The sequence below is a fragment of the Salmo salar genome, chromosome 08, assembly GCF_965601325.2.
Source record: "Salmo salar chromosome 08, fSalSal1, whole genome shotgun sequence".
Classification (NCBI taxonomy): Eukaryota; Metazoa; Chordata; class Actinopteri; order Salmoniformes; family Salmonidae; genus Salmo; species Salmo salar.
In genome coordinates this window covers 16,698,035-16,842,213 of record NC_138298.1, presented here as the reverse complement: position 1 = coordinate 16,842,213, position 144,179 = coordinate 16,698,035, and the positions used below count along the sequence as shown (strand labels likewise).

General features: G+C 42.6%; 6 protein-coding genes and 1 long non-coding RNA gene across 11 annotated transcripts in view; 4 read left to right on the top strand and 3 right to left on the bottom strand.

Annotated features, from left to right (window-relative positions):
- The window catches only part of LOC106610094 (uncharacterized), a 16,429-nt gene extending 9,024 nt beyond the window's left edge, over positions 1 to 7,405 (top strand). Inside the window, exons 4-5 of one of the 2 annotated variants that reach the window (XM_045723180.2) lie at positions 5,067 to 5,178; positions 6,268 to 7,405. In XM_045723180.2, the coding sequence (XP_045579136.1) occupies positions 5,067 to 5,178; positions 6,268 to 7,136 (981 nt within the window). In that variant the 3' untranslated portion in view covers positions 7,137 to 7,405. Of the gene's footprint in view, positions 1,080 to 5,066; positions 5,179 to 6,267 lie in introns of those variants that run through there. The other variant, XM_014209257.3, reaches the window with a different exon arrangement.
- Positions 7,406 to 13,471: 6,066 nt separating this feature from the next.
- LOC106610151 (uncharacterized) lies at positions 13,472 to 17,618 on the bottom strand. Its single transcript, XR_001329853.3, has 3 exons — positions 17,424 to 17,618; positions 16,195 to 16,317; positions 13,472 to 14,252 (listed from the first exon to the last, which is right to left on the bottom strand). It is a non-coding gene; the product is annotated as an uncharacterized LOC106610151 (long non-coding RNA).
- LOC145850384 (uncharacterized) lies at positions 17,499 to 22,615 on the top strand. The gene is made up of 6 exons (XM_082978206.1): positions 17,499 to 17,781; positions 18,166 to 18,296; positions 18,515 to 18,706; positions 20,513 to 20,665; positions 21,013 to 21,124; positions 21,267 to 22,615. Exons 1-6 carry the CDS (start codon positions 17,499 to 17,501, stop codon positions 22,232 to 22,234), a joined length of 1,839 nt encoding a protein of 612 aa, XP_082834332.1. The 3' UTR covers positions 22,235 to 22,615.
- A 532-nt stretch (positions 22,616 to 23,147) lies between these two features.
- On the top strand, positions 23,148 to 39,077 carry LOC106610067 (uncharacterized). Its single transcript, XM_014209200.3, has 7 exons — positions 23,148 to 25,253; positions 25,592 to 25,722; positions 25,920 to 26,084; positions 32,088 to 32,249; positions 32,637 to 32,748; positions 32,978 to 33,099; positions 37,425 to 39,077. Exons 1-7 carry the CDS (start codon positions 24,989 to 24,991, stop codon positions 38,352 to 38,354), a joined length of 1,887 nt encoding a protein of 628 aa, XP_014064675.3. The 5' UTR covers positions 23,148 to 24,988; the 3' UTR covers positions 38,355 to 39,077.
- An 11,043-nt stretch (positions 39,078 to 50,120) lies between these two features.
- Positions 50,121 to 76,624, top strand: LOC145850316 (uncharacterized). 4 transcript variants are annotated; one of them, XM_082978203.1, is made up of 10 exons: positions 50,121 to 50,301; positions 50,922 to 51,005; positions 52,190 to 52,256; positions 57,748 to 57,872; positions 58,035 to 58,208; positions 64,654 to 64,815; positions 65,198 to 65,309; positions 65,509 to 65,636; positions 73,600 to 73,711; positions 73,940 to 75,226. In XM_082978203.1, exons 5-10 carry the CDS (start codon positions 58,152 to 58,154, stop codon positions 74,833 to 74,835), a joined length of 1,467 nt encoding a protein of 488 aa, XP_082834329.1. In that variant the 5' UTR covers positions 50,121 to 50,301; positions 50,922 to 51,005; positions 52,190 to 52,256; positions 57,748 to 57,872; positions 58,035 to 58,151; the 3' UTR covers positions 74,836 to 75,226. The 4 variants fall into 4 exon arrangements, with proteins under 4 accessions (XP_082834329.1, XP_082834327.1, XP_082834328.1 ...); XM_082978201.1 differs by having other exon boundaries at positions 52,190 to 57,318; XM_045723156.2 differs by lacking the exons at positions 50,121 to 50,301; positions 50,922 to 51,005; positions 52,190 to 52,256 and adding exons at positions 56,344 to 57,318; positions 75,997 to 76,624 and having other exon boundaries at positions 73,940 to 74,067.
- A 16,840-nt stretch (positions 76,625 to 93,464) lies between these two features.
- Positions 93,465 to 109,928, bottom strand: LOC106610074 (uncharacterized). Its single transcript, XM_014209219.3, has 6 exons — positions 109,436 to 109,928; positions 108,898 to 109,028; positions 108,548 to 108,712; positions 105,974 to 106,138; positions 105,493 to 105,604; positions 93,465 to 97,451 (listed from the first exon to the last, which is right to left on the bottom strand). The coding sequence occupies exons 1-6, from the start codon at positions 109,692 to 109,694 to the stop codon at positions 96,406 to 96,408; spliced, it is 1,878 nt and encodes a 625-aa protein (XP_014064694.1). The 5' UTR covers positions 109,695 to 109,928; the 3' UTR covers positions 93,465 to 96,405.
- A 14,402-nt stretch (positions 109,929 to 124,330) lies between these two features.
- On the bottom strand, positions 124,331 to 128,951 carry LOC123723690 (uncharacterized). Its single transcript, XM_014209221.3, has 3 exons — positions 128,461 to 128,951; positions 127,879 to 128,009; positions 124,331 to 127,678 (listed from the first exon to the last, which is right to left on the bottom strand). The coding sequence occupies exons 1-3, from the start codon at positions 128,741 to 128,743 to the stop codon at positions 126,482 to 126,484; spliced, it is 1,611 nt and encodes a 536-aa protein (XP_014064696.2). The 5' UTR covers positions 128,744 to 128,951; the 3' UTR covers positions 124,331 to 126,481.
- Positions 128,952 to 144,179: the final 15,228 nt, after the last annotated feature.

Below are 144,179 nucleotides of genomic sequence, written 5' to 3'. Positions count from 1 at the left end.
AAATGTGTGATGAACATGAATTCATATATTGATGTGATTAGAAAGAAGGAAGGATATTCTCTTTATTTAGTCTTTTCAATTGAAATAATTGTAACATGCTATGCCTGATAGAACCGTCTGGCTGAACCCAGATTGACCTTTCAGAGCCATAAGGTTCTATCTGTGAATGAATCCCCCTCCCCAAAAAACTAATTTGCAAATGTCTCAAGATTTTTATACCCTGCACTTCAGGTACCTTTTTAAAGTGAGGACATTATTGGGCTATGAAAGAAGAATTCATTACAAAACAGTTCTGAGATCTGGGATGAGAACTTTGATGCTCAAAATCTCAGAACTATGCTTTGCGCAGATAGAACTTTAAACTCCCAAGGTCACGAATTACTGTTGCTGTTTACGTAATCTCACATTTTTCCATTATAAATCACAATCTGGGTCAGGTGGGCATCATTTGACAGTTTATTCTATTGTCAACATGACTAGCTAATACAGTGGTAGGCTTTCAAAAGGGACTTCAGACAGACTGTAATTTTGGTGCACATAGAATGGAGTCATGAGTGTATTCAAGTGCGTGTTCCCCGGCTAATGTTCTTCAGGACAACCCAGGGTATAACGCATGTCATCTTGTAACTGTGGATCAAACATAGCGATCACAAACGTTGATACTGTAAATTACGTTTTCAAATATGGAAATGTGAAGTGCACATTTGAACTCACAGGTGTGTGGTTTGCGTGTATGACATCAGTGGTAGTTATAATCCTCAACGTCTCATCTTTCTGAACACATTGACTCAATTTCCAGCATTCCCCTCACTCAGACAACAACAAATGTGCTAAAGTAGCCCAATTAACAGGAGGGATGGGGACATCTTGTTGCACAGTGCTCAAGTTTATAACGGATGTCAGTCAAATCTCATACAGTGATGGAAAGCCGAGCTCTGACGTCATGTATAGCATGTTACTGTACAGCCACTGCATTCCAATTTAGGCCCTTATCAATGACAAAGTCTTGTATTTTCAACCCATACACGGAATGACGGGCTGTGAGTGGAAAGGGTTAATAAACACAAAATGGGACTTTTCATTCTAAGACTTTCATTGAGACTCTCTTTAGTATACATCACATCTGATCTCACCCTATTCTGCAAACACCTGACAGCGCTTTATAACCAATATACACTTACTAAGTATACCTACACATACCCACACGCTAACAAACACCTACTGTACACATCAAAATAGTTTAGTCAGGTTTGTCTTTTTTTTATTTTTTTTTTTTTTTTACTTATCATAGCTGACTTGTTTTTACCCACATCATATTTATGTACACCATGAAGGGTTTAACAATTTTTTATTTATTTATTTTTTATTTCTCCTTTATTTAACCAGGTAGGCAAGTTGAGAACAAGTTCTCATTTACAATTGCGACCTGGCCAAGATAAAGCAAGCAGTTTGACACATACAACAACACAGAGTTACACATGGAGTAAAACAAACATACAGTCAATAATATAGTAGAAAAACAAGTCTATATACAAAGTGAGCAAATGAGGTGAGATAAGGGAGGTAAAGGCAAAAAAGGCCATGGTGGCGAAGTAAATACAATATAGCAAGTAAAACACTGGAATGGTAGATTTGCAGTGGAAGAAAGTGCAAAGTAGAAATAGAAATAATGGGGTGCAAAGGAGCAAAATAAATAAATACAGTAGGGGAAGAGGTAGTTGTTTGGGATAAATTATAGATGGGCTATGTACAGGTGCAGTAATCTGTGAGCTGCTCTGACAGCTGGTGCTTAAAGCTAGTGAGGGAGATGTGTTTCCAGTTTTAGAGATTTTTGAAGTTCGTTCCAGTCATTGGCAGCAGAGAACTGGAAGGAGAGGCGGCCGAAGGAGGAATTGGCTTTGGGGGTGACCAGAGAGATATACCTGCTGGGGCGCGTGCTACAGGTGGGTGCTGCTATGGTGACCAGTGAGCTGAGATAAGGGGGAACTTTACCTAGCAGGGTCTTGTAGATGACCTGGAGCCAGTGGGTTTGGCGACGAGTATGAAGCGAGGGCCAGCCAACGAGAGCGTACAGGTCGCAGTGGTGGGTAGTATATGGGGCTTTGGTGACAAAACGGATGGCACTGTGATAGACTGCATCCAGTTTGTTGAGTAGGGTATTGGAGGCTATTTTGTAAATGACATCGCCGAAGTCAAGGATCGGTAGGATGGTCAGTTTTACGAGGGTATGTTTGGCAGCATGAGTGAAAGATGCTTTGTTGCGAAGTAGGAAGCCAATTCTAGATTTAACTTTGGATTGGAGACGTGAGTCTGGAAGGAGTGAATTAAGTCATTCTGTCATTCTGTAACTACAGTGGGGATGGGTAAACACACCATGTTGAAAGTCCATGCCTTTCAATCATCAAACCATCAATGCTGCATTATGTACATTTTTGGGCGACCCCCAGCAAATCACATAGAAATGAGTTATAGATCTGTAATTCTTATTTAAAACAAGTCTAAGAAGCGGTAGATCTGTTCTATGTGCGCTATTTCTATGCTTAGCGTTCTTAAGTTTAGTTTTTGCGTCTTTAACTTTCGGTTTTGTACACCAGCTGAAAATACTTTTTGGTTATTGACAAGATATTTCCCAGCGGTTTAGATGGTACAATGATTCTCTACATTTAGATAGGGTTGGGCGGTATCCAGATTTTCATAGTGTCCTTCTCTCAACCCAGGAAACAACCAAAAAAAGCCCATTGGGTGTCTATTACCAGAATGCTCACAAAATTGTCACAATTAATAGCGAATTTCCATCGAGGCTGATAGCTAAATATGCTAACAAGCGCAAACGAAAATAAACGAATTGCAAATCAAATCAAATTTATTTATATAGCCCTTCGTACATCAGCTGATATCTCAAAGTGCTGTACAGAAACCCAGCCTAAAACCCCAAACAGCAAGCAATGCATGTGAAAGAAGCACGGTGGCTAGGAAAAACTCCCTAGGAAAAACTCCCTAGAAAGGCCAAAAACCTAGGAAGAAACCTAGAGAGGAACCAGGCTATGAGGGGTGACCAGTCCTCTTCTGGCTGTGCCGGGTGGATATTATAACAGAACATGGTCAAGATGTTAAAATGTTCATAAATGACCAGCATGGTCAAATAATAATAATCATAGTAGTTGTCGAGGGTGCAACAAGCACGTCCGGTGAACAGGTCAGGGTTCCATAGCCGCAGGCAGAACAGTTGAAACTGGAGCTGCAGCACGGCCAGGTGGACTGGGGACAGCAAGGAGTCATCATGCCAGGTAGTCCTGAGGCATGGTCCTAGGGCTCAGGTCCTCCGAGAGAAAGAAAGAAAGAGAGAGAGAGAATTAGAGAGAGCATATTTAAATTCACACAGGGGGGCGCCAACCCAGACAGGAAGACCACGTCAGTGACTCAGCCCACTCAAGTGACGCACCCTCCCATGGACGGCATGGAAGAACACCAGTACGCCAGTGACTCAGCCCCTGTAATAGGGTTAGAGGCAGAGAATCCCAGTGGAGAGAGGGGAACCGGCAAGGCAGAGACAGCAAGGGATCCACCTTCTAAAGTTAAACATATATAGGTAGGAGCTACCGAATGGAATATTTGGTGAGTTTGGACATTTACAAGCAAATGTGAATGAGAGACATTGTGCAAATGAACGAAGTTTTGATACATGCAGTACTGGCCCTCAAGCAGCATGTCTACAACTGTGTGTGTGTGGAGTCTGTAGTCGCTTGGGCAACGGTACTGCCTGCTATGAGAAGAGAAAAATGCAAGGAAATCAAGATAAGTGGCAGCTGTACAAATAACTAATCCAAATGACGTTGACTTCTCAAACACGACAGAAAGCTAACACAATATGATGCCCCACCACCTTGTTAAAACAGACACTGCCTTAGCAAGTTAAACTAGGGGTCGTGTTAACGCATAATTCAATGTTTTTTTTACGCAGGAAAAAAATAACGCATAATAATTATCTTGCTGCGTTTTGGTAAACGCAGATCTAAAATGCTTCTTATTGTAATTTGTGCTTGGCATCAGAGCAATGTTGTTCTTCAGTTGCAACTCCTCTTGAACTGAGAATTCACGAACAGGCAGACAGTACTCAGTCTGATGTGTAGCTTTTTTCTACGGTACATTTCTTGGTGTAGCCAGCCTATTTTCGATGGTAAAATGCTAGATTCACTTTAAGCAAACTATTAGGACATGTAGATGGCGTTGTGTAGGCGAGCGGTTTGCTGATGTCAACGTTCTGAACGGAGTGCCTCATGATGGCGATGGGGTTATGGTATGGGCAGGCATAAGCTACATACAATGAACACAATTGCATTTTATCAATGGCAGTTTGAATGCACAGAGATACCGTGACGAGATCCTGAGGCCCATTGTCGTGCCATTCATCCGCCTCCATCACCTCATGTTTCAGAATGATAATGCACGGCCCCATGTCTCAAGGATCTGTACACAGTTCCTGTTCTTTCCCAGTTCTTCCATGGCCTGCATACTCACCAGACATGTCACCCATTGAGCATGTTTGTGATACTCTGGATCGACGTGTATGAAAGTGTGTTCCAGTTCCCGCCAATATCCAGAAACTTTGCACAGCCATTGAAGAGTGGGACAACATTCCATAGGCCACAATCAACAGCCTGATCAACTCTATGTGAAAGAGATGTCGCGCTGCACGAGGCAAATGGTGGTCACACCAGATACTGACTGGTTTTCTTATCCATGCCCCCACTTGTTTTTAAGGTATCTGTGACCAACATATGCATATCTGTATTCCCAGTCATGTGAAATCCATAGATTAGGGCTGAATGAATTTATTTCAATTGACTGATTTCCTTATGAACTGTAACAATGTAAAATCTTTGAAATTGCTCCATGTAGTGTTTTTATATTTTTGTTCAGTGTACATTTGTATAGTATCAAATCAACTAGCATGTTTGTATAGCACTCATAGCAATCCCTCATTGCCCAATCAGAAGATGCCCCATAGCAGGGTGCTCATATCAGATTTCCTGATCCAACATCCTCTCACTCTGTATCTCTTACAGTCAGTAGACATGGAGGATGGGAAGCCTGATCTGCTGCTGGTCAAAGAGGAGACAATAGAAGACGGATCAGAGAGCATTGATCTGCTGAGTGGTGTAAAGATGGGGGAGCAAGGTAAGGGCGAAATACATATAGCCTACATACAGTAATAGATCTTCAATGGGAATAGTGATGCACCTGGCTATTATTTTCATTTATTTTTTCTTGATTCATAAAATGAAGTTAATACCACATGTTTACATACAAAAACACACATTATAATGTATGAACATGACCAGGGCCTGATTTCCCTATAGCGATGGAACTTAGGCTTACAAGTTTTTTTTTACAGATGCATCTTTTTTACAATGTCCTAAAATGTAACATGCGTTTCCCAAAACCCCATGCAGAGAGAACGTTCGCTAAGTGCGAACGCATGTGTTGATACTGATAGGATCGAAAGAAAGGCAGCGCTGCTGTCGGATCAGCGTTCTCCCTTTCCAATCTTACCTTAACATTTGAATTATTCCACAATACCGACGACGGATCAGCTCCTAGAGATAGCGTCACCTATGGCTACAAATATTGAGGTGGCTTATTCTAATGCTTTCCCTATAATAATGTACTAGATCAAGATTTGGAACATTGTTGCGCACATGTTACACATCATGAAATATATTGAGGCACAAATTACAGACAGTAGCATACAAATAGCTAAATAAAACTCAATTGAATTAACATTCAAAATACAGGTCTCTGTAGCCTATAGGCCTACTGTATTTCTTTTAATACAGTCATCTGGGTTTTCATTTGAAGCATCTTTATATCCTTCGCTTGTTATGCAAAGAAATGAGCAACTTTGTATTTGTAGTTTTGTAGTCACTGTCACATTCGTTCTGAAGTTATCGGCTGTCACAGAAAGACCGATAAACATCTTGATTCTGTGTATAAAGTGATGTGGATGGGCAAAAAAGCATCTAACGACGTACTTCACTGTTCTACAAGTGGTCTGAGGCAGTCGTTAAATAACGAGCGTTTTCAAGAGCAACTTTAGTAATGATGGTTTTGGGAAACAGATTAACGATGCTCATACGAAGGTTCTAACGATGAACATAGCTTTAAGATGCTTTTGGGAAACCGGGCCCAGGTAACTAACAAAAAAAAACCTCTACATGTAAAGTTCTCTGACATGTTTTTATGTCATTTTCTAAACACTTCCTACAGGTGGTTGGCTGGAGGATAACAGAGAAGATTGGTCGGCCATCTTGGATTCCCAGACCCAGACGGGTGCAGCCAAGGGCCCAGTGGACAACATCATTGAGCAGGGCAGGACCAGAGGCGACATAGTGGAGGTCAGTGGATGGGACAGCATCTTCAACTCTGGACTGGGGAACAACACTGTTTACCACAACCAGAAACAGACAGTCGAACACAAAACAACAACCGAACATAGTTTCCATGACAACAGACTGGCTGAGACCAGGGCGAGGCGTAGATTTTGTCTGCGGGGACGGGGAGATGTCGGTATGCAGCGAGAGAGAACAGTCACAGACTCCGCAAGTGATGCTCCGTCCTGCTCCTATAGTTGTGATTCAGAGAGACTGATGGAGCCTCAGGTTAACCCCTTAACAGGTGCTGCCTTCAGCCTGCCTTCTATAGGATCTATCAACTGGAACATGGACCCTGTGACAACACAGGCACTCCCTGGCCTTCATCCTCCTCACACTCTCCTTATGTTAAACCAGACCTCGGACAATGCCAAAACACTAAATGGCTACACAAGCCCATTGACAAATGATGGTAATAGAGACAGAATCAGTAAAGGTGTCAGCACCAAAGAGAAGCGCTTCCCGTCTTCGTTCTGTGGGAAAGTCTTCAGTTTCCCCGAACAGGGGGAGCTCCACCAGAGGATGCACACAGGGGGGAAACCTTTCGGCTGCCACCTGTGCCGGGTCAGTTTTTCAGACTCATCCAACCTGAAGAGGCACCTGAGGGTCCACACAGGGGAGAAACCGTACAGCTGCCCCCACTGTGAGAAGAGGTTCTCCCGCCAGCACAATATGAAGATGCACCTGAAGGTCCACACAAGATAGATGTCGTTCGCCTGCACCTACTGCAGGAAGAGGTTCTCAGAGAGGAGCTACCTGAGGACACAACAGAAAATGCACACAGCGCATGTATAGTAATATGTACAGTGCCTTCAGAAGGTTTTCACACCCCTTGATTTTTCCACATTTTGTTGTTACAACCTGAATTTAAAATGTATTACATTTAGATTTTTTGGTCACAATATCCCATAATTTCAAAGTGTAATTATGTTTTTAGAAATGTTTACAAATTAATAAAAAATGAAAAGCTGAAATGTCTTGAGTAAGTATTCAACCCCTTTGTTATGGCAAGCCTAAATAAGGTTAGGAGTAAACATGTGCTTAACAAGTCTCGTAAGTTTCATGGACTCACTCTGTGTGCAGTGATAGTGTTTAACATACATTTTTTCTGACCAACTCATCTCTGTACCCCACACATACAATTATCTTTAAGGTCCTTCAATCGAGCAATGAATTTCAAACAGATTCAACCACAAAGACCAGGGAGGTTTTCCAATGCTTCACAAAGAAAGGGGTAGATGGGTACAAATAAAATAATCTGACATTGAATATCTCTTTGAGCATGGTGAAGTTACGAATTACACTTTGAATGATGTATCAATACACCCAGTCACTACAAAGATACAGGCGTCCTTCCTAACTCAGTTTCCGGAGAGGAAGTAAACCACTCTGGGATTTCACCATGAGGCCAATGGTGACTTTAAAATTGTTAGTTTAAAAGTTCTTATGGGTACCTGGGACGGTAGCGTCCCACCTGGCCAACATCCAGTGAAATTGCAGAGCGCGAAATTCAAAAATACTCAATTCAAATATTTAACATTCTTGAAAATATGTGTTATACATCAAAATAAATCTTAACGTCTTGTTAATCCAGCCGCCGTGTCAGATTTCAAAAAGGCTTTACGACGAAATCTTATTTCAACCAGGCAGGTGCGACACAAAAGTCAGAAATGGCGATATAAAAAATGCCTTACGTTTGATGATCTTCGTATGGTTTCACTCACAAGACTCCCAGTTACACAAATGTTTGTTTTGTTTGATAAAGTCCCTCTTTATATCCAAAAAACTCATTTTTGTTGGCACGTTTTGTTCAGTAATCCAATGGCTCAAAGGCAGTCACAACAGGCAGACGAAAAATCCAATTAGTATCCGTAAAGTTCGTAGAAACATGTCAAACGATGTTTATAATCAATCCTCGGGTTGATTTTATCCTTAATAATCAATAATATTTCAACCGGACAATAGCGTTGTCAATATAAAATAAAAACAAGAAAGGCACGCTCTCGGTCATGCGCAGGAAACAGGTCTGGCGACTTCCCAGGGTCCACTCACTCAAAGTGGTCTTACTCCCTCATTTTTCAGAATACAAGCCTAAAACAATTTCTAAAGACTGTTGACATCTAGTGGAAGCCATAGGAAGTGCAATTTGAGTCCTAAGTCAATGGATACTGTAATGGCATTCAATAGAAAACTACAAACATAAAAAAATCCCACTTCCTGGATGGATTTCTCTCCGGTTTTCGCCTGCCATATACATTTACATTTACGTCATTTAGCAGACGCTCTTATCCAGAGCGACTTACAAATTGGTGCATTCACCTTATGATATCCAGTGGAACAACCACTTTACAATAGTACATCTATATCCTTTTTTTTGGGGGGGGTAGAAGGATTACTTTATCCTATCCCAGGTATTCCTTAAAGAGGTGGGGTTTTAGGTGTCTCCGGAAGGTGGTGATTGACTCCGCTGTCCTGGCGTCGTGAGGGAGCTTGTTCCACCATTGGGGTGCCAGAGCAGCGAACAGTTTTGACTGGGCTGAGCGGAAACTGTGCTTCCGCAGAGGTAGGGAGGCGAGCAGGCCAGAGGTGGATGAACGCAGTGCCCTTCTTTGGGTGTATGGACTGATCAGAGCCTGAAGGTACGGAGGTGCCGTTCCCCTCACAGCTCCGTAGGCAAGCACCATGGTCTTGTAGCAGATGCGAGCTTCAACTGGAAGCCAGTGGAGTGTGCGGAGGAGCGGGGTGACGTGCGAGAACTTGGGAAGGTTTTACACCAGACAGGCTGCGGCGTTCTGGATGAGTTGTAAGGGTTTAATGGCACAGGCAGGGAGCCCCGCCAGCAGCGAGTTGCAGTAATCCAGACGGGAGATGACAAGTGCCTGGATTAGGACCTGCGCCGCTTCCTATGTAAGGCAGGGTCGTACTCTGCGAATGTTGTAGAACATGAACCTACAGGATCGGGTCACCGCCTTGATGTTAGCTGAGAACGACAGGGTGTTGTCCAGGGTCACGCCAAGGCTCTTAGCACTCTGAGAGGAGGACACAATGGAGTTGTCAACCGTGATGGCGAGATCATGGAACGGGCAGTCCTTCCCCGGGAGGAAGAGCAGCTCCGTCTTGCTGAGGTTCAGCTTGAGGTGGTGATCTGTCATCCACACTGATATATCTGCCAGACATGCAGAGATGCGATTCGCCACCTGGTTATCAGAAGGGGGAAAGGAGAAGATTAATTGTGTGTCGTCTGCGTAGCAATGATAGGAGAGACCATGTGAGGATATGACAGAGCCAAGTGACTTGGTGTATAGCGAGAATAGGAGAGGGCCTAGAACTGAGCCCTGGGGGACACCAGTGGTGAGAGCACGTGGTGCGGAGATGGATTCTCGCCACGCCACCTGGTAGGAGCGACCTGTCAGGTAGGACGCAATCCAAGAATGAGCCGCGCCGGAGGTGCCCAACTCGGAGAGGGTGGAGAGGAGGATCTGATGGTTCACAGTATCAAAGGCAGCAGATAGGTCTAGAAGGATGAGAGCAGAGGAGAGAGAGTTAGCTTTAGCAGTGCGGAGAGCCTCCGTGACACAGAGAAGAGCGGTCTCAGTTGAATGGCCAGTCTTGAAACCTGACTGATTTGGATCAAGAAGGTCATTCTGAGAGAGATAGCAAGAGAGCTGGCCAAGGACGGCACGCTCAAGCGTTTTGGAGAGAAAAGAAAGAAGGGATACTGGTCTGTAGTTGTTGACATCGGAGGGATCGAGTGTAGGTTTTTTGAGAAGGGGTGCAACTCTCGCTCTCTTGAAGACGGAAGGGACGTAGCCAGCGGTCAAGGATGAGTTGATGAGCGAGGTGAGGTAGGGGAGAAGGTCTCCGGAAATGGTCTGGAGAAGAGAGGAGGGGATAGGGTCAAGTGGGCAGGTTGTTGGGCGGCCGGCCGTCACAAGTCGCAAGATTTCATCTGGAGAGAGAGGGGAGAAAGAAGTCAAAGCATAGGGTAGGGCAACGTGAGCAGGACCAGCGGTATCGTTTGACTTAACAAACGAGGATCGAATGTCGTCAACCTCTTTTCAAAATGGTTGACGAAGTCATCCGCAGAGAGGGAGGAGGGTGGGAGGGGGAGGAGGATTCAGGAGGGAGGAGAAGGTGACAAAGAGCTTCCTAGGGTTAGAGGCAGATGCTTGGAATTTAGAGTGGTAGAAAGTGGCTTTAGCAGCAGAAACAGAGGAAGAAAATGTAGAGAGGAGGGAGTGAAAAGATGCCAGGTCCGCAGGGAGGCTAGTTTTCCTCCATTTCCGCTCGGCTGCCCGGAGCCCTGTTCTGTGAGCTCGCAATGAGTCGTCAAGCCACGGAGCAGGAGGGGAGAACCGAGCCGGCCGGGAGGATAGGGGACATAGAGAGTCAAAGGATGCAGAAAGGGAGGAGAGGAGGGTTGAGGAAGCAGAATCAGGAGATTGGTTGGAGAAGGATTGAGCAGAGGGAAGAGATGATAGGATGGAAGAGGAGAGAGTAGCAGGAGAGAGAGAGCGAAGGTTGCGATGGCGCAATACCATCTGAGTAGGGGCAGAGTGAGTAGTGTTGGAGGAGAGCGAGAGGGAAAAGGATACAAGGTAGTGGTCAGAGACTTGGAGGGGAGTTGCTGTGAGATTAGTAGAAGAACAGCATCTAGTAAAGATGAGGTCAAGCGTATTGCCTGCCTTGTGAGTAGGGGGGGACGGTGAGAGGGTGAGGTCAAAAGAGGAGAGGAGTGGAAAGAAGGAGGCAGAGAGAAATGAGTCAAAGGTAGACGTAGGGAGGTTAAAGTCACCCAGAACTGTGAGGGGTGAGCCATCCTCAGGAAAGGAACTTATCAAGGCGTCAAGCTCATTGATGAACTCTCCAAGGGAACCTGGAGGGCGATAAATGATAAGGATGTTAAGCTTGAATGGGCTAGTGACTGTGACAGCATGGAATTCAAATGAGGAGATAGATGGGTCAGGGGAGAAAGAGAGAATGTCCTCTTGGGAGAGATGAGGATTCCAGTGCCACCACCCCGCTGACCAGATGCTCTCGGGGTATGCGAGAACACGTGGTCAGATGAGGAGAGAGCAGTAGGAGCAGCAGTGTTTTCTGTGGTAATCCATGTTTCCGTCAGTGCCAAGAAGTCGAGGGACTGGAGGGTAGCATAGGCTGAGATGAATTCTGCCTTGTTGGCTGCAGATCGGCAGTTCCAGAGGCTGCCGGAGACCTGGAACTCCACGTGGGTCGTGCGCGCTGGGACCACCAGGTTAGAGTGGCAGCGGCCACGCGGTGTGAAGCGTTTGTGTGGCCTGTGCAGAGAGGAGAGAACAGGGACAGGCAGACACATGGTTGACAGTCTACAGGAGAGGCTATGCTAATGCAAAGGAGATTGGAATGAACACTCAATGACACTCAAATATAACTTTCCAACTTCCACTTTAGAAATTATAATTGATGTAAACTACAGTGGTTCAATGTTACCAGGAATAGGCTGAAACTTAGTTTATTCAGCTAGATAACTTGGTACAGTATTCTTCCAGCTTCTTCCAGTGCACCGTGTCCTATGACGCCGTAGCTAACTAGCATGCTAGCATCCAATAACACATGGTTAGCACCAATACGTGGTTACAACAAACTACCAATGGATCATTCGTGTCCGTGTCTGGTACCTTTCATAACGCAGAAGTGATTAAACGTTGGCTAGCGAACACAGTCAGTCCTGCTAGCTACACAAGTGGACTACACATCTCGAATGTTCAGAAAGTTAAGCTTACGTTGCAAAAATCTTGTATCTGTTCTGTTATACTCACAGACATTATTTTAACAGTTTTGGAAACTTTAGAGTGTTTTCTATCCAAATCTACCAATTATATGCATATCCTAGCTTCTGGGCCTGAGTAGCAGGCAGTTTACTTTGGGCACGCTTTTCATCCGGCGGTGAAAACAGTGCCCCCTACCCTAGTGAGGTTAATGGTTGTGATGTGAGAAAACTGAGGATGGATCAACAACATTGTAGTTACTCCACAATACTAACCTAATTGACAGAGTTTTGGAAGCCTAAACATTCCAAAACATACATCCTGTTTGCAAAAAAATGGACAAAGCAATTCACTTTTTGTCTTGAAAATGAAGTGTTATGTTTGGGGCAAATCCAATAAAACACATTACTGAGTACCACTCTCTATATTTTCAAGCATAATGCTGGCTACATCATGTTATGGGTATGCTTGTAATTGTTAAGGACTGGGGAGTTTTTCAGGATAAAAAAAAAGAAACAGAATGGAGCAAAGCACAAGTAAAATCCTAGAGGAAAACCTGTTTCAGTCTGCTTTCCACCAGACACTGAAAGATTAATTCACCTTTCAGCAGGACAATAACCTAAAACACAAGGCCAAATCTACACTGGAGTTGCTTACCAAGAAGAAAATGAATGTTCCTGAGTGGCCGAGTTACAGTTTTAACTTAAATCTGCTTAAATCCATGGCAAGACCTGAAAATGGTTGTCTAGCAATGATCAACAATCAATTTGACAGAGCTTGAAGAATTCTTTTAAAGAATAATTGGCAAATGTTGCACAATCCAGGTGTGGAAAGCTCTTAGAGACTTACCCAGAAAAACTCATAGCTGTTATCGCTGCCAAAAGTGATTCTAACATGTATTGACTCAGGGGGTTGAATACTTATATAATGTAGAAACAGTATATTAGTGTTTTCTAATCATTTACTTTTTTTTTACTGATGTTTGACAGTATTTATAGTAGATCATTGACAAAAAATTACAAATCCATTTTAATCCCACTTTCAAACACAACAATGTGGAAAAATTCAAGGTGTGTGAATACTTTCTGAAGGCACTGTAGTACTATTTAGTTAGTTTGTAGTTAATTCTGTTGGTTTAGGATGTAGTTGGGAACTGAGGAAAGAATGAGTATGATGAGGCAGAGTAGATGATATGGTGGTGATGGTGTCTGTAAAAAGGCTTCATTGATGAAAAGTGACAACCTGTCATGTTGTTTGATGTTGGTGTTTTATGAGGAAATTATAGTGCCTTAATTCATGTTTACTTGACATAAAGTAGTGAAGGTGTGTAATGTTGAATCTTTTCAAAAACTATTCTAAAATGTTTTTCATCAAAGTGAGATTTACCTAAAAGGTCAAGTGTTACCATACTGAGAAAAGTTACTACTTATGTATTGTTTTGTACAATAAAAGTACTGTACACCAGGTTACGTGAATGTATGACCATTTTGTTCAAATTAAATACAAAATTGTCTGTTCTGACTGACTTGATTATTTTTGTATCATTGCAGGTACTGAATTTCCCTTATCTCAGTCGAACCAAAACATACTTAATTCCTGAATCAACACATATGGATATTTTTATAATAAACACCAATGATTCCATATTGTTAGGAACTTTAATCACATTGTTAGAGATGGGCTTGACTGGTTAACATTTTATAATGTCATGTTCAGCAAAGACTTAGAAACCTTTATATGCTCTTCTGTACAATTTGTTTTTAGGGCAGTGACAGGATCTCTGAAGCGGCTGGTGACAAACCATGGCCCCGGATCAGGACCATGGATCAGGAGTCGTCGCTGTTCCTTCCCGACTCGGAACCAGGACCAAACTATGAGATACAGAGACTCTCCACCACCACCACACAGAACACAACCAGTGGACACGTAGACTGAACATCTTCAGTCTTGGTCATCATCAGAGGGACAGAGGCTCCAGTCAGGGATCCAGTCTGCAGCACAGACCCTTCTCTTCACAGTCTCAGTGCAGGGATGGAGCGGGGCCTGGGGCTGATAGAGATAGACCCTCCTGTTCCTATGATACAAACACCACAGTATCCATGATGAACAGAGCATGTCATCCTGGGAACCAGTGGCGAACCTTGAAGGCCTTCTAAGCCTTCAGAGAGGATATATAGATTGATTTGAATGGTTTTGTGAATAGGCTGCTTATTCTTTGACACTATTTGATGCTGTCTATCTGCCGTGTCTATGTGTTTGACCAAAACTGCGCTCTCTTTTAGCCATGGAGTGCGCATGTATTACGGTCGCTGTCCTTTCAGCACCACGAGCCTGTCACCTTTGATGTGTCACTGTTGTTGTCGCTGTTGGTGATGGTGTGATAGTGGTGTTAGGCTACAGTAGGTTGTGTAAACAGTGGTTTTTGTTTTGCTGGTTGCATTATTTTATGCTGTGTGTTACATTTGTGTCTGTGCTGGTTCTGTCTCTGTGTAAGCCCGAAGCGCAGCCAGGGCTGTTTGATTCATTCATAATGTCACCAAAATGCATTGCTCCTCCTTCGCTATAAATTGAATGGTCCGGCTACAGAAGATACAATGTAGGCTTATGGAAGGTTTTTGGTCCCTCTGAAGGCTTAGGTCCTACAGTAACAGTTCGCTAGAAATAGTCCCTCCTGTTCCTATGATACGAACATACAAACACCACAGTATCCATGATGAACAGAGCAGGTCACCCTGGGCTTCAGCCTTCACAGAGAGTGGTGGGGAACCCCCCTGGTGGGAGTCTAACAGGAAGTCTGTCTTCTCCTTCTCCAGGGTCTTGTCTAATGCCTGGTGACTGGGTTCATAGAAAGCCTGTACCTGGGTCTAGCCTTTCTCAGTTACCTCAGGGTTACCCCACCAATACAGATGGGTGTCACCACGAGAAGTGGTGAACACAGCACACAATCCAAACAATGGCTAGAGGAGGGAGCTCAAAGACTAACCACCTTAGTTAGGGTGTTGGCTCCTGTTTCTACCTCCTCTAGTGTCATTGGGTCACAAAGTGGGAGGGCGAGCGTTAGGACGGACGCAGACAAGCCGTACGACTGCCCCACGTGTGGAAAGCACTTTTCTAAGGCGAACTATGTGACGAAGCACCACACCATTCACATCAAGGAGAGGCCCTTCAAGTGTAAGCTGTGTTACAATAGCTTATCTTTCCTGAGTTACCTTATCAGACATATGAGTGTCCACAACAGGGAGAGATTGTGGCTTGAGATGTATGCAGGGGAACGATTCTTTAGCTGATTATCTTATTATCATCCTGTGAAGTGTCCTGGGGTAAGAGTTTTATTTATGTATTACTAAGTCCCTCAGTTGAGCATCTAGGTATGCGGTATGCTCACATTCTCACATGATACAGACTTGTATTTTGGTTCCTGGGACTGGAAGACTTCTCAGCGGAGGAGTTGCATCGAGTATTGCATCTATATCTATGCATCTATATCTCCTAAGAAGGGAGATATAGAGCTTTGAAGGACAGAATAATTGGGAGTATTGTAAATGTATTATTTTTAGTTGTGTGGATTAAGTTTGTCTACGCCACATATGAATTTACTATTTACATTGTTTTTTCAACCCCGTCCAGTTGGTGGCGGCAATACACCTTTTTGGGATGTAATCCGCCATAAAACCCACAGAAGAAGAACAAATTAAGATGGATGATGAGGAGGAAACCTGACTGACGACTGTGGCAAGTTTTGGGAGCATGGAGAGGCCAGAGATAAATTGGGATAAGGAACAGAAGGTGGGTATTGGACAAAGGCCATCAGTGTGTCTGCTGCAAGCAGTACAGCGGATTTAGGCGCGGCATGAGCGTGGTAAACGGAAAGACTTGGTCATGGATAGCAAAGAAGAAGTAGAAGAGCGAAGTGCAATGGGAAGATGTGTGTGGAGGAAGAATGGTTCCAAGTACAAACCGTATTCTGCTGTCTGATGGCTCAGGAATTTTATCTGACGAGTGTGAGGATGAATTACCTCTGGTGGCAGGTGTGGTGAAGACCTCCAAGTCCAAGCAAAGGATGATTTGGGTGCAGTGGGAGTGACATTTTTGGAGAAAGTGGATCCCTGCCTTTTGGCTGATTCATATGTAGTCTCGGGCTGGGTAGAAAATAAATTGGTGTTGGTAGCTCGAAATGGACTTGTGATGATTTTCTGTGTTTCTTCTGTCTGTGTTTCTTTGCGTTATGTGCCTAGGGAAAAGACCTGTGACTTGCCTTTGAAAGGAGTGATTACTGGGTTGCTGTTAAGTGTTGAGGTTGAGCAACTAAAATGGAATGTTCCCTGTGTCTGTGACGCTCGCCGTTTCGGTGCGAAGCAGACCCGGTGGCGAGCGTCGTGAAACTGATTAGAAAGTGTCTGTCCTTTTTGAGTTTTGAAGCAGTCTTTTCCTGATAGTCAGGTTGGGATATGTCAGTTATCCCGTGAGAGCTTTTGTGTCGAACCCACTAAGGTGTTTCAGAAGCCAAGCTTATGGTCATGTTGTAGGAGGGAGATTCCAAAATGTGAAAAGTGTGCAGGAGGGCATGGGACAAAGGAATGTGTAGTATAGGTGGAAAAAAACATTGTGTAAATTGTGGGGGTGCCCATGTTGCTGGGGATCAGAAGTGCCCGGTGCAAGAGACAGGTTGAGGTTGCCAGGGAGAGCAGAGCATAATGGGTCAAGGGCCTTGGCCAATAGAGTGATACGAATGTATGCTTCAGTAAGATTGGCTTCTTAGCATTCATTGCCATGGTTATTAACTGTACTGCAGAAATGGAATGTAAATCACAGAAAATATATGTTGTGGTGGCAGCTGCTACGATAAGTACTTGGATGTACCAGGTTTTACTGGAGATGAGTTACAAGGTATGCTGAACGAAAGAGTCCCATCAACCCAAACAGTTAAAGTAGTGGAATTGGGTGGTGATGTTTATTTGTGTTATGAAATAGTGTTAGTTGGTGGTGTTTTTTTCTCCTCCTTTTTTGCCCGTTTTTTATTTTTTTATCGCAAAATGTAACGTCACAGATCACACAGTAGGTGGCGGCATGCACAAACAATGTGCGTACACCATGATACCAAAGAAGAAGTAGAAACGGAAGTGAACAGTAATTTTGCATTTTTTCCATTTCCACGTTAGCGTTTTTATTGTTGTAATTTAGACGTTTATTAACACCATGGAACTCAAAATATGACTCATTTAACTGTACAGCATTACATACTTACCACAGGTGGTCTTTAATTCACGTTGGAGACAGGACTTGGTTGATAGAGCTACGTAACGCTAGTTAGTTGCTAACAATGGCTAACTGTATGGTTTTCCACACTCAAATAGCCTCCATCATGGAGGTGCTAGCGAATGCAGCCGTGGCAGAGATCTGTAAACTCGTAGACGACGACTATGCAGTGTTTCGTTTGGAAATTTCCCAAAGCCAGAAAGAAAACAGGGGATTGCGGAGGAAACTACAACTAATGGACTTGAAGGTGGCACGGGAGCGCGCAGAGAGGACAATACGAGAGCGCGTCCCCGCCAGTCGTCCCAGTAGTGTCAAGGTCGTCGACCGATACAGAGGAATGGCAAGAGGTACATTTCCCAGAAGGCTGAGGCTGGGCGACCTGTCGCTGTTCATCTAATAGCTCAGTGCCTGTCGCTCCGTTACCTTCTGCACGTGTTCAGATGTGTTAACCAGAATTAGGTCTTGGTCAATTTTTGGATAGCAAGCACTTGTGCAAAGACTATCATATTCTAACCAGATTCTTTATTTACTGAATTTCCTATTATCTACTCAATGAAAACAATGTGAATACATGGAGTACATTGCATTGATCAATAAATGGTATATCTGTAATTTAAGAAGTGTTACCTTACATCTTGCCAATTATAGACAGCGTCAATAGTGTATAATATAGCGTTGAGCATTGACAGTAGCTAACCTAACCACCACTTTCCCCCCAATCACTCTCTCAGGTGAAGGACATTTCACTGGAGGCCACAGGAGCTTTGTGAAGCCAGCGGGACACAATACATGGAGAGGTGACCAACCAATCACTGTTGATGAGGGGAGTGGAACCTCAACCCAGCACGTTATTGTGATAGAGGTTAGTGTTATAGTGTAACATTCAAAATGAAAGTACATAGAATGTGGCTCATTTATTTCAGAAAGGCTCCCCTTAGCCATTAATATGCTTACATGGTCATCCTTAATTATCTGCCATATTGGAGCTCGTGAGACTTCCCTACGACATTGTTATTATATTCCCTGATTGTTATCCAATTAAACTAATGTACCGATAATAACCTAGTGTCTTCTTGTCAGTCTGCAGATGCAGAGGCGGCAGGTCCTGGAGGATCGTCTCTGGTCAAGCAGGAGAGGACTGAAGGAGACTACCCACAACACTGCAGAGACATCCAGACTGGAGCAGCGGCTGGAGTGGCATCCCCTGTAGCCACAGCAGACCTCGCCAACACCACGGCGCCCCAGCACAGGACCCGATGCAGCATCACGGAGGTCAGTGGAACGCTGAACGCCATCCTCAAGTCAGAGACTTTAACTGTAACACAAAGGCTCTTACACACAGGATCTGACCACAGGTCAGACCCAGAGAGACTGGGGCCACTGGGATGTCCTCCTGCTCCCGGCTCAGAGTATTTTCTTTATGGTAGCCCGAGGACGGTTCATTCCCATCGGGACTCAGGTGACGTGTCAGAGACTGTCAATTATCCGTCTTGTTCTTACACTACAGAGATGGACCCTGGCAATATGCCATTGGGTTTAGAGACACAGACTGATCTGTCTAGAGGGGACTGGAACCAGTACAGTAATAGTCTATACGCTGAAGGGTGCCTAGATAAGAAAGAGGAGGTTATTGTCGTAGATGAGGTGACTGTGAAGGTTGAGGGCGATGCTCCTCTGATATGGAATAAGACTCACTTAGGAGAAAGACACTCACAAGGCAGAGATTTCTTAGATTACAGGGAAAGCTTAGAGACAAATCCAGATGTCACGACCCACTCCCCTTTACACACACTCAGGGATCGAGACCCAGTGAACACGTCGATTGGGCCTTCCGATCAGGTATTGAACTCAAACGACCAAAGGGCAAAGGCTCAGGGAGGGGGACCAAAATCAGGCGGTAGTAAAGTGAAACGGTTCCTCTGCATGTTCTGTAACAAAGGCTTCAGCTGCATCCAGAAGGTGGAGATCCACCAGAGGGTCCACACAGGGGAGAAACCATTCAGCTGCTCCCAGTGTCACATGCGATTCGCTGAGGCTGGCAACCTGAAGAGGCACCAGAGGGTCCACACAGGGGAGAAACCCTACAGCTGCCCACAGTGTGACATGCGTTTCGCCCAGTCTGGCAACCTGAAGATGCACATGAAGGTCCACACGGGAGAGAGGCCGTTCACCTGTACGCACTGCAGGAAGAGGTTCTCAGAAAGGAGCTACCTCAGGATACACCAGCAGAAAAAACATTCCACTCTATAACATAGGAAGTAAACATTCCACTCGATCGCTTCTGACGTTTAGACAAACCCTGCATTAAAGACAAAGATTTATTTTCATTGTTGTCAGTAGAAAAGATCCACAGATGAATTTGGAATAATGAGAGTAACAGATTTCATTGTTGAATATTCCTGGGTAAACATTTTCCATCCAGACGTGTGATTTATAAGGCATATATAAGCCTAAAGTCTGTTGCCTATTGTTTGTCCTGTGTAGGCTATATGATGTTCACAAATGGCCATTTTATTACTTCCATGAAACTACTTAATTTTTCTCCCCGAAGACAGTTTTCCTGAGAATATTATTGCAGTTTATCAAGTTAATGCTGATTTTTAGTTGAGACATGTATGTGTGGTTTTCATATGGCGTATTTATAACTTGTTTATGTTTAATAAACACCAACATTTTACTTTTCATTCTAAGACTTTCATTGAAACTCTTCTTTAGTATACATCCATCTGATTTCACCCTATTCTGCATACACCTTACAGCACGTTCTAACCATTATACACTTACTAAATATACCTACACATACCCACACACTAACAAACACCTACTGTACACGTAAAACTAGTTTAGTCAGGTTTGTCTGATGATTTGATTTATCATAGCTGACACGTCTTTACCCACAACATATTTATGTCCGCCATGATGGGTTTAACAACAATGAAGTCATTCTGTAACTACAGTATAGGACTCAAATGTATTGGGGATGGATAAACACTCCATGTTAAAAGTGTGTTTATTATCGGTGTGTACGTACCTGAGGGAGTGAATGTCTGTGTAATCTGTAACAACTCTCTTTTCCAGGAGGAGGAGGGTCTGGAGGTGCTGCTGGTAAAGGAGGAGGGTCTGGGGAACCCTGAGGGGACCATGGTGATGGAGGACAACCAGACTACACCTCCTCCTGAACCCACAGAGGAACCAGCTGAGCATCACAGGACCACACACAGTTTCACTGAGGTGAGACCACTGTGAACTACTGTCTGAATGGTATTCAGTCAGGGTCTGTATCCACAAAGTCTCTCCAAAGTAGGAGTGCTGATCTAAGATCTGTTTACCATTTTATATAATAATGAGACCATGTAGACAGGTGGGGACCTGATCCTCTATCAGCACTTCTACTCTTTGTGGATACGGCCCCAGGTCTTGATGAATTTTGTCTTAAGTGTGGGACCATGCCTTTCAATTATCACACCATTAAATAGTGTATAGTACTCATAGCAATCTCTCATTGCCCAATCAGAAGATTCTCCATAGAAGGGTGCTTATATCAGATCCAACATCCTCTCACTCTGTATCTCTTACAGTCAGTAGACATGGAGGATGGGAAGCCTGATCTGCTGCTGGTCAAAGAGGAGACAATAGAAGACAGACCAGAGAGCATTGATCTGCTGACTGGATTAAAGATGGGGGAGCAAGGTAAGGGAGCAATACATATAGCCTACAGCAACTTATGTTTACATACAAAAACACATAATGTATCAACTTCACCAGGTAATGGACAAAAAAAACTCCATATGTAGAGTTTTCTGCCGTTTTAAAGTCTAAAGTCTTCCTGCAGGTTGTTGGCTGGAGGCTAACAGTGGAGACTGGGTGGCCATCTTGGATTCCCAATCCCAGATGGGTGCAGACAAGGGCCAAGGGGACATCATCACTGAGCAGGTCAGGACTAGAGGTGACATAGTGGAGGTCAGTGGATGGGACAGCGTCCTCAACTCTGGGCTGGGGAACAACAATGTTTACCACAACCAGAAACAGACAGTTGAACACAAAACAACAACTGAATTTAGTCTCCAAGACAACAGAATGGCTGAGACCAGGGCGAGGTGTAGATTTGGTCTGCGGGGACGTGGAGGCCAGGTTCGTATGCAGCAGGAACGAACAGGCACAGTCTCGGCTAGCGATGCTCCGTCCTGCTCCTATAGTTGTGATTCAGAGAGACTGATGGCACCTCAGGTTAACCCCCTAACAGGTGCTGCCTTCAGCCTGCCTTCTATAGGATCTATCAACTGGAACATGGACCCTGTGACAACACAGACACTCCCTGGCCTTCGTCCTCCTCACACTCTCCTAATGTTAAACCAGACATCAGACCAAGCCAGTGCCTCAACACCAAATGGCTACACAAGTCCATTGACAAATGACAGTAGTAGTAACGCTGTCAGTAGCTCCGGTGGCAAAAAGAAGCACTTCCTGTGTTCATTCTGTGGGAAAGCCTTCAGTTTCCCCAAACAGGTGGAGATCCACCAGAGGATACACACGGAGAAGAAACCGTTCGGCTGCCACCTGTGCCAGGCCAGTTTCTCCCACTCGTCCAAGCTGAAGAGGCACCAGAGGGTCCACACAGGGGAGAAACCCTACAACTGCCCCCAGTGTGAGAAGAGGTTCTCCCACAAGCACCAGCTGAAGATGCACCTGAAGATGCACACGGGAGAGAGGCCATTCGCCTGTACACACTGTGGGAAGAGGTTCTCAGAGAGTAGCTACCTCAGGATACACCAGCAGAAAATGCACATGGCCCATGTATAGAGTATAGTGACATGTAATGTAGTACTAGTTAGTTTGTAGTCAATTCTGTTGGTTTTGGATGTAGTAGGGAACTGACAAAAGAATAAGTATGATGAGGCAGAGTAGATGATGGTGTCTGTAAACATGCTTCACTGATGAAGAGTGACCAACTTAGTCCCTTTAGGTTGATGCTGGTGTTTTATAGTGAGGTAAGGATAGTGCCTTGATTCATGTTTACTTTATATAAAATAGTGAAGCTGTTTTAATGTAATGAACCTTTTGCAAAGTATTATAAAATAATTTATCAAAGCAAGGGTGGCAGATTTACAGAAAAGGTCAAGTGTTAACAAAGTTATTCTACTTGTCACGTATCGTTTTGTGCAATAAAAGTTCTGTACTTCACTATGTGAGTGTATGACCATTTTATTGAAATTAAATATAAAATTGAGTATATGCTGACTGACTTGGTTATTGTTGTTGCAAGGGACTGAGTTTCCCTTATCTCAGTCAAACCAAAACATTATACTTAATTCTTGAATCAACCAACATGGATTTTTTTTAATAATAAACTCCAATGGCTCCATATTGTTAGGTACTTGAATCACAGTGTTAGAGATGGGCTTGACTGGTTAACATTTTTCAAGTCATGTTTCTGTGTGAACAGCAAAGCGTTTCTTATATTAAACCTTTATTCTTTTCTGTACAATCTTTGTTTCCAGTCTGCAGTCCATCAAGGCCTGCTGATATCCAGTGTTGCTGGCTGGAGAGACTGGACCTCTGAGATGGCTGGTCACATATTCTGTCCCGGATCAGGACCATGGATCAGTAGCCATCGCTTTTCCTTCCCGAATCGGAACCAGGACCGAACCATGAGGGACAGAGACTCTACCACAACCAGTGGACAGGTGGGCTGAACAACCTCAGTCCTGGTGGTCATCAGAGAGACCGAGGCTCCAGTCATGGATCCAGTCTGCAGCCCAGACCCTTGTCTTCACAGTCTCAGTGCAGGGATGGAGCAGGTCACACTGGGCTTCAGCCTTCACTGGGAGAGGTGGGAAAGCCCCTGGTGGGAGTCTAACAGGAAGTCTGTCTTCTCCCTCAGGATTTCGTCTAATTCCTGGTGACTGGGTTCATAGATGGGTCAGGATGGGCTTTCACCACAAGAGGTGCCTAGCCTATAACACAGCACACAATCCCAACAACGGCTAGAGGTCAAGGAGGGAGTTGTAAGACTAACCACCTGAGGGTGGTGGCTCCTGCTTCTACCTCCTCTAGTGTCATTGGGTCACAACGTGGGAGGGCGAGTGTTAGGACGGATGGCGACAAGTCGTACGCTTGCCCTACATGTGGGAACCGGTTCGCCAACGCAAACAATTTGAAGAAGCACCAGACCGTTCATACCAAGGAAAGGCCATTTAAGTGCAAACTATGTTACAAGCTTTTCCTTCCTAAGTAGCCTTAGACAGGAATGTCCACAACAGGAAGATATACAAGTTATCTGTTTCTCTTTTAAAAGGTTTGTATTCAGGTCACTTTTCCGCCAATCAGGTTTGGCGGCGCTTCCGAGAGCGTTCTGACAGGTTGGCATAGGCACCCATCTAGGCTTCAAGAGAGGCTGCTGGGCGGCCGGCGGCGCTGTTGCAGCGACCGGGGCTTCCACAGGGGAGCTAGGAGCTTCTTGGACCTGCTCGCCACGCTTTCGGCGCAGGTCGGCTGTTTGGGAGCCGACGCACCACAGGAAAGAGGCATCTGCTTCTTTTCCTCCCCTAACTTCACGAGACGCCCCGCTGTCTTTCTCATGGTGTCTCCGAAGAGGCCCTTTTCAGAGATGGTTGCATTGAGCAAAGGGGTCTTGTCTGTCTCCTTGATGGAAGTCATGGAGAGCCAGAGGTGTGTCTGCGTCATGACCAACACAGCCATCACTTGGCCGGCGCAGACTGCCAACACTTGAGTGATGTGGAGAGCAGCGCTGGTGAAACATGCCACCTCTTCAATGCCAGCCTCTGTTGCGGATCATCATTCTCCCAAGTCATCCTATAATAATGTGATCACATATGCTCCAAGCAGGCCCAGTTATTCAAACTTAATGGGCGCTCTGCCTTCTCTCTGATCTGAGCGGGTAATCGTTGCGCACCTAGAACCCATAACGCTTCAATAGCCCAAGGGTGAGGGATTCGACTGGGAGCCCCCCAGTGAGTAGGCCTGAGAGAGAGAGATCCAGAGAGGATGAGTTTTACTAAGGTTGGATTTCTTGCGTTTATGGCCATGGTGTTCAAACTGCACCGATGGAGCAGAAATCACATTAGATACATGTGATAGTCGCAGCAGCAGAGAAATATTTGGGTGTGAGAGATTTTAGTGCTGTAGCTCTATAGGGAGTTTTGAGAGAAGGGGTTCGATCCTGCCAGGCCTGGTGTAGGATCGTTCAGGGTCAAAGTAGTGGGATGGGGTGGTGGTTTTGGGGGATAGTGCATAGGTGCAGGGTTGGTCCATTACTATTTAACTTTTTAGTGACCAAAATGTGCAATCCGCATTCCGACCTGTGAAAGGCAGCAATGGGCAACACATCGTCTCGTCTGCCGGAAATTCACACAAAGTAGTAAACGGAAATGAACAGTGACCAAGAACAGTTACGTTTGCGTTTTGTTTTTATTTAGACGTAAATTAAAACCCTGGAACTCAAAATATCACATACTTCCTCCATGTAGTGTTTAATTCACGTTGGAGACAAGACTTGGTTGATAGATGTTATCTAGGTAATGCTAACCGCTAAGAATGGCTAACTGTAACGTAATGGTTTTTCACACTCAAATGGCCTCCGTAATGGAGGTGCTAGCGAATGCAGCCGTGGCAGAAATCTGTAAACTCGTAGACGACGACTATGCAGTGTTTCGTTTGGAAATTTCTCAAAGCCAGAAAGAAAACAGGGCTTTGCGGAGGAAACTACAGCTACTAGAACTGAAGGTGTCACGGGATCGCGCACTTGCCAGTCGTCCCAGTAGTGTCAAGATCCTCGACCGATACAGAGGAATGGAAAGAGGTACAATTTGCAGTAGGCCCGTTCCCCTCTGCGCATGTGTTAAGCACATATTGTATGGTTAACCAGAGTTGGGTCTTGGTCAGGTTTTGGATTGTATGCAATAATTCCCCTGATTACTTAGCAATCTTGCACAAAGACACTATCATATTCTTGACTTACTGCATTTCCTATCACTTACTCATTGAAAACAATCTATCTATGAATAGTTGTGTGACATGTTACCTTATATCCTTGCCAATTGTAGACAGTGTCAAATACTTTACTTTACAGTATAGTGTTGAGCGTTGACAACACAGTACCTAACCTAACCACTTATTTTCCCCCAATCACTCTCTCAGGTGAAGGACATCTCAATGGAGGCAACAGAAGTTTTGTGAAGCCAGCGGGACGCAATACATGGAGAGATGACCAACCAATCACTGTTGATGAGGGGAGTGGAACCTCTACCCAGCATGTTATGGTGATAGAGGTTAGTGTCATAGTGTAACATATAAATTACAGTACATTAAATGTGGCTTGTTTATTTCAGAAAGGCTCCCCTCAGCAATTTACTTGCTTACTTGTACATCCTCGTATATCTGCCATAGTGGAACTTGTGAGACTTCCATACAACATTGTTATCCAATTCAACTCATGTACTGATAATAACCTTTCTTCTTGTGTCAGTCTACAGATGCAGAGGCTGCAGGTCCTGGGGTCACGCAGGAGAAGTCTGCAGGAGAGGAGGACCCACGGTACTGCAGAGATATCCAGACTGGAGAGCCCTCTGTAGCCACAGAAGACCCCGTCACCATCCCAGCACTGCCCAGGACTCGACACAGCATCACGGAGGTCAGTGGAACGCTGAACGCCGTCATCAAGACAGAGACTATAACGGGGCTGAGGCAACTGGGCTATCCTCCTGCTCCCCGCTCAGAGTATTTACTTTGCAGTAGTCCGAGCGCGGTTCTGTCCCATCGGGATTTAGGTGACTCGTTACTGACTGTAAATGATCTGTCCTGTTCATATGCTACAGAGACAGAGATGATACCTGCTGACATGCCTGTGGCTTTAGATATACAGACTAATCCATTGAGAGGGAACTGGAACCGTTACATTAGTAGTGTATATTCTGAAGGGTGCCTAGATAAGAAAGGAGAGGGCCTGGTTGTCGATAAGGTGACTGAAAGTGGAGGGCCACGCTCCTCTGACATGGAATGCAGAGTCTAACTTAGGAGGACACTCGCAGGTCAACACCAGTGACTTCTGGGATTACAGGGAAAGCTTAGAGACAAATACAAATGTCGCTTTACACATGCTCAGTGATCGTGCCCCAGTGTCCACGTCGATGGGGCCTTCCGATTCACACGTCCGTGTCCTTTTTGATCAGGTATTGAACTCAAACGACAGGACTAGAGCCCAGGCTCAGGGAGGGGGAGCGACATCAGGCAATAGTAAAGAGAAACGGTTCCTCTGCATGTTCTGTAACAAAGGCTTCAGCTGCCCCCAGAAGGTGGAGATTCACCAAAGGGTCCACACAGGGGAGAAATCCTGCATTTGTACTCAGTGTCACATGTGCTTTGCCCAGGCTTGCAACCTGAAGAGGCACCAGAGGGTCCACATAGGGGAGAGATTCTACAGCTGGCCCCAGTGTGAGAAGAGGTTCTCCCACCAGCACCAGCTGACGATGCACCTGAAGGTCCACACGGGAGAGAGGTTGTAACGCCAGAACATAGGGCTGTTACGGGGATCTTGTTACCGCCACACCGGCGGACCGCAGTCAAATTCCACGTGACCGCTGAGTCACGGTATCTAGGCTACTCCAAAACTGCACTCTGTAAATGAAGGGCGCTGATGAGTGTTAATTGCCTACCAAACTTCCTACGGCTGTCAAGTTGCTAATGGCCTGGTACTCAGCGCTCTAGTGTCCCTCGAATCACTCTGACATAAATGCCACAAAAACATTGCATCAAAGACTTTGATTTCATTTGAATAATCTGCAGAGTTCACAATAGCAGAACATTTTTTAAAACGTGTTGCATTCTGAAAACGCAGGTGTATTGACCATGACATAAAATTTCAAGTTCCGCGTTTTTATAGTTAAATAGACTCGCTGCTCGCGCACTCTCCGCGCTCAGAGTGAGTGGGAGAGGAGAGGGAGAGAGAAATGCGTTGCGATTGCAACATTTGAGGGAAAATAACCATTTTGAAAGCAAATAGGTGTACTGTTGTGACTGTTGAAGAGAGGAGAGTCTCAGCTTTTTGTAGGTAGTACATTTATTTCTCAACTTTCAACATGGACCGCGGGAGCAGCGTTTTTTAACCAAAGTATCTGGTTGGCTATGGCTTTGAGATATACGTAGCCTATTCAAAGCGCTGCGCAGGAAGCGCACATCTGCCATTTGCAGTGATAGCATTTGCCTATAGACATCATTGGGTGAGCTGCAAGTTTTGAGGACATTAAATGAACTAACCCTCAAGTCGATTGAGACGCAGCCCATGCAAAAAAAAACGAATATCTCCAGCTTAAACAGACAGATTTTGATGGGGAAATTTTTGATTATGCTAATTACATTTCCGCGGGGGGCGCGGATATCGACTCTAGGGGGTTAACTGGTAAGGACAGCTCATGAGGTCTCCTAATTATCTGTTGACTAGGTGGGACCTTTATTACTAAAGAGGCTTTTATTTTTTACCCATTAGAGTAGGAGTAAAATGTCTCTATTCTCAGCACTTATGACCAATTTTCTAGTGTGGACCATGCCTTTGAATGATCAAATTTCCCCCAAGAGTCGATTAGAGCACTTGTGTGTCAATCTAAGTAGCATTAAAAAAAATGACCACCAAAATCTGTCAATTTAAGCTAGAGATGTTTTTTTGCACTGGATGCGTCTCAATCCACCGCATTCGCCTATGTCACCCTTCCTCATCTGCAGTGAAAGGTGGCAGAGCTAGAGGGGCCATGAAACATCCCGAAAATCGGTCCTCTCACAAAAACGTCTGTAGCATCCTTTAACCTACAGACTATTATGATCAGTCTATGGGAAGGTGGAGACTCTCACGAATATGATGGTGTCGTTGATGTGCCAACTTCTGTTTGGAGCGTCCGAACCGTTTGGGCTACAAACAAATGTGACCCCACAATTGTCACAGGACCCGTCTGAAGGTAACCGGTACGGGTTTAAAAAAAATAATGAAAGTGTGAAGGTAGTTTTGTGCCTAAGGGGTTAAATATGTGTGTTAAGAAAGCTCAGGAAATACATTTTTTTATCTCCCAGATATAGGACAGACACTTCAAAACCTTGTTTCTTATGATTTTTGTTTTTCACTGTCTTTTAATGTTTATGAACATGTTATTCAATGCATTTCTCTGGGCTATAGTAGTAAAGGCCAAATTCAAATTCAATATATTATTTTCTGATACCTTAAGGGGTCCTAAAATTCAGAATCTAATAGCTAAATTATCCATAGTATGACCACCTTAAAAGAATTCCACATGTCAGCTTAGAACCCTTCCCCAACAACGGCATAGACTTACAGGGGTTAACTGTTACATTAACCAATACACTGCTAACTAGCAGCATATTTTATTAGCTTTCTTGCTAATGCATTTGGAGTTTCCTTTTCCTCAGATGGTGAATTAGGCCAAATCCATATGCAAGTGCATCTGTCATTTCAACTGAACATTGTGGTTATACTAATGAAGAATGAAATCAAATAAATTTGATTCAGAATGAATTAATGGTGCGTGTCAAGAGCTGGTCATTTATCCAACACACCTATTATTGCGTTCGTATTTCATCAACACTTCAGTACAAGCATATTAATTAAGGCTATGCTGTTGTTCAGATGAATATAGTAATTGTATGTGATTTATAGTGACATAAGATAACTATGTTTTAACATATCATCCTCTTTAACTGACCCATATTTTCCTGCATTCTAGACTAGGGGGAAGGGGGATACCTAGTCAGTTATACAACTGAATGCCTTCAACTGAAATGTGTCTTCCGCATTTAACCCAACCCCTCTGAATCAGAGAGGTGCGGGGGGCTGCCTTAATTGACATCCAGGTCTTTGGCTCCCGGGGAACAGTGGGTTAACTGCCTTGCTCAGGGGCAGAATGACAGATTTTTACCTTGTCAGCTCGGGGATTCGATCCAGCAACCTTTCAGTTACTGGCTCAACGCTCTAACCACAAGGCTACCTGCCGCCTGAGTGGACCCATGTATTAAATGTCAGTTTGTTTCGTTAGAATGCAGGTGAAATCTATTTAATCGCATATTTTTGCATCCAGACATAAAACGACTGTTACATATTGTTTGTACTCTGCTATATGATGTTCAGAAATGCCTATTTCATTACTTCCATTCAACTACCCAAGACACTTTTTATGAGAAAAACATTGTACACTGAATAAAAATATAAACGCAACATGCAGTCAGGTCAAGACCCCGGTGAGGACGACGAGCACGCAGATGAGCTTCCCGGAGACAGTTTGTGCAGAAATTCTTCAGTTGTGCAAACCCAAAGTTTCATTAGCTGTCCGGTTGGCTGGTCTCAGATGATGCCGAAGGTGAAGAAGCCGGAAGTGGAGGTCCTGGGCTGGCGTGGTTACACATGGTCTGAGGTTATGAGGCCGGTTGGACGTACTGCCAAATTCTATAAAGCGACATTGGAGGCGGCTTATGGTAGAGAAATTAACATTAAATTCTCTGGCAACAGCTCTGGTGGACATGCCTGCAGTCAGCATGCCAATTGCATGCTCCCACAAAACATGTGGCATCTGTGGCATTATGTTGTCTGACAACTGCACATTTTAGAGTAGCCTTTTCTTTTCACCAGCACAAGGTGCACCTATGTTCTATGCAACACATGTCAGTTGGATGGATTATCTTGGCAAAGGAGAAATGCTCACTAACATTGATGTAAACAAATTTGTGCTACAAAATTGAGGGAAATAAGCTTTTTGTGCGTATGGACAATTTCTGGGATCCTTTATTTCAGCTCATGAATAATGGGACCAACACGTTACATGTTGCTTTTATATTTTTGTACAGTGTAGTTTATCATGCAGATTTTTAGAACATCTCATTCCACAATCATGGGCATTAATATGGAGTTAGTCCCCACTTCGCTGCTATAACAGCTTCTGCTATTCTGGGAAGGCTTTCCACTAGATGTTGGAACATTGCTGCGGGGACTTGCTTCCATTCAGCCACGAGCATTAGTGAGGTCTTGCACTGATGTTGGTGCGATTAGGCCTGACTTGCAGTCGCCATTCCAATTAATCCCACAGGTGTTCAATGAGGTTGAGGTCAGGGCTCTGTGCAGGCCAGTCAAGTTCTTCCACACCAGTCAAGTTCTTCCACACCGATCTCGACAAACCATTTCTGTATGGACCTCGCTTTGTGCACTGGAGCATTGTCATGCTGAAACAGGAAAAGTCCTTCCCCAAACTGTTGCCACAAAGTTGGAAGCACAGAATGGCTATGCTGTAGCGTTTAGATTTCCCTTCACTGGAACTAAGGGGCCTAGCCTGAACCATGAAAAACAGCCCCAGACCGTTTCCGCTGCTCCAGAGTCCAATGGCGGCGAGCTTTACATCACTCCAGCCGACGCTTGGCATTGCACATAGTGATCTTAGGCTTGTGTGTGGCTGCTCGGCCATGGAACCCAACCATTGAAGGTCCCCAAGAACACAGTGCCCCCCATCATTCTTTAATGGAAAAAGTTTGGAACCCCCAAGACTCTTCCAAGAGCTAGCCGCCCGGCCAAACTGAGCAATCAGGGGAGAAGGGCCTTGGTCAGGGAGGTGACCAAGATCCCAATGGTCACTCTGAGTGGTCACTCTGTGGAGATGGGAGAACCTTCCAGAAGGACCATCTCTGCAGCACTTCACCAATCAGGCCTTTATGGAAGAGTAGCCAGACGGAAGCCGGTCCTCAGTAAAGCAGGCACATGTCAGCCCGCTTGTAGTTTGCCAAAAAGCACCCAAAAGACTCTATGAGAAACAAGATTGTCTGGTCTGATGCAACCAAGATTGAACTCTTATGCCTGAATGCCAAGCGTCACGTCTGGAGGAAACCTGGCACCGTCCCTACGGTGAAGCATGGTGGTGGCAACATGCTGTGAAGATGTTGTTCAGCGGCAGGGACTGGGAAACTTGTCAGGATCGAGGGAAAGATGAACGGAGCAAAGTACAGAGAGATCCTTGATGAAAACCTCCAGATGGCTCAGGACCTCAGACTGGGGTTCACCTTCCAACAGGACAATGGTCCTAAGCACACAGCCAAGACAACGCAGGAGTGGCTTTGGGACAAGTCTCTGAATGTCCTTGAGTGGCCCAGCCAGAGCCCGGACTTGAACCCGATCAAACATGAAAATAGCTGTGCAGCGACGCTCCCCATTCAACCTGACAGAGCTTGAGAGGATCTGCAGAGAAAATAGGAGAAACTCCCCAAATACAGGTGTGCCAAGCTTGTAGCTTCATACCCAAGAAGACTCCAGGCTGTAATCGCTGCCAAAGGTGCTTCGACTAAGTACTGCGTAAAGGGTCTGAATACTTAAGTAAATGTTATATTTCAGAGAAAAAAATAATAAACCAAAATCTTTTTTTATATATATATATATATATATATATATATATATATATATTAGTGTACAAAGATTTTGATGTGTATGTGTATTTTTTTACTGACAAATAAAATCAATCAATCATGTCCACCATGATGACTTTAACAACGATTAAGTCATTCTGTAACTACAGTGTAGGAATCAAATGTAGTGAGGATGGATAAACACTCTGAGGGAGTGTATGTCTGTGTAATCTGTATCACCTGTCTCTTCCAAGAGGAGGAGGGTCCAGAGGTGCTGCTGGTGAAGGAGGAGGGGTATGAGGAGGGTCTGGGGAACCCTGAGGGGACCATGGTCATGGAGGACAACCAGACTACACCTCCTCCTGAACCTACAGAAGAATCAGCTGAGCAGCACAGGACCACACACAGTCTCACTGAGGTGAGCACACTGAACTACTGTGGTATTAGGAGCCGTATCCACAAAGCCTCTCTGAGTAGGAGTGCTGATCTAGGATCAGTTTTGCCTTTTAGATCATAATGAATAAGACTATATAGACAGGTAGTCTGATAGACCTGATACTCGACGTGGATACGGGCCCAGGTCTTGATACATTTTGTGTTAATTTAAAGGCATGATCCCACACTTATCAAACCATTAAAGAGTGTCAAGTGTCAATCAAATCAACTAACGTGTGCATAGTATCAAATAACATGTTTACATAGTACTCATAGCAATCCCTCATTGCCCAATCAGAAGATGCTCCATAGCAGGGTGCTCATATCAGATTTCTTGATCCAACATCCTCTCACTCTGTATCTCTTACAGTCAGTAGACATGGAGGATGGGAAGCCTGATCTGCTGCTAGTCAAAGAGGAGACAATAGAAGATGAACCAGAGAGCATTGATCTGCTGAGTGGACTAAAGATGGGGGAGCAAGGTATGGGAGAAATACATATAGCCTTTATACAGTAATAGATCTTCAATGGGAATAGGGATTATCTTGGCTGTTTTTCTTCATTCATGAAATTAAATCTTTACAATTTATGTTTACATACAAAAACACACATTATAATGTATGAACTTCACCAGGTTATAGACAAACAAAACTCCATATGTAGAGTTCTCTGCCATGTTTGTAAAGTCTATTTTGTAACCACTTCCTGCAGGTGGTTGGCTAGAGGCTAATAAAGGAGACTGGGCAGCCATCTTGGATTCCCAGACGGATGCAGCCAAGGGCCCAGGGGACATCATCACTGAACAGGCCACAACCAGAGGCGACTTGGTGGAGGTCAGTGGATGGGAAAGTGTCCTCAACTCTTGGGGGGGGGGGCGTCCCATCGCGCTCTAGCGACTCCTGTGGCGGGCTGGGCGCAATGCACGCTGATACGGTCGCCAGGTGTATGGTGTTTCCTCCGACACATTGGTGCGGCTGGCTTCTGGGTTAAGCGGGCATTGTGTCAAGAAGCAGTGCAGCTTGGTGGGGTCATGTTTTGGAGGACGCACGGCTCTCGACCTTCGACTCCCCAAAGTCCATACGGGAGTTGCAGCGATGGGACAAGACTGTAACTACCAATTGGATATCACAAAGAAAAAATATATATAAAAAGGTAAAACTGGGCTGGGGAACAACAATGTTAACCACAACCAGAAACAGACAGTCAAACACAAAACAACATCTCCATGACAACAGACTGGCTGCGACCATTTTGTCTACGGGGATGGAAAGAACAGACACAGACTCGGCTAGTGATGCTCCGTCCTGCTCCTATAGTTGTGATTCACAGAAACTGATGGCGCTTCAGGTTAACCCCCTAACAGCCTTTAGCCTGCCTTCTATTAGCCTGATGACTCACACCAAATGCTTTAGCTTCATTGTCATTCGCTATATACTTTAGTCTGAGACTCCCATCATTGAAGTCGTTTGTGGTGACGAGGGGCATTGTACAAAACAAAGTCATCAGCGATTGTCTCGTCTCTAACCAAAGTATTTTGTATTTGTATTTATGAAGGAAATCGTTGTGGAAATCAGTTGCAGCTCAAGTCCGCTACACAATGCAATGCTCTTTCTATTGGCTGGCTGGCTAGCAAACATAGCTACACACAATAATACCAAATACAATACCATTATGTAAAGTAGCTAGTTGGCTGTAAAATCACCTAAACAAACTACAGTATCAATCTCACCACATTCAACCTGCAGATCCAGGGTTACTCCAAGCAGTTTATTCACCTCAACTTTCCACATTATTTATTAAAATATTTAGTTGAAGTTTAGGGTTTAGAGTATGAAAGCCAATGAAGAATTTTCAAACCTCCGCTTTACCCACATGTGTTGTGGCTCTGGCCCAACCCATAGGTTTCTGGACCAATCAGACGGGCCCGAATGTGTTAGCATTTGGTGAAGGGTCGGGGAGGTACTCATTGTGGAGAAGAAAATTATGTCAGTGGGCGTGGAATAGTTTGGCCGGAGCAAGGAGTCTGAGAAGCCAGGCAAGCCTTCTATCGGATCTATCAACTGGAACATGAACCCTGCGACAAGACAGACATTACTGTTAAACCACACCTCACACAATGCCAGTGCCTCAACATTAAATAGCTACAAATGACAGTAATTGTAACGCTATCAGCAGATACGGTGGGAATAAGAATGGTGGCAGTGTTTGTTTTGTGGGAAAGCCTTAAGTTTACCTTAACAGGTGGAGATCACCAAAGGAATCACATATGGGTGAAACCACCTGTGCTGGGCCTGTTTTTCCCACTCGTCCAGCCTCAAGAGGCACCAGAGGGTCCACATGGGAGAAACCCTACAGCTGCCCCCAATGTGAGTAGAGGTTCTCTCACCAGCACCATCTGAAGATGCACCTGAAGGTCCACACGGAATAATGGCTGTTTGCTTGTACTCACTGCTGGAAGAGTTTCTCCGAGAGGATCAAACTCAGGATACACCAGCAGAAAGTGTACACGGCCTTTGTGTAATGTAATACTAGTTTGTTTGTAGTTCATTCTGTTGGTTTTGGATGTAGTAGGGAACTGGGTGAGGTGAACTGAGGAAAGAATGAGTATGATGAGGCAGTGTAGATGATATGGTGATGGTTTGTGTGATGTGTCTGCAAAATGCTTCACTGATGAAAAGTGAAAAACTTCTGTGGTTTGATGCTGGTGTTTGATAATGAGGAAATTATAGTGCCTTAATTCATGTTTACTTGACAGGAAGTAGTGAAGATGTGTAGTGTTGAACCTTTTTCAAATCGAGGGGACCAGGTTTACAGAAATTGTAAAGTGTTACCATAGTCAGAAACGTTATTCTACTTGTCACATATTGTGTTGTACAATAAAAGTACTGTACTTCACGCAATGTGAGTGTATGACCATTTGGTCGATCTTAAATACAAAATTGACTCTGTGCTGACTTAGTCCCTGCAATGATACAAAAATAACTACGTTTCCTGTATTTCAGTCAACCCAAAACATTATACTTAGTTCTTGAATGTTTGGTGTGTTGGTATAGGCCACCAAGTGCTAACAGTCAGTATCTAAATAATGTGTGTGAAATGCTTGATAGTGTATGATGTAAATAGAGAGGTCTGCTTTATTGGGGACCTTAATATTGACTGGTTTTCAGTAAGCTGTCTGCTCAAGAGGAAGCTTCTTACTGTAACCTAACATTACTAATACTGTAGAACTTTGTTCTAAAGCTGTAGTTCCAAAAGCTGGGCCTCAAATAGTATATAAGAGATCATACAAAAGATTGTGCTGTGACTCTTATGTGGATGATGTTACAAATATTTGTTGGTCTGATGTGATTAATAAGGAGCATCCAGACGCTGCACTTGATGAATTTATGAATTGCTTCTTCCACTTATTGATAAACATGCACCTGTTAAAAAACTGACTGTTAGATCTGTTTAGGCTCCATGGATTGATGAGAAATTGAAAACTGTTTGGTTGATAGAGATGGGGCAAAAGGAGTGGCTAATAAGTCTGGCTGCACATGTGACTGGCTGACTTACTGCAAATTGAGAAATTATGTGACAAAAAGAAGAAGAAACTTTATTATGAAGCCAAGATCAATGATTTAAAGAATTATGGGAAAAAAACGTGAGTACTTTAAATAAAATTATGGGCAGGAAGACGAATTAAACTCCATCTTTCATCGAAACAGATGGCTTATTCATACAACCATTTGATGTTGCCAATTATTTAAAAGATTACTTAATTGGCAAAGTGGGTGAACTTAGGCAGGAAATGCCAACAACGAACAGTGAGCCATCGTATTCATGCATCAAAAAACGAATAATAAAAAAACCATTGCAAGTTTGAATTTTCTGAAGTTAGTGTGGGAGAGGTGGAAAAATGATTGTTATCGATCATTAATGACAAACCTCCTGGCATAGACAACTTAGATGTAAAACTATTGAGGATGGTAGGAGTGGCTATGGAGTCAGCTATCTGTCATATCTTTAAGCCTAGAGGAAAGTCTTTGTCCTCAGGCCTGGAGGGAAGCCAAAGTAATTCCGTTACCCAAGAGTGGTAAAGCGGCCTTTACTGGTTCTAACAGTAGACCTATAAGCTTTCTGCCAGCTCTTAGCAAACTGTTGGAAGACATTGTGTTTGACCAAATACAATGCTATTTATCTTTAAACAAATTAAAAACCGACTTTCAGCATGCTTATAGAGGAGGGCATTCAACATGTACTGCACTGACACAAATGACTGATGATTGGTTGAAAGAAATTGATAAAAAGAAGATTGTGGAAGCTGTACTGTTAGATTTCAGTGCAGCCTTTGATATTATTGACCAAAAGCTGTTGTTGAAAAACATATGTTATGGCTTTTCAATCACTGCCATATTGTGGATTCAGAGCTATCTATCTAATAGAAATCAAAGGTTTTTCTTTAATGAAAGCTTCTCTAATGTCAAACATGTAAAGTGTGGTGTACCGCAGGGGAGCTCTCTAGGCCCTCTACTCTTTTCTATTTTTACCAGTGATCTGCCACTGGCATTAAACAAAGCATGTGTGTCCATGTATTCTGATGAATCCCAAATAGTTTGCATAGTCAACTTACACACAGCTCTGACACATACACTTACCACACCAGACATGCCATCAGGGGCTTTTCACAGTCCCCAGAACAAATTCAAGAAAGTGTATGGTATTATATAGAGCCATTATTACATGGAACTCCGTTCCATCTCATATTGCTCAAGTGAACAGCAAACCTGGTTTCAAAAAACAGATAAAGCAACACCTCATGGCATAACGCCTCTCCCGTATTTGACCTAGATAGTTTGTGTTTCTGTATTGATATGTAGGCTTATATGTGCCTTTTGTAAAAATAAAAGTCATTTTTACATGTTTTGTGTGGACCCCAGGAAGAGTAGCTGCTGCTTTTGCAACAGCTAATGGGGATCATAATTAAATACCAATTACCAAATCAACACACAATAAAATAATAAACTCCAATCACTCCATATTGTTAGGTACTTGAATCACAGTGTTAGAGATGGGCTTGACTGTGGTTAACATTTTTATATGTCATGTTTCTGTGTGTACAGCAAAGAGTTTGTTATATAAATCTTTGTATGCTCTTCTGTTCAATTTGTGTTTACAGTCTGCAGTCCATGAGGACCTGCTGATTTCTGGTGTTGCTGGCGGGAGAGACTGGATCTCTGAGGTGGCTGGTCACAAACCCTGGCCCCGGATCAGGACACTGGATCAGGAGCCGTCACGGTTCCTTCTTGAGTCGGAACCAGGACCCAACCACGAAGGACAGAGACTCCACCATCACACAGAACACAACCAGTGGGCAGGTGGACTGAACAACCTCAGTCCTGGTGGTCATCAGATAGACAGAGGCTCCAGTCAGGGATCCAGTCTGCAGCCCAGACCCCTCTCTTCACAGTCTCAGTGCAGGGATGAAGCAGGGCCTGGGGCTAGTAGAGATAGACCCTCCTGTTCCTATGATACAAACACCACTGTATCCATGATGAACAGAGCAGGTTATCCTGGGCTTCAGCCTTCACAGAGAGCAGTGGGAGATGCCCCTGGTGGTAGTCTATCAGCAAGTCTGTCTTCTACTTCAGGGTCTCATCTAATGCATGGTGACTGGGTTCATAGACAGCCTGGACCTGGGTCTAGCCTTCCTGGTAATGGTTACCCCACAAATACAGACAGGGTCAGGATGGGCGTTCATCACAAGAGGTACCTAGCCTATAACACGGCAAACAATCTCAACAACACCCAAACAATGGCTAGAGGTCGAGGACGGAGCTCAAAGACTAACCACCTGAGGGCGGTAGCTCCTATCTCCTCTGGTGTCATTGGGTCACAACGTGAGAGGCCGAGCATTAGTACCGACGTCGACAAGCCCTACTCCTGCCCCACGTGTGGGAAGTGCTTCGCTAGGGCAAACTATTTGAAGGAGCACCAGACCGTTCACACCAAGGAGAGGCCCTTCAAGTGCAAACTATGTTACAAGAGCTTCTCCTTCCTGACTAACCTTACCAGACATAAGAGTGTCCACAACGGGAAACATTTGTAGCAGTGTGGTTTGAGGTGTACACAGGGGATGTCTGGGAATTATTCTTCAGCTGACATATTATAGTTATCATGTGAAGTGTCTTGGGATAAGAAGGTAGTTAACCACATACCCTTTATTAACATGTCATATGTTCTGAAGCAACGTGTTGAAGTTGCCTGAAGGAAACGTGAAGTCAACTGTGAAAGACTGGCAGGAAGTGTTAGTTACATACATGAGAGAACCAATGGGCAGCCTCGGGAGGAGATCGTTGATGTCACTTGCTCTCGGAGCTGGAACTGCTGTGGGGGCTGCGGGGTCTCTTCCTCTGCCGAGGGGGAGACAATAGGGCCAGCTGAGGGGGACCTATTGGACTGGGGCTCACCCCTGCCCCTCCGTGTCCCGCGTGTCTTTTTTCAGGGGAAGGCCCGGCCTCTTGGGGGGTCCGGGCATTTTGGGGTTCTTCTTAGAACATATGACATATCCAGGCTGTTTCACATCCGGCCGTGATTGGGAGTCCCATAGGGCGGCGCACAATTGGCCCAGCGTTGTCCGGGTTTGACCGGGGTAGGCCGTCATTGTAAATAAGAATTTGTTCTTAACTGACTTGCCTAGTTCAATAAATTATAATAATAAAAAAATATATATGAAACGTGCTTGTGTAAGTACCTGTTTTTAGTGACTGTAAACCTAGGCTAGAACAAGGACAGTTACATATGCTAACACTGTTCGATCAAAACAAATCTGCTCTCAGCTTCAAAGATGCCATTTTGGGGTTCTTCTTGGAACATATGACATATCCAGGCTGAACCCCAAATCATAGGAGATTTGATGTGTATTCAGTGGTGGAGAAATTACCAAACAATCATACTTGAGTAAAAGTAAAGTTGGGTTAATAGGAAATGACTCAAGTAAAAGTCACCCAGTAAAATTCTACTTGAGTAAAAGTATAAAGGTATTTGGTTTAGAAAATATACTTAAGTATCAAAAGTAATAGTATAAATCATTTCAAATTCCTTATATTAAGCAAAACAGATGGCACAATTTTCTTTTTTATTTACGGAAAGCCACGGGAACACAAACATTCAGACATAATTTACAAACGAACCATGTGTGTTTAGTGAGTCCACCAGATGAGGCAGTAGGGATGACCAGGGATGTTCTGTTGATAAGTGTGTGAATTTGACTGACTATTTTCCTGTCTTGCTAAGCATTCAAAATGTACTTTTGGGTGTCAAGGAAAATGTATGGAGTAAAAAGTGCCATTGTTGCATTTAATCACAATTTGATTTCAGCGTGCTAACTATTTGAAATAACTTCTAAGCCTATTCACAATAATATTGGGCTGAATGCTGATAGGGGAAACTTGCTGAATGAACAGGGAAAGGATAGTCAAAGCTTTTCTTTTAGGCTATTTATAGAAAAATAAGTCCTGGATGCTTTGCTGGCAATAGACAACAAGAAATCCACATGGACCAACCAATTGGATCCAGGTCTAGTTAGGTTTGCAGCGCCCAGCATTGTTAGCTCAATAACCCACAGTTTTTATTTAACGTTTATCAGGAAATATTACACAAGTATGGAAATCAGCTCTTGTGCTGCCTCTCCATAAGGCCAGGATAGTAGTTATCTTAATATCACCCCATTTCAAGCTTCCTTGTCTAGCTAAGATTCTTGAATCCTTGGTAAATGTACAACTTTGCTATTTTCTATCTGAGAAATGTATTTTGAATGTAAACCAATCAGGGTTTAGGCCTGGGCAGAGCACTATTACAGCAACCACTTTAGTTGTTAATGATCTTGTCAATGCTTCAGACACTAAAATGAAATGTGCTGCTTTGTTGTGGACCTGTCAAAAGCTTTTGATGCTGATGATCATGCCATTTTATTGAATGAGTTGATCTCGATAGGCCTGAGCTCTGACGCCTGTTCATGGTTTCATGATTATCTTAGTGACAGAACTCAGGCAATCATGATTGATCGGGTTAAGTCTGGATTTCTTGAGGTACATAAGGTGTACCACAGGAGTCGATTTTGGGACCTGTTCTCGTCACTATTTATATAAACACCATTGGGCAATCTGTTAAAAATTGTAAACTTCATCTATATGCAGGTGATACTATTGTTTATGCTATTGCCCCAACTGTTGATCTGGCTGTGTCAAAACTATAGTCAAACTTTGTAGCTATGCAGGAATCCCTTGCTGATTTTAAAACGTGTGCTTAATATGGGCAAATACAGTGCATTTAGAAAGTATTCAGACCCCTTGACTTTTTCCACATTTTGTTACGTTACAGCCTTATTCTAAAATGGATTAAATAAAACATTCCTCAGCAATCTACACACAATAATGACGAAGTGAAAACAGGTATTTGGACATTTTTGTTAATTTATTACAAATAAAAAAACATACCTTATTTACATAAGTATTCAGACCCTTTCCTATGGGACTAGAAATTGAGCTCAGATAAATCCTGTTTCCATTGATCATCCTTGATGTTTCTGCAAAGGCACCTAAAGACTCTCAGACCATGAGAAACAAGATGGTCTCTGGTCTGATGAAACCAAGATTGAACTCTTTAGCCTGAATACCAAGTGTCACATCTGGAGGAAACCTGGCATCATCCCTACAGTGAAGCATGGTGGTGGCAGCTGCATGCTGTGGGGATGTTTTTCAGCGGCAGGGACTGGGAGACTAGTCAGGATCGAGGTAAAGATGAACGAAGCAAAGTACGGTGAGATCCTTGATAAAAGCCTGCTCCAGATGGCTCAGGACCTCAAACTGGGGTGAAGATTCACCTTCCAACAGGACAATGACCCTAAGCACACAGCCAAGACAACGCAGGAGTGGCTCGGGACAAGTCTCCGAATGTCCTTGACTGGTCCGGCCAGACCCCAGACTTGAACCCAATCAAACATCTCTGGAGAGACCTAAAAATAGCTGTGCAGTGATGCTACCCATCCAACCAGACAGAGCTTGAGAAGAATGGGAGAAATCCCCCAAATACAGGTGTGCCAAGCTTGTAGCGTTATAGTATACCCAAGAAGACTCGAGGCTGTAATTGCTGCCAAAGGTGCTTCAACAAAGTACTGAGTAAAGGGTCTGAATACTTATTGTTAGGTTTTGACCAACTATTTGTTTGCATAACCAATATAATACAACTATTTAAACCTATATAATAAAATTAGTTGTGGTGCATAACTTATGAATACTAATGCTAAACATAAGAGGTTTATATTGTATTAACATAGATTGAGCGACATATAATAGACATGACTAACTGGAGGGTTGCTGGCTAGTAGGAGTGTAGGCTGAGTAGACTCTTGACACACACACACAATGCCTGGTTGTGGGGCCGCTCAAGGACAGGTGTACGGGAGGGGCTGGTAGAATGGAAGATAGCTGTAGCATAAAAACAGGCACTGTCCTTGAGTGTCTGACTCTCGGTTACACACACGAAGATAAGCTAGAAGACAACTATGCCTGGCAGCAAAGATGCTTCTAGAGGCTGGGACCAGCCTGCACGCCAACGATAGGATGAGTACGTTTAAACCACGCTCATCCTCCCTCTGACAGGCCAGCAGTGAGCTGGAACTATCTCTGTCAGAGTATTTAATGAAGAACTTATGATGTCATTTTCAGTTCTCTGTTTGCCCTGCGAGGTGTTACAGTGAACCCGTATATACGAAGATTGCATTTACCATTTATTCTGCTTGACTAATTCTATTAATAAACAGCTGAAAATATATTCAGTAGCCTAGTGTTAAATTTTGTTCTGATACCAGAATTGAATTGACGCAGCCTTAACATTATGTAAATGTAATATTTGTTTTTTATTTTTAATAAATTAGCAAAATGTTCTAAACCTATTTTTACTTATGGGGTATTGTATGTAGATTGATGAGGGGATTTTTATTTTATTTTATACATTTTAGAATAAGGCTGTAACCTAACAAAATGTGGAAAAAGGCATATCGTCTGATATATACCTTAGACACACTTTAAAACAAACTTCCTATTGATTTTATTTATTTTTTAACAGTTTTTATGTATGAACCAGCGTAGATTTTAGAACCTCATATCCATCGCCCCGTTTGACCTTGAGACTTGATACTTTGTATGTAGGTGTCTTTCCTGATGCTGAACAAATTTGCCTCAAGGATCCATAAGATCTGTCAGGATAGATTTTCTTCCATCTTGGACATTTTCGAAAACGTCTTCTCATGAACCATAACCATAAATTTGATATGTAGGGCCCATCCCTTAACTTAGTTTAAGAAAAGATAAAGGATTTGTTAAGAAATGGCTGAATTATTAATAAATCAGGAAATCAGATTTTACATGTCTTTTTAAATTATTTGTTAATCTACTCCACAATAGTTTATCAACTTTAAACTTTTTATCATGATGAACCATGTTAAGTTTGGCATTTATAATTTTTTACAATAACGCTAATGCCTAAAATAATCATAAAAAATATTCTCATGGACTAAAAGCCAGATTCACTCCAAATTTGGTTCTTATAGAGTTTGAGAAAATGTTGACGCATTCAAGGATAGCCACACTATACCAGTAGATGCACATCTGCTAATCTGATTTTACGTGTATGTAAATCCACTCCACAGTGGCCTAATAACTTGACTTGTAATCACTATCATGGACGTCCCTAAGATAAACCATACTGAACTTGGTATTGATATTTTTTTTAAACTAGGAAAATATTACCAAATCTTTATATATGTAATGCTAATGCTCAATATTCCTACCATTACTTTATTTCAACATAGGATAGCAGCCTACAAAATAAATAACCATCTAGATGTCACCGTGATAGATGCATACATACAGTCCAGTGGGGGCTCCTCAGGGGAGGACCGTCCTACTCAGTCAATTTCATAAAAAATAGGGAAACATTTAAAAAGTTGTCCTTTTTAGATAAAACTATGCTAAATATATTAACGTCACCAAATAACTGATTAAAACACACTGTTTTGCAGTGAAGGTCAACGCTAACCTCAACAGCACACTCTGGGGTAGCACCATGGTGTAGCCGGAGGACAGCTATTTTTCGCCCTCTGGGTGCATTGACTTCAATACAAAACCTTGGAGGCTCATGGTTCTCACCCCTTTCCATAGACTTACACAGTAATTATGACGACTTCCGGAGGACGTCCTCCAACCTATCAGAGCTTTTGCAGGATGAACTGACATGCTGTCGACCCAATCAAAGGATCAGAGAATGAATCTAGTACTGAAAGCATAAGCTACAGCTAGCTAGCGCTGCAGTGCATAAAATGTGGTGAGTAGTTGACTCAAAGACAATAGTTGAACAGTTTTGAACAAATAAATCTCTTAAATTAAGGAGAAGCAGTAGAGCGAGAGCTGGCTATATTTCGTTCTCTTTTTTTTCACTTTCACTAACTTAACTAGCTAATGCAGCTAGCTAATTTAGCCTACTCAAACAGAGAAGAATGCTATTATGTTAGCTAGCTGGCTAAGGCTATCCAACAGAACTCTTCCAAGTCAAGGTAAGCTTCGGTTTAAGTAATTTATTGCCACGCGGCCCGCCGGTGAAACTGCTAAACTGCTTACTGTACTGTGTGATTGTTGCGGTTTACTAACGCGTTCGTTCTAGTAGCTACAGTGGGGAGAACAAGTATTTGATACACTGCCGATTTTGCAGGTTTTCCTACTTACAAAGCATGTAGAGGTCTGTAATTTGTATCATAGGTACACTTCAACTGTGAGAGACGGAATCTAAAACAAAAATCCAGAAAATCACATTGTATGATTTTTAAGTAATTAATTTGCATTTTATTGCATGACATAAGTATTTGATTACCTACCAACCAGTAAGAATTCCTGCTCTCACAGACCTGTTAGTTTTTCTTTAAGAAGCCCTCCTGTTCTCCACTCATTACCTGTATTAACTGCACCTGTTTGAACTCGTTATCTGTATAAAATACACCTGTCCACACACTCAATCAAACAGACTCCAACCTCTCCACAATGGCCAAGACCAGAGAGCTGTGTAATGACATCAGGGATAAAATTGTAGACCTGCACAAGGCTGGGATGGGCTACAGGACAATAGGCAAGCAGCTTGGTGAGAAGGCAACAACTGTTGGCGCAATTATTAGAAAATGGAAGAAGTTCAAGATGACGGTCAATCACACTCGGTCTGGGGCTCCATGCAAGATCTCACCTCGTGGGGCATCAATGATCATGAGGAAGGTGAGGGATCAAACCAGAACTACACGGCAGGACCTGGTCAATGACCTGAAGAGAGCTGGGACCACAGTCTCAAAGAAAACCATTAGTAACACACTACGCCGTCATGGATTAAAATCCTGCAGCGCACGCAAGGTCCCCCTGCTCAAGCCAGCGCATGTCCAGGCCCGTCTGAAGTTTACCAATGACCATCTGGATGATCCAGAGGAGAAGGTCATGTGGTCTGATGAGACAAAAATAGAGCTTTTTGTTTTAAACTCCACTCACCGTGTTTGGAGGAAGAAGAAGGATGAGTACAACCCCAAGAACACCATCCCAACCGTGAAGCATGGAGGTGGAAACATCATTCTTTGGGGATGCTTTTCTGCAAAGGGGACAGGACGACTGCACCGTATTGAGGGGAGGATGGATGGGGCCATGTATCGCGAGATCTTGGCCAACAACCTCCTTCCCTCAGTAAGAGCATTGAAGATGGGTCGTGGCTGGGTCTTCCAGCATGACAACGACCCGAAACACACAGCCAGGGCAACTAAGGAGTGGCTCCGTAAGAAGCATCTCAAGGTCCTGGAGTGGCCTAGCCAGTCTCCAGACCTGAACCCAATAGAAAATCTTTGGAGGGAGCTGAAAGTCCGTATTGCACTGAAGTCCACAAGTGAAGGGAAAAGGTGAGAGGAGGAGAGCGTGTAGATGTGAGAAGGAATAATACAACAACCAAAATGATTATGCTGTTTGTATGTGGCTGCTATGAAGGTGAACTGTGTGTGCAGGTGATCAGGGGTGTAATCATTCTGCCGATGTTGTTGAAAAACATTTCTTAAACAGAACGAAACGGGGATAAACCTACCTGAATTTGTCCAATAGAAACTCTCGTTTGCAACTGTTTGGACTAATGAAGAAAAGAAAAAAAATTGTTGGACTAATGATTACACCCTAGATCAGCTAGATGCAGGCAAGAGTGTGCAAGGTGGTATTGAATGTGGCACTGTGTCACCTTGATTACTCCAATTTGTCTCTCGACCTGTGCACCAATATTAAAGTTTTATTCGTAGGCTAGGTTGTAACAACCTCCATGATGGGTATAGGCATAATTTCTAGTTTCATGTAGTAGCCTAAACCTATCGATGTTAGATTGAGCTTGGTGAATGGAAGATGAATGACAGTCATCCAATATGCTGTAATAGAAATAAGGCCATGGTCCTAAAAAAAAATTGTCCTCCCTAATCTTAAACGGCAGCGAACTGCAACAACACCGGGACACAATGCCCTTCTCTCCTGCTTGACAAGCACTACTGTCCGGGAAGTAGCTACCTAGTAGTACATGCATACAACGCATGAAGCAACAGTACACCCATCAATCGTCAGTTTTATAACTTAACATTTAAAAATGATTTATGTAAAACTAACAGTGAAATACAACTCATTCCCTGGCTTCAAAACAGAAGACCAAACTCTCGCGGTACAGTAGCTCATTGTATGGTAGTTGCATGGTAAGAAACAGAAGAAGAAAAAAACTACTCAATCAAAGCTCAGGCTTTGCTGAGATAGAATGCACTTGGCTATCTTTGTGTGATCTGTACTGATAGTATAAATATGCTGAGGGGAAAGTACCTCAGAGCTGCTGACTAACTTGTACTGTGAAGTGCTGTTTGTCTGTAATCTCTTCGCTGGCGTGAATAAACAAATTAATTTAAGCTTGACTTTGTCGTGGAAATTACCACTAAGGACCACAATCTCAACACACCCACTCGCCCATACTCCAGTCGCCATATTGGGATGCAGCTATCCCCTTCTTCCTTTTTCACCCATCTACACACAGTACCCCATAATGACAAAGTGAAAACATGTTTTTAGAAATGTTTGCAAATTTATTGAAAATGAAATACACAATCTAACTTGTATGTATTCACACCCCTGAGTCAATACTTTGTAGCAGCACCTTCGGCAGCAATTACAGCTCTGAGTCTTTCTGGGTAAGCCTGTAAGAGCTTTTCACACCTGTATTGTTCAACATTTGTCCATTTGTTATTTTCAAAATTCTTCAAGTTCTGTGAAATTGGTTGTTGATCATTGCTAGACAACCATTTTCAGGTCTTGCCGTAGATTTAAGTCAAAACTGTAACTCGGCCACTCAGGAACATTCACTGTTATCTTGTTCAGCAACTCCGGTGTAGGTTTGGCCTTGTTTTTTAAGTTATTGACCTGCTGAAAGGTGAATTCATCTCCCAGTGTCTGGTGAAAAGCAGTCTGAACCAGGTTTTCATCTAGGATTTTGCCTGTGCTTATCTCCATTCTGTTTCTTTTTTATCCTGAAAAACTCCCCAGTCCTTAGCGATTACAAGCATACCTATAATATGATGTAGCCACCACTATGCTTGAAAATGTGGAGAGTTGTACTCAGTGACGTATTGTGTTTGATTTGCCCCAATCATAACACTTTGTATTCAGGACAAAACTCTACTTAAGTTTTCCAAAAAGCACCTGGATGATCATCAAGACTTTTGGAATAATGTTCTATGGGCAGATGATTCAAAAGTATTACTTTTTGGACTAAATAGGTCCCATTATGCCTTGCGAAAACCAAACACTGCATTCCACAGTAAGAACCTCATACCAACAGTCAAGCATGGTGATGGAAGTGTGATGGTTTGGGGATACTTTGCTGCCTCAGAACCTGGACAACTTGCTATAATAGAAGGAACCATGAATTCTGCTCTGTATCAGAGAATTCTACAGAAGAATGTCAGGGCATCTGTCTGTGAGCTGAAGAGCAGCTGAGTCATGCAGCAAGACAATGATCCAAAACACACAATCAAGTCTACATGAAAATGGTTAAAAAGCAACAAATGTGAAGTTTTGGAATGGCCAAGTCAAAGTCCAGACCTAATCCCAATTGAGATGTTGAGGCAGAACTTGAACCGAGCAGTTCATGCTTGAAAACCCACAAATGTCGCTGAGTTACTGCAGTTCTACATGCAAGAATGGGACAACATTCCTCTACAGCGACATGAGAGACTGATCAACAACTACAGGAAGCGTTTGATTGGAGTCTTTGCAGCTAAAGGTGCCACAACCAGTTATTGAGTGTAAGGGGGCAATTACATTTTTACACAAAAGCATTGTATAACTTTGCTTCTACACCTGCATTGCTTGCTGTTTGGGGTTTTAGGCTGGGTTTCTGTACAGCACTTTCAGATATCAGCTGATGTAAGAAGTGCTATATAAATAAATTTGATTTGAAATACAGTTGAAGTCAGAAGTTTACATACACCTTAGCCAAATACATTTAAACTCAGTTTTTCACAATTCCTGACATTTAATCCTAGTAAAAATTCCCTGTTTTAGGTCAGTTAGGATCACCACTTTATTTTAAGAATGTGAAATGTCAGAATAATAGTAGAGAGAATGATTTATTATAGCTTTTATTTATTTCATCACATTCCCAGTGGGTCAGAAATTTACATACACTCAATTAGTATTTGGTAGCATTGGCTTTAAATTGTTTAACTTGGGTCAGACGTTTTGGGTAGCCTTCCACAAGCTTCCCACAATAAGTTGGGTAAATTTTGGCCCTTTCCTCCTGGCAGAGCTGGTGTAACTGAGTCAGGTTTGTAGGCCTCCCTACTCGCACACGCTTTTTCAGTTCTGCCCACAACTCTTCTATAGAATTGAGGTCAGGGCTTTGTGATGGCCACTCCAATACCTTGACTTTGTTGTCCTTAAGCCATTTTGCCACAACTTTGGAAGTATGCTTGGGGTCATTGTCCATTTGGAAGACCCATTTGCGACCAAGCTTTAACTTCCTGACTGATGTCTTGAGATGTTGCTTCAATATATCCACATAATTTTCCTGCCTCATGATGCCATCTATTTTTATGAAGTGCACCAGTTCCTCCTGCAGCAAAGCACCCCCACAACATGATGCTGCCACCCCCGTGCTTCACGGTTGGGATGGTGTTCTTTGGCTTGCAAGCCTCCCCCTTTTTCCTCCAAACATAACGATGGTCATTATGGTCAAACAGTTCTATTTTTTTTCATCGGACCAGAGGACATTTCTCCAAAAAGTACAATCTTTGTCCCCGTGTGCAGTTGCAAAGCGTAGTCTGTCTTTTTTATAGCGGTTTTGGAGCAGTAGCTTCTTCCTTGCTGAGCGGCCTTTCAGGTTATGTCAATATAGGACTCATTTTACTGTGGATATAGATACTTTTGTACCCGTTTCCTCCAGCATCTTCACAAGGTCCTTTGCTGCTGTTCTGGGATTGATTTGTACTTTTCGCACCAAAGTACGTTCATCTCTAGGAGACAGAACACGTCTCCTTCCTGAGCAGTATGACGGCTGTGTGGTCCCATGGTGTTTATACTTGCGTACTATTGTTTGTACAGATGAACGTGGTACCTTCAGGCATTTGGAAATTGCTCCCAATGATGAACCAGACATGAGGTCTTGGCTGAATTCTTTGGATTTTCCCATGATGTCAAGCAAAGAGGCACTGAGTTTGAAGGTAGGCCTTGAAATACATCCACAGGTACACCCCCAATTGCCTCAAATGATGTCAATTAGCCTATCAGAAGCTCCTAAAGCCATGACATCATTTTCTGGAATTTTCCTAGCTGTTTAAAGGCACAGTCAACTTAGTGCATGTAAATGTCTGACCCACTGGAATTGTGATACAGTAAAATATAAGTGAAGTAATCTGAAAACAGTTTTTGGAAAAATTACTTGTGTCATGCACAAAGCAGATGTCCTAACCGACTTGCCAAACTATAGTTTGTTAACAAGAAATTTGTGGAGTGGTTGAAACACTTAGTTTGGAGTCATTAAAACTTGTTTATGTAAACCTCCGACTTCAACTGTACCCCTCATTGACCCTTTAACATGTCATTTGAAAATGGCTTGTAAATACCTTTTTAGAGAGACAGTAAACCTAGGGTAGGACCTGGGGTGCAACTTTAACTGGGGACCCCCCACATTCTGACATTGCATTTTTGTCCTCCCCCGTTTTATAATCGCACTGTGATACAAAACGCAGCATCAGTGTGTTTTAGGACCATGTGGACACATCAGAGCGGTCGTGCAGAATGTTTTCCGGTTGCAGCCGGCTAGATTTAGGGTGCACGGACACCACAGAGCATGCGGACAGGCTGTGAGAAGGCATTGCTTATAGGACCAGGATGGGAGAGTTGATCAGAGGCAGCTGCTGTCTGTGTTGCGCTTTTTCTCAGTTGTAAAAGCAAGCAGAGCAGAAACTTCGCTACTCTTTAGTTGACTGATCTAGCTGGCAATGTATGCTGTTTGACAGTGGGACAGGGGCGGAAATTTTCCCATCCTGGGAAAAATATGATTTGTCCCCCCCAATATATCACTGAAACATAACTATGTAATTTAAATAATATTAATAATACGCAATGAAAGCAATTGTGCTGATTATAGACACTTAATAGCTCGTTTTTAAGTTTCAAAAGATTGCGAACCCCCCACCCTTTGCCTCACAATGGTTTGATCCACTGCCAGTTCCTTAGCTTGCGAGGTAACGTAGAGGTCGTATCTACTGTCTGAAAGGCACTCAATGCACGTAACTGACGTGAGGTTAATCCAGTCAATCGCGCACACACACTAGCTGAATATGCAGAGCTAGCGCGCAAATATTAACTATTAAGCTAGGTAGTACCTATTCCATTTATGTGGCGTCGTCAAAGATGGAATCTTTGCTATCGTCAATATATTCCAAGATCAGCATGCATGTAAGTTAGTGCTTCAAAGTCCCTGTGATAAGGTTAGCGATAAACTGAACAGAACTACACTCTCTTCTACCATTGTTTTAAATATATTTAATGGTCTTGTTGCAAAAGCTAAATTGTCGCAAGGGAACTTTTATTTATATATTTTATTTCACCTTTATTTAACCCGGGTAGCAAAGATTATAGCAAACACCACTGAATTGGTGTTCGCTAGCTTTGCAAATTCAGCTATTGTTAGAAGCCAGCCAATATGAAACAAACGATTAAAATTACAAAAGGTTGCAGCATATGTTGTGTAAATTGTGAACTCATACAGCTGTCAACTCTTGTCACTGCAATCCGTTTCACATTTGCTAGCTACCTTTTAGATCGAAGCCCATATAGAATGATAGAAGATAAGATGATAGAAGCCCATCTCCTACTGTAAATAACCTGTGTGTAGCCAACCAGGTAGAAAAATGGCAGAAAAATGGCAGAAAAAAGTCGGACATCAGAGTATTTTTCAGTATACCAAAACGCAAAGTAAGAACCCTAGTAGCGTAATATCTCAAAGACTAGTTGATAAAATGTTCATAAGAAAGAAATGAAATTCTAATGGAAATGTTTCACAATGATGTCATTAGGCAGAGCAGGCAACAGATGGCACACAGACAGCAGAGTTGGGGACAGATATGCAGGGACAGACTGGCAGAGACAGGGAGTCTCAGGTAAGTTTGTTGAGTCTTTGTTTGGCAACATTATGAAAGGTTCTCCATTTTTTTGACTTGTAAAATAGGAACATAATTGGAAAATGCCATGGATACCCCCACTCTCAACTTAAACTGGTGACTGAACTAAGATTTGTTAAAGGCAATGGTATTGCTGTTGTGATTAGTTGTGTAGTTTTGGGTACCGATAGTTAGGAGTACGGCAAACACCTTATTTCTTTGGTTCCTCAATATACATTTACCATATTAAACTTAGGCTATGTGTTACAGCACTACTTTTGGTGTCCCCCTCAGGAATTGCTCTTGAGAAAATGTAATGTAATTGTTCCCTCCAAAGTTGATATCAGATTTTCGCCCCTGCAGTGGGAAAGTATTTACTCCGAGTGCTGAGCTAGTAATGTAACTGACATGTTACGTTAGCCAACGTTCCATCCCCACTCGACTGAAATAAATGAACTACTAGCACCTAGTTAGCTAGCTAGTAGCCAGTTCAGCTCTAGCTAGCCTCTACAGTAGCTATCTGTCAGGTAGCAGTATTTAACGGCTGTTGTGTCTATGGAAATGTTTTGAAGCAGTTGTTTTGTCCCATTTCAAAATAAGTAAATTTGATGTACCATTGTACCATAAGCTAGAGCTAGCCAAAAGTTGGCTAACGTTAGTTAGCTAGCTCACTAACTTTAGCTATTATTTTTGCCTCAATCACACTAGACCTGAATCACATGATGAAACCAGCGGCCAAATGATTAAAGACCGATCTATTCTGATGTTTCTTCAGTGTAATGTGTTTTTATTAGTCAGTATAACAATGTAACTTTATTGATCTGTCAGTTTCCCTAACTAATTCCCTACTTTTCACACTGACACAGTATAAACAGCTCTACAGGCTTCACTGTCATGGTGCACAGTCAGTACACAACACTATGCTCATCATGTCTCTTAGCAGGATAAGTTGGTGACAGGCGTCCCAGCAGGGTCAGACAACCAGGAAAGACCAGTCTACAGAGCTCCAGTGACTTTTGTAGTATATTATAACAACCAGTGAATGGGTACAAAGTTACATCTTGAGTTGATGGGTAGGCTACAGTTTGGGAATAATGGTAATTTCAATTATTGAACCATTGATTCTTTTCTTGGATGTATAAATGCACACCAAGGTAATTCTCTTTCATGCCACATCTGAACAGGATCAAATGGTGACAGCGGTCTCAGCAGGGTCAGAGAGCCAGTGAAGACCAGTCTGATGGTACTAAGGTGAACTTTTGCTGATGCAACACTATTCTCTCTGTGCAGAAAACACTAGACAAGCCAGAAGCTTCAAAGATTGAAACTATACTGAACAAAAATATAAACGCAACATGTAAAGTCTTGGTTTCATGAGCTGAAATAAAAGATCCCAGAAATGTTCCATACGCACAAAAAGTGTATTTCTCTCAAATGTTGTGCACAAATGTGTTTACATCCCTATTAGTGAGCATTTCTCCTTTGGCAATAATCCATCCACCTGACAGGTGTGGCATATCAAGAAGCTGATTAAACCGCATGATCATTACACAGGTAAACCTTGTGCTGGTGGCAATAAAAAGCCACTCTAAAATGTGCAGTTTTGTCACAACACAATGCCACAGATGTCTCAAGTTTTAATTTTTTAGGGAGCGTGCAATTGGCATGCTGACTGCAGGAATGCCCACCAGAGCTGTTCAAATCTAATCAAATGTAATTTGTCACATGCGCCAAATACCACAGGTGTAGACCTTTCCTTGAAGTACTTACTTACAAACCCTTAACCAACAATGCAGTTCAAGAAATAGAGCTAAGAAAAGGCTACTGAGGCTATATACAGGGGGTCACGGTACCGTGTCAATGTGCGGGGGTACAGGTTAGTCGAGGTAATTTGTACATGTAGATAGGGGTAAAGTGACTATGCACTATGCCAGGTCTCTGACCTCCTCCCGACAGGCTGTCTCATTCTTGTCGGTGATCAGGCCTAGTGTTGTGTCGTCAGCAAACTTAATGAGGGTGTTGGAGTCGTGCTTGGCGACGCAGTTATGGGTGAACAGGGAATACAGGAGGGGACTAAGCACACACCCCTGTGGGGCCCCCATGTTGAGGATCAGTGTGGCAGATGTGTTGTTGCCTACCCTTACCACCTGGGGGCGGCCTGTCAGGAAGTCCAGGATCTAGTTGCAGAGGGAGGTGTTTAGTCCCAGGGTCCTTAGCTTAGTGATGAGCTTTGTGGGCGCTATGGTGTTGAACGCTAAGCTATAGTCAATGAACAGCATTCTTACATAGGTGATCCTTTTGTCCAGGTGGAAGGCAGTGTGGAATGCGTTTGAGATAGCTTCATCTGTGGGTGGCTGGAGTCTTTGACAATTTGACACCGCCTGGTATAAAGGTCCTGGATGTACTGGGCCGTTCGCACTACCTTCTGTAGTGCCTTGCAGTCGGAGGCTGAGCAGTTGCCATACCAGGCAATGATGCAATCAGTCAGGATGCTCTCAATGGTGCAGCTGTAGAACCTTTTGAGGATCTGAGGACTCATGCCAAATCTTCTCAGTCTCCTGAGGGGGAATAGGTTTCGTCGTGCCCTCTTCACAACTGTCTTGGTGTGCTTGGACCATGTTAGTTTGTTGGTGATGTGGACACCAAGGAACTTGAAGCTCTCAACCTGCTCCACTGCAGTAGAGGTCGACCGATTAATCAGCATGGCCGATTTAATTAGGGCCGATTTCAAGTTTTCATAACAATTGGTAATTGGACTTTTTGGATGCCGATTATGGCCGATTACATTGCAATCCACGAGGAGACTGTGTGGCAGGCTGATCACCTGTTACGCAAGTGCAGCATCCAAAGGACCTGTGGCTGCAAGGAGCCAAGGTAAGTTGCTAGCTAGCATTAAACTTATCTTATAAAAAACAAATCTTAACATAATCACTAGTTAACTACACATGGTTGATGATATTACTAGGTTAACTAGCTTATCCTGCATTGCATATAATCAATGCGGTGCCTGGTAATTTATCATCGAATCACAGCTTACTTCAACTTTGCCATGATGATTTAACAAAAGCGCATTTGCAAAAAAAGCACAATCGCAGCACAAATGTACCTAACCATAAACATCAATGCCTTAAAATCAATACACAGAAGTATATATATTTTTTACCTGCATATTTAGTTAAAAGAAATGCATGTTAGCAGGCAATATTAACTAGAGAAATTGTCACTTCTCTTGCATTCAGTGCAAGCAGAGTCAGGATATATACAGCAGTTTGGGCCACCTGGCTCGTTGCGAACTGTGTGAAGACCATTTCTTCCAACAAAGACCGTAATTCATTTGCCAGAATTTTACATAATTATGACATAACATTGAAGGTTGTGCAATGTAACAGCAATATTTAGACTTTGGGTTGCCACCCGTTAGATAAAATACGGAACGGTTCTGTATTTCAATGGAAAAATAGATGTTTTGTTTTCTAAATGCTAGTTTCCGGATTTGACCATATAAATGACCAAAGGCTCGTATTTCTGTGCGTTTATTATATTATAATTAAGTCTATGATTTAATATTTGATAGAGCAGTCTGACTGAGCGGTGGTAGGCAGCAGCAGGCTCGTAAGCATTCATTCCAACAGCACTTTACTGTGTTTGCCAACGGCTCTTAGCAATGCTTGAAGCACAGAGCTGTTTATGACTTCAAGCCTATCAACTCCCGAGATTAGGCTGGCAATACTAAAGTGCCTATAAGACCATCCATTCATATCCAAGGTATGTGAAATACAAATGGTATAAAGAGAAATAGTCGACACGTCATAATGCCGATAATAAGGACAATCTAAAACTTCTTAACTGGGAATATTGAAGACTCATGTTAAAAGGAACCACCAGCTTTCATATGTTCTCATGTTCTGCACAAGGAACTTAAATGTCAGCTTTTTTACATGGCACATATTGCACTTTTACTTTCTTTATTTTTGTTCACTATATTTTAAGGCAGGCTGACAAACCTCAGTTGATTTCCAAACTGTATCAAGGGTTGATATTGGCTTTTCCCGATGACACAAAACATGTAAAACAACAATGTGAGGAAGACCTGGGAGACTATTGAGGATGATGAATGGATACAGATATGTTTGAATGCCCAGTCATGTTCAAATAAACTTCTGTAGTTTAAGACCTTCCATAGAACGTACTATATGCCAGAGAAACTGAATATCATGCACTCAGACATGTAAAACACAAAAGGGGACATATTTGCATATGTTATGATCTTGTGAAGGCCGGCTGAATTCTGGCAAAGAGTATGTTCTTTTATCTCAGCGTGCCTACAGATTCTCCCTTCTCACTGTTTTGTAGATACTAGAGACTTATCATAAGAAACTGTGTAACCTAGCATTTATGGCGGCTAAGAAATCCATTGCTATTATTTGGAAGGTTGGTTATCCTCACACAATGTCACAATGATGGCAGAAATGTATCACTTGATTTGATTTATTAGAAGTTTAAAGGTATACTGCAACTTTTATAATGTCTGGATGCCTTATATGGAATACTGTACGACAAAAGGAGTCTGTATTGAAAACATGCCCAAGTCAGGGGAGATACATATTTATGCAATCCCTAGCTGCTGGGCTGCTCAGTCCTGGCCCTGGGGGTCTGCCTTACTGTTTTTTGTCACTCTGGCCTTTGCCTAACACACCTGAAACCAATAATGAATGTTTCACTAATATCCTAAAGCTGAGTGGGGTGTGTTGGGTTGTGGACCCTTAGGGCCAGGATGGGGAGATCCAGCCTTATTGTGTGCAAGTAAAGAGAGCTCTAAAGTACTATTATGCCTATGATATGAATTACAGGGACCTCCATAATTATTTGCACAGTGAAGCATTTTTTCTTCTTTTGGCTCTATACTGAGTGTGGATTTGAAATCAAACAATGATTGATAAAGTCAAAGTGCAGACTGTCAGCTATAATTTGAGGGTATTTTCATTCATATCGGGTAAAGCATTTAGAAATTACAGCACTTTTTGTACATAGACCCCCCCATTTTAGGCAAGCAAAATTATTGGGACAAATGCACTTGTGTGTTAAAGTATTTGGTCCCACATTCATTGCACGCAATGAGTAAAGCTTGTGACTATACACATTTCTTGGATGCATTTGCTGTTTGTTTTGGTTGTGTTTCAGAAATGTTTTTTTTCCCAATAGAAATGAATGGTAAATAATATATTGTGTCAATTGAGTCACTTTTATTGTAAATAACAATAGAATGTTTCTAAACACTTCTATATGAATGTGGATGCTACCATGATTGCGGATAATCCTGAATGAATCGTGAATAATGATGAGTGAGAAAGTTAGAAGCACAAACATCATACCCCCAAGACACACCATTACAATAACATGAGAGGTTAGTATTTTGGGGGGGGGTTTATGACATTTGTGAGTCTGTAACTTTCTCACTCATCATTATTCACGATTCATTCATAATTATCCGTAATCATGGTAGCATCCACATTAATGTATAAAAGTGTTTAGAAACATGTTATTCTTATTAACAATAAGTGACACCAAAAGGGTCATATTAGATTGTGTAGAAATTTAGCAATATTTGGGTAATCTAAAGCTAAGACAGTTGACTATTTACCTTTACTGAGGTGATGTAGATGGAATTGTATTGTATTTGATTCTACTCTGTTCTTGCTAACACACTTATTTCTAAACAAGTCTGCTCTCAGATTTAAAAAATACTGATAGTACCGTATTTCAAAAAACAGCGCACATACAGTTTTTCTTTTAACCACAACCTATTGAGCTATGACTCCACCCAATAACATCCTTTCTCTTCAGTGTTAACGGAAATGAAAAGTGACCTAGAACAATTACCACGTTAGCGTTTTTATTGTTGTTATTTAGACGTTTATTAAAACCCTGGCACTCAAACTATGACTAATTTAACTGCATAGCATCACATACTTACACCAGATAGTGTTTAATGCGCGTTGAAGACAGGGCATGTTTGATAGATGTTATCTAGGTAACGCTAGCTAGTTGCTAACAATGGCTAACTGTATGGTTTTTCACACTCAAATAGCCTCCATCATGGAGGTGCTAGCGAATGCAGCCGTGGCTGACATCTGTAAACTCGTAGACGACGACTATGCAGTGTTTCGTTTAGAAATAACTCAAAGCCAGAAAGAAAACAGGGCATTGCGAAGGAAACTACAGCTACTGGAACTGAAGGTATCACGGGAGCGCGTCCTCGCCAGTCGTCCCAGTAGTGTCAAGATCCTCGACCGATACAGAGGAATGGCAAGAGGTACATTTAGCAGAAGGCCAAGGCTGAGCGGCCTGTCGCTGTTCATATATAGCTTAAGTGCCTGTCGCCCCTTACCTTCTGCACATGTGTTCAGATGTGTTACCCAGAATTGGTTCATGGTCAGTTTTTGGATAATATACAATAATTCCCCTAATTACTTAGCTATCTTGCACAATGACACTATCATATTTTAACAATGTTCTTGATTTACTGCATGTCCTATTATTTACTCAGTAAAAACAATGTGATGCCTGCAACATAATACATCAATCAATAAATATTATATCAAGAAGTTATGAGAAGTGTTACCATACATCCTTGTCAATTCTATACTTTTTTCAAAATGTCAATAGTGAACAGTATAGCTTTGAGCATTGACAGTAGCTAACATAAACACCTCTTTTACCCCAATTACACTCTCGGGTGAAGGACAGCTCAATGGAGGCAATAGGAGCTTTGTGAAGCCAGCGGGACACAATACGTGGAGAGATGACCAACCAATCACTGTTGATGAGGGGAGTGGAACCTCAACCCAGCACGTTATTGTGATAGAGGTTAGTGTCATAGTGTAACATTACAATTACAGTACATCAAATGTGACCAGTTTATTTCAGAAAGGCTCCCATTAGCTATTAATTTGCTTAAATCCTAATTGATCTGCCGTAGGGGAGCTTGTGAGACTTTCCTACAACAATGTTATCCAATGCTTGTGTCAGTCTGCAGATGCAGAGGCTGCAGGTCTTGGGGTCAAGCAGCACAGGTCTGAAGGAGAGGAGGGCCCAAGGCAAAGCGGAGACATCCAGACTGGAGTGGTTGGAGCGCCCTATGAAGCCATGGAGGACCCCACCACCTCTGCGCCCCAGTCCAGGACCCGACGTAGCGTCACGGAGGTCAGTGGAAGGCCCGACTCCGTCCTCAAGTCAGAGACAGACACCAAGACTTTAACTGTAACACACAGGCTCTTACACACAGGATCTGACCACAGATCAGACCCAGAGAGACTGGGGCTGGGGAGACTGGCCTGTCCTCCTGCTCCTGGTTCAGAGTATTTACCGGTATTTCACCAGAGCCAGAGGACAGTTAATTCCCGTGGGGATGGCTATGGTGACGCGTTAGACACTGGTGGTGATGAGCCGTCTTGTTCTTACACTACAGAGATGGACCCTGGCAACATGCCCTTGGGTTTAGAGACACAGACTGATCTGTCTAAAGGGGACTGGAACCGATACAGTAGTAGTCTATACGCTGAAGGTTCCCTAGATAAGAAAGGGGAGGTTATAGTCGTAGATGAGGTGACTGTGAAAGTGGAGAGCGACGCTCCTCTGACATGGAATGCAGACGAGACTCACTTAGGGGAAGGACACTCTCAGGGCAGCACCAGTGACTTTTTAGACTACAGGGAAAGCATAGAGACAAATGTAAATGTTGCGACCCACTCCCCTTTGCACGTGTTCAGGGATCTTGACTCAGTGTCCACATCAATGGCACCTTCCGATTCACACGGCCGCGTCCTTTTCGATCAGGTATTGAATTCAAACGACAGGGCTAGAGCTCAGTCTCAGGGAGGAGGAGCCACATCAGGTGGTAGTAAAGATAAATGGTTCTTCTGCATGTTCTGTAACAAAGGCTTCAGCTGCCCCCAGAAGATGGAGATCCACCAGAGGGTCCACACAGGGGGAAAACCCTTCAGCTGTACCCAGTGTCATATGCGCTTCGCCCAGGCTCGTGACCTGAAGAGGCACCAGAGGGTCCACACAGGGGTGAAACCCTACAGCTGCCCCCAGTGTGAGAAGAGGTTCTCCCGCCAGGACCATCTGAAAATGCACCTGAAGGTCCACACAGGAGAGAGGCCGTTCGCCTGTACGCACTGCGGGAAGAGGTTCTCAGAAAGGAGATACCTCAGGATACACCAGCAGAAAAACCATTCCACTCTATAACATAGAAATTAACCATTCCACTGGATAGCTTATAGAACAAAACCTTGCATTAAAAACAAAGATTATTTTTTTATTGCTGTCAGCAGAAAAGAAACACAGATGCATTTGGAATAACGAGAGTGAAGCCCAATTCAGATACAACAGCCGACATGAGACAAGATAAAACTATCTAGTTTTAGAATGTTATGTTGTACAACAGCTGACTAAAGACGGGGTATTCAGATCAAGAAGACGAGACGTGCAGTTGAGACCGTTTCCACGTGGCAGCATCATGTTGTGGGGGTGCTTTGCTGCAGGAGGGACTGGTGCACTTCACAAAATAGATGCCATTATGAGGCAGGAAAATTATGTGGATATATTGAAGCAACATCTCAAGACATCAGTCAGGGAGTTAAAGCTTGGTCGCAAATGGGTCTTCCAAATAGACAATGACCCCAAGCATACTTCCAAAGGTGTGGCAAAATGGCTTAAGGACAACAGAGTCAAAGTATTGGAGTGGCCATCACAAAGCCCTGACCTCAATCCTATAGAAAATTTGTGGGCAGAACTGAAAAGGCGTGTGTGAGCAAGGAGGCCTACAAACCTGACTTAGTTACACCAGCTCTGTTAGGAGGAATGGGCCAACATTCACCCAACTTATTGTGGGAAGCTTGTGGAAGGCTACCTGAAACGTTTGACCCAAGTTAAACAATTTAAAGGCAATGCTACCAAATACTAATTGAGTAAACTTCTGACCCACTGGGAATGTGATAAAATAAATAAAAGCTGAAATAAATCATTCTCTCTACTATTATTCTGACATTTCACATTCTTAAAATAAAGTGGTGATCCTAACTGACCTCATTTTTACTAGGATTAAATGTCAGGAATTGTGAAAAACTGAGTTTAAATGTATTTGGATAAGGTGTATGTAAACTTCAACTGTACATGCACCAGAAACAGGGTACACTTTGGGCCCGATCCCGACTTAGGAATTGATGCCTTTCCTACGCACTTCTCAGTATTTGGTATTCAGACTTACCTTATTCAGTCGCATAATGCTCTCTGCAGGTGTAGCTACCTTGCACGCTCTGAATAAATTTAATTCAACTGCTGAAAACCTTCCCACTTGCTGCCCAACAAATTTTCTCGTGGAGTTTTCATTCAATGGTGTTTTCAGCACATTCATCTTACATTACATTTTTTTGTCATTTAGCAGACACTCTTACCCAGAGTGACTTACAGTGAGTAGTGAGTGCATACATTTTGATACTTATTCTTACTGGTCCCCCACGGAATCGAATTCACAACCCAGGCTTTGCAAGTGCCATGCTCTACCAACTGAGCCACACAGGACTTTATTCCGCATAAACCATCCCTTTAAATACGGTGTACCTTTTGAATTAGAATTATGTCGACAGACTCAATAGAATACATCGAGAGAACGGGTCAGAATATAGGGATCATTGAAAGAACGCCATCTATGCCTATTCGTTTCTGTTTCAGCACCAACTGGTAGATTTAAAAATACTCTTGTAGATTATTTAGGCACATTTTTGGGTTAGGAAAGTATGTATAAATAAAAATAAACGTTTTGGACAGCCTTTACGCACAAAATATAATTATGAATAAAAAAGTGGTGGTTCGATTCACCCTGAAAGTTGTCATATTCAAGTTCAATCTATAAAATATTGGAAGGTGGAAAAAAGTGTACAATAGGGATTGAACAGTAATCCTATAAATCTACCCTAATTTCTTACTAATCGTGAAGCTGTATGACAACAGTCCAGTCATCGTGAACCGTGCGCCAGGCTCCAGGTTTAAACTGCTACGTGGGGCCTGAGTACCATAATGATTCAATTAGGCTACATGTCCCAAATTATTGCACAACGTTAGGCTGTTATGAGCCACTAATGCTAGCGACCCTCAGGAACAATTTACAAATCAAATCAACATTTATTTGTCACATGCGCCGAAAACAACAAGTTTGTGACAGGAAAGAAAGGTAAACAGAATGGAATGACTCAAAATAAATGTGTGTGGGTATTACTGACGTTGGCTCTCGATACTGGCTAATATTTAACATGATACAAATTGTAAAATAAAACGTAGAAAAGCCCGGGCATATAATCAACACATTCTAAAGTGCATACATCAACTCGGCAGGTTCAACCCTACAGAAGCCTATAGTTTGGGTCTCCAAATTTCATCCACGCAAATTATGAGGGCACACACTTAAAATTCGGAATAACGGCAGCGCTATTTACATCTTATTTCACGGTGGAAAAGGGGCCGCAATACGTGTCATGTTGATATGATTTTCGGTTTGCTTCCATATGACTGGTTTCACCTTTGCCTCTAGGGATCATAAGGAAAAATAATCTAAAACAATTGCCATGTGTATTTACAATCCCCTTTTCCAAAACGGATTACTAATTTACATAGCTCTTATCAATTTATAAATTACAGTGCATGGAGAATGCTGTTATTTCTATCAGTAAAAATAAAGTAGATACTTTTTCCACTTGGAATATGGCAGGTTGGCTTGACCTCATGCATGGTTTCCTTGCGCGTAAAGGTGTTGGAATTATGAGGGGAATTAAGTCAAGGTTAGAATACGGCGTATCTGGACACAGCTTCGCCACACCTTCATTTATTCTAGCTCAACCTCAAACAAATAGTGGGTGAATAGTATGCTATTCAAATGCTTAAATTCAAGGTCAGAATACAATAGAGAGAACTGCCATAAAAAGTGAATTACGTTCCATTTAAGCACGCTTAAATCGGGTCAGAATCGGGGCCTTAGAAACTTGTCAGATGAATATCAGCAAAATAGCTAGCTAGTTCTCTGCTAAGCTAGCTCCTTAAGACCGTCGTGTCTCATCTTATGTATTTGAACTGAGCTTAAAACAGATTTCATTGTTGAATATTCCTGGGTGGAATATTGCATCCAGACATTGTGGGATATACAGTCTCTAATGAAAGTCTACACACCCCTTGCACAGTCTTCACATTTTGCTGCCTTCAAATTAAATCTAAAAAGGGATTAAATGAGTTTGTTTCCTACCTATCTACACAACCTACTCCACATTTTCAAAGTGAAAGAAAAATTATAGAACATTTTCCAAATGTATAAAAAAAAAGTAAAACGACCATGTCTTGATTGCTATGTCTTCACAACCCAGAGTTAATACTTGGCGGAAGCACTTTTGGCAGCCAGTACAGCTGTGAATAATTTTGAATAAGATTCTACCAACTTTGCACAACTCTTAGGGCAACATATATCCATTGTTTTTGTCAAAATTGCTCAAGCTCAATATATTTGGTTGGGAATCATTGATGGTGAGCAATATTCAAACCTTGTCTCTGATTTTCAAGCAAATTAGTTCAGGACTGAGACTGGACTACTCAAATACTCAACACCTCTTGGAAAGCTATTCTGGTGTGCCTTTGGCATTAAATGTGTGTAATTGTAATGCTGTAAAATAAAACACTATCCCAGAGTTAGGTTTTCAGAAGACTGAGGGGGGATTTCCTCTAACCTTTTACCTGGGCTTTGTTCCTTTCATATTTATTTTGATCCTGACAAAGTCCCAAGTCCCTGCCGGTGACAAGCATACCCATAACATAACGCTGTCACACTATGTTCTATAATCTTTCTTTCACTTTGAAAATGTGGAGTAGCTTGTGTAGATGGCTAAGAAAAACATTCAATTTAATACTGTATGTATACACTGCAAGAGGTGTGTAGACTTTCAGCAGGCACTTTAAGGTATATATAAGCCTAATAATACTGTTACCTATTGTATTTGTACTGTGTAAGCTATATGATGTTCCCAAATGCCTATTTTCATTACTTCCGTTCAACTGCTTAATTTTCTTTTAATAAGAAAGTGAATTAACAAGTTCATGCAGATTGTTGTATGTGTGGTTTTCATATGGTGTATTTAAAGATGCAATATGCAGAAATCACTCTGCCATTTCCTGGTTGCTAAAATTCTAATATGCCTATTTTCAGTTTGTGACAAAACAAGCAGTCATTGTGTAGAGAATCATTGTACCATCTAAACCGCAGTGAAATATGTTTTCCAAATGTTGTATTTTCAGCTGTTTAAAGCTGGTGTACAAAACTGAAAGTAAAAGACGCAAAAATGTAACTTAAGACGGGGAAGCATGGAAATAGTGCACATAGAACAGATCTACCACTTTTTAGACTTATAGACAGACCTATAACTCACATTTCTATGGGAATTTGGTCAGGTTGCCCAACTAGTTACATATTGCAGCTGTAAAACTTGTTTATGTTTAATAGAATAAAAAGTCCCATTTTGTTTTTAAGACTTTCATTGAGACTTTCTTTAGTACACATCACATCTGATCTCACCCTGTTCTGCATACACACAACAGTGCTTTATAACCATTATACACGTACTAAATATACCTACACAAACCCACACAGTAACAAACACCTACTGTACAGGTTAAAACACACGGAACAAAAATATAATGTAAAGTGTTGGTCCCATGTTTCATGAGCTGAAACACAAAAATCCCAGACGTTTTCCATATGCACAAATTTGCTTACATCCCTGTTAGTGAACATTTCTCATTTGCCAAGATAATCCATCCACCTGACAGGTGTGGCATATCAAGAAGCTGAATAAACAGCATGACCATTACACAGGTGCACCTTGTGCTGGAGACAATAAAAGGCCACTATAAAATGTGCAATTTTGTCACAACACAATGCCACATGTCTCAAGTTTTGAGGGAGCGTGTAATTGGCATGCTGACTGCAGAAATGTCCACCATAGCTGTTGCTAGAGAATCAAATGTTAATTTCTCTACCATAAACCGACTCCAACTTCGTTTTAGAGAATTTGGTAGTACGTCCAATTGGCTTCACAACTATAGAGCATGTCAGCCCAGGAGTATTTCTGTCTGTAATAAAGCCCTTTTGTGGGGAAAAACGAATTCTGATTGGCTGGGCCTGTCAGCCAAGTGGGGGGGTCTATGCCCTCCAAGGCCCACCCATGGCTGCACCCCTGCCCAGTCATTTGAAATCCGTAGATTAGGGCCTAATGAATTTATTTCAATTGATTGATTTCCTAATATGAACTGTAACTCTGTGAAATCTTTGAAAGTGTTGCGTTTATATTTTTGCTTAGTATAGTTTAGTTGGGTTTGGCTGATGATGACTTTTGAATTATAATAGGTGACTCATATTTACCAACAACATATTTATGTCCACCATGATGGGCTTAACAACAATTAAGTAATTGGGTAACTACTACAGCCTCAAACGTATTGGGGATGGGTAAACACTCCATGTTGAAAGTGTGTTCATTATCTGTGTGTGTGTGTGTGTACGTACCTGAGGGGGTGTATGTCTGTAATCTGTATCACCTGTCTATTCCAGGAGGAGGGTCCAGAGGTGCTGCTGGTGAAGGAGGAGGGGTGTGAGGAGGGTTTAGGGAAACCTGATGTGACCATGGTCATGGAGGACAATCAGACTACACCTCCTCCTGAACCCACAGAGGAACCAGCTGAGCAGCACAGGACCACACACAGTCTCACTGAGGTGAGCCCACTGTGAACTACTGTCTGTATGGTATTAGGTCAAGGTCTATATCCACAAAGCCTCAAAGTAGGAGTGCTGATTTAGGATGAGTTTTTCCTTTTAGATAATAATGAATGACTATGCAGACATTTGGGGACCTGATCTTCAATCAGCACTTTTACTCTAATACTCTTTGTGGATACAGGCCCAGGTCTTGATTAATTTTGTGTGGGACCATGCCTTTGAATGATTAAACCATTAAATAGTATGAAGTGATCAAATCAACTAACATGTTTGCATAGTACTCATAGCAATCCCTCATTGCCCAATCAGAAGATGCTCCATAGCAGGGTGCTCATATCATATTTCTTGATCCAACATCCTCACTCTGTATCTCTTACAGTCAGTAGACATGGAGGATGGGAATCCTGATCTGCTGCTGGTCAAAGAGGAGACAATAGAAGACGGACCAGAGAGCATTGATCTGCTGACTGGATTAAAGATGGGGGAGCAAGGTAAGGGAGAAATACATATAGCCTTCATACAGTAATAGATCTTCAATGGATCTTCAATGGGAATACTATTACATACAGCACATTCAATACATCCAATGAAATCAATAGAACCTATGTTTGTTTAGAAAAACACACATTATAATGTCTGAACTGGACTCAAAAATGTTTTTAAAGTCTATTTTCTAACCTCTTCCGGCAGTTAGTTGGCTGGAGGCTAACAGAGAAGACTGGGCGACCATCTTGGAATACCAGCCCCAGACGGGTGCAGCCAAGGGCTTAAGGGACAACATCACTGAGCAGGCCAGGACCAGAGGCGACATAGTGGAGGTCAGTGGATGGGACAGCGTCCTCAACTCTGGGCCGGGGAACAACACTGTTAACCACAACCAGAAACAGACAGTCGAACCCAAAACAACATCTGAACATAGTCTCCATGACAACAGACTGGCTACGACCAGGGCGAGGCATAGCTTTGGTCTGCATGGACGGGGTGGTGTTGGTATGAGGCGGGAGAGAACACACACAGACTCAGCTAGCGATGCTCCGTCCTGCTCCTATAGCTGTGATTCAGAGAGACTGATGGCACCTCAGGTTACCCCCCTAACAGGTGCTGCCTTCAGCCTGCCTTCTATAGGATCTATCAATTGGAACATGGACCCTGTGACAACACAGACACTCCCTGGCCTTCATCCTCCTCACACTCTTCTTATGCTAAACCAAACCTCAGACAATGCCAGTTCATCAACACTAAATGGCTACACAAGCCCATTGACAAATGACAGTAGTAGAGACAGAATCAGTAAAGGTGGCAGCGCCATTGAGAAGCGCTTCACGTGTTCGTTCTGTGGGAAAGCCTTCAGTTTCCCCCAACAGGTGGAGATCCACCAGAGGATGCACACGGGGGAGAAACCATACGGCTGCCACCTGTGCCGGGCCACTTTCTCCCAATCGTCCAGCCTGAATAGGCACCAAAGAGTCCACACAGGGGAGAAACCCTTCAGCTGTACCCAGTGTAACATGCGCTTTGCCCATGCTGGCAACCTAAAGAGACACCAGAGGGTCCACACAGGGCAGAAATAATACAGCTGACCCCAGTGTGAGAAAAGATTCTCCTGCTAGAACCAGCTGAAGGTCCACACGGGAGAGAGGTGGTTTGCACTGCAGGAGGAGGTTCTCAGAAAGGAGCTACCTCAGGATACACCTGCAGAAAAAACATTCCACTCTTTAACATAGAAAGTAACCATTCCACTTAATAGCATCTGCGGTTTAGATTAAACCCTGCATTAAAGACAAACATGAATTGCCATTATTGTCAGCAGAAAATATATTTTTGATTTTACCTTTATTTAAACAGGGAGTTAACATTGAGACCAGGGTCTCTTTCACAAGGGAGCTCTGCATATACAATGAATAGGACAATGTAAAACAAAGAAATACAGCACAACACAAATATTAAAGAAAAACAGTTACATTCCTCAATAAGAATTGCACGAGCGACACCAGAACATCCAATTGTAATGCATTTTGTAGTTGGTTACAGCAATGAGGTGCATTTATAACTAAAAGTGGATTTACCTAGTTCGGTGGAGACCCGAGGAACCTCGAGTTAACCAACGAAGTTAGGTAAGTTGGAAACTTGTGTAGTAAAGCTTAGTAAACAAAAAGGGTCGTTAATGAGGACCAGCCAACCTTTTGATACAGGATGCAGTGGTGAGTGTTACACAGATGCATTTGGAATTACGAGAGTAACAGATGTGTTGAATATTCCTGAGTAGTCTATTGTATCCAGACATTTAGTAATATATCAGGCATATACAGTGCCTTGAGAAAGTATTCACACCTCTTGACTTTTTCCAAATTTTGTTGTGTTCCAGACTGAATTTAAAATGTCATTTTTTTTGGTCACTGGCCTACACACAATGCCCCATAATGTCAAAGTGGAATAATGTTTACAAAATAATTAAAAACTGTCAATAAGTATTCAACCCCAAAATACGTTCAGGAGTAAAAATGAGTTTAACAAGTCACATATTAAGTTGCATGGACTTACTCTGTGTGCAATAATAGTGTTTAACATGATTTATGAATGAATACCCCACACAAACAATTATCTGTAAGGGTCCCGCAGGTGAGCGATGAATTTCAACCACAATGACCGGGGAGGTTTTCCAATGCCTCGTAAAGAAGGGCACCTGTTGGTAGATGGGTAAAAAAAAAAAGCAGACATTGAATATCCCTTTGAGCATGGTGAAGTTATTAATTACACTTTGGATGGTGTATCAATACACTAAAGTAATACTGCAAGAAATGTAGCAACGCAATTAACTTTTTGTCCAGAATACAAAGTGTTATGTTTGGAGCAAAAACAATACAAGACATTACTGAGTACAACTCTCCACATTTTCAAGCATAGTGGTGGCTGCATCATGTTATGGGTATGCTTGTAATCATTAAGGATTGCAGTGTTTTTTAGGATAAAAAAGAAATAGAATGGAGCTAAGCAAAATCCTAGCGTAAAACCTGGTTCAGTCTGCTTTCCACCAGACACTGGGAGATGAATTCACCTTTGCAGGACAGTAACCTAAAACACAAGGCCAAATCTACACTGGAGTTCCTTACCAAGAGACAGTGAATTTTCCTGAGTGGCCGAGTTACAGTTTTGACTTACATCTACTTAAGAATCTATGGCAAGACCTGAAAATGGTTATCTAGCATTGATTAACAAGCAATTTGACCGAGCTTGATGCAGTTTAAATGCAGGTTTAGAAAGCTCTTGGAGACTTACCCAGAAAGATTCACAGGTTTAATCGCTGCCAAAAGTGTTTCTACAAAGTATTGTCTCGGGTGTGAATACTTATGTAAATAAGATATTAATGTACTTCATTTTCAATAAAATAAAAACGTTTTCACTTTGTCGTTATGGGGTATTGCGTGTAGATGAGTAAGCATTTTTTTTAAATACATTTTGGAATTCAGGTTGTAACACAACAACATGTGGAATAAGTCAAGGGGTATGAATACTTTCTGAAGGCAATGTAGTCTAATCCAATGAGAGGGTACTGGAACCAGTACAGTTGTAGTGTATACTCTGAAGGGTGCCTAGATAAGAAAGGGGAGGGTCTGGTCGTAGATGAAGTGACAGAAAGTGGAGGGCGATGCTCTTCAGACATGGAATTCAGACGAGACTCACTTAGGAGAACGACACTCGCAGGGCAACACTAGTGACTTGTTAGACTACAGGGAAGCTTAGAGACAAATCCAAATGTCGCAACCCACTCCCATTTACATGGGTCTTTCCATTAAATAGACTAACCAGGTGAATCCAGGTGAATTGTATGATCCCTTATTGATGTCACTTATTAAATCCACTTCAATCAGTGTAGATGAAGGGGAGGAGACAGGTTAAATAAAGATTTTTAAGCCTTGAGAAAAAAATGAGACACGGATAGTGTATGTGTGCCATTTAGAGGGTGAATGGGCAAGACAAAATATTTAAGTGCCTTTGAAAGGGGTACGGTAGTAGGTGCCAGACACACCGGTTTGTGTGTATCAAAAACTGCAATGCTGCTGAATTTGTCACGCTCAACATTTTCCTGTGTGTATCAAGAATGGTACACCACCCAAATTACATCCAGCCAACTTGACACAACTGTGGGAAGCCTTGGGGTCAACATGGGCCAGCATTACTTTGGAACGCTTTCAACACCCTGTAGAGTCCATGTCCCGACGAATTGAGGCTGTTCTGAGGGCAAAAGGGAGGGTTACAACTCGATATTAGGAAGGTATTCCTAATGTTTGGTATAGTCAGTGTGTTTGTGTATATATAATGATGTCTATAGACATTATGGACAGTATATGAATAGAAAAGGTGTGTAAAACCAGCAGTATTTATATAGGATGAGCATTGACCAGAATACAGTATATACATAGGAAGTGGGTAAAACAGTATGTAAAGATTATTAAAGTGACCAGTCTTTAATGACTATGTACATAGGGCAGCAGTCGAAGGTGAAGGGTAGAGTACAAGGTGGTAGCCGGCTATTAACAGTGACTAAGTTTCAGGGCAGGGTACTGGGCGGAGGCCAGATAGTGGTGACTATTTAATAGTCTGATGGCCTGGAGATAGAAGCTGTTTTTCATTCTCTCGGTCCCAGCATTGATGCACCAGTACTGTCTCCACCGTCTAGATGGTAGTGGGGTAAACAGGCCTGTCTCACCTTCATCTACACTGATTGAAGTGGATTTAACAAGTGACATCAATAACGGATCATATACTAAAAATATAAATGCAACAATTCCAAAGATTTTACTGAGTAAGGAAATCAGTCAATTTAAATCAATTCATTAGGTCCTAATCTATGGATTTCACATGACTGGGAATACAGATATGCATCTGTTGGTCACAGATACCTTAAAAAAAAGGTAAGTGCGTGGATGAGAAAACCACCATTTGCCTCATGCAGTACGACACATCTTCTTTGTATAAAGTTGATCAGGCTGTTTATTGGGGCCTGTGGAATGTTGTCCCAGTCATTTACATTACATTTACATTTAAGTCATTTAGCAGACGCTCTTATCCTGAGCGACTTACAAATTGGTGCATTCACCTTATGATATCCAGTGGAACAACCACTTTACAATAGTGCATCTAAATATTTTAGGGGGGGGGGGGGGGGTTAGAAGGATTACTTTATCCTATCCTAGGTATTCCTTAAAGAGGTGGAGTTTCAGGTGTCTCCGGAAGGTGGTGATTGACTCCGCTGTCCTGGCGTCGTGAGGGAGCTTGTTCCACCATTGGGGTGCCAGAGCAGCGAACAGTTTTGACTGGGCTGAGCGGGAACTGTGCTTCCTCAGAGGTAGGGGGGCCAGCAGGCCAGAGGTGGATGAACACAGTGCCCTTGTTTGGGTGTAGGGCCTGATCAGAGCCTGAAGGTATGGAGGTGCCGTTCCCTTCACAGCTCCGTAGGCAATCACCATGGTCTTGTAGCGGATGCGAGCTTCAACTGGAAGCCAGTGGAGAGAGCGGAGGAGCGGGGTGATGTGAGAGAACTTGGGAAGGTTGAACACCAGACGGGCTGCGGCGTTCTGGATGAGTTGTAGGGGTTTAATGGCACAGGCAGGGAGCCCAGCCAACAGCGAGTTGCAGTAATCCAGACGGGAGATGACAAGTGCCTGGATTAGGACCTGCGCCGCTTCCTGTGTGAGGCAGGGTCGTACTCTGCGAATGTTGTAGAGCATGAACCTACAGGATCGGGTCACCGCCTTGATGTTAGTGGAGAACGACAGGGTGTTGTCCAGGATCACGCCAAGGTTCTTAGCACTCTGGGAGGAGGACACAAGGGAGTTGTCAACCGTGATGGCGAGATCATGGAACGGGCAGTCCTTCCCCGGGAGGAAGAGCAGCTCCGTCTTGCCGAGGTTCAGCTTGAGCTGGTGATCCGTCATCCACACTGATATGTCTGACAGACATGCAGAGATGCGATTCGCCGCCTGGTTATCAGAAGGGGGAAAGGAGAAGATTAATTGTGTGTCGTCTGCATAGCAATGATAGGAGAGACCATGTGAGGATATGACAGAGCCAAGTGACTTGGTGTATAGCGAGAATAGGAGAGGGCCTAGAACAGAGCCCTGGGGGACACCAGTGGTGAGAGCGCATGGTGCGGAGACAGATTCTCGCCACGCCACCTGGTAGGAGCAACCTGTCGGGTAGGACGCAATCCAAGCGTGGGCCGCGCCGGAGATGCCCAACTCGGAGAGGGTGGAGAGGAGGATCTGATGGTTCACAGTATCAAAGGCAGCAGATAGGTCTAGAAGGATGAGAGCAGAGGAGAGAGAGTTAGCTTTAGCAGTGCGGAGAGCCTCCGTGACACAGAGAAGAGCAGTCTCAGTTGAATGCCCAGTCTTGAAACCTGACTGATTAGGATCAAGAAGGTCAGTCTGAGAGAGATAGCAGGAGAGCTGGCCAAGGACGGCACGTTCAAGAGTTTTGGAGAGAAAAGAAAGAAGGGATACTGGTCTGTAGTTGTTGACATCGGAGGGATCGAGTGTAGGTTTTTTCAGAAGGGGTGCAACTCTCGCTCTCTTGAAGACGGAAGGGACGTAGCCAGCGGTCAAGGATGAGTTGATGAGCGAGGTGAGGAAGGGGAGAAGGTCTCCGGAAATGGTCTGGAGAAGAGAGGAGGGGATAGGGTCAAGTGGGCAGGTTGTTGGGCGGCCGGCCGTCACAAGACGCGAGATTTCATCTGGAGAGAGAGGGGAGAAAGAGGTCAAAGCACAGGGTAGGGCAGTGTGAGCAGGACCAGCGGTGTCGTTTGACTTAGCAAACGAGGATCAGATATCGTCAACCTTCTTTTCAAAATGGTTGACGAAGTCATCCGCAGAGAGGGAGGAGGGGGGGGGAGGACTCCTCTTCAATGGCTGTGCAAAGTTTCTGGAAATTGGCGGGAACTGGAACACGCGGTCTTACACATCGATCCAGAGCATCCCAAACATGTTCAATGGTGTCTGGTGAGTATGCAGGCCATGGAAGAACTGGGAAATGTTCAGCTTCCAGGAATTGTGTATAGATGCTTGTGACATGGGGCTATGCATTATCATGCTGAAACATGAGGTGATGGTGGCGGGTGAATGGCACAACAATGGGACTCAGGATCTCGTCACGGTATCTTTGTGCATTCAAATTGTCATCAATAAAATGCAATTGTGTTCGTTATCTATAGCTTATGCCTGCCCATACCATAACTCCACCACCACGGGGCATTCTGTTCACAGCGTTGACGTCAGCAAACCGCTCAAACACAAGACACCATACACACTGTCTGCCATCTGCCCATTACAGTTGAAACCGGAATTCATTTGTGAAGAGCACACTTCCCAAGCGGGCTAGTGGCCATCCAAGGTGAGCATTTGCCCACTGAAGTCGGTTACGACGACGAACTGCAGGCAGGTCAAGTTCCTGGTGAGGGTGACAAGATGGTTTCTGACAGTTTGTGGTTACTGACAGTTTGTGCAGAAATTGTTCGGTTGTGCAAACCCCCAGTTTCATCAGCTGTCTGGGTGGCTCAGACGATCCGGCAGGTGAAGAAGCCGGATGTGTGGTTACACGTGGTCTGCAGTTGTGAGGCCGGTTGGACGTTGTGTGACAAAACTGCACATTTTAGAGAAATAAACATTTTGTGTGTATGGAACATTTCTGGGAACTTTTATAACGGCTCATGAAACAAGGGACATTGTGATAGGCTCGTTCTGATATATATTTTTACATCTTTATTCATTTTTTAAAATAAAATAAATAAAAATGCAATATTTTTGTGCCGTGAAAAACTATGTGCCCCTTTTTGGATTTTCTCTATTTCCACATATGTTTGATACTTAATGTCATCAGATCTTCAACCAAAACGAATATTAGATAAAGGGAACCTGTGTTTACAAATAACCCCCCAAAATATAGATTTTATTTAATGAACAAAGTTATGCAACACCCAATTCCACTGTGTAAAAAAGTAATTGCCCCCTTACACTCAATAACTGGTTGTGGCACCTTTAGCTGCAAAGACTCCAATCAAACGCTTCCTGTAGTTGTTGATCAGTCTCTCATGTCGCTGTAGAGGAATGTTGTCCCATTCTTGCATGCAGAACTGCTTTTACTCAGCAACATTTGTGGGTTTTCAAACATGAACTGCTCATTTCAAGTCCGACCACAACATCTCAATTGGGATTAGGTCTGGACTTTGACTAGGCCATTCCAAAACTTCACTTTGTTGCTTTTTAACCATTTTCATGGAGGCTTGATTGTGTGTTTTGGATCATTGTCTTGCTGCGTGACCCAGCTGTGCTTCAGCTTCAGCTCACAGGCGGATGGCCTGACATTCTCCTGTATAATTCTCTGATACAGAGCAGAATTCATGGTTCCTTTCTATTAAGGCAAGCCGTCCAGGTCCTGAGGCAGCAAAGCATCCCCAAACCATCACACTATTTTCCGGACTCTGACATTACGCGTTCTGATCCTTATTTTTTCTTGTGTGTATCGTTAGGTACGGTTGGAGCTAGAAACATAAGCATTTCGCTGCACCTGCGATAACATATGCAAAATATGTGTACGCAACCAATAAAATTTGATTTGAAGGTCTTGATTGATTTTGCCTTAAGTGTGGGAACATGCCTTTGAATGATCAAATCAACTAATAATACTCATAGCAATCCTTCATTGCCCAATCAGAAGATGCTCCATTGCAGGGTGCTCATATCAGATTTCTTGATCCAACATCCTCTCACTCTGTATCTCTTACAGTCAGTAGACATGGAGGATGGGAAGCCTGATCTGCTGCTGGTCAAAGAGGAGACAATAGAAGATGAACCAGAGAGCATTGACCTGCTGAGTGGACTAAAGATGGGGGAGCAAGGTAAGGGAGAAATACATACAGCCGACATACAGTAATAGATCTTCAATGGGAAAAGTGATGCGGTTGGCTATACTTTTTTCTTCATTCATAAAATTAAACAACTTGTGTTTACATACAAAAAAAACACACAAACATAATGTATTAACTTCAGCAGGTAATTGACAAGATACTTCATATGTCGAGTTCTCTGCCATGTTTGTAAAGTATTTTTCTAACCTCTTTCTGCAGGTGGTTGGCTGGAGGCTAACAGAGAAGACTGGGGAGCCATCTTGGATTCCCAGACCCAGACTGGTGCAGCCAAGGGCCCAGGGGACAACATCACTGAGCAGGCCAGGACCAGAGGTGACATAGTGGAGGTCAGTGGATGGGACAGCGTCCTCAACTCTGGACTGGGGAACAACATTGTTGACCACTACCAGAAACAGACAGTTGAACACAAAACAACATCCAAACTCAGTCTCCATGACAACAGACTGGCTGAGATGAGGGCAAGACTTAGATTTTGTCTGCAGGGACGGGGAGGTGTCTGTATGCGGAAGGAGAGAACAGATACAGACTCTGCTAGCGATGCTCCGTCCTGCTCCTATAGTTGTGATTCAGAGAGACTGATGGGGCCTCAGGTTACCCCCCTAACAGGTGCTGCCTTCAGCCTGCCTTCTATAGGATCTATCAACTGGAACATGGACCCTGTGACAACACAGACACTCCCTGGCTTTCATCCTCCTCACACTCTCCTTATGTTAAATCAAACCTCAGACAATGCCAGTGCCTCAACACTAAATGGCTACACAAGCCCATTGACAAATGACAGTAGTAGTAACGCTATCAGTAGATCCGGTGGCAAAGAGAAGCGCTTCCCGTGTTCGTTCTGTGGGAAAGCCTTCAGTTTCCCCCAACAGGTGGAGATCCACCAGATGATGCATACAGGGGAGAAACCATTCGGCTGCCACCTGTGTCGGGCCAGTTTCTCACACTCCTCCAAGCTGAAGAGGCACCAGAGAGTCCACACAGGGGAGAAACCATACAGCTGCTCCCAGTGTGATAAGAGGTTCTCCCACCAGCACCACCTGAAGAGGCACCTGAAGGTCCACACGAGAGAGAGGCCGTTTGCCTGTATGCACTGAAAATGCAGAAAATACACAGCCCGTGTATAATGTAGAACTAGTTAGATTGTAATGAATTCTGTTGGATTTGAATGTATAGGAAAGTGGATGAGTTGAACTGAGGATGATGAGGCAGAGTAGATGATTATGGTGATGGTTGGTGTGATGGTGTCTGTAAAAATACTTTGTCCCTTTAGGTTTATACTGTTTTATAGTGAGATAATGACAGTGCCTTAATTAATGTTTACTTGACGTGAAGTCATGAAGCTGTGTGTAATGTAATGTTGAACCTTTTCCAAAGTATTCTAAAATGAATGTTTTCATTTATCGTTTTGTGCAATAAATGTACTGTACTTCAGAGTTGTGACTGTGTGACAATTTTGTTTAAATTAAATACAAAATTGACTCTGTACTAACTGACTAGTTTTTTGTTTGCGTCATTGCAGGGACTGAGTTTTCCTTATTACAGTCGAACCAAAATATTATGCTTAATTCTTGAATCAAAACTTTAAAAAAAATAGGTCTCTTGAGTGGTGCAGTGGTCTAAGGCATTGCATCGTTCAAGTCCAGGCTCTGTCGCAGCCGGCCGCAACCGGGAGACCCATGGGGCGGCGCACAATTGGCCCAGCATCGTCCGTGTTAGGGGAGGGTTTGGCCGGCAGGGATGTTCTTGTCCCATCGCGCACTACGCTGACATGCGTCCGGCCCGCCACAGGTGCGCCCGGCCCGCCAGGTGTACGGTGTTTCCTCTGACACATTGGTGCGGCTGGCTTCCGGGTTAAGCGGGCATTGTGTCAAGTAGCAGTGTGGCTTGGCTGGGTTGTGTTTCAGTGGACGAATGGCTCTCGACCTTCGCATCTCCCGAGTTTAAAAATACTAACTTAAAAATACTAACTTGAAAATAAACTCCAATGGCTCCATAATGTGGTCCCGTGTGGCTGAGGTGGTAGAGCATGGTGTTTGCAACGCCAGGGTTGTGGGTTCGTTTCCCACGGGGGACCAGTACGGAGAATTTTTTTTTATGAAATGTATGCATTCACTACTGTAAGTCGCTCTGGATAAGAGCGTCTGCTAAATGACAAAAATGTAAATGTAGGTACTTGAATCACAGTGATAGAGATTGGCTTGACTGTGGTTATATATAAACCTTCATATTCTCTTCTGTGCAATTTGTGTTTACAGTCTGCATTCCATGAGGATTTGCTGATATCCAGGGTGATGGCGGGACCCGCAATTCAACGGCTCAGACACGAGACGTATGTGACAGAGTCTACAGACAATCATGGATTACAAAGGGAAAACCAGCCACGTCGCGGACACCGACATCTTGCTCCCAGACAAGCTAAACACCTTCTGGTGGGGATCATATTTCCGAATTCCCTGAGTGCCCTATTAGGGTGAAAGAGGTTGAGGTGTGAAGGATCAGGGCTGTACAGCAAATCTCCTATGTGGAGGCGGTGAAGAGAGTTGAAGGGGAAGAGGCCACAGTTCTGAAAAATATATGGTAGTGGATGCATATGTTATACATCAATCAAGTGATCTGGATACACTTATTGTGAATAAGGTGTATTTTGTGGCATTATAGCTACAGTTATTAACTGTACTGCACAAGTGTCCAAGAAGCTGGACATCATTATATCTGTAGCCAAGAAGATTTTGGGCCTCCAAGACTTAACGGCAGAAGCACTGTAAGGACAACTGTAGCCAGGAAATGTCCCGCCCTCACAGGATCATTCTGAGCTTGTGTATGAACCTGATTAGAACAGAAAAGCAGTCTGATTTAGTTTAATTAAAAAATGTTATAGATGTATTATTTTGTACACTGCATTTTTTGTGAGGGGACGGGACGGGGGACTTTATTATCCACCTCTACAGTAGGTGGCGGAATGCACATATAATTGTTGCAAACGCCATTATACCAAAGAATAAGAGTGAAGTGACAGACAACAATTTCCACGTTATCGGTTTTTATTGTTGTTATTTAGACATTTATGAACACCCTGGAACTCAAAATATGACTAATTTAACAGCACATTATCACATACTTACCCCCGGTAATCTTTAATTCGCGTTGTAGTCATGACTTTGTTGACATTATCTAGTTAACGTTAACTGTATGGATGTTCACACTCAAATAGCCTCCATCATGGAGGCGCTACCGAATGCAGCCGTGGCAGAGATCTGTAAAATCGTAGAGGAAGACTATGTAATGTTACGTTTAGAAATAAATCAAAGTCCGAAAGAAAAAAGGGTATTTCGGAGAAAACTACAGCTATTTAGTTGAGGCTGATTTACTGCATTTCCTATTATTTACTAAATGAAAACATGGCAAATGGGGGTGGTGTGAGCATGCGGGTCTGGGCAGAGGAGATGTAGTCTTTGTGTGCGTCTGTCTGTAAGTTGTTGTTCGTATGTGTATGTTTGGTGTTTAAAAAACGGGGGACGAAAAAATATATAAACAGTATCAAGAAGTTGTTGGGAAGTGTTCAATGAGGTCTGGAGGGCCGGACTGAATTTAAAAAAATATTTCCTTGCTGTCAAAATTAGCAAACAATCATCCTCTATCCATCGTTTTTGGATGCAACCTGACTATCTTTAATTTCGGTGATTATTAACAAGCTGGACAGTCATGAAACTATGAATGTGGGACCATTATCATTTCTATACAGTTTTTTTGTTTTAGTAATTGTAAAGTATATTGAGTTTGTACTTCTTTTTTTATTACTCAAACCACCCATGGGCGGATTGGCCGGGTTTGCCACCCCTGCTTTACTTCCTTGCCAATTCTAGTCAGTGTCCAAACTGCCAATAGTGTACAATATAGCGTTGAGCATTGACAATACCTAACTTAACCACCTATTTTCCACCAATCGCTCTCTCAGGTGAAGGACACCTCACTGGAGGCTACAGGAGCTTTGTGAAGCCAGCGGGACACAATACATGGAGAGATGACCAACCAATCACTATTTTTTGTTCAAATAATTTTTATTGAACACACAAGAATGGTGTATAGGTATAAAAGACAAGTATACAAATCTTATCTAAACATAAAAGAGCAGATACGAACAACAAGACCCAGAGTTCTGGGTACAAAACAAATATTACAAAACAAGACATACAGAACAAGGACAGGTAGAAAGAATGAGGGTAGATGTTACCCCCCCACTTATTCCCCCCCTTTATTCCCCCCTATTCCCCTCCCGACTGCTCGGGTGGTGGGGCCAGCACATGCTGCCCAAAGGTAGATTAAAATATTACAATTGAGAGTGCGTTAAAAAGTACAAATTCACAGCGCCGACTGGTCCAATTAAGAAAGGAAAGGCTGCCAGATTTGATCAAATGTTGCTAATTTATTGTTCAGAATATATCTAATTCTTTCTAAGTGTACAGTGTTTGCCAATTCGCTGAGCCATAATTTTTTAGACGGCGCTTCCCTCCTTTTCCAAAACAACAAGATTAATTTTTTTGGCCGAAATGAGACTGTAAGAGATTAGTTGTTTTGGAGGGTTGGTTAATCCGTTTAGGGAATCAGACACTCCCAGGATTATCAGAAGCGGGTCTGGGTCTATTGAAGTCTCCAGAACTTCAGAGAGGATCCTAAAAATTCCACACCAATAACCATACAAGCTAGAGCATAGGGCAAAGCAGTGGAGTAGTGTACCCTGCTCAGCCTGACATTTATCACACATAGGGGATGTATCAGGAAATATCCCATGCAGTTTAGCTTTGGAATAGTGTAATCTGTGTAATACCTTGAATTGTATGAGACGATGTCTGGAGTTAATGGAGCAGGTGTGGATATACTCCAAGCTATCTTCCCAGTCTGCCACCGAAATGTCAGTCCCTAGTTCTTCCTCCCATTTTGCCTTAATGGCATCAGTAGAAGGTGTGCTAACAGATTGAAAAGCGTCATATATACGAGATATCAGTTTGTCTGAGGTGGGGCATATTTTTATGCATCCGTCAAACATGGAAGGTTTAGCATTCCCAAATGTTGGGAGGTGTTTTCTAACATAGTCTCTAATTTGTAGGTATCTGAAAAAGTTACTTCTGGGAAGATTATAAGTTTCCCTCAGCAACTCAAAGGAAGCAAAGGTCCCTTCTATATATAAATCCCCTATGGTACTTATCTCCAACTCTCCCCATCGCTCAAAGGTGTTATCAAGGTTAGAGGGGGCAAAGGAGGGATTCCTGGCAACAGGGAGCATGAATGATATTGGTCTAAGCTCAAAGTGGACTTTAATTTGCTTCCAGATTCGGACTATGCTATGTATAATAGGATTGTTACAATAAAGTGACATCTCCAGATTGACAGGCGACATCACAGCACCAATAGAGAAGGGGTGACACTCCTCGCGCTCCTTACTAAGCCAGCTGGATGACGGAGGTGCGTCATGTAACGTAACAGCGCAGAGGTTAGCGGCCCAATAGTAAAATATAACATTTGGGAGAGACAATCCTCCTTCCATCTTGGATTTACAGAGGTGTTTTTTTTACCTATCCTGTGTGTTTTATAATCCCAGATGAAAGGATTGATAATTGAGTCCAGTTGTTTATGAAAGGATTTAGGAATGAATACTGGGATGTTCTGAAATAGGTAGAGCAGTTGTGGGAGGAAGACCATTTTAATGGCATTAATTCTTCTAAGCAGAGAAATTGGGAGAGTTCTCCAAAATTGTATGTTTGCCTTGAGTTTTTGCATCAGAGAGGGGAAATTCTCTTTAAATAGTAAGGAGTATTGTTTGGTAACTACAATTCCTAGGTAGGTACATTTTTCTGAAGATAACTCGGAAGATGTTCTAGCCAGGAGGTATTTTGCAACCGTATGGGCATTAATTCACTCTTGTTCCAATTTATTCTGTATCCCGAGAAGGTACCAATCAAATTAATCACATCAAGAATAGCTGGAATACTAGCTTGGGGTTCTGTTACATAGAGGAGAATGTCATCTGCGTATAGGGAAATCTTATTTAGAGTATCTTTAGTATTATAGCCGTATATTGCTGCATGAGATCTGATCGCCTGAGCGAAGGGTTCAATAATTAGGGCAAAGAGCATAGGCGACAGCGCACAACCCTGCCTTGTCCCTCTGTGAAGGTTAAATCGGGGCTACAATGATTGGTTAGTGAGTATTCTTGCACAGGGTTTCCTATATAAAAGCTGGATCCAATTTATGAACCCATCTCCAATATTACATTTCTGTAGGACCTTGAATAGATAGGACCACTCAACTTGGTCAAAGGCCTTTTCGGCGTCAAGAGATATTACGGCAAGGTCCACGTTAGGTAACCTCTGAGAATACATAATGTTGAAGAGGCGCCTGAGATTGAAGAATGAGTTTCTGTTAGGGATAAAGCCGGTCTGGTCCGAATGGATCAATTTGCCAATTAAAGTGCTAAGCCTGTTTGCCAGAGTTTTTGCTAAAATCTTTTGGTCTGTATTAAGGAGGGATATTGGTCTGTATGACCCTACGTCTTCCGGATCTTTACCCTTCTTATGTATAACTGTAATGAACGCCTCATCCAAAGTAGATGGGAGAGCTCCATCCTCATTGGCCTGAACCAACATTTTGTGCAGGTAGGGAGAGAGCATGTTGCTGAATGTTTTATAGAATTCACCAGGGTATCCATCTGGGCCCGGGGTCTTGCCACTCTTTAGAGATTTAATTGTTTCTCTAATTTCTTCAAGAGATATTTCCATATTCAGGAAGTTAGAATCTTCCTGGTTCAGGGCAGGAAGATTACAGTCCTCCAAAAAGTTTTGCATAATTAAGGGGTTAGGATCCGCTTTAGATGTATATAGAGTCTCATAAAACTGACGGAATCTGTCATTGATGTCTTTGGGGGAAGAGAGTAATTCCCCAGATGCAGATTTAACTTTGTGAATAATTCGGTCACTCACATTTTTGTTGATGTTGTCTGGCGAGTAATTTGTGTGGTTTGTCACCAAACTCAAAATATTTTTGCTTGGCATATAGAAAAGATTTAGCAATTTTAGCTGAGAGAATCTGATTATATTCTAATTTTAAAGAGGTAATTTTTTTATGTTTCTCCATAGATGGATGGCTAGCATTCTCCCTATCCAGTAAGTGAATTTGTCCCTCCAGTTCTACCAATTTTCCTCCGTTTTGCCTACTCCTGGCAGTCTGAAAGGAGATGATACAGCCTCTCAAATAAGCCTTCAGTGTTTTCCACAATAATGCTGGGGAAGTCTCTGTGTTGTCGTTGGTATCAAAGAAAAATGTAATTTGGTCTTTAAGATGTTCACAGAATGTTGGTTCTGTGAGGAGCTGAGGATTCAACCTCCAGACCCTCTCTTTTGGTACGATGTCACCCAATCTCAGGGAGAAGGTGAGTGGACTGTGGTCAGAGATTATAATATCATGATACCTCATATTACAGGTATAGGGGAGTAGTTTAGCATCAACCAAAAAGTAGTCAATTCAAGTATAAACATTGTGAACATGAGAGTAAAAGGATTATTTCCTACCCGTAGGGTTAGAGATCCTCCATATATCAAATAAGTTCGAATTTTTTATGTAGGTATTCAAGAATTCGCTTGAATAGGAGGTAGGGGTTCGCCGGGTAGAGAATCTATCCAAATATTGGTCTAGTACACAGTTAAGGTCCACTCCAATGACCAGGTTAGTATGGGAGATATCTGGAATCAGGGCAAGGACTCTTTTGAAAAAAGAGGGGTTATCAATGTTTGGCCCATAGATATTTAGTAGAGTTACAGAAGTAGAGTGGATCTCTCCTATTACGATCACATAACGACCCTCTTTATCCGCAGTAGTGGTTTTAAGTAGAAAGGGAGTTCCTTTCCGTACCAGAATTGCTGTGCCTCTCGTTTTGGCAGAGAAGTTAGAGTGATACACTTGCCCCACCCACCTACATTTAAGTCTGCTATGAGAATTGTTTTTCAGATGGGTTTCAGATGAGAGTGCTTTCAAGTGGGCTAGGACTTTGCCTCTCTTAATTGGTTTAAACCCTTGACATTCCAGGAAGTGAATGTAAGCCCCGCCCTCCTCATTTGTAGTTCCTATTACATTTTACATTTACGTCATTTAGCAGACGCTCTTATCCAGAGCGACTTACAAATTGGTGCATTCACCTTATGATATCCAGTGGAACAATCACTTTACAATAGTACATCTATATCTTTTGGGGGGGAGGGGAGGGGGGTTAGAAGGATTACTTAATCCTATCCCAGGTATCCTTTAAAGAGGTGGGGTTTCAGGTGTCTCCGGAAGGTGGTGATTGACTCCGCTGTCCTGGCGTCGTGAGGGAGCTTGTTCCACCATTGGGGTGCCAGAGCAGCGAACAGTTTTGACTGGGCTGAGCGGGAACTGTGCTTCCGCAGAGGTAGGGAGGCGAGCAGGCCAGAGGTGGATGAACGCAGTGCCCTTCTTTGGGTGTAGGGACTGATCAGAGCCTGAAGGTACGGAGGTGCTGTTCCCCTCACAGCTCCGTAGGCAAGCACCATGGTCTTGTAGCAGATGCGAGCTTCAACTGGAAGCCAGTGGAGTGTGCGGAGGAGCGGGGTGACGTGAGAGAACTTGGGAAGGTTGAACACCAGACGGGCTGCGGCGTTCTGGATGAGTTGTAGGGGTTTAATGGCACAGGCAGGGAGCCCCGCCAACAGCGAGTTGCAGTAATCCAGACGGGAGATGACAAGTGCCTGGATTAGGACCTGCGCCGCTTCCTGTGTGAGGCAGGGTCGTACTCTGCGAATGTTGTAGAGCATGAACCTACAGGATCGGGTCACCGCCTTGATGTTAGCGGAGAACGACAGGGTGTTGTCCAGGGTCACGCCAAGGCTCTTAGCACTCTGGGAGGAGGACACAATGGAGTTGTCAACCGTGATGGCGAGATCATGGAACGGGCAGTCCTTCCCCGGGAGGAAGAGCAGCTCCGTCTTGCCGAGGTTCAGCTTGAGGTGGTGATCCGTCATCCACACTGATATGTCTGCCAGACATGCAGAGATGCGATTCGTCACCTGGTTATCAGAAGGGGGAAAGGAGAAGATTAATTGTGTGTCGTCTGCGTAGCAATGATAGGAGAGACCATGTGAGAATATGACAGACCCAAGTGACTTGGTGTATAGCGAGAATAGGAGAGGGCCTAGAACTGAGCCCTGGGGGGCACCAGTGGTGAGAGCACGTGGTGCGGAGACGGATTCTCGCCACGCCACCTGGTAGGAGCGACCTGTCAGGTAGTACGCAATCCAAGAGTGAGCCGTGCCGGAGATGCCCAACTCGGAGAGGGTGGAGAGGAGGATCTGATGGTTCACAGTATCAAAGGCAGCAGATAGGTCTAGAAGGATGAGAGCAGAGGAGAGAGAGTTAGCTTTAGCAGTGCGGAGAGCCTCCGTGACACAGAGAAGAGCAGTCTCAGTTGAATGACCAGTCTTGAAACCTGACTGATTTGGATCAAGAAGGTCATTCTGAGAGAGGTAGCAAGAGAGCTGGCCAAGGACGGCACGCTCAAGAGTTTTGGAGAGAAAAGAAAGAAGGGATACTGGTCTGTAGTTGTTGACATCGGAGGGATCGAGTGTAGGTTTTTTGAGAAGGGGTGCAACTCTCGCTCTCTTGAAGACGGAAGGGACGTAGCCAGCGGTCAAGGATGAGTTGATGAGCGAGGTGAGGTAAGGGAGAAGGTTTCCGGAAATGGTCTGGAGAAGAGAGGAGGGGATAGGGTCAAGCGGGCAGGTTGTTGGACGGCCGGCCGTCACAAGTTGCAAGATTTCATCTGGAGAGAGAGGGGAGAAAGAGGTCAAAGCATAGGGTAGGGTAATGTGAGCAGGACCAGCGGTGTCGTTTGACTTAACAAACGAGGATCGGATGTCGTCGACCTTCTTTTCAAAATGGTTGACAAAGACATCCGCAGAGAGGGAGGAGAGGGGGGAGGGGGAGGTGGCAAAGAGCTTTCTAGGGTTAGAGGCAGATGCTTGGAATTTAGAGTGGTAGAAAGTGGCTTTAGCAGCAGAAACAGAGGAAGAAAATGTGGAGAGGAGGGAGTGAAAAGATGCCAGGTCCGCAGGGAGGCTAGTTTTCCTCCATTTCCGCTCGGCTGCCCGGAGCCCTGTTCTGTGAGCTCGCAATGAGTCGTCAAGCCACGGAGCAGGAGAAGAGGGCCGAGCCGGTCGGGAGGATAGGGGACATAGAGAGTCAAAGGATGCAGAAAGGGAGGAGAGGAGGCAGAATCAGGAGATTGGTTGGAGAAGGATTGAGCAGAGGGAAGAGATGATAGGATGGAAGAGGAGAGAGTAGCAGGAGAGAGAGAGCGAAGGTTGCGACCGCGCAGTACCATCTGAGTAGGTGGTGGAACTATGGTGGAACTATAGCATATGTAGCACCTACACCCGAGCAGTATCCAACCAATCCCCCCCCCCCCTGCAAGCACCTTTACTCTCCACCCTGTTCCCCTACATTTACCCCCCCATTTACCCCCCCCCCCCAAAAAAAGCACGGCGCGACCTCGAACAAGAGGTAGAACTAAAATAAAATCCCAACTATACGTTCACCTCTCTATCCTAGAACTTCTACTAACATATGAACTGAGGAGGCTCCCGCGAATAAAGTGTTCAATTAGCATCTAATAAACCTAAACAGAATAAGTTGCAATTTAAACATATTGCGCACTTAACCGTCATCTTGGGTCAATCCCTGAGATAAGCAAGATATAGCATCACAAGATTATATTGCTAAGCAATGCTGGTCTAAACATAAACCATCAGCAACCGACAGACAGCAGTACATTTACATATTGTGGGTTAGGAGATCGGAACAAGGATTTAGCTAAATTAAACGTACCCCCCAATCAATTTTTTTTTTAAATAAATGACACACACACACACACACACACATACATACATACATACACACACAAAAAAATATATATAAGAATATATATTTTTTAAATATATACAGATACATACACACACACACACACATATATACATACATACGCATATATACACAAACACACATACACATCTACATACACAAACATTCATACCCCAGAGTAATAATCTACACTAATTTATAATATACAGATACATAATACTAAAATGCTAAGAGAAAATAATAAGAAAGTACAAATAATAATTATATGTACGCACACCTACACAATCACCACAGAGGGCTGGTGGATATTCCCGGATAAACTTCTCTGCGTCCAAAACCGAGGAGAGCCAAATCTCACCGGAAAGCGGGGTAATTCTTAGTCTTGCAGGGAAGAGCAAGGCTGGGCGAAGATGGAGTTTATAGAGTTTGGTCATGACATCTCTGTAGCCGGCGCGGTGCTTTGCCACATCGGGCGCATAATCCTCATAGACACGGAAGGGGTGCCCTATATGTAACAGGTTGCCCCTCATTCGAGCCTCGCGCAGGATAAGATCCTTGGTCTTGAAACTGTGACAGCAGATGATTACTGGGCGAGGACGTTGGCCCGGTCCAGGCACTGGGACAAGGGCGCGATTTTCACGGTCCAGCTGGGGATCCGAAGCCAAAACATCCGATCCCATTGCATCCTTCAATAGCTTGGCGAAGAAGTCGGTGGGGCGGGAGCCCGCCTCCAGCCCCTCTGCCAGACCAACAACGCGAAGGTTATGACGTCTGGATCGGCCCTCCAGGTCGACCACGTTCACAGAAAGCCTCTGCACACTATCCTGCAATGACGTGCATAGCTTCTCTAACTCGTCGATCCTACCAGCGTTGAATTCAGAAGCTTTCTCAAGGTCCACAATACTCTGGCCCTGCGAAGCGACCGTTCAAATGGTGCTCTCGATTTTGGTGTCCAGTTAAGATCCTCAGCTATAGCAACACGTAGTTCTCCCAAAGCCCGGGTAAGTTCTGTAAGTGTCACGTTGTTACCTGTGCCTTCCGCCATGTCTGTCTCGTTGTTTGGCGGGGAGTAGGCCTCCGATGTGGATTTATTGTCCTTTGGTCGCTTACTACTCGGCATTTTCACATAGAAAGTTACAATATTGTATTAGAAAGAAACGTTTGTTGTAAAAAAGTGCCATAAAGTAGGTTAAGTTAGATTATTTCGCCAAAAAGTTGCAGGAGCCTCTCACACACAGCCACTCCAACATGCTAGCTCCGTCCCTTCCAACCAATCACTATTGATGAGGGGAGTGGACCCTCAACCCAGCAGGTTATAGTGAGTGATAGAGGTTAGTGTAATAGTATTACATCAAAATGGCCAGTTTATTTCAGAAAGGCTACCCTCAGCTATTCACTTGCTTACATCTTCATTTATCTGCCATAGGGGAGCTTGTGAGACTTTGTTATCCAGTTCAACTCATGCACTGATAATAACCTCCTCTCTTCTTGTGTCAGTCTGCAGAGGCTGCAGGTCCTGGGGTCAAGCAGGAGAGGTCTGAAGGAGAGGAGGACCTACGGCACAGCAGAGACATCCAGACTGGATTGGCTGGAGCGCCCCCTGTAGCCACGGAGGACCCCACCACCACCCCAGTGCAGCCCAGGACCCGACACAGCATCACGGAGGTCAGTGGAACGCCGAATGCCACCCTCAAGTCAGAGACAGACAGAGACTTTAACGGTGCTGGAGCAACTGGGCTGTCCTCCTGCTCCCCGCTCAAAGTATTTACTTCACGGTAACCTGAGCCCGAGGACGGTTCTGTCCCATCTGGACTCAGGTGACGCGTTCAAGATTGTCCTGTTCATACGCTACAGAGACAGAGATGATACCTGGTGACATGCCTGTGGGCGTAGTGTTAGGGTTGAACTGGCTATTTGTATGCATAACTTATATAATATACCAGGGAAGCTATGCTACAATATTAAGTATATAAACTACGGGTAAATTAACTGTTGAAGACAAGAAGAACTACAACCGGCAACAGGAAGTGTGTCACGACGCTGGGATCAGCCTGCACGCCGACGACAGGAGGAGCAAGTTCCACGCTCCTCCTCCCTCTGACAGGCCAGCATTGAGCGGGAACTATCTCTGTCAGAGTATAAAAGAGAGAACAATAGAATGTGACGCCTTCTTCTCTGTTTGCCCTGCGAGGTAAAACAGCGAGACCGTATATATACGAACCACACATATACCACACACGTGTTTGCATTAATTAAAGTACAGCTAAATCAGAAGTTACTATGTGCTGACTATTTTGTTCTGTTACCAGAAACGAACTGTCGCAACATTAACAGTAGATACACAGACTAATCCAATTGGAGCGGACTGGAACCAGTACAGCAGTAGTGGATACTCTGAAGGGCGCCTAGATAAGAATGAGGACGGTCTCAGGGATTGCGACCCAGTGTCCACGTCGATGGCACCTTCCGATTCACATGGCCGCGTCCTTTTTGATCAGGTATTGAACTCAAACAACAGGGCTAGAGCCCAGGCTCAGGGAGGGAGAGCCATGTCAGGCAATAGTAAAGAGAAACGGTTCCTCTGCATGTTCTGTAACAAAGGCTTCAGCTGCCCCCAGAAGGCAGCGATCCACCAGAGGGTCCATACAGGGGAGAAACCCTTCAGCTGCACCCAGTGTCACATGCGCTTCACCCAGGCTGGCACCCTGAAGAGGCACCAGAGGGTCCACACAGGAGAGAAAGGTCTTCTGACATTTAGATCAAACCTTAAAGACAGATGTGCATTTTCATTGTCAACATAAAATATTTACAGATGCATTTGGAATAACGAGAGTTACAGATTTCAGTGTTGAATATTCCTGGGTAGATTATTGAATCCAGGCATTGTGTGATGTATAAGGCACATGTCTGTTACATATTGTGTTTGTACTATATGGTGTTCACCAATGCCTATTTCATTGCTTCCATTCAACTACAGAATTTTTTTCACGGCACTTTTAATGAGAAAAATAATGCCGTTTATCAAGTTCATGCAGATTTTTTGTTGAGGTGTGTGGTTTTCATATGGTGTATTTAACTTGTTTTTGTTTAATAAACACAAAATGGGACTTTTCATTCTAAGACTTTCATTGAGACTCTCTTTAGTATACATCACTGATCTCACCCTATTCTACATACACACCCGACACACACTAACAAACACCTGCTGTACATTGTTTACTCAGGTTTGTCTGATGACTTTTGACCTATCATAGCTGACTCATATTTACCCACAATATCATATTTATGTCCACCAGGATGGGTTTAATGATGATAGGTGTAGCCCTTTCCACTCACAGCCCGTCATCCCATATACTGATTGAAAATGGCTGATTTTTTTCCCATTGATACGCGCCTAAATTAGAACGCAGTGGATGTACAGTAACATGCTATACATGACGTCAGGGCTCAGGTTCTCCGCTTCCCATCACTGTATGGGTTTTGACTGACAGCCGTTATAAATTTGAGCACCGTGCGAGACAAGATGCCCCCATCCCTCCCGCTAATTGGGCTACTTTTGCACATTTGTCATCTGAGTGAGGCAAATGTAAATCCAGAAGAGTCAATGCGTTCTGGAAGATGAGACGTTGAGGATTATAACTACCACTGATGTCATACGAGCAAACCACACACCTGTGAGTTCAAATGTGCACTTCACATTTCCATATTTGAAAACGTAATTTACAGTATCAACGTTTGTGATCGCTATGTTTGATCCACAGTTACAAGATGACATGTGTTAAACCCTGGGTTGTCCTGAACACAACGAGCCTGTGTTTGTCGTACTGTGAAGAACATTAGCCGCGGAACACGCACTTGAATACACTCATGACTCCATTCTATGTGCACCAAAATTACAGTCTGTCTGAAGTCCCTTTTGAAAGCCTACCACTGTATTAGCTAGTCATGTTGACAATAGAATAAACTGTCAAATGATGCCCACCTGACCCAGATTGCGATTTATAATGGAACGTTTTTGGATTGCGTAAACAACAGTAATTGTGTGATGGTGGGGACGCGGGGCTGTTACAAACAACAAAAAACGACAAGTGTGCTTGCTTCAGTACCTCAATGGCAAAATGCTGAGAAAAGTACAGTAAATGTCAAATGGAATTAGGTCAGGGCCTGTATCCACAAAGCCTCTCAGAGTAGGAGTGCTGATCTAGGATCAGTTTAGTCTTTTAAATCATAATTACAAAGACTATATAGACAGGTGGGAACCTGAGACTCTTTGTGGATACGGGCCCAGGTCTTGATTCATTTTGTCTTAAGTGTGGGACTATTCCTTTCAATTATCACTAGGGCTGTTGCGGTGACCGTATTACCACCACACCGGGGATCATGAGGGCGGTCAAATTCCACGTGACCGTTTAGTCACGGTAATTAGGCTTCTCCAAGCTCTGATGCTGGTCAATAGTAGCCTACCAAACTTGCTAACTGCCTGGTACTCAGCACTCTATTGTCCCTCTAATCACTCTGGCATCAATGAAAATGTATTCAAAAATCTAATCAAACACTTCATGAGAGCCCATGAGCTCATGTTGCGCAACATTTCTATAGGCTATGCAATTGCGGGAGAAAAGACAAGGATCCCATCAGCTTTCTATAGGCTAGGCCACTATATTTATTTCTCAACTTTCCTAATATTAACCACATTGCTTATATTTACAACAGGAGTATAGCCTACATGGCTAGCATGAAAATAAACCACGTGGAAAAGCGTCCTCCATTTGCTACTTAAGTGCATAGATGACATGTATTTTTCCCGCTGCCCCTGTTTTGATACAGGTGCATGATAATGGTCCATTCTAAATCAAAACGGATTTCACCCATATATTATTTAGTATATGTAAAGATAAAATTAAATCAAGAATAGTCTGATGAGTGACAATATTAGCCTATCACTTGTGAATGATGCCCAGCATAAGAAACAATGCCTTTTTTTGCGACCTTTTTCGAATCATAGTCGCACACCTCATGTAGCCTAGGCCATAGGTCTATATGTTCTAATACGGTTTGTATCACAACTAAAGTGGCCAAATAACTTCTTCAAATTAAGCACATTAATCCGCTTTACAAGGGGTTTAGAACTTAACTTGCATACATAAGCAATGCGAGAGTTTCAAGTTTGGGGACGATAATTTTCACCATAAAAATGCACTTTTATAATAAAAGCATTACATGCATAATTGCATTTGCGGTCACCTTTGATAACGGTGTTTTCCGCTAATGGAACATTCACGCTTACAGCCTACGACCATGTGCACGTTGCAGCACTTATAATGTGAAGAAATAACCTAATAGTTTATCAACATTTTAAGCTAAACGTTCTGATCTGTTGCGTCAGCCACATTGCGTAAAAAAGGTGTTTTGATGCTAGTGGTTGTATTAATTTGGGATCTATCGCATCCCACAACTGTCCCAGACTATGTTTGGAATATTTATTTCTCACACAGAATAGAATAAGTCGACTTTTGTACTATGGGGGATAGTAGATTGACAAAGGCTAGTGCTTTTGCTGTTCGTTAGGCCTACTCATCTTGTTGGCTGACAAAAAGTAAATGTGGACAGTTCTTCCAATATCTTCAATATGCACCTCGGAATTGGATTAGGATTCACCCAGTTGCGTCCCCGATGTGTCGGTCTTCACTTGTAGCCTGTGAGAAAGACCCGATCACGTGATGGAGCATGCAGCACTCAGGGAGAAGGGCACAACGGCCACTGGCCACAAAAGGCAAGGATTTTTTGAGGGGGCACTACGGCCACACAAAATGGATGCCACATGAAATTCTAGGCATTATCAAGTGGTTGTCAAATTGTGAATGAGTGACTGATGTAGTGTGTACAGCCTGTGCAAAGAACGTTTGTATAACAACTAAAGTTACATTAATAACTCTAAATTAAGCATATAGGAATACCTATTTCTTTGTTAACCGCTCAACACAGAATAGTGCAAATCGTTTGGAGAAAATATCCTTTCTATTTTATTCAGCTTTGTTCAATTGTATTCTTCATACTATAAAATAATGCCATGGAATTCTAAGTAAATCTTGTCTGCTAAATGAACTAGTGTAGCCCACAGCCATTTGGCATATCCAGATCAGGACCTAACATAAGGACATGCTATTCTGTTCTTCTGAAATAGACTACATTTTCTTCATATCATGTTTCTTTAGACCAGTCTAAAATAAATAATGGATTTATTGTGACGGTGTAGGCTTTATTACATGGATTTATTAGACTTTTTAAAATGTAGATGTTCCAAAGGTCTGCATCAGTGGCTTGTGTGTAAGCCAGGAGATGCTAAATGTGTTTATGTTAATTAACGTCAATTACCGTGAGACTGACAGTTATGTGCTTGACAATCACCGGCTGACGAAATTTCGTCACCACCACAGCCCTAATCAAGTAATCAAATCAACTAAGACATTTACATAGTATTCATAGCAATCCCTCATTGCCCAATCAGAAGATGCTCCATAGCAGGGTGCTCATATCAGATTTCTTGATCCAACATCCTCTCACTCTGTATCTCTTACAGTCAGTAGACATGGAGGATGGGAAGCCTGATCTGCTGCTGGTCAAAGAGGAGACAATAGAAGACGAACCAGAGAGCATTGAGCTGCTGAGTGGACTAAAGATGGGGGAGCAAGTTAAGGGAGAAATACATATATCCTACATACAGTAATAGATCTTCAATGGGAATAGTGATGCACCTGGCTATTATTTTTTCTTCATTCATGAGTTTGAAATCAACAAAACCTACAGTGCCTTCAGAAAGTATTCAACTACACCCATTGACTTTTTCCAAATGTTGTTGTGTTACAACCCAAATTTAAAATTGACTAAATTTACAGATTTTTGTCACTGATCTACACACAATACCCCATAATATACACTACCATTCAAAAGTTTGGGGTCACTTAGAAATGTCCTTGTTATTGAAAGAAAAGCACATTTTTGTCCATTAAAATAACATCAAATTGATCTGAAATACAGTGTAGACATTGTTAATGTTGTAAATTACTATTGTAGCTGGAAACGGCAGATTTTTTTATGGAATATCTACATAGGCCCATTATCAGCAACCATCACTCCTGTGTTCCAATGGCACGTTGTGTTAGCTAATCCAAGTTGATCATTTTAAAAGGCTAATTGATTATTGGAAAACTCTTTTGCAATACAAGTTTCAGAAGAAAGGTCTTTGTTTCTGGCCAATTTGAGCCTGTATTTCGAACCCATAAATGCTGATGCTCCAGATACTCAACTAGTCAAAAGAAGGCCAGTTTTATTGCTTCTTTAAATCAGGACAACAGTTTTCAGCTGTGCTAACATAATTGCAAAAGGGTTTTCTAATGATAATTTCAATTATGCTAACATAATTGCAAAAGGGTTTTCTAATGATCAATTAGCCTTTTAAAATGATAAACTTGGATTAGCTAACAACGTGCCATTGGAACACAGGAGTGATGGTTGCTAATAATGGGCCTCTACGCTTATTTAGATATTCCATAAAAAATCTGCCGTTTAAAGCTGCAATAGTCATTCACAACATTAACAATGTATTTATGATCAATTTGATGTTATTTTAAATGGACAAAAAATGTGTTTTTCTTTAAAAAAACAAGGACATTTCTAAGTGACCCCAAACTTTTGAGCAGTAGTGTATTTTCAATAAATTAGCAAAAATGTCTAAAAACCTGTTTTTGCTTTGTCTTTATGGGGGTATTGTGTGTAGATTGAGGGGAAAAAACGATTTAATACATTTTAGAATAAGGCTAACGTAACAAAATGTGGAAAATTCAACCCCGAGTCTATACGTTACGATCACCTTTGGCAGTGATTACAGCTGTGAGTCTTTCTGGGTAAGTCTAAGAGTTTTCCACACCTGGATTGTGCAACATTTGCCCATTTATTCTTCTCAAAATTCTTCAAGCTATGTCAAATTGGTTGTTGATCATTGCTTGACAACCATTTTCAGGTCATGCCATATATTTTCAAGCAAAGTGAAGTCAAAACTAACTCGGCCACTCAGGAACATTCAGTCTTCTTGGTAAGCAACTCCAGTGTAGATTTGGCCTTGTGTTTCAGGTTATTGTCCTGCTGAAAGGTGAATTCATCTCCCAGTGTCTGGTGGAAAGCAGACTGAACCAGGTTTTTACTCTAGGATTTTGCCTGTGCTTAGCTCCATTCCACTCCCCAGTCCTTAACGATTACAAGCATACCCATAACATGATGCAGTTACCACGATGACTAAAAATATGGAGAGTGGTACTCCGTAATGTGTTGTATTTGCCCCAAACATGACACTTTGTATTTAGGACAAAAAGGGTTTTTGCCACATTTTTGTAGTAGTGCCTTGTTGCAAACAGGATGAATGTTTTAGAATATTTGTATTCTCGTGTTGAATTCAGTCTTTTCACTCTGTCAATTAGGTTAGTATTGTGGAGTAACTACAATGGTGTTGATCCATCCTCAGTTTTCTCCTATCACAGCTATTAAACTCTGATAATCGTATGTGTGGGGTACAGAGATGAGGCAGTCATAAAAAAACATGTTTTAAACTGTATTATTGCACACAGAGTGAGTCCATGCAATGTATTGTTACTTTTTTACTCCTGAACTTATTTAGGCTTGCCATAAAGGGTTTGAATACGTATTGACTGAACATTTTAGCTTTTAATTTTTTATTAATTTGTAACATTTAAAAAAACATAACATTATGGGGTATTGTGTGTGTGTGTAGGCCAGTGACAAAAAAATCTCAATGTAATCCATTTTTAATTCATGCTTTAACACAAAAATGTGGAAAAAGTCGAGGGGTGTGAATATTTTGAGGGTATTGTATATTTGTGTTTTTTCCCCAACACCAAATACAAACATACACATATTAACAACAACTTACAGACGCACCCAAAAATGACTACAGCTCATCTGCCGAGACGCACATGTTCACACCCCCATCCCTAGTGCCTGCATTGTTGTTTGCTACATTGGCCTTAAATTGTACCAATTTGTGGCTCAGTTGGTAGAGCAATGATGTTTGCAACGCCAGGGTTGTGGGTTCGATTCCCACGGGGGACCAGTATGGGAAAAAATGTATGAAATGTATGCATTCACTACTGTAAGTCGCTCTGGATAAGAGTGTCTGCTAAATGACAAAAATGTAAACGTACCAATTTGTTTTTCTAGGTCACCCATGCTATTTCAATGTGTAATGATGGCGGATTGATTCATTTCCAGGTTTTTTTGTATATATTTTTTCAAGACGAGTGATGAGAGGAGAATCGTCCAGCCATTGTGTATCTCACTACACCCCCATATCCCATGTCTTGAAATTTGACAGATAAAAATGTAATTACCATTGTAATACTTCTGACAGCCAACTTTCTAATTCAACCCATAACTTTTGGATGTCATAGCATTCCCAGAAAGCATGGATTATTGAGTCATTTGTGAATTTTGTCTCTTGCATAATACATTTTAAAAATTAGTTTATACTGGATTAAGTGTACATTTTAACTGTAATTTCATTAGTTATGCACTAACATTCCCTCCATCTTGTGCCAACATCAGTTCTTTTTTAGTCTTGGTTCCCATAGTTTATATTTGTTTATAAGAGATTGTCAGGTGGATATGCTCTCTGCAAGGTTTTGTATATCATATGAACACCCTTTTCTCACTCAAATAAGATTTCCTCAAGGTATCTCTGATGTCCCAAACATTATTGTGATATGTAACTTAAGTTTATTTTTAATTCCGTCAACAGGATGGGGGAGTGAGAGGACATCCCTGTATTGTGCCCCTTTCTAAAGCAATTTCATCAGGTAATGTATTATGAGTATTTTTGATTTATGACATTGATATCATTTTTTATTTAAATGTATTTCAGCTGGAAAATTGAAAGCTTCCAAAGTTTTGAATAGAATATGCAATTTAAGACAGTCGAAAGCCTTTTCGGCATCAACAGCTATTATTGATAAATCTTTATCTAGTTTTTTTGCGTATTGTATTATTAAACATGTCCTTGTATTTGTCTGTCTATTTTTAATCAACCCTGTTTGATATGTATCAAATCTGGTAAGACTTTTGCCATGCTAATGCTTATAAGCATTTGCTATTATTAATTTGTCACAATTTATTAAACTTTTGGGTCTATAATCAGCAGGGGACTCTCCAGATTTTCCTGGTTTTAATATAACTGAAATAACAGTTTGATACATGGAACTAGGACGTACTAAGTGACGAGTGTTGTCATTTGTGTAAATAGGTGTACTTTTCCCTAAAATTGTGCTTTTCTCCATGCTAATGTTTTAATAGTATCCAATATTTATTTTTGGGTGATCTCTGTTTTAAGTAATTGTTATTTGTCTGCTGAAAATTGCTTCAGGGTTCTTGAGTCTAAGGCAATAGGATCCGTCCAACTGTTGTTTAATTCTGATTTATATACATTTTCATAGAAGCTGTTAAAATTGTCATTAATCGCACTGTTTCTAATTACCGCATTTGTCATTTTTAAAACATAAAATGTAGTGTTTTGTGAGAGCTGCCAGATAGTTACCATATTTATTTGCCATTAAGTAGTATGCTTTATTTGAGTTTAACCTGTAGATGTTGGCTCTCTTCAAAAGTAAAAGATCGTATTTCTACTTAAATTCAGAAATTACTTTCTTGTTTACCTTGTAAAGACTTCTATGGGCTTTTTCTAAGATTGAAAGGAAAATAAATCACAAAATCAGATTTTACTTTTGCCAAGTATGATATTATCATTCCCCTAATGTACGCCTTAAAAGGCATCCCAAATTATATTGGGGGTCAGCTTTTCTTTGTCTGCTATTTCTAAATTTGTAATGGTTTTTATTTTTTCATTTAGGTATTTAATACATTCCGGGTCCAGAAGATGCACTCTGTTCATTCTACAGATTCTGTCGCTAAGTGTATTTTCTGTTGATGTAATTAGGCATGATACCGGACAACAATCCAATCTCACTATATCGTGCATTTTTGGGAATAAAAATGGTCAATTCTTGAATAGCTTTTGAGAAAAAAAAAAAAGTAAGTCTTAGTAATCTCTAGGTGTCCTATAAATTATTTGTAGCGATTACATATTCCAGCCTCTTTGGAGGCTCCCTAAATTTGCCTTTTTTATTACTACGTCTGTCAATCTTATCGAACTTGTAATTTGGGTCACCTGCCCTAAATAAAAGTTCCTGTCTGGATTTGATCTAATAGATCTTGCATTCTATCTAAAAGCACCAGATTTGCCCCTGATACAAACACAAAATCGCGAGCTTAGGTTCTGAATGTTTTTTCAAAATTGTGTTATTGATATAGCCTTGTTCTGTTCAATGTTCTCTACCTATTTAGTACTCTTAATAACCCAATTCATGCTGTTTAGTTAAAAAGAATACAAGATAAAAATAGCTGACACCATTCAAACCAATGAGGGTTCAGAAATGTAAAGCCAATTATCTCAGAATCATCTTTTTGCAGATAGAACCTTAGTCTTAAACTCTCTATGTAACATACTTTTTAGACTTAAGGCACATATATGTCACACAATGTCTGGATGAAATATTCTACCCAGGAATATTCAACACTGAAATCTGTGGGTATTTTCTGCTGACAACAATGACAATGTATATTTGTCTTTAATGCAGGGTTTGATCTAAATGTCAGAAGCTATCCAGGGGAATGGTTACTTTCTATGTTAGAGTGGAATGTTTTTTCTGCTGGTGCATCCTGAGGTAGCTCCTCTCTGTTAACCTCTTCCCGCAGTGCGTACTGGCGAATGGCCTCTCTCCCGTGTGGACCTTCAGGTGCATCTTCAGCTGGTCCTGGCGGGAGAACCTCTTCTCACACTGCGTACAGCTGTAGGGTTTCTCCCCTGTGTGGACCCTCTGGTGCCTCTTCAGGTGACCAGCCTGGGCGAAGCGCATGTGACACTGGGTACAGCTGAAGGGTTTCACCCCTGTGTGGACTCTCAGGTGCCTCTTCAGGCTGAAGGAGTGAGAGAAACTGGCCCGGCACAGGTGGCAGCTGAATTGTTTCTCCCCCGTGTGCATCCTCTGGTGGATCTCCAACTGTTGGGGAAAACTGAAGGCTTTCCCACAAAACGAACACGGGAAGCGCTTCTCTTTGGCGCCACCACCTTTACTGATTCTGTCTCCACTACTGTCATTTGTCAATGGGCTTGTGTAGCTATTTAGTGTTGAGGCATTGGCATTGTCTGAGGTCTGGTTTAACATAAGTAGAGTGTGAGGAGGATGAATGCCAGGGAGTGTCTGTGTTATTGCAGGGTCCATATTACAGTTGATAGATCCTATAGAAGGCAGGCTGAAGGCAGCACCTGTTAGGGGGTTAACCTGAGGCGCCATCAGTCTCTCTGAATCACAATTATAGGAGCAGGACGGAGCATCGTAAGCCAAGTCTGTACTCTCCCGTCGCATAAGTTCACTTTCCTGTCCCCGCAGACCAAATCTACGCCTCGCCCTGGTCTCAGCCAGTCTGTTGTCATGGAGACTATGTTCAGATGTTGTTTTGGGTTTGACTGTTTGTTTCTGGTTGTGGTTAACAGTGTTGATCCCCAGCCCAGAGTTGAGGACGCTGTCCCATCCCCTGACCTCCACTATGTCACCTCTGGTCCAGGCCTGCTCGGTGAGGTTGTTCACTGGGCCCTTGGCTGCACCAGTCTGGGTCTGGGAATCCAAAATGGCCACCCATTCTCCTCTGTTAGCCTCCAGCCAACCACCTACAGGAAGAGTTTAGAAAATAGACTTTAAAAACATGGCAGAGAACTCTACATATGGAGTTTTCGTATGTAAACAAAAGTTAAATATTGTGGGGGAAAAAATAGCCACTATTCCCATTGAAGATCTAATACTGTATGTAGGCTATGTGGGTCTTTCTATTAACTACTTGTTACAGCTGTTGATAAGTCACTGATAATAATCAGACCATTTCTCATGTCATTACATTAAGATAAGGGGGAACATAGCTATCTATATTCAATACAATAAACAAGTTCATTTAAAACCTGTTTAACCATTCTCATGGTGGGTGTCTTAATGGATTTGTCCAAAATCAGGTGACATTACTTTTCTGTCCTTGCATTTATGGCTGTGTAAGTTGTTGTATCATATTAAGCATTAATCAGTTCAATTATACACTGCTCAAAAAAATAAAGGGAACACTTAAACAACACAATGTAACTCCAAGTCAATCACACTTCTGTGAAATCAAACTGTCCACTTAGGAAGCAACACCGATTGACAATAAATTACACATACTGTTGTGCAAATGGAATAGACAACAGGTGGAAATTATAGGCAATTAGCAAGACACCCCCAATAAAGGAGTGGTTCTGCAGGTGGGGACCACAGACCACTTCTCAGTTCCTATGCTTCCTGGCTGATGTTTTGGTCACTTTTGAATGCTGGCGGTGCTTTCACTCTAGTGGTAGCATGAGACGGAGTCTACAACCCACACAAGTGGCTCAGGTAGTGCAGCTCATCCAGGATGGCACATCAATGCGAGCTGTGGCAAGAAGGTTTGCTGTGTCTGTCAGCGTAGTGTCCAGAGCATGGAGGCGCTACCAGGAGACAGGCCAGTACATCAGGAGATGTGGAGGAGGCCGTAGGAGGGCAACAACCCAGCAGCAGGACCGCTACCTCCGCCTTTGTGCAAGGTGGAGCAGGAGAAGCACTGCCAGAGCCCTGCAAAATGACCTCCAGCAGGCCACAAATGTGCATGTGTCTGCTCAAACGGTCAGAAACATACTCCATGAGGGTGGTATGAGGGCCCGACGTCCACAGGTGGGGGTTGTGCTTACAGCCCAACACGGTGCAGGACGTTTGGCATTTGCCAGAGAACACCAAGATTGGCAAATTCGCCACTTGCGCCCTGTGCTCTTCACAGATGAAAGCAGGTTCACACTGAACACGTGACAGACGTGACAGAGTCTGGAGACGCCGTGGAGAACGTTCTGCTGCCTGCAACATCCTCCAGCATGACCGGTTTGGCGGTGGGTCAGTCATGGTGTGGGGTGGCATTTTTTGGGGGGGCCGCACAGCCCTCCATGTGCTCGCCAGAGGTAGCCTGACTGCCATTAGGTACCGAGATGAGATCCTCAGACCCCTTGTGAGACCATATGCTGGTGCGGTTGGCCCTGGGTTCCTCCTAATGCAAGACCTCATGTGGCTGGAGTGTGTCAGCAGTTCCTGCAAGAGGAAGGCATTGATGCTATGGACTGGCCCGCCCGTTCCCCAGACCTGAATCCAATTGAGCACATCTGGGACATCATGTCTCGCTCCATCCACCAACGCCACATTGCACCACAGACTGTCCAGGAGTTGGCGGATGCTTTAGTCCAGGTCTGGGAGGAGATCCCTCAGGAGACCATCCGCCACCTCATCAGGAGCATGCCCAGGCGTTGTTGGGAGGTCATACAGGCACGTGGAGGCCACACACACTACTGAGCCTCATTTTGACTTGTTTTAAGGACATTACATCAAAGTTGGATCCGCCTGTAGTGTGGTTTTCCACTTTAATTTTGAGTGTGACTCCAAATCCAGACCTCCATGGGTTGATAAATTGGATTTCCATTGATTATTTTTGTGTGATTTTGTTGTCAGCACATTCAACTATGTAAAGAAAAAAGTATTTAATAAGATTATTTCTTTCATTCAAATCTAGGATGTGTTGTTTAAGTGTTCCCTTTATTTTTTTGAGCAGTATACTTTAAACTTGAACCCTGTAAGATCTACCTTGATCTAGCTGTCGGATAGTTTTTTTGTACAGATATCTCAGAAATGCAGTGTAACTACGTAACATTTTGTGCCTCCTTACACTGAGTATAGGGTTAGGAACATTGCTCTTTCCATGACAGACTGACCAGGTGAATCCAGGTGAAAGAGCTATGATCCCTTATTGATGTCACTTGCTAAATCCACTTCAATCAGTGTAGATGAAAGAGAGGAGACAGGTTGAACAAGGATTTTTAAACCTCGAGACAATTGGGACATGGGTGTGTATGTGTGCCATTCAGATGGTGAATGGGCAAGTCAAAAGATTTAAGTGCCTTTGAACAGGGTATAGTAGTAGGTGCCAGGCGTAGGCCTGTGGCGTCATGAAATTGTCATACTGCGATTGTCATGCAAATAACTGCCGGTCTCACGGTAATTGACAGTTAATTAACATAAACACCTTTAGCTTCTCCTGGCTTCCACTGATCCATTGAATATAGCCTACACCACAATAAATCCATGATTTATTTTAGACGGGTCTAAATAAACATGTTATGTAGAAAATGTAGCCTATTTCAGAAGAACAGAATAGCATATTCTAAGTTGTCTTTATGTTAGGTCTATGCCATATGGCTGTGGGCTACACTAGTTAATTTAGCAGACAAGATTTGCTTAGAATTCCATGGAATTATTTCATATAATTTAATAGTATGAAGAATACAATTGAACATAGCTGAATAAAATAGATAGTGTTGGTGCTGACATCTTCAGGACAGGAATACCGGTTTACTTAACGGAGGAATAAACACACATGTTCATCATTGGTGTTTCAACCAGAACGGGGGAAAATGCACTTTATTTATTTTCGCACATGCGCAGTCATACATCTCTCATAGGGCATGACTGTACGAGTGTAAGAACACAACTCAACAACATATTAGTCCACATGCCAACAGATAGGATATTTTCCCCAAACGATTCCCGAGGGAGTGCGCACATACGGCTTCTGTGTTGAGTGGTTAACAAAGAAACAGGTCCTCCAATCTGCTTAATTTAGACATTTATGCAACTTCAGTTGTGATACAAAAATTAGGCTATACGTTAACATATTGTATACATTCTAGCTGCATGATGTGACTAATGATGATTTGAAAAAAAGTCACATGAAAGGCATGAGCACTGCTCCGTTTCATGCGCAGGCTGTACACTTCATCTCTCATTCACTATTTGACAAGCACTTGATAATATTCTCACCCATCAGACTATTCTTAATTTAATCTGGTCTTTACATATATTGTTGAGTCTGTGAAAAGTAGAGGCCAAGCAAGCCAGGCATATCTCAATATTTCAAAATACAATCGCGGGAAAACATCGTTTAGAAAGCAAATGGTTATTGCTGTAAAGAGAAGACAATGAAAAGACTAATCTGTCTTTAAGTTATCAAAATTCTCAATTTCATTGAACGAACAGTATATCTTATTGGTAATATCCCCGGTGAGAGCGCACTGCACATATTCACTATTTATCATTGTTGGGTCAGTGCTACATAAGTTTGTTTTTGGACAATAATTTCCTCCTTTGCGTCTCCCCTTCTCGTAGGCCTATTATATGGACAATTCTTTGTTTTTGATCTTTGTCAAAATCAGCAGAATAGGTTACCCTGTAATTTGTCGTGTTAAAAATATTATGTTAATGTCACCAGTCATATAAAGTGTAGTAGAATTCCATGACATTTTTTTAAATAAAAAAGGCCAAATTTTTCCTGTGCAAAGAAAGAAACGTTTCTGATATAGCCTATAGTCTAGTCCTACTCTATGCGCTCAGCCATGCATTGAGCAGTCTTTTTTGAGAACAGTGATTGAGTTATATTGTTAACCTAAATTATGACTATCCAATCTACTCATCACATAATGAATAGTAGGCTCTCTCACATAAGTCTGCAAATGCGATGATGCATGGATTGCATTTTTATGGTGAAAATTAGCTTTCCCAAACTTGACACTCACGCACAGCCTTTGTATGCTAGGTAGGCTACACCGGTTGTAAAGTGGATTAATGTGCTTCATTTGAAGAATTTAGCAATAAATATAGCAGCACAAGAAAGCTGGGATCCTCTTTTAAATCGTTGCCAGTCAAAACTCTGTTTTCACACGCGATTGCGCAATGAATGGACCTCCCGGACCAGGCCCAAATCCCATTATTCACATAAAGAAAAGACGAAGATACAGGGGGGCACCTTGTGAGAATTCGTCGGCGAGTGGGTAACCCGCCTCTAACATCCATTCTATTGGCCAACGTGCAATCACTGGAGAATAAACTGGATGAGCTCCGTTTGAGACTATCCTATCAACAGGACATTAAACTGTAATATCTTATGTTTCACAGTGTCATGGCTGAACGACGACACGGATAATATACAGTTGGCTGGGTTTTCTGTGCATCGGCAGGACAGAACAGCTACATCCAGTAATACGAGGAGTTTCGGTGTGTGTCTATTTGTCAATAACAGCTGGTGCGTGATATCTAATATTAAGGAAGTCTCGAGTACCTCATGATAAGCTGTTGACCACACTATCTATATTTTCTGTAGCCGTCTATTTTCCAACCACAAACCGATTTTGGCACGAAGACCGCACTCAACGAGCTGTATGCCATAAGCAAACAAAATGCTCATCCAGAAGTGGCGCTCCTAGTGGCCGGGGACTTTGATGCAAGTAAACTTAAATCCATTTTACCTCATTTCTACCAGCATGTGCAACCAGAGGGGGGGGAAACAGTAGACCACCTTTACTCCACACACAGAGATGCATACAAACCTCTCTTGCCCTCCATTTGGCAAACTTGACCATAACTCTATCCTCCTGATTCCTGCTTACAAGAAAAAAACTAAAGCAGGAAGTACCAGTGACTCACTCAATACGGAAGTGGTCAGGTGACGCGGATGCTACGCTACAGGACTGTTTTGCTAGCACAGACTGGAATATGTTCCGGGATTCATCCAATGGCATTGAGGAATATACCACCTCAGTCACTGGCTTCATCAATAAGTGCATTGACGACATCGTCCCCACAGTGACTGTACATACATATCCCAAACAGAAGCCATGGCAACATTCGCACTGAGCTAAAGGGTAGAGCTGCCGCTTTCAAGGAGCGGAACACAAATCCGGATGCTTATAAGAAATCTCACTATGCCCCCAGACGACCCATCAAACGCTCGTCGGATGTGGCATGGCTTGAAAACTATTACGGACTACAAAGGGAAACCCGACGGGCTTAATAATGCCTTTTATGCTTGCTTCAAGGCTAGCAACACTGAAGCATGCATGAGAGCACCAGCTGTTCCGGGCGACTGTGTGATCACGCTCTCTCCGCAGCCGATGTGCGCAAGACCTTTAAACAGGTCAACATTCACAAGGCGGCGGGGCCAGATGGATTACCAGGACGTGTACTCAGAGCACCAACTGTCAAGTGTCTTCACTGACATTTTCAACCTCTCCCCGATCGAGTCTGTAATACCTACATGTTTCAAGCAGACCACCATAGTCCCTGTGCCCAAGAAAGTGAAGGTAACCTGCCTAAATGACAACCGACCCGTAGCACTCACGTCGGTAGCCATGAAGTGCTTTGAAAGGCTGGTCATGGCTCACATGAACACCATCATCACGGAAACCCTAGACCCAATTCGCATACCGCCCCAACAGATCCACAGATGACGCAATCGCACTCCACAGTGCCCTTTTCCACCTGGACAAAAAAAACACCTATGTTAACTGTTTCTTAAAACGGCATTGTTGGTTAAGGGCTTGTAAGAAAGCAGTTCACAGTAAGGTCTACACCTGTTGTATTCGGCACATGTGACAAAAATGTATTTGATTTGATTTTGACTGGGCTTATAAAAACACATCTGTCACTAGGCTCTGTAGGCTATGTGCTCTCCAACCGTGTTCCAGGGTCCCTAGGCGTATAGGCTACATTTGGAGTTATTTAGCCAGTTTACCTTATCAAAACTATGGGCTAGGCTACATGATGTGTGTGACTATGAGACTGCACACATTGACCCTCATTGACAAGTTATAATATTGTAACCCATCAGACTACTCTCAATTTAATCTTGTCTTTACATATACTAAATAATATATATGTGTGAAATTAGTTTTGATTTAGAATGGGCCATTATCATGCACCTGTTGGAACAAGGGGGAAAAACATACATGTATGCACTTAAATAGCAAATGGAAGACGCTTTTTCTGTGGTTCATTTTCATGCCAGCCAGGTAGGCTACTCCCGTTGTAAAGCAAAGTAATGTGCTTAATATTATGAAAGTTGACAAATAAATATGGTAGGCCTAGAAAGCTGATGGGATCCTCTTTTTAATAGAGGCCATCAAAACTCTTGATTTTTGATTGCATTTGCATTGATGTAAGTGTGATTAGAGCAGGGCTCTCCAACCCTGTTCCTGGAGAGCTACTGTCCTGTAGGTTTTCACTCCAACCCTGTTCCTGGAGAGCTACTGTCCTGTAGGTTTTCACTCCAACTCTGTTCCTGGAGAGCTACTGTCCTGTAGGTTTTCACTCTAACCCTGTTCCTGGAGAGCTACTGTCCTGTAGGTTTTCACTCTAACCCTGTTCCTGGAGAGCTACTGTCCAGTAGGTTTTCACTCCAACCCTAATCTACCACAACTGATTCTAATAATTAGCTGGTTGATAAACTGAACCAGGTTAGTTAACTGGGGTTGGAGCAAAAACCTACAGGACAGTAGCTCTCCAGGAACAGTGTAGTAGACCCCTTGGAATAGAGTGACAATAGAGCGCTAAGTACCAGGCCATTAGCGACTGGCAGTTAGCAAGTTTGGTATGCTTCTAATGACCATCAGCGACAGAGTGCAGTTTTGGAGAAGCCTAGTTACTGTCACATGGAATTTGACTGTGGTCATGACTCGGTAATACGTACACCGTAACAGCCCTAGCCAGGCGCACCGGTTTGAGTGTGTCAAGAACTGGAAGTTTCCCGTGTGTATCAACAATGATCCACGACCCAAAGGATATCCAGTCAACTTGACACAACTGTGGGAAGCATTGGAGTCAACATGGGCCAGCATCCCTGTGGAACTATGAATTATTCTGGGTATAATGACAAATTTCACAGCCTAGTGGGCTTCATCACAACATGATCTGGTAATGAAAAATTCATTTTAGTTTCCATGTTACACCTGCAGTTTTAAACAATACAACAGGCTTGAAGTTTAGCCTACTTGAACTTGAAGCTCAGAAATGTAAGTATTGGAATTAGCCTACCTTGAAAATCAGACATTTCCTGAATTTGGTGCTACATCTTGGCACTAACCTCCTTGTAATTATTGTAACCAATGTACAAGTTCTCCTGCTCCCTTATAATTATCCTTGATTTCTTTTTTGATCCGTTTTTGTGAGTGGCCACTTTCGTTTGTTTCCCGCTGCTTCAATTGAAGGGTGCTGCACTACTCTGTTGCGTTAAAACCACGTGTGGTTATTATGAGGATGACATCATCTAATGTTGGCTTCAACTTGGCTTTCCATACAAATCCTTCCAGTGCAAAAGGAACCTGGTTTTTGGTGGCTTTCTCATTATAAAAACAGCAATGGTGAGATACAAATGGTGAGATTAATGCTACCGTTATTCATGGCTTTATTATGTGTGGCTGCATCAGAATGTAATAATAATCATTTGTATATCAATGCATTGACAAGGCCTAAAAATTCATTATTCTTAAAAGTGGTAATGGGGTCCTTGAAAATTACAATTACGTGCTTGAAAATATCCCTGAAAGTCCTTGAATTTGACTTGCGAATGTCTGTATGAACCCTTCTTAAAGGATGTATAGTCTTGGGCCTATGTTGTTGTATAGGTGGCGTTAAGGGACAATTTGCATATATTCCTCTAAGTACAGGTATGTGGAACTGCATGAAAATCATTTTGATTTTGCTTCAAACCATTTAGAAATGTTGATCCTAATATCACACATTGGCCCCATTATTTATAGAAAGACCCATGTATGTATCCCTTACCTTGCTCCCCCATCTTTTGTCCACTCAGCAGGTCAATGCTCTCTGGTCTGTCTTCTATTGTCTCCTCTTTGACCAGCAGCAGATCAGGCTTCCCATCCTCCATGTCTACTGGCTGTAAGAGATAGAGTGAGAGGATGTTGGATCAAGAAATCTGATATGAGCATCCTGCTATGGAGAATCTTCTGATTGGGCAATGAGGGATTGCTATGAGTACTATGCAAACATGTCACTTAATTTGATTACTTACATTATTTAATAGTTTTAGAATTCAAATGCATGGTCAAGACCTGGGCCCATATCCACAAAGCATAAAATAGTAAGATTGCTGATCGAGTATCAGGTTCCCACCTGTCTATATAGTCTTATTCATTATTATCTAAAAGGCAAAACTGATCTTAGATCAGCACTCCTACTCTAAGAGGTTTTGTGGATACAGGCCCTGACATAATACCATTCAGACAGTAGTTCACAGTGGACTCACCTCAGTGAGACTGTGTGTGGTCCTGTGCTGATCAGCTGGTTCCTCTGTGGGTTCAGGAGAAGGTGTAGTCTGGTTGTCATCCATGACCATGTTCCCCTCAGGGTTCCCCAGACTCTCCTCACACCCCTCCTCCTTCCCCAGCAGCACCTCTGGACCCTCATCTTCCTGGAAGAGACAGGTGATACAGATTACACAGACATACACTTCCTCAGGTACGTAAACACACACAGATAATAAACACACTTTCAACATGGAGTGTTTACCCACCCCCACTATGTTTGAGTCCTATACTGTAGTTACAAAATGACTTCATTGTTGTTAAATCCATCATGGAGGACATAAATATGATGTTGTGGGTAAAAACAAGTCAGCTATGATAAGTCATCAGACAAACCTGACTAAACTATTTTGACGTGTACAATAGGTATGTTAGGTATGTCTGTGTAGGTATATTTAGTAAGTGTATAATGGTTATAAAGCCTTGTCGGGTGTATGCAGAATAGGGTGAGATCAGATATTAAAGAGTGTCTCCGTAGCCATGTTTCCATCCAATTGGCGACACATTTTCATGCGAATATTCTAAAAACAAAATGCGCATTTTCACACCAGAGATGCGTTTCCATCAAATTGACTTGTTGCAGATGAAAGGCTGATGATGTAGCGCACATAAAAATACCTTTTACAGTTAAATTCCATGTACCGAATAAAAAAATACAAGTTAAGTGGGTTTCCATCACATTTTCAACTCTATTGATGTTTTTCTCAAAAAATAATGTAGGGAGTGTGCCCACTCTGGTATTGGCAGTGTGTTCAAGCCAACAGTGCTATCTGCACGTATAGTCTACATGATGAGATTATTATTATGGACAAAAGAGTGATATTATTTGTATTTGTCAAATGGCAACCAATATTTATTTATTGGAAAGGACCATCTAGTTCATCACCATGCACTTTCACCACCCTGTGAAATCCATCATTATTTATTTCATATTTTGCATAATAAACTGTTTTCCTGACAAGTCATAGCGGGAGGACCACACAACATAAGTGTTTCCACTGACATTTCTAACATAATTGACATTACTCAGTCACAAAAAGATCCCATCTTGTCTAGCGTACTTTGTTTTGTCGACATTTGGAAAGTTGACCGAAAATGTTTCTGTTTCAATCAGGCCTATCATTACATTTTTTTATCCGACATGTACTTTTCTCACATAAAAAGGTTGGATTGAAACCTTGTTAATTACAGTCTTGGAATGAAAAGTCCCATTTTATGTTTATTAAACATAAACAAGTGTTAAATAAACCATATGAAAACAAAAGATATCCTACACAGTACAAACACAATATGTAACAGACTTTTTAGGCTTATATATGCCTTATATATCACAATGTCTGGATGCAATTTCTACCCAGGAATATTCAACACTGAAATTTGTTACTCTCGTTATTCCAAATGCATCTGTGGATCTTCTCTACTGACAATGAATCTTTGTCTCAGGGTTAGATCTAAGCTATCGAGTGGAATGGTTACTTTCTATGTTATAGAGTGGAATGGTTTTTCTGCTGGTGTATCCTGAGGTATCTCCTCTCAGAGAACCTTTTTCCGCAGTGTGAACAGCCGAATGGCCTTTCTCCCGTGTGGACCTTCAGGTGCATCTTCAGATGGTCCTGGCGGGAGAACCTCTTCTCACACTGTTTACAGCTGTAGGGTTTCTCCCCTGTGTGGACCCTCTGGTGCTTTTTCAGGTTGCCAGCCTGGGCAAAGCACATATGACACTGGGTACAGCTAAAGGGTTTCACCCCTGTGTGAACCCTCTGGTGAATCTCGACCTTTTTGGGGCAGCTAAAGCCTTTGTTACAGAACATGCAGAGGAACTGTTTCTCTTTACTATTGCCCGATGTGGCTCCCCCTCTCTGAGCCTGGGCTCTAGCCATGTCGTTTGAGTTCAATACCTGATCGAAAAGGACGTGGCCGTGTGAATCGGAAGTCCCCATCGACGTGGACACTGGGTCGCGATCCCTGAGCGTGTATAAAGGGGAGAGGGTAGTGACATTTGGATTTGTTTCTAAGCTTCCCCTGTAATCTAAGAAATCTGTGCCCTGTGACTGTCCGTCTCCTAGGTGATTATCTGCATTCCATGCGGGAGGAGCGTCACCCTCCACTTTCACAGTCACCTCATCTATCATTATAACCTCCCCTTTCTTATCTAGGCACCCTTCAGAGTATACACTACTACTATACCGGTTCCAGTCCCCTCTAGATAGATCAGTCTGTGTCTCTAAACCCAAGGGTATGTTGCCAGGGTCCATCTCTGTAGTGTAAGAACAAGACAGATCATCACCACCAGTGTCTAACGCGTCACCATCACCATCCCCACAATAATTAACCGTTCCCTGGCTCTGGTGAAATACTGGTAAGTACTCTGAGCCGGGAGCAGGAGGACAGACCAGTCTCCCCAGCCTCTCTGGGTCTGATCTGTGGTCAGATCCTGTGTGTAAGAGTCTGTGTGTTACAGTTAATGTCTTGGTGTCTGTCTGTGACTTGAGGACGGCGTTCAGCGTTCCACTGACCTCCGTGATACTGTGCCGGGTCCTGGGCTGAGCTGGGGCAGTGGTGGTGTCCTCCATGGCTACAGCCGCCTCTCCAGTCTGGATGTCTCTGCTGTGCCGTAGGTCATCCTCTCCTTCAGACCTCTCCTGCTTGACCCCAGGACCTGCAGCCTCTGCATCTGTAGACTGACACGAAGAGAAGAGGTTATTACCGGGTACATGAGTTTAATTGGATAACAATGTTGTCAGGAAGTCTCACAAGCTCCCATATGGCATATAAATAAAGGTGTTCATGAATAGCTGAGGGGAGCCATTCTGAAATAAACAGGCTACATTGGTATGTAATTTTGATCTAATACTATTACACTAACCTCTATCACGATAATGTGCTGGGTTGTGGTTCCATTCCCCTCATCAACAGTGATTGGTTGGTCATCTCCCCATGTATTGTGTCCCACTGGCTTCACAAAGCTCCTGTGGCCTCCAGTGAGATGTCCTTCACCTGAGAGAGTAAATGGGGGGATAAGAGGTGTTTAGGTTAGGGACTCAATGCTCTATATATTGTACACTATTGACAAGTCTAGAATTGGCAAGGATGTAAAGTAGCACTTCGCATAACTTCATATATTAATCATATATCATGCCTCATTGTATTCAATTAGTAAATCATAGGAAATGCATTAAACATGAATCTGGTTAGAATATGACATTGTGTCTTTGTGCAAGATAGCTAAGTAATCAGGGGAATTATTGCATACTATCCAAAAACTGACCAAGACCCAATTCCAGTTAACCATATGTGGTTAACACATCTACAGTCACACATGTGCAGAGGGGAATGGGGCGACAGGCACTGAGCTATCTATGAACCGCGGCAGGCCGCGCACCGCGGCCTTCTACAAAATGTACCTCTTGCCATTCCTCTGTATCGGTCGAGGATCTTGACACTACTGGGACGACTGGCAATGACGCGCTCTCGTGCCACCTTCAGTTCCAGTAGCTGTAGTTTCCTCCGCAATCCCCTGTTTTCTTTCTGGCTTTGAGTTATTTCCAAACGAAACACTGCATAATCGTCGTCTACGAGTTTACAGATCTCTGCCACGGCTGCATTCGCTAGCACCTCCATAATGGAGGCTATTTGAGTGTGAAAAACCATACAGTTAGCCATTGTTAGCGAACGTTAGCAGCTAACTAGCATTACCTAGATAACGTATATCAACCAAGACCGGTATCCAACACGAATTAAATACTACGTGGGGTAAGTATGTGATGCTGTGCAGTTAAATTAGTCATAATCTTAGTTCCATGGTGTTCATAAAAGTCTAAATAACAACGCTAACGTGGAAATTGTTCTTGGTCGTTTACTTCCGTTTACATGGATGATTGGCGTCATAGTTCAAAGGGTGTGGCTAAATTGGCGTCATAGTTCAAAGGCTGTGGCTAAATTAAAAGGGTTTGCGCTGGTGATGCTCATGAAACCAGGGGAGCGTTCAGTTCGCTGCACGTTTGCTACGTTGCGGAAGGGTTTGTACTGAACAACACGTTTCCCCAAAACGTTCTTGAACAGACTTTGAGATACGTTTGCTCCGGTTTGGTGGGTGTGTCAAGGTGTGCCTTAAAGCAATAAGCGAGGCACTGTATTTAAAGGGCAGTGGCCATGTTGACAGTGTTCACCAAACCACAACCTCACCCCCTCCATGTTTTCAATTGGTCATTCAGTACAGCAATTATCCATCAAAATACTGAACGCAGCCCAGTTTTAACCATGGTAGCAAATTGAGTTACAAAACCATGATGCATCTGCAAAAATCAACTATCATTCTGAAGACTAAGATGCCTAGTTTATGGCACTGTGTCTACATTTTAGCCAGAATGTTGTACATTTTTCGGATTAAGTCATTTTATACAATGTTACTTGAAAAAAACCTGGGACATCATATAAACTGCGACAGTTTAACCTTTACGTACCCAGATCCAGTTTTCCTTGCAAAAAATAAATAAATCAAGAGTGATAGGAATGCTCAAGGAGGCCCCCCAAAACATATTTCTGTGGGGTTTGGTTTGCATGACATAATCCCCGATGTTACATATAGGTAACAAACTTTCAAGTGGCTTTACTTATCTCAAAATTAATATTCTTCTTAGAAACTGTACTCAGGCGTCCCTGGACATTGTATACGCATTTTGAATGCATTGAATTTCAGAAACTCAACTTTTTGACAATGTACGAGACCATTAGGAGGAGTATTTGGGATTTTCAGCCCAAATCTGAGTGTAATTACGATTGGCCACCAGAGGGTGCCAAAAGTGTTTATGGGGATGTCTTCTTGAAGATAATGGTTTCCTTTTATGTATTAATCAAATACAGACACTTAACCAGGTGTTTAAAGACAATGTTACAGATATATAATATTGGGCTTTAAAGGGTTAATCCTGACGTATATTTCTTGGTCTGACAAGTGAAAATCAAAACTAATGTGCAGATCCCTTTTGTCAAGTCAGTCTACTAGCATGCTAGCAGATACCCAGTGATTTCCAGTCGTTGCACTAATGCTCGTTAGTATTGGCTTGTGAAACTACCTTTAACTTCCTTCATACTGGACACAGAGACATAAAAATGGCATCCACGAGTTCATCTGACTCTGGGGAAATAGATTAAGGGTCTCAGTGCCAAAAACCCGAAGTATCCCTTTGAGGTTATAAAACGGTCATAAATAATGCACTGTGCAAAATCATGTATTATAATGTGCATACTATGTACTAGTACATCAAAATAAATGAAAAAGTTGCAATAGTATGTTTCAATTTAGTAATTCAGTCATGCTTTTAAATTGTCCTGCTTTACCAACTATAGCTAGCTAAAGAAGTACAGCATGGAGTAGTTAAAGTGGGACAGTCTTTATAGGCTTTTCCAATGGAGGAAAGACATCCAGTTTACATTAGGGACCCCCTGTACTTTGGTTAGGCAGGGCTCTGGTTCTTGTTGTACTTGTTGTACTGGTATCCTATCATTTTTGGCACCAAGTAGAACTATCTCTGGATGAATTCTGAAAAAGTGAGACACTTTTTTCATATCCGGCTTCTGTCACCTCTTTCGATAGATTTCTGAAATCCTCAAGATGTTTCCTAATCCCACAAAATTGAATTTGTCATTGGGGTACAATTACGACTATCCCAGTTTATCTAACCTGCTGTCCTAGTTAACCAAATGCAAACTGAAAATATGGTTTTGGCTCAGTGTACACAAATGGATGTGTCATGCCTCCTGTGAATATGATATCAACATTTGTCATTTTTGTGTGATCAGAAAACATCTTGAGGATTTCAGAAATGTATCATGTGTTGGGCTAATATGTTGGATAGATGTCGAAAGAGGTTACAGAAGATGGAAATGCAAAAAGTGTCCCACTTATTATTAATTAATTAATTTATTTTATTTTTTAATTCATCCTAAATCATAAAAATGATATATTATTTGAAGTTGACATAAAACCATTATATTTATTACAGAAAAACACATTTCTCATTACTGTAAAAATGTTCCCGTAAAATCTCCAATCAGTTTATAAATAAAGTTTATTCACCCATAATGCATCAGTAGTTCCTATAGGGTGCAATCTGTCAAAATGTGATTCACACCTTGTGATTTAAGAGGCGTTGAGCCAGTAACCAAAAGGTTGCTGGTTTGAATCCCCAAACCGACTAGGTGACAAGTCTGTGCTTGAGCAAGGCACTTAACCCTAATTGCTCTGGATAAGAGCATCTGCTAAATGCCTAAACTGTAAACTGTTTATGACATATGATGCAATGTCAGGTAAAACCCGACCTGGTATTCGTGACTTTATGACCACAGGAAGATTTACAAGAAGGTTATGTTCCACATATTTACATATGTAACATGTCAAATATTATTAGACACAATTTGTAAGATCAGTGATCTATTGCACAACATAATTATATCCACTGATGCTGCAGACAACAGTTTTCTAGAAAGTACATCGGTGATAGAAAATGTCTTATGTTCAAAGACACATCATCACATGTACAGTCTTTCACATTGTGGTTAGTGAAGCTTATGTTAGGAACTGAGTCCTGCCAGTGATAAATTGACAGGTCTTAATCCTACATGGCTCCCTGTTAACAAGCAACTGAATAGACCACTTATCCTAAAAGAGATGGGGGTAAGTTGGAGAGGAATTGGTAGAGGGGAGATGGGGCAATGTTCCCTCTAATTGAGCAGTGAGCAAATTTCTGGTCTGGTGAGCGCAAACTTGAACATTGTGAAAATTCTGTGCAACGTCCGGCGCACGTTTACTGTGAACACTGAGGCTGTACCCGCTTTAAGTTACCATTTTAACAGATAGACTACTGTAATAGACTACTGTAGCTATTTGATCATAATGTAGGCCTACCAGAGTGGCCTACCATAAAAAACAGTGGAGAAAATGCATCCCATAACATTTTAACATGGAAATAGCAGTTCTATCTATCATTTAGTCTACATTAGCAGCCAATGTGAATCCTACTCCGAAAAACATGCAGGGCTTGACATTAAGTTCATCCAGTTGTCCTTCAGACAAGGAGGTGACTGAAAATGTTGTTGTGTTATTTGATGCAGGAAACCATTTTACAAAATCCAATGCATCATTACTCCCATACCATTATTACAAAGAATCAAACAAATTATGCTACCCTCTGCCTATTGGCTACTTAGTTTATTCAAGCCTGTCTCAAAATACAACACTGCCCCTTTAAGACAAAAAAAGCTCTTTACTTCACTCACTTTTCAAAGATTTCTAGAAATGCATAACTTTTGTGCTCTTGAATGAAGCAATCCCTCCCCCATTGCTGTCTACAAATAATCTATAACTGGGTTAATAACTCACGCATATGAACAAATGTGCACGTGGCTACATGTAGCTCTCGCTTTGATCTCAAAACAAGTGCATCTACCAATGACCGCTCATGCTGTAAACACAGTCCAGTTCAAAGTGAATGACACAGATCCATATATGGCAATGGTCAATTTGCATATAAGCCTACTGCAGCTCTGATTGGTTATGGTGCACCGGTCTGTGTAGAGTACGGGCCTGAGTCATGCCGGTCAATAAAACAAAATGCTACTCCGATGCATTCTGCCTACAACAAAATATCTTGCATAGTTAGTTTTGCATACTAAGTCTTGCATAGTTAGTTTTGTTTCGGTATGTTGCATTTAAAGTGGCTAATATTGTGTTGATTCGATCACAATTCCAACAGTAAAGGGAAACGTTGATTGTGTTAACTAACGGGGAAAACTCTAGAAAGTTGAGTGAAGTTCAATCTCGTGCTTCTCTGTATGGGCTGATATTTCTTCTGCACGGCAGTTTAGAGGAAACATTGGTGCTGGGGCGCAGAGAACAAAACCAGGTGCTGTCTCCATTCACTGGTGTTTGTGCCTTGAAAAATAAAAAAAAGAGGGCTATTTAGTACACATATCCAAAACATTAATGAACATCAAATATCATTAACTGAGACTACAGACTATATAATGTTGCAAATGTTTGCAACATTTTGACTAGCTTGACCTTGCTACCAAACTTTGTGGGACGCTTATGATTTTATTTCTCTGACAAAATTATGTTTGATCAAAAGTTGTACAGATCTTTAGTTTAGTTGGTTAGCTTGTCATTCGCCATGTTGAATTCACACTGAGTTTAGGGCTGTATCAATAAGAAGAAACTTGTGTCAACCTTACAGTTAACCAATCACAAACGAAGGTACGTAGACTTTGGTTCGGCTGGCCTTGAGAGAAAAAAAAAAGTGTGTGCCTGAACAGCCGACAAAACCCTAGCCGAACACCAAAACGAACAAAATGTGATAATATAAGAGCAAACTGTTCTGAACTGTTTCGGTTGGGAAGCGTGCAGCCACCTTAACAATGACTATATATTACATGACTCTTTCACAGACCTTCTCAAAAGGCATACCTAATTATCTGCTGGTGGATGATGGGCTCAAGATTCTATTCAAACTAGTTGGGTATGTTTAGGCTCAGAGCATTCACACCTAGCCCATTGGCTATTCTGTCTACCCCTCATACTACCGACTAGGTGATTTTGACCCTAGAGGCATATTTCTTATCATAGCCCAAAAGTGGTTTATTCAATGCTTCAAATGTTTCATGACTTTGTCAATCAACTTGTTCTTAGCAAATATAAATCATTGTTTAGTTTTTCTGTATCAATATGGAGTTTAAAAACAAATTTAGTCCTTTGGGGTAATTTTGACCCCAGTCAAAAACACTTAATTCCGCCTATAGTAATTTGATATACAGTACCAGTCAAAAGTTTGGACACACCTACTCATTCAAGGGTTTTTCTTTATTTTTTACTATTTTCTACATTGTAGAATAATAAGGAAGACATCAAAACTATGAAATAACACATATGGAATCTTGTAGTAACCAAAAAAATGTTAAACGAATCAAAATATATTTTAGATTTTAGATTCTTCAAAGTAGCTACCCTTTTACAGCTTTGCACACTCTTGGCATTCTCTCAACCAGCTTCACTTGGAATGCTTTTCCAACAGTCTTGAAGGAGTTCCCACATATGCTGAGCACTTGTTGACTGCGTTTCCTTCACTCTGCGGTCTAACTCATCCCAAACCAACTCAGTTGGGTTGAGGTCAGGGGATTGTGGAGGCCAGGTCACCTGATGCAGCACTCCATCACTCTCCTTCTTGGTCAAATAGCCCTTACACAGCCTGGAGATGTGTTGGGTCATTGTCCTGTTGAAAAACAAATGATAGTCCCACTAAGCCCAAACCAGATGGGATGGCTTATCGCTGCAGAATGCTGTGGTAGCCATGCTGATTTAAGTGTGCCTTGAATTCTAAATAAATCACAGACAGTGTCACCAGCAAAGCACCCCCACACCATCTCCTTCATGCTTCACGGTGGGAAACACATATGCGGAGAACGTCCGTTCACCTGCGTCTCACAAAGACACAGCGTTTGGAACCAAAACCTCAAATTTGGACTCATCAGCCCAAAAGGACAGATTTCCACTGGTCTAATGCCCATTGCTTGTGTTTCTTGCCCCAAGCAAGTCTCTCTTCTTCTCATTGGTGTGCTTTAGTAGTGTTTTCTTTGCATAAATTAGACCATGAAGGCCTGATTCGTGCAGTCTCCTCTGAACAGTTGATGTTGAGATGTGTCTGTTACTTGAACTCTGAAACATTTATTTGTGCTGCAATTTCGAGGCTGGTAACTCTAATGAACTTATCCTCTGCAGCAGAGGTAACTGGGACTTCCATTCCTGTGGAAGTCCTCATGAAAGCCTGTTTCATCATAGCGCTTAATGGATTTTGCGACTGCACTTGAAGAAACTTTCAAAGTTCTGGACATTTTCCGGATTAAGACATGAAGGTCAGTCAAAGTAATGATGGACAGTCGTTTCTCTTTGCTTATCTGAGCTGTTCTTTCCATAATAATGTATTTTATTTGTTAAATGTAACTTTCATTTAACTAGGCAAGTCAGTTAAGAACATATTCTTATTTACAATGAAGACCTAAAAGACTTGGTCTTTTACCAAATTGGGCTATCTTCTGTATACCACCCCTAACTTGTCACAACACAACTGGTTGTCTCAAACGCATTAAGGAAAGAAATAATACAAATTAACTTTTAACAAGGCACACCTGTTAATTGAAATGGATTCCAGGTGACTACCTCGTGAAGCTGGTTGAGAGAATGCCAAGAGTGTGCAAAGCTGTCATCAAGGCAAAGGGTGGCTACTTCTAAATATATTTTGATTAGTTTAACACTTTTTTGGTTACTACATGATTTAATATATGTGTTATTCTACAATGTAGAAAATAGTACAAATAAAGAAAAACCCTTGAATGGGTAGGTGTGTCCAAACTTTTGACTGGTAATGTATATGACCTTTATTTGAATCTAGTTCTCTCTGGATACATAATAAGTTATCCATACCACCAGAGGTGGAGGGGGAACTGTATCAGTGATTTTGACTAGATAGACAGATCATCTACAGAGATATATCTTCTTGTGTACTCGCCTATGGTTATAACTGGTTATAACTAGGTATGACTGTGTACAAAATCAAAATTACTAAATAAACTAAAGTAAAAAATAAAATAAAAAGTAACTTAATAAAATAACAATAGCGAGGCTATATACAAGGGGTTCCGGTACCAAGTCAATGTGCGGGGGTACAAGTTAGTTGAGCGTAATTTGTACATGTCGGTAGGGGTAAAGTGACTTTGCATAGATAATAAACAGCGACTAGCAGCAGTGTAAAAACAAAGGGGGGGGGGGGGGTTTAATGTAAATAGTCCGGGTGGCCATTTGATTAATTGTTCAGCAGTCTTATGGCTTGGGGGTAGAAGCTAGACTCCTAGACTTGGCGTTCCGGTACCGCTTGCCGTGCGGTAGCAGACAGAACATTCTATGACTTGGGTGACTGGAGTCTGACAATTTTTTGGGCCTTCCTCTGACACTGCTTAGTATATAGGTCCTGGATGGCAGGAAGCTTGGCCCCAGTGATGTACTGGGCCGTACACACTACCCTCTGTAGCGCCTTACGGTCAGATGCCGAGCAGTTGCCATACCAGGCGGTGATGCAACCGGTCAGGATGCTCTTGATGGTGCAGCTGTAGAACTTTTTGAGGATCTGGGGACCCAAATCTTTTCAGTCTCCTTAGGGGGAAAAGGTGTCTTCCCGACTGTCTTTTTGTGTTTGTACCAAGATAGTTTGTCGGTGATGTGGACACCAAGGACCTTGAAACTCTTGACCCGCTCCACTACAGCCCTGTCGATGTTAATGGGGGCCTGTTCGGCCCGCCTTTTCCTGTAGTCCATGATCAGTTCCTTTGTCTTGCTCACATTGAGGGAGAGGTTGTTGTCCTGGCACCACACTACCAGATCGCTGACCTCCTCCTTATAGGCTCTCATCGTTGTCTGTGATCAGGCCTATCGCTGTTGTGTCGTCAGCAAAATGAATGATGGTGTTGGAGTTGTGCTTGGCCACGCAGTCGTGGGTGAACAGGGATTACAGGAGGGGACTAAGCACGCACCCCTGTGGGGCCCCAGTGTTGAGGATCAGCATGGCAGATTTGTTGTTGCCTACCCTTACCACCTGGGGGGCAGCCCGTCAGGAAGTCAAGGATCCAGTTGCAGAGGGAGGTGTTTAGTCCCAGGGTCCTTAGCTTTGTGGGCACTATGGTGTAGAACCCTGAGCTGTAGTCAATGAACAGCATTCTCACATAGGTGTTCGTTTTGTCCAGGTAGGAAAGGACAGCGTGGAGTGCGATTGAGATTGCGTCATCTCTGGATCTGTTGGGGCGGTATGCGAATTGGAGTGGGTCTAGGGTTTCCGGGATGATGGTGTTGATGTGAGCCATGGCCAGCCTTTCAAAGCACTTCATGGCTACCGACATGAGTGCTACGGGGCGGTCACCTTCGCTTTTTTGGGCACAGGAACTATGATGGTCTGCTTGAAACATGTAGGTATTACAGACTTGGTCAGGGAGAGGTTGAAAAGGGAGAGGTTGAAAAGTTTAGTTGGTTAGCTTGTCTGCCTATAACCCTATTACAGGGGCTGAGTCACTGGCTTATTGGTGTTCTTCCATGCCGTCCCTAGGAGGGGTGCGTCACTTGAGTGGGTTGAGTCACTGACGTGGTCTTCCTGTCTGGGTTGGCGCCCCCCCTTGGGTTGTGCCGTGGCGGAGATCTTTGTGGGCTATACTCGGCCTTGTCTCAGGATGGTAAGTTGGTGGTTGAAGGTATCCCTCTAGTGGTGTGGGGGCTGTGCTTTGGAAAAGTGGGTGGGGTTATATCCTGCCTGTTTGGCCCTGTCCGGGGGTATCATCGGATGGGGCCACAGTGTCTCCTGACCCCTCCTGTCTCAGCCTCCAGTATTTATGCTGCAATAGTTTGTGTCGGGGGGCTAGGGTCAGTCTGTTATATCTGGAGTATTTCTCCTGTCTTATCCGGTGTCCTGTGTGAATTTAAGTATGCTCTCTCTAATTCTCTCTTTCTCTCTTTCTTTCTTTCTCTCTCTCGGAGGACCTGAGCCCTAGGACCATACCTCAGGACTACCTGGCATCATGACTCCTTGCTGTCCCCAGTCCACCTGGCCGTGCTGCTGCTCCAGTTTCAACTGTTCTGCCTGCGGCTATGGAACCCTGACCTGTTCACCGGATGTGCTACCTGTCCCAGACCTGCTGTTTTCAACTCTCTAGAGACAGCAGGAGCGGTAGAGATACTCTCAATGATCGGCTATGAAAAGCCAACTGACATTTACTCTCGAGGTGCTGACTTGTTGCACCCTCGACAACTACTGTGATTATTATTATTTGACCATGCTGGTCATTTATGAACATTTGAAGATCTTGGCCATGTTCTGTTATAATCTCCACCCGGCACAGCCAGAAGAGGACTGGCCACCCCTCATAGCCTGGTTCCTCTCTAGGTTTCTTCCTAGGTTTTGGCCTTTCTAGGGAGTTTTTCCTAGCCACCGTGCTTCTACACCTGCATTGCTTGCTGTTTGGGGTTTTAGGCTGGGTTTCTGTACAGCACTTTGAGATATCAGCTGATGTACGAAGGGCTATATAAATAAATTTGATTTGATTTGAAAATGTCAGTGAAGACATTTGCCAGTTGGTCCGTGCATGTTTTGAGTACACGTCTTGGTAATCCGTCTGGCCACGCGGCTTTGTGAATATTGACCTGTTCAAAGGTCTTGCTCACAGCGGCTATGGAGAGCATGATCACACAGTCATCCGTAACAGCTGGTGCATGCATGCTTCAGTGTTGCTAGCCTCCACGCGAGCATAAAAGGCATTTAGCCCGTCTGGTAGGCTCGCGTCACTGAGCAGCTTGCGGCTGGGTTTCCCTTTGTAGTCCGTATTTGTTTTCAAGCCCTGCCACATCCAATGAGCATCAGAGCCAGTGTATTAGGATTCAATCTTAGTCCTGTATTGACGCTTTGCCTGCTTGTTGGTTCGTCTTAGGGCATAGCTGGATTTCTTATAAGCATCCGGATTAGTGTCCCGCTCCTTGAAAGCGGCAGCTCTAGCCTTTAGCTCGGTGCGGATGTTGCCTGTAATCCATGGCTTCTGGTTGGGATTTGTACGTACGGTTACTGTGGGGACGACGTTGTCGATGCACTTATAGATGAAGCCGGTGACAGGTGGTATACTCCTCAATGCCATTGGATGAATCCCGAAACATATTCCAGTCTGTGTTAGCAAAACAGTCCTGTAGAGAAGCATCCTGCTTTATCACTAGAGGGTAGAGGGGGACCTGTATCAGTGATGATAGACAGATCAGCTGCAGAGATATAGCTCCTCAAGTACTTGTCTATGGTTATAACGGGTTATAACTAGGTATGACTGTGAACAAAATCAAAATGACCTGACATATACGGTTAGTTCCAGTCAAAACAGCTGATAAAAGTCTGTCAGTGCTATGGATACTTGGTAGAACTGTAATACAGAAACCATCTACCCCTCTGAATGTACACATAGTGCTGTATTGGTGTGTATTCTCAGAAAAATAGTTCTTATACTGTAAATGCAGAATTTCTATAATATCCTCCAATATTCTATATGTGCAACTTAATATGGTATTTGGGTTGCGATAACATTTGGTTTGAACTGACACTGAGGATTTGAGCATGCTTTTTGAAGCATCCTGGCATTGGCTCCACCACTCCCATTGTTTCACTAACAGCGATGCTAATGCTGGCTGTGGGATAAGTAAATAAATAAAACTAAGCCATATTTTTGGTCATTCTCTCTCAGGATCAATGGATGAATCAGTTTTTATCAATAAAATTAAGTATATTTAAAATGTTGGTCTGACCCCCATTTAATTGGCAGTAGTTTTTAACCACAAATATGACCAAATGTATATTTACTTCAAAATTCAAAAAACGAAATAATAATACCATCAAATACAATCGAATGATGGTATATCAGATGTTTTTGTACTAACGTGGATTGTATTTTGGAAAAAATATGCACATTATTTATGGAAAATGTTATATTTTATTTTTTTACCGAATATGCACATTAAACTTGTATTTAGTTAAAAATAAGTATTTTTTAATTAATTTTTTCAAATAGGTGTTTCAAAAATGTATTGAATACTTATCTAATATACTTATATTAGTTAGAGATGCACAATATATTGGTGAGCATATCAGAATCAGCCGATATTAGCTAAAAATGCCAACATCGGCATCGGGCCCGATGTCTAGTTTAACGCCGATGTGCAAAAACGATGTCAAAGCTGACATGCATACCTATATAACGTAAGTAGATGACGTAATGACGCCACCAAAAATACAGCGATACACAGAACAAAAGCAGAAAAATACTAAGCGCACACTTCCAACAACTAAACAAATTCAAGTCGAGCAGTCATTTGAAAGAGTAAGAATATTTCAGCGAGACAACTCAAAGGCGAAATCCATTAACGACAAGATAATGGAATTCATTGCACTTGACAATCAACCGTTCTCTGTCGTGGATGATGTTGGCTTTCGCCGACTGGTCGAGCCCCGGTACACACTATTTTTCAGATGCTGCCCTACCGGAGTTACACAGTATTGTTTAAATGTACATCTATGAGCTACTTGCTATGGGCGTCAGTCGTGCTATTAGCTCCACAACTGACATTTGGACCAGCAATGTCAGCCCCATGAGCATGTCTAGTCTGACAGCACAGTGGGTCGACGAGGATTTCGTACTGAGGAAAGCCGTATTGCATGCTCAAGAATGTGCCGGTCCTCATACCGCTGCTGCCATTTGAGAACATGTTTCAAATATGAACACACTAGCTAGCTCCATTCGAACAACTGACTCAAGAAATAAGCTCATCAACTGCGCCTGCAGCAGATGTGATACCCTCTGTCATGGCATTGAAACGCCTGCTCAACAAAACTGCCGACACAGACCGTGGGGTTAAAACTTACAAAGGTACTCGAGGCTTTGAACAAGCGAGTCGTTGGCATTATCTCTGAGCCTCTTTACGATGTCGCCACCATGCTCGATGCTAGGTACAAAGACCGCTACTTCGATGCAGACAAGAAACAGGGTTTACGTGAAATGTTACAGACACAGCTGGACAAGATGGAAACGGACACAGTGACAGTGCGCACCGAGGAAGAGAGGCCACGAACAGACAGAGCTGAAACTTCATTGCTTGACATGTATGATGAAATCCTGGTTGAGAATGAAACGACTGAACAAATGAACAATGAAACAGCACAGCAAGTAAGTGAAAGAAATTGGTTTTGATGATGTTTTACTGGTAATGCGGAAATATGTAAATGCAAACAAAATACCTTTTTGGTCAGTGTGGTGTGGTGTGTGTAACCTTTAGTTAACTAGGCAATTCAGTTAAGAACAAATTCTTATTTACAATGACGGCCTACCCTGGGCCAAACCTGGACGACGCTGGGCCAATTATGCGGGACTCCGAATCACGGCCGGATGTGATACAGACTGGATTCAAACCAGGGACTGTAGCGACACCTCTTGCACTGAGATGCAGTGCCTTAGACTGCTGCGTCCATGTGTGTGTTAACTATTTAATTGTACTAGAATGCTTAAAAAATATTGGTTATCGGTATTGTTTTTGGGGCAAGGAAAATATCGGATATCGGTGCATCTCTAATATTAGTGTTTTATTTTTCATTAATGTTGAAAAATATATATAATTTTTTGTCCACTTTGACATTGCGCATGTTGGATCTCTTCCACTGATCCATCCACGACTATAGCAACACATCAACAATACATAGGCCTATATCCAGCTATATCCCTCTTATTACAAATGAGACTCATTATAAATGGGAGTTGAGTGGTACAGAATAAAAGTGCAATTTAGCTGACAAATGCATGTCGTAAGGGATAATAATATTGGCCCCTGGCTGTCAGTCGGGTGGTAAGGGTAGGCAACAACATATCTGCCACACTGATCATCTACAAACTATCAACACACCAAGAAAGTCGTGAAAAGGGCACGACAACGCCTTTTCCCCCTCAGGAGACTGAAAAGATTTGGCACGGGTCCCCAGATCCTCAAAAGGTTTTACAGCTGCACCATCAAGATCATCCTGACAGGTTGCATCACCGCCTGGTATGGCAACTGCTCAGCATCAGACCGTAAGGTGCTACAGAGGGTAGTGCGTACAGCCCAGTACATCACTGGGCCAAGCTTCCTGCCATTCAGGACATATATACTAGGCGGTGTCAGTGGAAGGCCCAAAAAATTGTCAAAGACTCCAGTTACCCAAGTCATAGACTATTCTCTCTGTCACCGTATGGCAATAAAGGAGCGGTAAAGGAGCGCCAAGTCTAGATCCAAAAGGCTCCTTAACAGCTTCTACCCCCAAGCCATAAGACTGCTGAACAATTCATCAAATGGCCACCCGGACTATTTGCATTGACATCCCCCCCTTTGTTTTTACACTGCTGCTACTCGCTGTTTATTATCTATGCATAGTCACTTTACCCCTACCTACATCCTACATGTACAAATTACTTTGACTAACCTGTACCCCCGCACATTGACTTGGTACTAATCTGCAGGCAGGCTTTCACTGCTCTCTGTATCTCAGGACAGAACACATCACAAGAAACAGACTTCATTATGCTCAAACTAGACAGAACTGAATATTATGTTACTATTATCTCTGTCCTCACTTCTAGGGACTGGAACTACACAAAAGTACCTGCCCTATCCAGAATAGCCTACTCTCTCACTTTGACAGCGGGGGTGGTTATCCTTTCACCCTCCTCAATTGCTGTTAGCTAGCTACCTACAAATGCATTTGGAGTTTGTTTTTTACAATGACAAATACAACAAAATAGATAGCTAATATGAAGTTAGGTAGCTGGTGATATTTAATTCAGCTAGCTAGCTATACAGTATGTAAAGTTGGCTAGATAGATAGATAGCTACGTTAGCAGCTCATTTGAGTTAGCCTACACTGTAGCTGGTTAGCTAAAAACAAAATGTTTAAATAATATTTTCGAAATGCAGTTACTTGAATAGGTTCTGCTAGCCATGTGGACGATTGGAAACAGGGCAGCAAAGTTTGTCTGTCACCAGAGCGGTTTAGAGCATATTACTATTTACCTGTGAATAAATTCATGAAATGGAGAACTATTTAAACTATTTAATAACCAGACCTTTATACAAACGTACTATGCTGAATTCTTGACACCCAATCGAACGTGCTGCTATATGCTGCGGGCACACCCACAAGCGTTTGCTGCTACTCGTCTTTATTCCAGGGAGGGGAGGATAAGGGAAGGGGGGACAAAGAAGGGGAGGGGGGACGGTTTACAGGGAGTCTTCTGTGTGGGGAACGACCAATGGATGAGTTTCCCTGTGGATCCTGCTTTTTGTTACACATCCATGGGCTTATCAACACTTAAGATAACCATTTTATCATCAATAAAACATTCCTTTCTGAAAAACAAATGTCAATGCTAGCTATTCTCTCATGGAATTTGAAACGGATACATTTTCCTATCAAACGGTCCAGCTGTCTTGATATTCTAGCAAGAAACCATATTGATATAGCAACGCTCCAAGAAACACACCTGCTCTATAAGGATGCACATAGAATGCAGAACCATTTGTACAAACTGTCTGCTTTTTCTTCAGCCCCAAACAAATCTAAAGATCTAATCATAATGATACATAAGAAACTCAAAAGTCACCATCTTGGGTAAAGACCCAGACTTAAGAAGGCAGAATCACTTTCCATAAACGTATCCATAATGGAAAGAAACAATTTATTAATGTGTACACTCCCCCCCCCCCCCAAAAAAATATTAATGTGTACACTCCAAATTCATATGATCTAACGTTTTTTCATTGCCTGAACAGCATATTGTTAGAAATAACTGAATTCCATCTGGTTATCCTACATTCTGTGATCAATTTGAAATGAATGAATAATGATCAATACAAATTCACTTGGTGACCCCCGATTCTATGGGATGCCATCAAAGGTTTTATAAAAAAAATGATGTAACTGCATTTGCATCTGGGTGAATAAATCACAATGAAAGAAAACATTAGAATTGGAAATGTTAACTGCATTAGAGCGTTCTCAACACAAACTATTTTCAGACCAGGTAGCTATTACTATTTCCAAAGTCAAAACAGAACTTAATTTATTGATGAAAGTGGGTTTGTTAAAAATCGTTCATCCTCGGATAACCTCCGTCGACTACTACAGAGCCTTCAGAAAGTATTCACACCCCTTGACTTATTCCACATTTTGTTGTTACAGCCTGAATTAAAAATTTATAATAATTTAGATTTTTAATCACAGATTTTGTATCCTACACACAATACCCAATAATGTCAAAGTGGAATTATGTTATTTGACATTTTTACATCTTAATTAAACATGAAAAGCTGAAATGTCTTGGGTCAATAAGTATTCAACCCCTTTGTTATGGCAATCCTAAATAACTTCAGGAGTAAAAATGGGCTTAACAAGTCACATAATAAGTTGCATGGACTCACTCTGTGTGCAATAATGGTGTTTAACATGATTTCTCAATGACTACCCCATTTCTGTACCCCACACATACAATTATCTGTAAGGTCCCTCAGTCAAACAGTGAATTTCAAGCACAGATTCACTGGGCATTCCCAAAACATATCTATATAGATCCCGACTGATCTAAGAGGGCAACCGTTTACAAAGATTATCACCAGAGAGTTATCTGGAAGCAGAGATATGGCGTATCAAAACATTTGTGAATACATTTTAAATGAATCACCTGGTGAGATGTTTTTTTTGATGAGAAAACATTGTTCCATATCACCTTCCAGTTCAACTGTTCTCCAAAACCTATTAGTTCTCTGTTCCAGATGGAAGTGACCGCAGGTGAACACTTGTCGATCGAGTTAAGTTTAGAGTAGAGAGTGGAGACCAGCCCAACAGATTTGGGAGTATTCAAAAGAGTCTCAACTAGGGGATGGGTGGCAATAAGGGAATCGGCTAATTGGTATTTCAGATCAAAGTATTAATATGAGGCAAATGTATAGCCGTTGTTTCTGGGTTAGAAAATATCCTAAAACAACAGTTTGCTGTCTAAATATTTGCCTGTCATATTCATCTTTTGATCTGAAATACAAATTCCATGAGTAAACAGCAAGTATTACCAACTTTACCACACTGTTCCAATATTTATGCCACTAACTACACTGTACAAGCAGTATTTAGTTAACATAAATCTCACCTTTATGGTGTTATATTATGTTAAGCTTGTATGTGGTCCCATGTGGCTCAGTTGGTAGAGCATGGTGTTTGCAACGCCAGGGTTGTGGGTTCGATTCCCACGAGGGACCAGTACGGGAAAGAAATGTATGCATTCACTACTGTAAGTTGCTCTGGATAAGAGCGTCTGCTAAATGACTAAAATGTAAATGTAAATGTAATCCCAGGGTACTCCGTAGGCTTTGAAAGCCAAGCGGAGCATAAGGAGAAAAAAAAATTAAGTCCCTGGGAGATTATATGATTCTTTGAAGTCTTGAAAAGTTTGAAGACCTGAATTGTCAAAGACATCACTGAGGATGAAAATATTTTTACTAGACCATTGAGGAAAAACAAAGGGTTTTGAGCCCGATAAAATTAGGTTATTGTCCATAATGGAGAATGGCTGTGAAAAGGGAATGAGATCATGAGATGTCTGTTGGCCTGTCTCCACACTTTAACTGCATTAGCAATTATTGGACCCATTCGAAGACGTATAGATTTTTGTATACAGCCAGAGAATAAGAGGTATTGTAGCCTAATGGGTTTTATTAATCTATGGGTATTTTCTGTTGAAAACAATTACCAATTGTCTTTAATGCAGGGGTTGATCTAAATGTCAGAATCTCTCAAGTGGAATGGTTACTTTCTATGTTATAGAATGGAATGGTTTTTCTGCTGGTGTATCCTGAGGTAGCAGCTCTCCGAGAACCTCTTTCCGCAGTGCGTACAGGTGAACGACCTTTCTTCCGTGTGGGCCTTCAGGTGCATCTTCAGCTGGTGCTGGCGGGAAAACCTCTTCTCACACTGGGGGCAGCTGTAGGGTTTCTCCCCTGTGTGGACCCTCTGGTGCCTCTTCAGGTTGCAAGCCTGGGCGAAGCGCATGTGACACTGAGTACAGCTGAAGGGTTTCACCCCTGTGTGGATCCTCTGATGGATTTCCACCTTCTGGGAGCAGCTGAAGCCTTTGTTACAGAACATGCAGGGGAACGGTTTGTCTTTATTATTGCCCGATGTGGCTCCCCCGCCCTGCGTCTTGGCACTTTGGTCTTTTGAGTTCAATACCTGATCGAAAAGGACAGAGCCATGTGAATCAAAAGGCCCCAATGATGTGGACACTGGGTCACGGTCCCTGAACACATGTAAAGGGGAGTGAGTGTCGACATTTAGATTTGTCTCTAAGCTTCCCCTGTAATCTAAGAAATCTCTGCCATGTGACTGTCCGTCTCCTAGGTGATTATCTGCATTCCATGTAGGAGGAGCATCGCCCTCCACTTTCACAGTCACCTCATCTACCACTATAACCTCCCCTTTCTTGTCTAGGCACCCTTCAGAGTATACACTACTACTGTACCGGTTCCAGTCCCCTCTAGACAGATCAGTCTGTGTCTCTAAACCCAAGGATATGTTGCCAGGGTCCATCTCTGTAGAGTAAGAACAAGACAGATCATCAATGCCAGTGTAGAATGCATCACCATCTCCTGGGGAATTAACCGTCCTCTGGCTCTGGTGAACTCCTGGTAAGTACTCTGAGCTGGGAGCAGGAGGACAGCCCAGTGGCCCCAGCCCCAGTCTCTCTGGGTCTGATCTGTGGTCAGATCCTGTGTATAAGAGCCTCTGTGTTACAGTTAAAGTCTCTGACTTGAGGACGTCGTTCAGCGTTCCACTGACCTCCGTGATGATGCGTCGGGTCCTGGCCTGGGGCGCAGTGGCAGTGGCAAGGTCCTCCGTGACTAAAGGGGGTGCCACTCCAGCCGCTGCTCCAGTCTGGACGTCTCTGTTGTGTCTAGGGTCCTCTCCTTCATTCCTCTCCTGCTTGACCCCAGGACCTGCAGCATCTGCATTTGCAGACTGACAAGCAGAGAGGAGGTTATTACCGGTACTTGAGTTGAATTGGAAAACAATATCGTAGAGAAGTCTCACAAGCTCCCCTATGGCAGATAAATAAGGATGTACATGTAAGCAAATTAATAGCTGAGGGGAGTCTTTCTGAAATAAACGGGTCACATTTTATGTACAGTCATTTTTTTATGTTACACTGTGACACTAACCTCTATCACAATAACATGCTGGGTTGAGGTTCCACTCCCCTCATCTATAGCTATGGGTTGGTCATCTCTCCACGCGTTGTGTCCCGCTGGCTTCACAAAGCTCTTAAGGCCTCCAGTGAGATGTCCTTCACCTAAGAAAGTAATTGGGGCAAAAGGGGTGGTTAAGTTGGGTACTTTCAATGCTCAACACTATATTGTACACTTGACACTGTCTACAATTGGCAAAGTAACATTTCTCATAACTTCTTGATATACTATTGATTGATTGATTGATTGATTGATTGATTGATTGATTGATTATGTTCCATGCATCACATTCTTTTTATTGCGTATGATAATAGGACATTCAGTAAATCAAGAATCTGGTTAGAATATTATGTCTTTGTGCAAGAATAATTTGTTCTTAATTTACCTGCCTGGTAAAATAAAGGTAAAATAAATAAAACACCAAATTAATGAGGGAAAGTATTGTATTCTATCTAAAAACTGATCAAGACTCAATTCTGGGTAACACATCTGAACACATGCGCAGACGGGAACGGGGCGACAGGCCCCGCAGTCTCTGCCTTCTACAAAATGTACCTCTTGCCATTCCTCTGTATCGGTCAAGGATCTTGACACTACTGGGACGACTTGCGACGACGTGCTGTCGCAATGTTCTCTCTGCGCGCTCCCGTGCCACCTTCAATTCCAGTAGTTGTAGTTTCCTCCGCAATCCCCTGTTTTCTTTCTGGCTTTGAGTTATTTCCAAACGAAACACTGCATAGTCGTCGTCTACGAGTTTACAGATCTCTGCCACTGCTGCATTCGCTAGCACCTCCATAATGGAGGCCATTTGATTGTGAAAAACCATACAGTTATCCATTGTTAGCTAACTATACCTAGATAACATACATCAACCAAGTCCTGTCTCCAATGCGTATGTGATGCTGTTAAGTTAATTAGTCATATTTTGAGATACATCGTGTTAATAAACATCTAAATAACAGTAATAAAAAAAACTAACGTAGAAATTGTTTTTGGTCATTGCTAACTTCCGTTTACACTGAAGAGAAAGGACGTTTTGGGCGTCATAGCTCATAGGGTGTGGCTAAATGAACAGGATACGAGTGCTGTTCTATGAACTACGGTAATGCTACATCAAACCAACGAGTCATGATTTGTCGTTGCTATGAGGAATCCTTGGGACGTCGGCCGCCCTACCCTTACCCATTTTAATTTTCAACTTCAATGAGGAAGGGACGTCCCAAAGACTGCAGATAGCAATGACCATTCATGATCATTTTCTTTGAAGCCAGCGCAGCCTTGTTTAGAACAATTACCGTAAATTATCTAAAAATTATGGCTCGCTCTATCCCATCGGTGGCAAGGACAGAAACCTACAGGTTTCAAGGAAGCCAACGAAACTAAGACCAATTTAAATTTTAAATAATAAACAAGCAAATAAAAGTAAACATATCAAACGGACAGCACCATTCCTCATTAACAGATTTGATCACCGTAGTAATGGAACAGGTACCACCGTTAAAAGGTGTTATAAAAAGAGGGGGACATTTCTTATGAATAGAACATAGGCAAAAACAAATTCGGATTAATTTAGTGTTACACTTCAATGACAGAGTTTTGGCTATGCCAGCACACCAAACAACAAGTCTGTGTATCATGTGAGAATGTAAGCGTGCCTTGAGCCCTATACTACATGGTTTGAGAAGTTAGCGAGGTAACTTTGGTCAACTCTTGAGTTCCATTCGGGATAACCGGTACAACGAAAGTGGCTCACCTTTTAGCCAGGTACATTTCCATGGAAACGACTCCTTCAGAATTAACCTGTTCCCGGGCGGGCTAACTCCATTTACCATGAATGAAGTGTCTGAGCTGCGAGTTGAGCACCAATTAACTTTTATTTCCAACCTCTCACAAAGATTGCGTCAGCATCCCCTTCATTTGAGGAATATGACTGATTAAATATTTTATTAATAAAACTTTTTTTGTAAAAAAATGTTTGTTAAAATACCAATCATATTACACATATAGTAATGACAATGTATTTGAAACTTCACGCACAGTAAAACTTGTGTTTGATTTAATACAATTATTTGTATTGATAGAAGTGAGAAGGTCGCAGTGGTTAAATAAAGGTGAGATATATATTTTTTAAAGTTAAGTAACAAAATAAAGACGGCATATCAACAAGCCTATTTCGCACGGTAGCCTGCCGAATTTGCAAGATAACTTTTCTTTCATTTTGATTTAGGCACACATGAAAATGTGGCACTGAATCGCCAATGACTTGATGTTTCAGCAATAAGGGTTTCAGCATTTGACTAGCTACGTGCGACATGCACGCGCAGTTACAAGCCTGCTAGAGTTAGCCGCAGGCGGACGAGCAATATCAACTCTCATAGTATGGATGGAGCCTGAGTTGAAGTGTGAAGCTAACTGAAGCAGGCTAGCTTTAGAAAACCTTGAGTAGATCTAGCTTCAATCATAGCATACCCCTCAGATGCTCAACTGAGATGCTCAAAAACTCTTGCCCCCAATACACTCACATTTACATTTTACATTTAAGTCATTTAGCAGACGCTCTTATCCAGAGCGACTTACAAATTGGTGCATCCACCTTATGATGTCCAATGGAACAATCACTTTACAATAGTGCATCTAAATCTTTTAGGGGGGGTGGGGGGGGGGGGGGGATTAGAAGGATTACTTTATCCTATCCTAGGTATTCCTAGGTATTCCCACTTCACATGATAACTATAATAAGGTCCCAGATATCCCCTGTGTATATCTCAAGCCACACTGCTACGATTTCTCCCCGTTTTGGACACACGGTCTGATAAGGCTAGTCAGGAAGAAGCTATTGTAACATAGTTTGCACTTGAAGGGCCTTTCCTTGGTGTGAGCGGCCTCTTCACATACTTCGCTTCAGTGAAGGCTTCCCACATGTACGGCTTGTCGACGTCGATCCCAATACTTGGCCTCCCATGTGAGGTGATAGAAACAGGAGCCAGTCTTTGAGCTCCCTCCTTGAACTCTAGCCATTGTTATTGGGATTGTGTGATGGAAATTTGTCTTCTGCTTTTATCCAACTCTTGATATACACACACACACACACATACATACAAACACGAAGCAGCCGCAGTGCACCGTCCAATGAGCAGTTTAGGGGGTTAAGTTCCTTGCTCAAGGGAACATCAGTGGTAGGTGGCACCTGAGATATTGATGCCGGCAACCGGACTCCCCGCCAGATGTGTTCTGTGTGGCTCGGTCCCGGTTCTGACTCTGGAAGGAAGAGTGATGGCTTCTGATCCATGGTCGTGATCCGGGGAAAGTCTTTGTGACCAGCCATCTCAGAGGTCCACTCTCTCCCACAAGTAACACTGGATATCAGCAGGTCTTCATGGACTGCAGACGGCAAACAAATATTGTGCAGAAAATTATAAAAGTTTATTACGTTTGCGTTTTAGGAATTTAGCAGACGCTTTGATACAGAAAGACTTACAGAAGCGACTAGGGTTAAGTGTCTTGCTCATGGGCACATCAACAGGTTTTTCCACCTAGTCAGCTCAGGTATTCAAACCAGCGACCTTTCGGTTACTGGCCCAACTCTCTTAACCGCTAGGATACCTGAAAAAAACTCTGTACACACAGAAACATTACATAATATTATAAATGTTAACCACATTCAAGCCCACCTCTAACACTGACTCAAGTACCTAACAATATGGAGCCATTGGAGTTTATTTAAAAAAATGGCCATAAGTGTTTTCAAGAATTATTACATACAAACACGTTTTGTACATTTCATGTAGGCCTTACAATAGAACGAAACCAAGATGCAAAAAAATCAGGCAATGTTGTAGAATAACTATGGTTATTTAATCATATAATCAGTGATTAATTTGTAAATCTGCAGGTGCCGGAACAAAAAATATGCACAAGAGGTGGGTGACCTGGTGAGCTCTGAGTTACCGGAACGCATTAAACGCTAACTGGGGTAAGTATGTGACGCTGTGCAGTTAAATTAGTCATATTTTGAGTTCCAGGGTGTTCATAAAAGTCTAAATAACAACGCTGATGTGGAAATTGTTCTTGGACACTGTTCAATGAAAAACGTACTCGCGCTGTTCTTTGAAATAAGATACTGCTTATAACATTACACATCAAATTATGTGTTATCACTGTCTTTAAAGCTGAGAGCACACTCGTTTAGAAAGAAAAGTGTGTTAGCAACTCTCATAAAAATAGGTTTTCACAATCCAATTTGAAATAGTAAGTTAATTAAACCTCTTGGGGCTAGGTGGGACGCTAGCGTGCCACCCGTGGTGCACTCCATCAACAGCAGGTGCATTTCAAGAGCGGCAAATTTGAATCCAAATAAATGTCAAAATTCTAATTTTTCAAAAATACAACTATGTTACACCATTTGAAAGATAAACATCTCCTTAATCTAACCACGTTTTACGATTTCAAAAAGGTTTTACGGCGAAAGCATAAATTTAGAGTATGTTAGGACAGTACATTTACAAGAGTTGTGTGTAATGTTTTGTCAAGTCAAAGACAGGGTCACCAAAACCATAAAACCAGCTAAAATGATGCACTAACCTTTTACAATCTCCATCAGATGACACTCCTAGGACATTATGTTAGACAATGGATGCATTTTTAGTTCTATCAAGTTCATTTTTATATCCAAAAACAGCGTTTTACTATGGCATTGATGTTGAGGAAATCGTTTCCCTCCAATAACCGGCAGTCAAGTCAGCGTCAGAAATTAAATAATTAAAATTAGAAAACATTGTTAAAATATTATATTGTCATTTAAAGAATTATAGATTTACATCTCTTGAACGCAATCAACTTGCCAGATTTAAAAATAACCTTACTGGGAAATCACACTTTGCAATAATCTGAGCACTGCGCCCAGAAAAATACGCGTTGCGATACAGACTAGACGTCATGTTGGGGAGATCTAAAATCGAAAATACTATGTAAATAATCCATTACCTTTGATTCTCTTCATCAGATGTCACTTCCAGGTATCACAGGTCCATAACGAATGTAGTTTTGTTCAAAAAAGCTCATCATTTATGTCCAAAAATCTCCGTCTCGTTAGCACATGATGTAAGCCAGCCGGACTTCTCGTCATGAACGAGGGGAAAAAATATATTTCCGTTCGTTCAAACATGTCAAACGTTGTATAGCATAAATCATTAGGGCCTTTTTTAACCAGAACATGAATAATATTCAAGGTGGACGAATGCATACTCTTTTATAACGTATTGGAACGAGGGTACCCAACATGAAGTAGCGCGCCAGGTGTCTAATGGGACATCACCGTTCCATGGCTCTTGTTCGGTCAGATCTCCCTCCAGAAGACTCAAAACACTTTGTAAAGGCTGGTGACATCTAGTGGAAGCAATAGGAAGTGCCAAAATATTCCTAAACCCCTGTGTTTTTCAATGGGATAGGTTTAAAGTCAATACAACACATCAGGTATCCACTTCCTGTCAGAAAATGTCTCAGGGTTTTGCCTGCCAAATGAGTTCTGTTATACTCACAGACACCATTCAAACAGTTTTGGAAACTTTAGAGTGTTTTCTATCCATATATAATAAGTATATGCATATTCTAGTTACTGGGTAGGATTAGTAACCAGATTAAATCGGGTACATTTTTTTTATCCAGACGTGCAAATGCTGCCCCCTAGACCCAACAGGTTTTAACAAAGGGTTAATGAGAGGTATGTGGTTAATTACCCTCTTACCCCAAGACACTTAACATGATAACTATAATATTTAAGCTAAAGAATAGTTCCCAGACATCCCCTGCGTACATTTCAAGCCACACTGCTACGATTTCTCCCCATTGTGGACACTCCTATGTCTGATAGGGCTAGTCAGGAAGGAGAATCTCTTGTAACATAATTTGCACTTGAAGAGCTTGTCCTTGGTGTGGACGGCCTGGTGCCTCTTCACATAGTTTGCATGAGCGAAGAGCTTCTCACAGGTGGGGCAGGCGTACGTCTTGCCGGCGTCCGTCCTAATGCTCGGCCTCACATGTTCTGACCCAGTGACACCAGAGGTAGGAGCAGGAACCACCACCCTCAGGTGGTTAGTCTTTGAGCTCCTTCCTTGACCTCTAGTCATTGTTTGGGTGTTGTTGGGATTGTGTGCTATGTTATAGCCTAGGTACCTCTTGTGGTGAACGCCCATCCTGACCCTGTCTGTATTGGTGGGGTAACTATGAGTTAATTGAGGAAGGCTAGACCCAGGTCCAGGCTTTCTATGAACCCAGTCACCATGCATTAGGCGAGATCCTGAAGGGGAAGACAGACTTCCTGTTAGACTCCCACCAGGGGAGTCTCCCACTACTCTCTGTGAAGGCTGAAGTCCAGGGTGACCTGCTCTGTTCATCATGGATACTGTGGTGTTTGTATCATAGGAAGAGGAGGGTCTATCTCTATCAGCCCCAGGCCCTGCTCCATCCCTGCACTGAGACTGTGAAGAAAAGGGTCTGGGCTGCAGACTGGATCCCTGACTGGAACCTTTGTCTCTCTGATGACCACCAAGACTGAGGTGGGTCAGTCCATCTGTCCACTGGTTGTGTTCTGTGTAGTGGTTGTGGTGGAGTCTCTGTCCCTCACGATTGGGTCCTGGTTCTGACTTGGGAAGGAAGAGAGATGGCTCCTGATCCAGAGTCCTGATCTGGGACCAGGATTTGTGACCAGCAGCTTCAGAAGTCCAGTCTCTCCCGCCAGTAACACTGGATATCAGCAGGTCTTCATGGACTGCAGACTGCAAATAAAGATTATTATTTTCTGTACAAAGGTTTATATAAGAAACTCTTTGTTGTTCACACAGAAACATGACACGATATTATAAAATGTTAACCACAGTCAAGCCAATCTATAACACTGTGATTCAAGTACCTAACAATATGGCGCCATTGGAATTTATTATAAAAAATAAAATGCTCCACACAGTGAATTTGGAAAGTATTCAGACCCCTTAACCTTTTCCACATTGTTACGTTACAGCCTTATTCGAAAATGGATTACGTTTTTTTTCTTCCAAAGCAATCTACACACAATACCCCATAAAGACAAAGCAAAAACTTTATTTTTATTTTTTAAATAAAAAAAACAACTGAAATATCACATTTACATAAGCATTGTTGAAGCACCTTTGGCAGCGATTACAGCCTTGAGTCTTCTTGGGTATGACGCTACAAGCTTGGCACACCTGTATTTGGGGAGTTTCTCCCATTCTTCTCTGCAGATCCTCTCACGCTCTATCATATTGGATGGGGAGCGTCGCTGCACAGCTATTTTCAGGTCTCTCCAAAGATGTTAGATTGGGTTCAAATAGGGGCTCTGGCTGGGCCACTCAACAACATTCAGAGACTTGTCCCGAAGCCACTCCTGCATTGTCTTGGCTGTGTGCTTAGGGTCATTGTCCTGTTGGAAGGTGAACCTTCGCCCCAGTCTGAGGTCCTGAGCAGGTTTTCATCAAGGATCTCTCTGTACTTTGCTCCGTTCATCTTTCCCTCGATCCTGACTAGTCTCCCACACCCTGCCGCTGAAAAACATCTCCACAGCATGATGCTGCCACCACCATGCTTCACCGTAGGGATGGTGCCAGATTTCCTCCAGACGTGACACTTGGCATTCAGGCCAAAGAGTTCAATCTGGTTTCATCAGACCAGAGAATGTTGTTTCTCATGGTCTGAGAGTCCTTTAGGTGCCTTTTGGCAAACTCCAAGTGGGCTGTCGTGTGCCTTTTACTGAGGACTGGCTTCCGTCTGGCCACTCTACCATAACGGCCTGATTGGTGGAGTGCTGCAGAGATGGCTGTCCTTCTGGAAGGTCAATTCCTCCGACCTCATGGCTTGAATCTTGCGCTGACATGCACTGTCAATTGTGGGACCTTATATAGACAGGTGTGTGCCTTTCCAAATGATGTCCAATCAATTGAATTTACCACAGGTGGACTCCAAGTTGTAGAAACATCAAGGATGATCAATGGAAACAGGATGAACCTGACCTCAATTACAAGTCTAACAGCAAATGGTCTGAATACTTACTGTTTTGAATATTTTTTTATAAATGTGCAAAAATGACTAAAAACCTGTTTTCGCGTTGTCATTATGGGGTATTGTGTGTAGATTGACTAGGGAAAAATACAACTTCATCCATTTTAGAATAAGGCTGTAACTTAAAATGTGAAAAAGTCAAGTGGTCTGAATACTTTCTGAATGCACTGTATGATGTTTTGGTTCGACTGAGATGAGGGAAACTCAGTCCCAGAATTTTTTATTTGTTTTTACAAATCAGTCAGCACACAGTCAATTTAGTCTTTAATTTGAACAAAACTGTCATACACTCTCACACGGGACTTACACACATCTTCACTACTACATAAATCATTTTTTAGAATACTTTGGAAAAGGTTCAACACTACACACATCTTCACTACTTCATGTCAAGTAAACATGAATTAAGGCACTATCTTTATCTCACTATGAAACACCATCAACCTAAAGGGAATTAGTTGTCACTTCATCAGTGAAGCATTTCTACAGACACCATCACACCAACCATCACCTTATCATACTAATTCTTTCCTCATGTCACCTCATCCAGTTCCCTATGATATCCAAAACCAACAGAATTAACTACCAACAAACTATACTGAACAAAAATATAAACACACATGTAAAGTGTTGGTTCCATGTTTCATGAGCTGAAATAAAAGATACCAGAAATGTTCCATATGCACAAAAAGCTTATTTCACTCAATGTTGTGCACAAATTTGTTTACATCCCTGTTAGTGAGCATTCCTCCTTTGCCAACATAATCCATCCACCTGACAGGTGTGGCATTTCAAGAAGCTGATCGGGCAGGTGGGACGCTATCGTCCCACCCACGGTTCACACTATTCAACAGCCAGTGAAAAATCGGAGCGCCAAATTCAAAACCACAAAATGTCATAATTCAAAGTTCTCAAACATAGGACTATTTTACACCATTTTATAGATACACTTCTCCTGAATCGAACCACGTTGTCCGATTTCAAAAAGGCTTTACAGCGAAAGCAAAACATTAGATTATGTTGGGAGAGTACATAGACACAAATATCCACACAGCCATTTTCCAAGCAACTAGATACATCACAAATACCCAAAACACAGCTAAATACAGCACTAACCTTTGCCGATCTTCATCAGATGACACTCCTAGGACATCATGTTACACAATACATGCATTTTTTGTTCGATCAAGTTCATATTTATATCCATAAACCCCATTTTACATTGGCGCGTGACGTTCAGAAAATATTTTGCCTCTAATACTGCCGGTGAATCAGCACAACAATTTAGAAAAATACTCGTCATAAACGTTGATAAAATATTAAACTGTCATTCAAAGAATTATAGATGAACATCTCCTTTATGCTAACGCTGTGACAGATTTCAAAAAAGCTTCACGAGGAAAGCACACTTTGCAATAATCTGAGTACTGCGCTCAGAAAAATACACTAGGCAATACAGATACCCGCCATTTTGGAGTCATATAAAATATTAAATAGCATTAGAAATATTCACTTACCTTTGATGATCTTCATCAGAAGGCACTTCCAGGAATCCCAGGTCCACAATAAATGTTGCTTTGTTCGATAAAGTCCATCATTTATGTCCGAATAGCTCCTTGTTGTTAGCGCGTTCAGTTAGCTACTCCAAGTGTAGGAAGCGCGCGGAAAATGTCTTGACGAAAAGTTTAAAAAAAGTTCTATTTACATTCGTTCAAACATGTCAAACGTTGTAAAGCATCAATCTTTAGGGCCTTTATAACATGAAACTGCAGTAATATTCCAACCGGATGATTCCAGTGCCTTGAAAAACATTTTGGAACACAGCTAACTCTCACGTGAATGCGCGTGATGTCCTTCCCTGGGTCACCAACTTCCCCACCTTCTTGTTCGCTCTCTGTTCATTCTAGAAGCCTCAAACAACTTTCTAAAGACTGTTGACATCTAGTGGAAGCCTTAGGAAGTGCAAAATGAACCCTAACTCACTGTGTGCCTGATTGGCAATGACTTGAAAGGACTACAAGCACCAGAATTCCCACTTCCTGGTTAGATTTTTCTCAGGTTTTTGCCTGCCATATGAGTTCTGTTATACTCACATCATTCAAACAGTTTTAGAAACTTCAGAGTGTTTTCTATCCAAATCTACTAATAATATGCATATTCTAGTTCCTGGGCCCGAGTAGTAGGCCGTTTAATTTGGGTACGTTTTTCATCCGACCGTTAAAATACTGCCCCCTACCCTAGAGAAGTTAAATAGCATGATCATTACACAGGTGCACCTTTTGCTGGGGACAATAAAAGGCCACTCTAAAATGTGCAGTTTTGTCTCACAACACAAAGCCACAGATATCTCACGTTTTGAGGGAGGATACAATTGGCATGCTGACTGCAGGAATGTCCACCAGAGCTGTTGCCAGAGAATTTAGTGTTCATTTCTCTACCATAAGCTGCTTCCAATGTCGTTTTAGAGAATTTGGCTGTATCCAACTGGCCTCAACCAGACCACGTGTAACCACGCCAGCCCTCCACATCCAGCTTCTCCACCTGCGGGATCGTCTGAGACCAGCCACCCGGACAGCTGATGAAACTGAGTATTTCTGTCTGTAATAAAGCCCTTTTGTGAGGATAAACTCATTCTGATTGGCTGGGCCTGGCACCCCAGAGGATTATCCTGGCTCCCAGGTGGGGGGGCCTATGCTCTCCCAGGCCCACCCATGGTTGCACCCCTGCCCAGTCATGTAAAATCCATAGATTAGGGACTGATGAATTCATTTCAATTGACTGATTTCCTTACATAAACTGTAACTCACCCAATTGTTGCATGATGCATTTATATTTTTGTTCAGTATAACTAGTACTACATTACATTTCACTATACATGGGCCGTGTGCATTTTCTGCTGGTGTATCCTGAGGTAGCTCCTCTCTGAGAACACAGGCAAATGGCCTCTCTCCTGTGTAGATCTTCAGGTGCATCTTCAGCTGGTGCTGGTGGGAGAACCTCTTCTCACACTTGGGGCAATTGTAGGATTTCTCTTCTGGGTGGACCCTCTTCAGGTTGGATGAGTCTGAGAAACTGGCCCGGCACAGGTGGCAGCTGAACGATTTCTCCCCTGTGTGCATCCTCTGGTGGATCTCCACCTGTTTGGGGAAACTGAAGGCTTTCCCACAGAATGAAAACGGTAAGAGCTTTTCTTTGGCGCCCCACCTTTACTTATTCCGTCTCTACTACTGTCATTTGTCAATGGGCTTGTGTAACCATTTAGAGTTGAGGCATTAGCATTGTCTGAGGTCTGGTTAAACATAAGGAGAGTGTGAGGAGGTCGAAGGCCAGGGAGTGTCTGTGTTGTCACAGGGTCCATGTTCCAGTTGATAGATCCTATAGAAGGCAGGCTGAAGGCAGCACCTGTTAGGGGGTCAACCTCATGCGCCATCACGCTGTCTGAAACACAATTATAGGAGCAGGACGGAGCATAGCTAGCCGAGTCTGTGTCTGTTCTCACCCACCGCATACGGACACTTCCCTGTCGCCGCAGACCAAATCTATGCCTAGCCCTGGTCTCAGCCAGTCTGTTGGCATGGAGAGTAAGTTCGGATGTTGATTTGTGTTCGACTGTCTGTTTCTGGTTGTGGTTAACAGTGTTGTTCCCCAGCCCAGAGTTGAGGATGCTGTCCCATCCACTGACCTTCACTATGTCGCCTCTGGTCCTGTCCTGCTCGGTTATGTTGTCCCCTGGGTCCTTGGCTACACCCGTCTGGGAATCCAAGATTGCTTCCCAGTCTCCTCTGTTAGCTTCCAGCCAACCACCTACAGGAAAATGTTACTGTCCAGACTTAACAAACATGACACATGGATATATTTTTAGACATGGATTTTTTGTGTGTTATTTGCCTGGTGATGTCTGACTTATGTTGAGATACACCGAGTGTTCAAAACATTAGGAATACCTTCCTAATATTGAGTGGCACCCCCATTTCCCTTCAGAACAGCCACAATTCATTGAGGCATGGACTCTACAAGTTGTCGAAAGCGTTCCACAGGGATGCTGGCCCATGTTGACGCCAATGTTGTGTCAAGTTGGCTGGATGTCCTGTGGGTGGTGGACCATTCTTGATACACTACGGAAACCGTTGAGCATGAAAAACCCAGCAGTGTTGCAGTTCTTGACACACTCAAACTGGTGCGCCTGGCACCTATTACCATAACCTGTTCAAAGGCACTTAAATATTTTGTCTTACCCACCCTCTGAATGGCACACATACACAATCCATGTCTCAATTGTCTCAAGGTTTAAAAAACCCTTCTTTAACCTGAATCCTCCCTTTATCTACACGGATTAAAGTTGATATAACAGGTGACATCAATAAGGGATCATAACTTTCACCTGGTCAGTCTATATCATGGATAGAGCAGGTGTTCCTAATGATTTGTACACTCGGTGAACACATTTCATTTTTGTATTTTATACAAATTGTATTGATATTGTTTAATAAATGAAGTACTCATATTGTTTCATATGTGTTTAATAGAAAAATAATAGCCAGGCACATTAGTATTCCCATTGAAGACATATTACTGTATGTAGGCTACTGTATTTCTCCCTTACCTTGCTCCCCCATCTTTAGTCCACTCAGCAGATCAATGCTCTCTGGTTCGTCTTCTATTGTCTCCTCTTTGACCAGCAGCAGATCAGGCTTCCCATCCTCCATGTCTACTGGCTGTAAGAGATACAGAGTGAGAGGATGTTGGATCAATAAATCCGATATGAGCACCATGCTATGGAGCATCTTCTGATTGGGTAATGAGGGATTGCTATGAGTACTATGCAAACATGTTAGTTAATTTGATACTATGAAAACGTGTTAGTTGATTTGATTACTTGACACTCTTTAAAGGGATAGTTTGTGATTTTGGCAATGATCTACTTCCTCAGAGTCAGATTAACCTGTGGATACCATTTTTACATCTCTGCGTTTAGTATGCAGGAAGTTAGAGGCAATGTTGCGAGCCAGTGCAAACTAGCTTAGCACAAAGACTGGAAGTCTTCAGGTACAGCTAGCATGTGTCAAGTACCGTAATTTCCGGACTATTGAGCGCACCTGAATTTAAGCCGCACCCACTGAATTAAAATTTTTTTTTTATTTTGAACATAAATAAGCCGCACATGTCTATAAGCCGCAGGTGCCTACCGGTACATTGAAACAAATTAACTTTACACAGGCTTTAACGAAACACGGCTTGTAACAAAAATAAATAGGCTTTAACGAAACACGGCTTGTAACAAAAATAAATAGGCTTTAACGAAACACGGCTTGTAACAAAAAATAAAAAATTAGCAGTAAACAGTAGCCTACCAAGAAAGTCATAGGTCACTATCTTCCTCCTCCTGTGCACTGAAACCACTGAAGTCATCTCCTTTCAAAAAAATTGGAAAGCGGGAAAAATCCATATATTAGTCGCGTGGGAGGTTCAAAGCGTGGGAAAAAAGTTGGAAATTACGGTAATCAAATCAACGAATAATTCAAAGGCATCGTCCCACACTTAAAACAAAATTAATCAAGACCTGGACACCTAGTCTCAGAGTACGAGCGCTAATCTAGGATCTTTCCAAATAGAAAAGGTAAAACTGCTCCTAGATCAGCAAACCTACTCTGACACATTTTGTGGATACGGGTCCTAACCTAATACCATTCAGACAGTAGTTCACAGTGTGCTCACCTCAGTGAGACTGTGTGTGGTCCTGTGCTGCTCAGCTGGTTCCTCTGTGAGTTCAGGAGGAGGTGTAGTCTGGTTTTCCTCCTCAGTGTTCCCCAGACCCTCCCCACACCCCTCCTCCTTGACCAGCAGCACCTTTGGACCCTCCTCCTCCTGGAAGAGAGACGTGATGCAGATTACACAGACATACACTCACTCAGGTATGTACACACACACAGATAATAAACACACTTTCAACATGGAGTGTTTACTCATCCCCACTATTTTTGAGTCCTATACTGTAGTTACATAATGACTTCATTGTTGTTAAACCCATCATGGTGGACATAAATATGATGTTGTGGGTAAAAACAAGTCAGCTATGATAAGTCAAAAGTCAGACAAACCTGACAAACTATTTTGATGTGAACAGTAGGTGTTTTGTTAGTTTGTGGGTATGTGTAGGTATATTTAGTAAGTGTATAATGGTTATAAAGCACTGTTGTATGTATGCAGAATAGGGTGAGATCAGATGCATGCTTACTAAAGAAAGTCTCAATGAAAGTCTTAGAATGAAAACACATTTTGTGTTTATTAAACATAAACAATTGTTAAATATATCATATGAAAACCACACATACACATCAACAAAAACATCTGCATTCATTCAAGTGTCTTGGGGGGAAAAAAGTAAGTTGTTGAATGGAAGCAATGAAAAAGGTATTTGTGAAAATCATATATCCTACACAGTACAAACACAATATGTAACAGACTTTTTAGGCTTATATATCACACAATCTCTGCATGCAATATTCTACCCAGGAATATTCAACACTGAAATTTGTTACTCTCATTATTCAAAATTCATCTGTGGATCTTTTCGGCTGACAACAATGACAATACATTTTTGTCTTTAATGCAGGGTTTGATCTAAAAGTCAGAAGCGGTCAGGTGGAATTTTTACTTTCTATGTTATACAGTGGAATGGTTTTTCTGATGGTGTGTCCTGAGGCAACCCCTCTCTGAGAACCACCTCCTGCAGTGCATACAGGCGAAGGGCCTCGCTCCCATGTGGACCCTCTGGTGCCTCTTCAGGTCACCAGCCTGGGCGAAGCGCATGTGACACTGGGTACAGCTGAAGGGTTTCTCCCCTGTGTGGACCCTATGATGCCTCTTCAGGGTGCCAGCTTGGGTGAAGCACATGTGACACTGGGTACAGCTGAAGGGTTTCACCCCTGTGTGGATCCTCCAGTGGACCTCCACCTTCTGGGTGCAGCTGAAGCCTTTGTTACAGAACATGCAGAGGAACCGTTTCTCTTTACTATTGCCTGATGTGGCTCCCCCTCCCTGAGCCTGGGCTCTAGCCCTGTCGTTTGAGTTTAATACCTGATCGAAAAGGATGCGGCTGTGTGAATCGGAAGGTGCCATCGACTTAGACACTGGGTCGCGATCCCTGAACGCATGTAAAGGGGAGTTGGTTGCGACATTTAGATTTGTCTCTAAGCTTTCCCTGTAGTCTAAGAAGTTACTAGTGTTGCTCTGCAAGTCTGGTCTGCATTCCATGTCAAAGGAATGTCGCCCTCCACTTTTACCTCATCTACGACCAGACCCTCCCCTTTCTTATCTAGACAACCTTCAGAGTTTACACTACCACTGTACCGGTTCCAGTCCCCTCTAGACAGATCAATGTGTAACTCTAAGCCCACAGGCATGTCACCAGGTATCATCTCTGTCCTTGTAGCATATGAACAGGATGGATCATTGCCAGTCTGTAACGAGTCACTTGGGTCCTGATGAGACAAAACCGTCCTCGGGCTCGTATTACCATAAAGTAAATGCTCTGAGTGGGGAGCAGGAGGACAGCCCAGTCGACCCAGCCCCGTTAAAGTCTCAATATCTGTTTCTGACTTGAGGAAGACGTTCTGCGTTCCACTAACCTCCGGCGTTCCAATGACCTCCGTGATGCTGCGTCTGGTCCTGGGCTGTGCTGGGGCGGTGGTGGGGTCCTCTGTGGCTACAGGGGGCGCTCCAGTCTGGATGTCTTTGCTGTGCCATGGGTCCTCCTCACCTTCAGACCTCTCCTGCTTGACCTCAGGACCTGCTGCCTCTGCATCTGCAGACTGACAAGAAGATAGGAAGTTATTACCGGTATATGAGTTGAATTGGATAACAATGTCATAGGGAAGTCTAACAAACTCCCCGATGGCAGTTAAATTAGGATGTAAATGGAAGCTAGTGAATAGCTGAGGGGAGCCTTTCTGAAATAAACAGACCACATTTTATTTACAAAGTAACTAATTTGTAATGCAACACAATTACACTAACCTCTATCATGATAACATGCTGGGTTGAGGTTCCACTCCCCTCATCAACAGTGATTGGTTGGTCATCTCTCCATGTATTGTGTCCCGCTGGCTTCACAAAGTCCCTGTGGCCTCCAGTGAGATGTCCTTCACCTGAGAGAGTTATTGGGGGTTATAAACTGGGTGGTTCGAGCCCTGAATGCTGATTGG

Excerpts from the sequence above, each read along its gene's own strand:
- LOC106610067 (XM_014209200.3), top strand. The coding sequence starts at position 24,989 with ATGGCTAACTGTAACGTAATGGTTTTTCACACTCAAATGGCCTCCGTA. Across the intron at positions 32,250-32,636 it reads CCACACACAGTCTCACTGAG|TCAGTAGACATGGAGGATGG; the intron begins GTGAGCACACTG and ends TATCTCTTACAG. Across the intron at positions 32,749-32,977 it reads ACTAAAGATGGGGGAGCAAG|GTGGTTGGCTAGAGGCTAAT; the intron begins GTATGGGAGAAA and ends CACTTCCTGCAG.
- LOC106610074 (XM_014209219.3), bottom strand. The coding sequence starts at position 109,694 with ATGGCTAACTGTATGGTTTTTCACACTCAAATAGCCTCCATTATGGAG. Across the intron at positions 106,139-108,547 it reads CCCGGCACAGTATCACGGAG|GAAGATGAGGGTCCAGAGGT; the intron begins GTCAGTGGAACG and ends TGTCTCTTCCAG. Across the intron at positions 105,605-105,973 it reads CCACACACAGTCTCACTGAG|CCAGTAGACATGGAGGATGG; the intron begins GTGAGTCCACTG and ends TATCTCTTACAG.
- LOC145850316 (XM_082978201.1), top strand. The coding sequence starts at position 57,060 with ATGGCTAACTGTATGGTTTTTCACACTCAAATAGCCTCCATCATGGAG. Across the intron at positions 58,209-64,653 it reads CCCGACGTAGCGTCACGGAG|GAGGAGGGTCCAGAGGTGCT; the intron begins GTCAGTGGAAGG and ends TGTCTATTCCAG. Across the intron at positions 73,712-73,939 it reads ACTAAAGATGGGGGAGCAAG|GTGGTTGGCTGGAGGCTAAC; the intron begins GTAAGGGAGAAA and ends CTCTTTCTGCAG.
- LOC123723690 (XM_014209221.3), bottom strand. The coding sequence starts at position 128,743 with ATGGATAACTGTATGGTTTTTCACAATCAAATGGCCTCCATTATGGAG. Across the intron at positions 128,010-128,460 it reads ATACAGAGGAATGGCAAGAG|GTGAAGGACATCTCACTGGA; the intron begins GTACATTTTGTA and ends TTACTTTCTTAG. Across the intron at positions 127,679-127,878 it reads AGCATGTTATTGTGATAGAG|TCTGCAAATGCAGATGCTGC; the intron begins GTTAGTGTCACA and ends TCTGCTTGTCAG.
- LOC145850384 (XM_082978206.1), top strand. The coding sequence starts at position 17,499 with ATGGCTAACTGTATGGTTTTCCACACTCAAATAGCCTCCATCATGGAG. Across the intron at positions 17,782-18,165 it reads ATACAGAGGAATGGCAAGAG|GTGAAGGACATTTCACTGGA; the intron begins GTACATTTCCCA and ends TCACTCTCTCAG. Across the intron at positions 18,297-18,514 it reads AGCACGTTATTGTGATAGAG|TCTGCAGATGCAGAGGCGGC; the intron begins GTTAGTGTTATA and ends TCTTCTTGTCAG.